The sequence below is a fragment of the Erythrolamprus reginae genome, chromosome 2, assembly GCF_031021105.1.
Source record: "Erythrolamprus reginae isolate rEryReg1 chromosome 2, rEryReg1.hap1, whole genome shotgun sequence".
Lineage (NCBI taxonomy): Eukaryota > Metazoa > Chordata > Lepidosauria > Squamata > Dipsadidae > Erythrolamprus > Erythrolamprus reginae.
In genome coordinates, this window is record NC_091951.1 from 86,058,377 (window position 1) to 86,202,555 (window position 144,179).

Consider the following 144,179-nt stretch of genomic DNA (forward strand, 5'->3'; position numbering starts at 1 on the left):
TTTGTTTTAGAAGAATATCTCAATCTCAAGTAAGACATCAGATGAGATGGGCAAAAGGTTTTGTATTTTTATACAGAATAGCCACTCATACTTATGTATTGTTTGAAAACATTATCAGGCCAAAAGATCTCTGAAAAAAAGACACAATTTCTTCATGATTAAGAGATTTCCCTCTGGTGCAGTAGATCATAAAAACCAGAAACACCCATAAGAGAATATAATGTAAGACTATCTCATATTATTTATATGATAAATATTAGGGTGGTTACATCACTGCTAGACTACATTCCAAACTGCTAGCATACCGGGATAAAAAATTATTCTAGAAATCAAGAGTCACAGAAATTAGATAAGCATTCCTATTAGCATCCAGAAATAAATCAGAGTCCAAACCTTGGCTTTCTTCCAAGTTCCAATTTATTAACATAACCATGTTGGCTATGAACTGTAGTCAACCTGATGCTAATGTTTCCTACAGTTCTCCACCCAGGTGAAGGTTCATCCCCACACCCACAAGTTCATCACATGGAGCATTCTGGTTCTCTCAATGTCCATAATCCTCCCTTGTACTTCCAGCTGGTGCTGAACAAAGAATGACCTTGAATCTTTGGAAAAATTTTTTGTTTATTTTCCCCTCTTCTACAACCACCTCTCCCCAATTCCCACAGTACTATTCTACTTGTGACAGGCCAAAGTCTCTAACTCAGAACAATGGCTTCGCTTTGTAACACTATCAGGCAGTCATCTGGTACTGATGCCATTATTCTGGTCACTGTATTCAGGCAATATATTTGTTCTATAACAAAGTAAATGAGGAGCAGTGACCACCTCCTTTCCTCTCTCTTTAGAGGTATCACTAAATAGGGTTCATTTGTTGATACAGAAAAGATGTAGGCAGGGGAGAAGCTTCCAAGGAGAGCTAAAAGCTTGATATTGGTGATTTCCAGCTGTGCTGGGAACAGAGAGAGACCATCATGCTGCATCCAGTGATATCATTAGCGAATTGGAAGAGCAGAAGGTCTCTTCACAAATTGTGTGAGATTGCCTGAACTCAGCTTCTGTTATATTGGGTTCAGCATCTTCTCTCAATTGTTTTGTGTGGACTGATTCTTAATGACATCATTTTGGTTTAATGGATTTCTAGCCAAGCTGTCTCTTGTTTTATTGATTACACCACAAAGTGTCTTCCAAGAAAAAGGTAGAGAATTAATGTTTTAATAATCATTGCAGTGTCTGGCTTTACATGAGTGGTAGTGTGATTTGTTCTGTGTTAGCTTTGCATTATGGCTTTAAAAAAAATAAATTATGATTAAACTAGAGACCTGGTATGGTATGATGGTTAAGGCACCATGCTAGAAATGGTGGACATGGGTTTTAGTCTTGTCTTTGGCACAAAGCTAGCTGGGTGACATTGGGCCAATGACTTGGACTTCAACTCCCAGAATTCCTCAGCCAGCTTTGCTGGTTAGGGAACTCTGGGAGTTGAAGTCCACAAGTCTTAAAGTCACCAAGGTTGGAGAACCCTGCTCTAGAAAGAAGATAAGGGCAAATCCTTTAGAAATCAGGCCAAGAATTATTGCTGAGACCTATTCAGGCAATTGCCAGGAGTTAATATTGATTTTATGATATAGAAAACAAAAGTAATATAATATGTGAACCTTTTTTATAAATGCAAATTCACTGCATTTTTCTGCTTCTTGCAATGTTACTCATCTGCACAGTCTACAAAAGTATTTTGTCACTCAAACTGCAGTTGTGACAAGCAGGTTTTGGGGTTTTTTGGGGTGCGTGAATAGGAATTATAATGTTCATAGGCTGGAAAGCAGGCATTAACTATGCTACAAAATTCGGGACATAAGAGAGAGGTGAAAACAGGAACCAGAGTTCACAGAATGTAACTTCATAGTTTAAAGGGCAGCCAGATTTTATGTTTGATTTTTTTAGGTCAAAAGCTAATGGTTACCTGGAATTGCAAAGGCAAAATGTTTACCATTTTGCATAAACATAGTCAATACAACCAGACATGTGCTATCCCAGGTTTAGTGTAGGAACTGACCTATGATTTACTAGTTTAGTTAATTCTGTACCAGATTAGGAATGAAACATGACATGTACTTTTAAGCCAGACATCAGTTTCAGCATGTCAGAATCAGGTTTGGAGAAATAAACAGTAACTAAATAGATTCCAAAGAAAGCCAAGCGGTTTTTGACGTTTGAACAGTTCTGGGGTAAACAGACGTAGACCACAGTTTCAGCAGTGAACTAGAGACAAGAGGAAGTAGGGTACAGTGGAAATCTGGGCTCAAGCTGAGGGCAAATCAGGAAACATGTGGTAGTAATTGAGAAAAACTGTGAAGATCAACGCAAAATGGATAAGAAGAAATATATGGCAGTGATGCATGAATAGGAAACAAGAAAATATGGTCCCTCAAGAAGCAGAACTCATTATCCTTTCCAGAAATAAAGTCCCCTACAAGCAATTTCAATTTGGGTTTGCCTGGCACAGTGGACACTAGTTTTTTTTTAAAGAAAAAATATAGTTTATCAATAAATCACAATTGATTGAGTTTAATCCAAGTCATTTAAAATTGACTGGGCTTGCATTAACTAAAAAAAAAAAAGATACTGGATTAAAAAACTCAAGACTCAACAAAACAACGTACAATACGGCCAAGTTCATACAACCTATAATTGCATGATCATGTTTTAACCCCTGCCTGCCATATACAAGATAAGATTCACCATGGTGTTTGAATTAGAAATGGGCCATCTCAGAGTTCCCTTCAACTCAGATGCTGAGCCTTAATTTGGGGGTTGTCGGTTACAACTTTGGAAGAAAGAGATTCAAGACGGCGTGCATTTTGAATTTTACTAACAGAGTAAGTCCTAAGCTTTGTACAACAAGCAATGAGTTTAACAATAATGCCATGTGTGTTGTCACAACTTAAGATCTCCTCCACTTGCATGTGCAGACACAGTAGCTGTCTCAGTCAGAGCAATAAATAATTTGCATTTCTACAAGAGGGGACCAGCGGGTGATTGTAAGATCAGATACTTCAATCAGTGGCTTAATATAGCAGCTGCTTTGTTTATCCTTAGTAAGGCAACAAGGTCAGATGCATTACATTGTATGTCAGCTAAAATGTTGTCATACTTGGAATCAAGCCATCATGGCTCCTGGTTGTTTTGCAAGTTAGTCTACATACATTATTTTAAGATTTAAAATCCACCATCTTTGGAAAATCATTAATTTAATTTAATTAAATTAATCAATTAAAATATACATTCCCAGTCAGAATTAATGCAGATTATTTTAGATAGATCTATGAAACAACAGACATAGTAATGGGTTGCCATGAATGTATTACCTGCTTTTGGGTGCTACAGAACAACACACCTGGGTAGATTTTCTCCCTGCCTTCTTGAAAAGTGGGTTTTCCTAACTGTCTTTTCAAAAGCACTTAGGTCAATGTTTGTATATTATTATTATTATTATTATTATTATTATTATTATTATTATTATTATTTATTAGATTTGTATGCCGCCCCTCTCCATAGACACGGGGCGGATCACAACAGTGATAAAAACAATACATGGTAACAAATCTAATAATTAAAATCTAAAATAACAGTTTTACATTAAAAAGTCTAAAAAGAAAAAAAACCCCAATATATAAAATATATACACACAGTCATATCATGCACAAAACTACATAGGCAAGGGGGGGATGTCTCAGTTCCCCGAAGCCTGACGACAGAGGTGGGTTTTAAGGAGTTTACGAAAGGCAAGGAGGGTGGGGGCAATCCTAATCTCTGGGGGGAATTGATTCCAGAGGGTCGAAGCTGCCACAGAGAAGGCTCTTCCCCTGGGTCCCGCCAGACGACATTGTTTAGTCGACGGGACTTGGAGAAGACCAATTCTGTGGGACCTAACCGGCCGCTGGGATTCGTGCGGCAGAAGGCGGTCTCGCAGATATCCTGGTCCGGTGCCATGAAGGGCTTTATAGGTCATAACCAACACTTTGAATTGTGACCGGAAACTGATCGGCAACCAATGCAGACTGCGGAGTGTTGGAGTAACATGGGCATACTTAGGAAAGTCCATGATTGCTCTCACAGCTGCATTTTGCACGATCTGAAGTTTCCGAACACTTTTCAAAGGTAGCCCCATGTAGAGAGCGTAGAGAGAGAGTTTTAATAACATTTGAAGTTTCAAGAGGAATTGGACTGAATGATTTCAAGGATTTCTTCCAACCTGGCAATTCCTCCAAGTATCTTTGTTAATTTGCTAATAGAATGCCCAGTCAATCTGCTACCAAATATTATCCTGTTTATAATCTAATGTTTATTCAACAGGCCTGTGCAACCCTTCAAAGATTGCTTCGTTGTGATTAAGAGTTGTGCGAAGCGGTTTTTAAAATTGCTCCCCTTACTTGCTCCCTGCTAAAAGTGAAGCATGCCAGACGTTTTTCCTGGCTAATCTCACTCTTGGCCAGCTTCAAGGTAACATGAAGTGCCTCAGGCGAATCACGTCACTTCTGTACACATTGGGACAAAGCACAGCCTCTCTGTATACCACAGTTGTTCAGCTTCCCTTGTCATGTTGCTTATCAGTCAACTTTTCTTTTGAAATGTACTGTAGAATTTTTACCACAGGGAAACTCTGAAGGGTGTCTAGAGCAGTGTTTCCCAACCTTGGCAACTTGAAGATATTTGGACTTCAACTCCCAGAATTCCAGATATCTTCAAGTTGCCAAGGTTGGGAAACACTGGTCTAGAGCTCTTGGACGTTTTTTATTTATTTATTTGTTTGTTTGTTTGTTTATTATTTAATTTATTATTTATTTATTATTTATTTATTTATTTTTATGCCGCCCCTTTCTGAAGACTCGGGGTGGCTCACAACAATGATAAAAACAGTATTATAATGAAACAAATCTGATATTAAAAAGAAATATATAAAACCCTATCATATTTAAACCAGACAACACATACATACCAAACATAAAATATAAAGAGCCTGGGGGAAAGGTGTCTCAAATCCCCCATGCCTGGCGGTATAGGTGGGTCTTGAGTAGTTTACGAAGAACAAGGAGGGTGGGGGCAGTTCTAATCTCTGGCCCTCTTGATTCCAGAGGGCCGGGGCCACCACAGAAAAGGCTCTTCTCCTGGGCCCCACCAGACAACATTGTTTAGTCGACGGGACCTGGAGAAGGCCAACTCTGTGGGACCTTATCTGTTGCTGGGATTCATGCGGTAGCAGGTGGTTCACGAGGTACTCTGGTCCAATGCCATGTAGGGCTTTAAAGGTCATAACCAACACTTTGAATTGTGACCGGAAACTGATCGGCAGCCAATACAGGCCACGGAGTGTTGTAGAGACATGGGCGAATCTGGGAAGCCTCACGATGGCTCTCGCGGCCGCATTCTGCACAATCTGAAGTTTCCGAACACTTTTCAAAGGTAGCCCCATGTAGAGAGCGTTGCAGTAATCGAACATCGAGGTGATGAGGTCATGAGTGACTGTGAGCAATGAGTCCCGGTCCAGATAGGGCCGCAACTAATTTTTATGCAGGAAAATTTTCTGTTCCACAAAGGTGGCTTTCCAGCTCCTTGAACATCTGAAGCCAGGACAGGTGTAGTGTTTACAATCTTTTATACATCTATCTCATACAGATTTAGTTTCTTATTCATGGAATTGCCACATCCTGATGTTTGTCTTGGCGTTATTATAGCTGATCTTCTTTCAGGGAAGCTTTCCTATTGCTCAACTTAGAACATTGCGTTGTCACAGTTAAACCTCCTCAGAAAAGCTTTTGAATTAGGTGCATCATTATATCATCATGTACTATTCTATGCTAGGGTCTTCATCTGCTTTTGTTTACAGCATTTACTTTTGTCACTACTTCTCTGAAGATATTTTTTTTCCTAACTTTTTCTTTTTTTTCTTTTAATTGATTTTTAATTCCAAGACAAGATAAAGACACATACAAAAACACAACATAAAAAAGGAGCCCAAGCTGCTCCATACTTTTCAGAAGTCTAAGAAGTTTAAATGCGAGTCTTGTAGATCAAATTAAGAAAAGGTAATAAAAAGAAATAATGAAAGGGAAAAAAAAGTATAAACTATCACTAATTACTATTTACAAAAGTTTGCATAGTTTTGTACCATCAGCTGTGAGAGCAATCATGGGCTTTCTCAAAAATGCCCATGTCACACCAACACTCCGCAGTCTGCATTGGTTGCCGATCAGTTTCTGGTCACAATTCAAAGTGTTGGTTATGACCTATAAAGCCCTTCATGGCACCGGACCAGATTATCTCCGGGACTGCCTTATGCTGCACGAATCCCAGTGACCGATTAGGTCCCACAGAGTGGGCCTTCTCCGGGTCCCGTCAACTAAACAATGTCGTTTGGCGGGACCCAGGGGAAGAGCCTTCTCTGTGGCGGCCCCGGCCCTCTGGAACCAACTCCCTCCAGATATCAGAATTGCCCCCACCCTCCTCACCTTTCGTAAGCTCCTTAAAACCCACCTCTGCCGTCATGTTCTTTCCCCCTGGGCCTCTACAGTTTATGCATGGTATGTTTGTATGTATGTTTGGTTTTATAAATAAGGGTTTTTAGTTGTTTTATTATTGGATTGCTATATATTGTTTTTATCACTGTTGTTAGCCGCCCCAAGTCCACGGAGAGGGGCGGCATATAAATAAGTAAGTAAGTAAGTAAGTAAGTAAGTAAGTAAGTAAGTAAGTAAGTAAGTAAGTAAGTAAATAAATAAATAAAGTACATTGCAATACTTACAATAGCATTCTTTTATCCAGCCACTCATAGAACTTATACCAAATTTTATACTAGTCAGATTCTTCTTGTCCCTTTAACCACCTTGTCATCATGTCCATTTCAGCACAGTCAGTGATTTTATTTATTATTTCTTCTTCTCTTGGAATTTCGGTATCTTTCCATCTTTGAGCATAGGCTACCCTGGCAGCTGTTAGAATATGTATTAATAGATATTGGGTTTCTTTTTTATACTTCTGAGTAGGAATTCCTAATAAAAAGAATTCTGGTGCCTTTTCTATTTCCTCTTGTACTATTTCTTTTAACCACTTCTCAATTAAGTTCCAGTAGTATTTAACTTTAGGGCAGGTTCACCATTGGTGATAATACGCACCTAACTTTTTCTAAGGGGAGAAATGATGAGATTTTACCTAATCGCAACCCAACGTATAGTGCGGGGATCCAATTTGAAGAAAACTCAAATTCTGGCCTACTGTAACAGCACAGGGTAACATTGATTGCCAGATATTATGAGGAAGTTCTAGACCGGTATTTCTCAAAGTTGGCAGCCATACGTCGTGTAGAAAAATCCCAGAATTCCCAGTCTATTTTATTTATTTATTCATTCATTCATTTGTCCAATACATAAATACATAGGAAGAATAATAGACAAGTAGTAATATATATAAGGGTAAAAGTGAACTTAGAGGAGAGGATATATGAAAGAAAGAGAATATATAAGATAGGTGAAAGAAAGGAAAGACAATTGGACAGGGGACGAAAGGCACACCAGTGCACTTACGTACGCCCCTTACTGGCTTCTTAGGAACCTGGAGAGGTCAATCGTGGAGAGTCTAAGGGAGAAATGTTGGGGGTTAGGGGTTGACACAATTGAGTCCGGTAATGAGTTCCACGCTTCGATAACTCGATTGTTGAAATCATATTTTTTACAGTCAAGTTTGGAGTGGTTCGTATTAAGTTTGAATCTGTTGCGTGCTCTTGTGTTGCTGCGGTTGAAGCTGAAGTAGTCATTGACCGGCAGGACATTGCAGCATACGATCTTGTGGGCAATACTCAAATCGTGTTTTAGACGCCGTAGTTCTAGGCTTTCTAGGCCCAGGATTGTTAGTCTATTTTCGTAGGATATTCTGTTTCGAGTGGAGGAGTGGAGGGCTCTTCTGGTGAAATATCTTTGGACATTTTCAAGGGTGTTGATATCTGAGATGTGGTATGGGTTCCATACAGATGAGCAGTAAGTCTAGGATGGGTTTGGCAAACGTTTTGTAGGCTCTGGTGAGTAGTGTGAGATTACTGGAGCAGAAGCTGCGTAGAATCAGGTTAACAACTCTAGAAGCCTTTTTGGCGATATTGTTGCAGTGGGCTTTAGCACTTAGGTCATTCGATATTAGTATTCCAAGGTCTTTTACTGAGTGTGGGTTGGCAGTGAGAGATTGTTTATTCAGTTCGTATGTGCGGTTTGGATTCTAATAATATTCTAAACCAGAATTCCCTTAACTTTTCCATGATCAGTGGACTAGCTCTTAGACCAGTTGGGAAGAGGACATGACATAGTTCTGCATTAGCAGCGGGCAAGTGATGTATACACAGCCCCATTTGTGTATGTGGTGGGCACACCGCCTGCTACTCAAACAAATGGAGCACCTGCTGCTTAGTGAGGATCCATGTTGAAGATGTGTTTGCCCATCGCTTCAGGCACCCAGTTCTTAACCTCCGACAGCCCAGTACAGTGATGGGCTACCAAAATTTTCACTACCACACTGTGAGCGTGGCTTATGCATTTAGTTTCAACAAAGACTTCGTGAACTCAATCTGTATAGTCTGGAGGACAGAAGGAAAAGGGGGGATGTTGAATATTTATTAACCTGATGTAAATAGTTGAGTCATTGAGTGTTTGAATTTGGTTGGTTAAGAAATGACCGGGAAATTTAAGTGAGTGTCAGTTACTTTCAGCGGGAGGAAACAAAGTATAAAAGCTGTGAACCGACACTGTTATTCATTCGCACCCAGGACAGAGATCGTATAGCAACCCTGTTTCTACTATTTAAAGAATAAAAGAACATTTATAATGACTACAGCCTCAGTATCATATGTTAAAGGGTTAAATAAGGTTCAGGAGGGAAGTGTTTTTAATAAAAGGAAAGTGAACACAGGAACAAGGGGACACAATCTGAGGTTAGTTGGGGGAAAGATCAGAAGCAACATGAGAATATATTATTTTATGGGAAGAGTAGTAGATGCTTGGAACAAACTTCCAGCAGACGTGGTTGGTAAATCCACAGTAACTGAATTTAAACATGCCTGGGATAAACATCTATCCATCCTAAGATAAAATACAGGAAATAGTATAAGGGCAGACTAGAAGGATCATGAGGTCTTTTTCTGCCGTCAGTCTTCTATGTTTCTATCTTTCAGTGCAAATTGGGTGCTCTGGGGTGGAGCTCCAAATTTTGCTGCCGGAAGTTAACTGCGTTCCTGACCATTCCCGTAGAAGCCCAGTAGTGAACAGTGGCCCATGGGGTTGGGGGGGGGGCAGTTCTAGATTCTCAACAATCTAGACATAACCATGATACCAAGCACTATCTGGTCATATTCCAAATTCAATCCTCATGAGAGCAATCTTCATAAGAAATAAAGATGGGCTTTTTCTTACCTCACTCAACAAACAATATTTTCTGCCTGAAGACTTTTCTGGGAACATACCTACGTGTGCTTCTTCTATGAACATTCTTCAAGCTTAGATTCTGAATATTGCCCTGAATATTTAATATGGCATTTCAACATGCAATAACCCTTCAACATCCAGTTTAAGTAAAATTCTAGATCTACATGCATTTCTATTCTCTCTTTCTCTCCACACAGACACACAACATATTAACCAGAGAATGACTGAGGTACTTTCCTAATGAGCCTTCAGGAAGAAAATTACATCAGCATCCCTGAATAGAATTGTGACAAAACAAAGCTAGGCAATTTGGATGATTCATCCAGCACACAAACACATACTTCTTTAAATTGGAAGAGTTGGACAACAAACTGGGATTCCCTGTGGGATTCCCACAGGCAGTACAGGTGTTCATATGGAAACATGTTTCTTGGTGTCACAATTTTGCATGTCAAATACATAATATATATTTTGTGGACATAGATAAATAAAACATCAAGTTTCTTCATTGGTTAGTACATATAAATAACGGATATGAATTTAGCATATACAGACTATTGATATGAAGAAAAATAAATGGTCAAAGATGCTGATCAGTAAGACACCAAATAAAAGGTTTTATATATCCCAATGAGTGGTAAACCATGTGTCATATATTTTTCAGAACGTGGAAAAACAGGATAACACATCAGAGTTAATAGGATTAAAATGATCCAGCCTTCCTGGAAAAATCTTTTATGCAAACTTTTGTTGGGCAGTGGTGAATATTTTTAACAAGCAAAATATTTTAAAGGTTAAACATTTCGCCAACATATCTCTTGTATAATTCCACTGAATCCCTTGGGAAGTGTATTATGTACGTTAATGGATAAAGCTGAGCATACGACTTATTCTAGACAGGCATTCATAAAGTAAAACCATCATGATTGAACTAGACTTAAGCAGGCAAATCTCATATTTAAATAGCAAAGTCAATACCATGGACTGAAGGCCTAAGAGAATTGCAGATGAAAAACATGGATGGCTAGAAGCCAGAAGGAGAGATGAAATGATGTGGCAGCAGGCTTGAACTGCCTTGGAAACTGGCCCAGATCCATGTTACAAAATTTGGGAGGCCTTCATCAAGCAAAAGCTGAAATAAAAAAACTGAATTCACATGATCTTTGTTAAGCATTGTTTGCCACAATTGTTTCATATTTTTAATGATTTAGAATGGAGTGTCTTTATAAAAACAATTTCTTATGAAGCCATTAGAATGAATGAATGAATGAATGAATGAATGAATGAATGAATGAATGAATGAATGAAAGCATAATATTAACAAAGTACTGCAGGTTTGCTCAATAATTTATAAATGGCTACTATAGCAATACATTTCTGGAATAATATCATAGATACCTAACTTTACACAAACTATATAATATGTTTTAATTGAAGTACAGCTTGGTCCTGTACATATGTACTTAAATGTTCATTCCAGTAAATTCAGTGAAATAATTTTCCTTTTAAAGGTTAATATATGTACAAATGCCTTATCAATGATTAGCTGATTTGCATATGCCATGATACAAAACAAAGAGCTGGGACAGCATAACCTACTACACAATAAACTATGTTTTTAATTCACAATAGCTAGAAAACTAAGAAATTGTATTATTGCTTAGTATAATAGTCAGCATTTATAAAACTAAACAAAATAGACTGGGAGATGGAAACAAAATAGGTACAGTGGTACCTCTACTTAAGAACTTAGTTTGTTCCGTGATCAGGTTTTTAAGTAGAAAAGTTTGTAAGTAGAAGCAATTTTTCCCATAGGAATCAATGTAAAAGCAAATAATGCGTGCAAACCCATTAGGAAAGAAATAAAAGCTTGGAATTTGGGTGGGAGGAGGTGGAGGGAGAAGGACAGGTGCTGCCCAAAGTGAAGGGAGAATTTCTTTTCTCTGGGTGCTGGCAGAGGTTTATTCCCTCTCCAAGCGCCCAGAGAAAGGAAAATGCTGTGTTCGCTCTGGATTGCCAAAGCCTCCTTAAGCGCCACCGAAAGGCTCCTCTGGCAGCCCAGAAAAGCCAGAGATGGCTGGGATTAAAGGGGGAATGTCAGGAAACTGGCCGGCCCTTTGTGCCACTCTCAAATTTCCTGGGAAATTTTTCTGGGCTCGGGTTCTTAAGTAGAAAATGGTTCTTAAGAAGCAAAAAAATCTTGAGCACCCGGTTCTTATCAAGAAAAGTTCTTAAGTAGAGGTGTTCTTAGGTAATAATAATAATAATAATAATAATAATAATAATAATAACAACAACAATAATTATTATTATTTATTAGATTTGTATGCCGCCCCTTTCCAAAGACTCGAGGCGGGTAGAGGTAGAGGTACCACTGTACTTTGAATTCCAAATCTTTGCTTTAAGTTAAAAGATATTCAGAGGCTGACTGACCCAACGTTATCCAGCTGGCTTTCATGGCTAAGGCAGGACTTGACACTCATTGTCTCTTGCTTTCTACCTGATGCCTTAAACCCAGAGGTGGCCTGCTAAGATGGAACGGTGACATGTGCTCGCCCCCATGGCTCTGAGTGCTAGCGGAATCCAGTGCAATTCTGCTACTGCACCTGGGCAGATGGTGAAATCGTGTGCAGACATGCAGGAGCACATATCATTCCACCTTAGCAGCCCACCTCTGCCTAAACCATTACACTAAACTGGTTCTCAGGTTATCGCAAATGGGAATTGGAAAACATGGTAACTTATCCTTTCAAATTCTGAATAGTTTAAGCAAAAATGAACCAAGCTGAGACAACATGATTAGCCAAAGAATGTTGTCGACAAGTTAGGGAAAATGAAGCTGTACAGATTAGGAAAGCAGACTGTATGTCCCCATTAAACAACCAGAGTGTTTGTTCTATCATACAAATATGTATGGTATTTATAGTACAGGTTGTATATGAGAATTTTTAAAAAAATAGTGTAATTGATGGAGTACAGACCAGAAAGCAAAGTAATCTTCAAGGCGTTGTATTAAAAATGTTATATTCTACACAAGGATTTTTCCTCAATTCAAAACTAGATCTGTCCAATCAGATGAGGTTAGCTCTTTTTATGGCTATTGTTTTTTTCTGGCATAATTTTAAACTCTGAGAAAAGTTACTCTAAACCAGTGTTTCCCAACCTTGGCAACTTGAAGATATCTGGACTTCAATTCCCAGAATCCCCCAGCCAGCTTTCAGTGGCTGGGGAATTCTGGGAGTTGAAATCCAAATACCTTCAAGTTGCCAAGGTTGGGAAACACTGCTCTACACAACACTGGAGATTGCGGGAGGTCCATTCTCTTAGCAGCCTTCTTTTGGCTCAAGCAATCTATTTTTTTTTTTCAAAGGAGGCATTTGAAAAAATGCATGCAGTCTAGCATTTTGCATATTGACTGGTCTCTTGCCAAAGAGAAGGGGGAAGAATGTGTATCAATTTCACTTCTGCAAGGAGTTGCACATGCTGGAACAGTCCAGTTAACCCTTGACTACATTTTGAAATATAACTTCTTGGTACTTGTGTGTCTTGATTATTCCCCAACTCTAGCTATTATAGCAGCATAGCACTGTAGCACACTAAGTATTGAGAAGGCACCAGCTGCAAAACTGTCAATATAACATAATTACATTTTAGATTCAATTCAATTCAATTCAATTTATTAGATTTGTATGCCGCCCCTCTCTGAAGATTCGGGGCGGCTCACAACAATAATAAAAACAATATAACAGTATATATAGTTATATATATATATAACTAGAGTGCCTTCCATCCCGTCCTATTGCTCTCCTATATCTCCTATACCTTTCCTCTATTCCTATATCTCTTCTTCTATTCTCTCATTGATATATTCTATTCCTATATCTTCTTTTCTATTATTTCTTAGATATATTTTACTATGAGTATCTCTATGGACCATGAGGTCTTTTTCTGCCGTCAGTCTTCTATGTTTCTATGTTTCATCATGTATTTTACTATGTGTATATTGATATATACCCACTAAAACCCTCATTGTGTATTGGACAAAACAAATAAATAAATAAACAAACAAACAAACAAATCTAATATTAGATATATAACAAAAGTATATAAAACCCCAACAATTAAAACCATACAATACATACATACCATAGATACTTTTGTATGCAGCAAAGCAAGGCAGCTTAGATTTTTTCAATCACAGCAAAATCATGGGGGTGGGGAGAAGTATGGGTATGTATACATAGATCTCTCTCCCCTTCCCTCTCCAGGACCCACAAAAACATGTGCCATATGACACACTTGACGGTTTTTGCACTTTTTGATGAGTTGGAAGGAGCATAATTATTGACTTCTGGTGTTCACCACATATTTCCTGGAAGAGCAGCAGCAGCAGCAGCAGCAAAGACAAATGTTTCAAATTTGCCTTAGAAGGAAACAGAAAAATGTAGTGTAGAAGGTTTCTTAGTTTTTGAAGTGTTGAAATACTTTTCTTTTGTGTTCCCCAATGGTGCTATTAAGGATAAATAGAAACATAGAAACATAGAAGACTGACGGCAGAAAAAGACCTCATGGTCCATCTAGTCTGCCCTTATACTATTTCCTGTGTTTTATCTTAGGATGGATATATGTTTATCCCAGGCATGTTTAAATTCAGTTACTGTGGATTTACCAATCACGTCTGCTGGAAGTTTGTTCCAAGGATCTACAGTACTACTCTTTCAGTGAAATAATATTTTCTCACGTTGCTTTTGATCTTTCCCCCAACTAACTTCAGATTGTGTCCCCTTGTTCTTGTGTTCACTTTCCTATTAAAAACACTTCCCTCCTGAACCTTATTTAACCCTTTAACATATTTAAATGTTTCGATCATGTCCCCCCTTTTCCTTCTGTCCTCCAGACCAGTGTTTTTCAACCAGTGTGCCATGGCACACTAGTGTGCCGCGAGACATGGTCAGGTGTGCCGCGAAGCTCAGCAAGAGAGAAAGAGAGAGAGAAAGCAAGAGAGAGAGAGAGAGAGAGAAAGAAAGGCAGGGAAGGAGGGAGAGATAGAAAGAGAGCAAAAAAGAGAGGGAGGAAGGAAGAAAGAGGGATGGAGAGAGAGAGGAAGGGAAAGAGAAAGAGGGAGAGAAATAGAGCAAAAGGGAGGAAGAGAGAATTTTTTTGTCCAAACTTTTTTAGCCCCCCCCACTCCCTCCCTGCTCAATGTGCCCCATGATTTTGTATATGTAAAAAATGTGCCGCAGCTCAAAAAAGGTTGAAAATCACTGCTCCAGACTATACAGATTGAGTTCATTAAGTCTTTCCTGATACGTTTTATGCTGAAGACCTTCCACCATTCTTGTAGCCCATCTTTGGACCCGTTCCAAATAGACATTGATTGGATCACAATTCCCATCCTGATTTCTTCTACTTTCCATTCCCTTTGGATATGCTTTCCCCTCACACCTCTCCTTTTCCTTCTAAAAGCAAGAGGGCTTTTTGTTCTTTTTAAAATTTGGATATGCTGCAGGCATAATTGCCCTCTGCATTATTTTATCAGGACCGCTGCTCCATTCTTTTAAAATGTGGGTTGGGCTCAAGTGAAAAGCTCGATTTTCTGCCTATTAATTTTGCTCCAGTACTGTAGCATGGTATTCACTCTGGAAATCATTACAAAATGCTAGGATTCAATCACCACACTATACTATGTTTTGAAATGTATCCAGTAAGCCACAATTTAGCCGGCTTTAAACAGACCAAATCAAATCAGGACTTTTTTTAAATAGCAAGGCGAATGACTTTATTGTTCTCTACGATTTATGAGCACAGCTTAGAAAAGTATCCAAATTGCTTGGATTTTTGCTGATTAAAATTGTCTACCTGATTCTATGTGACAGGTTGGGTTTGTCCGATACAGACTACGCTGAAGCGTGCTTGCTTAGCGAGTAGGGACAGATCTAGTCAGTATGTTTATTTATTTATTTATTATTTATTTATTAGAGTTGAAAGGGACCTTGCAGGTCATCAAGTCCAACCCTCTGCTTAAGCAGGAAATCCTACAGCACCCCAGCCAAATGACAGTCTCCTCTTGAAAATGTGCAGAATGCAGCTGCGAGAGCAATCATGGACTTTCCCAGATATGCCCATGTCACATCAACACTCTGCAGTCTGCATTGGTTGCCAATCAGTTTACGGGCACAATTCAAAGTGTTGGTTATGACCTATAAAGCCCTTCATGGCATCGGACCAAAGACCGCCTTCTGCTGCACGAATCCCAGTGACCGGTTAGGTCCCAGAGTTGGCCTTCTCCGGATCCCGGGGAAGAACCTTCTCTGTGGTGGCCCCAACCCTCTGGAATCAACTCCCCCTGGATATTAGGACTGCCCCCACTCTCTGTGCCTTTCGCAAACTCCTCAAAACCCACTTCTATCCTCAGGTATGGGGAAATTGATTCCCCTGGGCCGTTTCCGCTTTACGTATGGTCTGTATGAGATGTATGATTGTTTTCTATATTAAGGGTTTTAAATTTGTTTTAATAATTGGATTTGTATTGTTTCTTGCTATGAACTGCTCCGAGTCTTTGGAGAGGGGCAGCATACAAATCTAATAAATAAATAAATGTCCAAAGTTGGGGAGTTCACAACTTCTGCTGGCAGGCTGTTCGACTGGTTGATCGCTCAGACCATCAGGAAGTTCTTCCTTCAACTCACAGAATTCCCCAGACAGCATGCTTTATTTTAAGAAGTATGGACTTTGACTCCCAGAATTCCCTGTGCAACATAGCTACTTTATGCAATATGGACTTCAAGTCCCAGAATTCCTCAAACAGTATGTCTTACTTTAAGAAGTACTTTCAGTACCCAGAATTACCTATGCTACTTAGCTACTTTAAGCCAGTGTTTCCCAACCTTGTCAACTTGAAGATATCTGGACTTCAACTCCCAGAATTCCCCAGCCAGCTGGCTGGGGAATTCTGGGAGTTGAAGTCCAGATATCTTCAAGTTGACAAGGTTGGGAAACACTGCTTTAAGCAATGTGGACTTCAAGTCCCAGAATCCCCTAGTCTGTATTGAAGAAGCAGCTATAAAAGACATAGTTAACAACAGTAATTTCCTACGCCAGAGCTATCCAAATTTTAAGTTAGTTTGCGGTTCAGTGAATTTTGAAAGGAAAAAACAAAACAACCCTCCAGCATCTGGATTAATTCAGCACACCATGCGAAGGAGCCTCTTATGTTAACGCCGCCCTCGATAAATCAATTTCTTCCAGTCTTAGTCGTAGTAACTCTCCGGGTTTCAGAAATGAAGAGCGCAACGTGCGGACGAGAGCAATAAGATATTACTTGGCTGGAAATGCCAGGGCAACGAAGGGCTATAAACGCCCCTCTTGATGTTCCTTAAATAAAGTAAAATTTACAGGAAAACGCGGCACATCTGGGAAACTTAATCCGTCTAAACAAGTTAAGGAGCAACAACACCTCCAGGCACTTTCCTAACCTGGACTATTCACCTGCCTCGCGGCTGGGGGGAGGAGTGGGATTTCTGGCCACGCCCCCTCCAGACCCGCGCAGGATCGCAAATGGCGGCCGAGACTGGCGGGCAGCCTCAGGGGGGCGTGGCCGAAAGCCGCTCGAAGAGACTGAAAGTCTCGGCGCTCCGGCCTGGAGAAATCGAGCGCCGAGGGATTCGATGCAATAAATGTCTGGCTGTTACTCTGGCCGCCATTTTAGATGACGAGAGGAGCGGGAGGCTCCGAGTGAGGGGGGAAAAAAACCTTCGCCGTTGGGGAAAGCGGCAGAAAAAAAAAAAAGCCGAGAGGCGGCCAGGTACGGCGCCGGTTCCTCGTGCCGCGAGGGGTGGGGGGAAAGGAAAGAGGCGAGTTTCGCGGGGCTGAAATGAGGGGGGGGGAGTTAAGGGGACGCTGGGCTGCTTGGCTCCGGGAGGAAAAGGGGTACGTGTGTACGGTGCAGAGCAGTAGCGGGGCTCGGACAGGCTGCGGGAGGCGGAGGAGGAGGAGCACTCCCTTTTTCCCCTCCGACCGCCGCGTTTTGCAGCTCGGCTTCTTGAGTTTCTGCCTCCGGACGCTCCGCGGGGAGTGCTGAGAGAGACGGCGCTCGCTTCAGTCTGAGCCGGTGGGCTTTATCCCCGCTGCTGTTGCTGCTGCTCGATTCTGCCGCTCTCGGGCTTTTGCTCTGCAGCTTCTCTTGCGAAGTAAGGCGCCCCAGTGGAGAAGTCTGATTTGGTTCCATCGTTTGCATTTGCCGTTTTGGGCTCTTTCTCTCTTTTGAGCTCCTTCCTCATTTTCTTCTCTTCGGGTGGGGGGGGGGAGAAAGAGAGAGAGAGAACCGGAGCCAGCAGCCTGTCCTGCGGGGATCTGGAGTCCCATGTGTTTGCTGGCTGGAATCGGTGGGAATCGGAACCTATTGACACGGGCAGGAATGGATGCTGCCGCCGCCGCCGCCTCCAGCCAGCTGTCATCGGACAGCAGGTTGGCGCTCTCTCAGCTTTCCTTGCGGGGTTTGTGTGTGCGGAGCATCCGAAAGCGGTCGGCTCGGCGGGGCGTTGAGCGAGACAGGCGAGCGCAAGTAGGATCTCCCCGGGAGAAGAGAGCCAGCTTTATAACGAAACTTACAGAAGAGGCTTTTTGCTAGGTTGGGGAAACAAAAAAAAGAAGAAGAAAAAGAGACGATTTGCGGTTTGCCGCAAGTAGATCGAATAGAGGGAAAGGAGGAGCTGCTCGTTATAATAATAAGGCTAATGGGGACTTGTGAAAAAAACACACTAGTTTGGCGGTATCCAAGTGAAACTTGAGGAGAGAATTTATTCTTAATTTTCTTTTTCTGGCTGGGATCATTCTTTGTGGATCCTGAGAGACGTGCCTTATTTGCCTTTGTTTATAAGCCTGCTCAGATTTTATTGGTCGTTAAGTGCCCCTGATTTATAAAAGATCAAAGAAAGTTAAGTAATGCAAACCAAGCCTCCCAGATGGTAATATAAATAGGTTTGCCTTGAATAGTCTTGTGTAAATAGGAATATTGTTTTACACTAATAGCTCAGACTTACCAAGATTGAATTTAAACTAAATTAGAAGTTCTGACTTGCAGGAGATTTGCTTTCAAGTATTTATTTAATTATATTTCTATGCCACCTAACTCCCCTAGGGATTGGGGCGGCTCACAACAAAAACAAGTAAATGTGTTTATGATTGTAACATGAAAAACAGTATGGATATCTTAAATAACAGTGCTTCCAATCCAATGTTTTGGAAGAGAATAAACTCTGTGATGTCTTTTCATGTGAAGCTCTATTAGCCATCTATCTGGCCCTACTTGATGAAATTGTAATTTACATGAAAAATGTGTTTTTGACTAGGTGGATTGACACATTGTTCTAAACCATGATTTCCTTAACTGGTTTGTAAACTGTTGCAAGAATCCAAAGTAAGATCATTAATTGTAGCTTAATTCATATACAGAGCTAACTCAAAGTGAAACAAATGATATTAAAACTTTGTGAGGTATACTTAATCAATGTAAAAAACTAATTATGTACAGCTGTTTAAGAACACAGGCACATTGGTTTTACCTCTCTTCAGGCTACTTGTAACATGGGTGCTTGTGTGGCGTTTTAATTCTAATGAAAAACTTTCAGGCATTGTTTTAATTTTCAGTTCTTGAAAAAAAATTAGTAAGTTTTTATTTGAAAAGTTGGAGGTTTTGGTAACTAGCATATACATTGCTGTGAAATACAACAATGAGTGCAGCTGATGCAAGTATTCATAAGGCAAGCTTTCTTTAAGAGTTATGTATTCTAGATTTATTTTATTTTTCTACTATATATTTTCTTGGCAGTGAAGAATGCAATTGTTGTCAAACTAATTCATGGAATATACTGCAAGTTTTGCCATAATAGAAACATATGTAATTGCTTCTTTGGGCAATATTGAACAAAGCTATCAACTTTTAGTCATACATGGTTTTATACAGGTAGTCCTTGACTTAGAACCACTCATTTAGTAACCATATAAATATATAAAAAAGTGGCATGACCGCTGCAGCATCTTAATAGAAATGTTAAGTATTAACATTTTTGCAGATTAAATCAGATGTACCATCTGTACACACACTTAGGTGTATGATGGCTGTTATATCTATGTATTAGATTTTTCAGTGCTACCTGAGAGAGAGAGAGAGAGAGAGAGAGAGAGAGAGAGAGAGATGTTTATTATGTGTAAGTGACTGTTTATGTTCCAACCTGGTGTTCCAGTACAGCTGTGGTGTAACCAAAATTGCTTGAGTACTGGCAAATATTCATAAAACTATCAATTGGCAATGTGTTCCATTTACTGTACATAATATCATTTAAGACCATTTGGGACCTCTAGCATATTTTTAGATTGTGAACTGATTGAGGTTGGTTTGCTGACTTACTGGATGGGTGTGGTGTTAACAGTAATTAATTTTGTTACAGTATTTTAGAGCCAAGGGGTTTTTAATGTTTCATTAGAGTTATATTTTTTATTATTTTTAGTTATATAGAATATGTGGATCAAGGAAACATTTTGCTAGCTATAGAATAGATAAAAATCTACGGGCACAGTAATTTAATAGAGGAAGAATTATATCATATTAATGTTTGTTTAATATAGATTGGGAAAGGTTTCTTTTCCTTCTTTCCAGTTGTGTCCAATTCCTGGGCAATCTCCAAGGTTTTTCAGAAGTGGCTTGCCATTGCCTCTTTCCTAGAACAGAGACCAAATGACTGACCTAAGGTTACCCAGCTGTCTCTGGCCTAAAGCAGGAGTAGAATTCATACTCTCTTGATTTCTACCTTGATGTCTTAAGTACTAAAGCAAAAAGTATATAGTACTCTAGATGTGTATCTTATATTTATGAAACACAGGCTTGCACTTGGTTTTTAAATAAAGTTTAGAGTTGATATCCAATTTTTTTGGTGAGGTTTCCTCCTTAAAGCATGGAATAAATCAAAGCCTTTCTCCCAGGAATTTTTTGCTTGCAATAAAGTGTATATCAGTTTTATCCAATCTTAGCAACAGTCCCAAATATCCTACATTATTCTAATTCTATTGTAACATCTTTGCATGGATTATTTTATTTGAAAAGTCTCCCGCTCTCCATTGAATTTTGCAATAAAATATTAATACGGCAAAGGATATTTATGGACAGAAAAGAAGAAAGACCCTTGCTGCCATAAATGGAGGCCCGGAGGTCTGGAAATAAAATTCAAATTCTATTTCAGACATCCACAGCACATAAAACACAAACCAAAAGTCAAACCTAGTAACTTATATATTCTGTCATTGAATTTGGAAACTCCAGGCTGACATGGAGCAGATGAAGTGACTATTACAATTATGTGTATTGCAGCCCCTACAAGGTTGGAGTTGATATGTTTGAGTTGGATGGCCATATAAACATTTTTAAATAAAATAAAATGTACTTTTAAGGATCACAACTTATAAAGTGCTGACCTGTATTTGAAAAGATTTGTTAAAAATAATACTCAACAAATATGTTTCGTCAGACAAGCAGCACATAACAGAATCAAGTAACTTTAGAAATGAGCTATAAGCTAAAGGAAAAACTAAAGGGAGAGTTGAATTGCAAGAGAGCGATTGAGATTTCTTTCTCAACCTTTTAAAAATTTGCTCGGTTAGCTGTAGTTTGGTATTGTAGCCAAAGAATTATAAAAAGAAAGCCAGTTAGTTAATGTTGCAGACTAAGCAGTTGCTCTTTAGCTGAGAGACTCTTCTTTGGCATCTTTCATAGTGCTCTTTTTAATTATTCCGGGGGGTATGCCCTGTAACTTTAAGCCAAAGATTGGTAATTGAAATTTGTTTAATTTGTGTTATACTCAAGAAGAAAAATATAATAGGATAAAAATGTGAATATTAATGCTCCTTAATGCTTCATTTGCATAATACAATAATTTTCATTCTGATATATTTCTGGTTCAGGTTGAGTTTCCTTGTTGAGTTTGAATACTGTATTAACTTCATTTTGTAGGAAAGTTTTGTTGAAACCTCAATACTGTAGTGAGTTTTGATTAAAATGTATATGATGTTAAAGACATATACCATAGCTATCCCTGACGAATTTTAAGATATTGTACGTCAATTTCTAGGAGATGAAGTCCACATGTGATGAATTTTCCAAAATGGAAAAAGTTGACAGATTCTTTGCCTTAGATCTGGGATGGTGAACCTATGGTACACGTGTCACAGGTGGCATGCGGAGACATATCTTCGGCATGTGAGCCATTGCTGTGTGCGCTGCTATGAGCCCTGGCCAGCTTATTTTCGGCACGCATGGAGTGGGCAGGGGAGGGTGTTTTCGTCTTCCCCAGGCTTCAAGAAAGCTGGAGTGGGGCGGGTGAAAAATAGGCCTACTGGGCCCACTGGAAGTTAGGAAATGGGGGAAGGGGATCATGTGCACATGTGTGTGAGGGTGGGGCAGTGCAGTGGGGGGGTCATACACGCATGTGCAGGGGGTGGGGCGCCTAGGCAGTCATTAAATTATGGGTGTGGGCATACATGTGGGCAATGGTATGCGTGCATGCACTTTTGGCACTTGAGAAAAAAAAGATTCACTATCACTGTCTTAGATATAGAAAATTATATTGGTAGGATCCAAAATGTGAATAGAAGATTATGCTGTCTTCTTTCCTTACATGACTGACTATGTGATTCCTGGATATTTCCTCTCAGTAAATTATATTTGAGAGAAATGAAGATTTGAAAGATTTCTCACTTCTCTTTGCACCAATTAATGTTTTTTTCTGTCAGCAAAATGAATTGGGTCTGATCTTTTTGCATATTTCTGTAAATGTGTAAGTGTGCAAATATTGTATATTAGTACATAAGTAACAGCCATCTGAAGTACTTCATTTTTCAGTGGTGATTATGTGTTTGAGAGCATCGGTGTACTCTAAGCAAGAATACTTAAGGTCATGTCAGAAATATAGTTATAGGTTTGTTTTGTACAAGCAGATCTAACAATAAAATTACAAGATATTATGGACACATTTCTGTGTATATATATCTGTATATATGCATTTGCACATGTAACTTTACAAACTAACTCCATCATTGCCATAAGTTAGACTGCTCTTGGTTATTTTAATCAGTACACATTATTTATCAAATTTATACACTGCCCATATCACTGCTTAAGTGACTCTAGGCATTTACAGAAAGAAGTCATAAGCCATATAAAAGAAACAAAATTAAAAACAGAGTTAATGAACAAATCATAAGGTGGAGGGCCAACAACCACCCCCAGGGCTGCATGCCACTCTTCAGTCTCATGCCAATTGGAGAGCCAGATCTTTATACTCTTCTGGAAAGGTGGGGCTCAACCTCATCTCTGGGGACAGGGTGTTCCATAGGGAAAAGGTAATGTCATCCTAGACTCGGTCATCTGTGAAACTCTTTAACTGTCAGGGTCCATAACATATGCTTCCTGCATGACTGGTGGGATGGGTTATGTAATTGGAATAAGATGATTCTTCAGGTAATCTGGTCCTGTGCCATTAAAGGACTTTAAAAATGAGAAGCAACACCTTGAAGCAAACTGGCACCCTGTGCAGCTTGTGCAGCAAAGGTGTCACATGTGTAGCCCTTGAGGTATCCAAAACTGCTTGCATGGCCAATTTCACACTAGCTGAAACATCTGCATATTTTTGAAGGGGACTCTCTGTAGAATGCATTGCAGTAGTTCGCATTCTTACAGCTTCCTAAGACCTGGGAAAACCAAGTGTTTCAAGGATCTTTGTGATCCTCACAATTCGGACCCAAACTGTTGTTAAACGTCTACTCTGATTCCAGGGAAAAACTGTACAAAATGTGGTAGCCATTGTGACATATAAAAAGTTAAACGACCTTTATTACACAGTTGAGTTTGCTACATAGGAATGCAAATTTCAGTGATTTTGAAGTGAAATTTGATGCTCCTTGCCATTATATTTAATTAATTCAGTACAGGTAGTCCTTAATTTACAACGGTTCATTTGGTGACTGTTCCAAGTTACAATGTTGCAGAATCCACTTGATCACTTGATCATAATTTGGATACTTGGCGTCTGGTTCATATGACAGTTGCATTGTCCCTTTTGCGACCTTCTGGTGAGCAAAGTCAATGGGGAAGTTAGATTCAATTAACAGCCGTGTTATTAACTTAACTGAAGTGATGCCCTTAATAACTCTGGCAAGAAAGGTCATAAAATGGCGGAAAATTCTCTTAACAACTGTTTCACTTAACAACAAAACTTTAAGGCTCAATTGTGGTTGTAAGTCAAGGACTACCTGTAGAATAATTGGTAGAGAAGGCTTCAGGGATGTTTTACATTGGCATTCTGTTGCATGAAGAAAGAGAATTAATTAGAGACTTTGTAAGTATGACTTTACTTGGGAATGTGTTTGTATGTGCATTTATTTCTTGACTGACTAGTCTTAAATCAGGTCTTCAACACCATAGCTGCTTCTTTTCTGTGCCAGCCAATTAGGCTGTTGCTTTTCCATGAGAGATAATCATGTTGTTCTTTATGAAGAAATCTTCATTCCCGTGGTTTCCTCATGGATGCAAGGTGAACAATTTTGGTATAAAAAAAGAGAATGTAGATGGGTTCATTGTTCCAATTGTAGATCTGGATTAAAAACGTACAAGCCAGACAATTTCTTTAAGGTTGGCAACAATTCCTCTGGGTTGTTGCTGTTTGAAAAAGTGCTGCAACAATCGGGAATTTCAACAATATGACTTTGTGTACATATGATTGTTATCCATGGGAATTCATTTATTTACTTGGTGTTTTGTGCTACTTCAGTCCACAGACTCAAAGTCTCACAATTCCCATTCCCAGCAATTAAGTTTAAAACATAATAGATCCTAATACAATGACCAGTAACAATCAGGAAAGCAAGATAGATCATTAAAAAGAAAAATAATAATAATAATAAATTGTGTAGGGAGAGAAATGTGTTGTTTGTATTTGTTAGGTAAAAATAAGACAATGTCTCACATAATTGGAACATCTTTTAGATGTTAGCATTATTATGCCAGAGTACTTTTAGCCATGATAGTATTATTAGTTCATCTCTTATTCTTACCCATATTAGAAAATATACACATTCTGATTTAAGATGCATACAAATGAATAAGCAATTGAGAAGTTCATAGCTGGTGTGATAAATTGTTATAATTTTGTGAGCAAAATATTAGTTTATTATAGAAATTCTATTTACCATATTTTGCATGATTGCTATGTACGGTGGGATTCTTTTGACAATGTACCAGTTTAACAGAATGTGATGTGCTTTGTATTCATATCTTTCTAGAATCATAGGACTGGAAGGGACTGGAGGTTTTTTAGTCCAATTCCTGGTCAAAGCAGGAGACCTTATGCCAGTGATGGCAAAGATTTTTGGCACAAGTGCCAAAAGGTTCGTGTGGAATTGTCACACGCATGCATGCACGCACACCCACAAACATTGGGGCCGCGTTCCGGAAAAGCCAAACTTCTGGGTTCTATCGCACATGCATGCCTGACAATCAGCTGGCCAGCATGCATACACACACCAGATTTTGGTACTGCTGTATGCACGAAGGGATCGTGCTCTGGAAAAGCCAAACTTCCAGATTCTGGCAGGCATGAACAGCCGACAATCAGCTGGCTGGTGCACATGAACACACCTGTTTTCAGCTCCCCCCCCCCCCCCATAATACAGCTGATCATTGCAGGTGCACCAGAAACCCAGAAGACAAACAGGCAAGGCCTCGTGTGCCGCCCAAGATGGCTACTAGTGCCACTTTGGGCACGCGTGCCATAGGTTCACCATCATGACCTTATACCATCCTGGTCAAATATCGGTAGTTATCCAATCTGTTCTTGAAAACCTCCAGTTATAGAGAACACACAATTCTGGAAGAAAAACCGTTCCACTGATTAAATATCAGGCAATTTCTCCTTACTTCAAGGTTGGATCTCTCCTTCGTGAGCTTTCACTCATTACTTCTTCTGCCCTCAGATGCTTTGGAAAATAAGTCAATCCCTCTTCTCTGTGACAGCTTCCCAAGTACTGGAAGATAGTTACAATGTTCCCTTAGCTGTTCATCTTACAGTTTAGCCTCTAACTCCCTTATGTTTGCTGTTCTTCTCTGAACATTTTTCTTGGTGTTTAAACAGTTCGTTTGTATGTTTTTATTCAGAAATTGTAGTTTGGTGATTGACATATTCATAGAGTCTATAGACTAAATACAGTTTTCATAATGCAGTACAGTGGAACCTCGACATACGAGCAGCTCTACTTACGAGCTACTCGAGATAAGAGCTGGGAGGGGAGCGATATTTTTGTTCGCCTCCCGAGCTCACATTCGGGATACGAGCGCCAAGGAGCTGTCTCCTGAAGCCGAACACTAACTTCCGCTTTCGGCTTCAGGAGACAGCTCCTTGGCGCTCGTATTCCGCGTGTTTTAAAAGGTTGCAGCCGGCCTGGGAGGCTGGGGGGGTGCTGGCAAGCCCCCCAGGCCGGCTGCAACCTTTTAAAACACGCGCACTGCTTTGCAGCTGTCTGCTGAATCCGAACGCGGAAGTTAGCGTTCCGGATTCAGCAGAGAGCTGCGAAGCAGCGCGCGTGTTTTAAAACGTCAGAGCCGGCCTGGGGGGCTCGGGGGCTTCCCCCCGAGCCCCCCAGGCCGGCTCTGACATTTTAAAACACGCGCACCGCTTTGCAGCTGTCTCTGAACGCTAACTTCCGCGTTCGGCGGCAGCGGGTTTTTTTGTTGTTGCACGGATTAATTGACTTTACATTGTTTCCTATGGGAAACAATGTTTCGTCATACGAGCGTTCTGACTTACGAGCCTCCTTCCGGAACCAATTAGTCTCGTAAGTCGGGGTTCTACTGTATTGCTTTCAGGAATAAGAATATATTTAGAATTAATCAGTTTTCAAACTAAGTATAGTCCACGTGCTTTGGTGATGTCTACAAAGGACTCAGTAAATTGTTTTGATACTAAGCGCAAAAGAAAATCTACTTGGTTTTGTGCATCATTTTTCAATTATTCCCTATAGTTAAAAAGATCAGGTGTTAAACATGCAGGTATTAAACATTTTTTGAATCATCAACACCTGTTTTCCAACCTATTATTATTGAAGAACTAATAAGATAAAGATACTCCTAGTGAAATTCTTTTTTTTTTACTTCAAAGACAAATAGTTTGTACATGCTATCAAGAGGTTGCCATATAACTAAAGCAACCAGAAATTCATAAGCTATAAACATACAGTAAAGTTGAATGTCCTTAGAGGATCTAATCTGAGTCAGTCACTGGGACCATAAATTTGTTTTTCCAAGCTTTCGGAGCTTTTTGTGTCGGAGCCCATTCTCAGGGAACTTCTCAATCTCATGTCTATCTAAACTTGATTATTCCAATTGTGATAACCTGTCTGAACATCTTGAGACCACCTACTGGATTAGATGGTGGACGTTTTCTATAATGTAAAGGCAGTCTTCAAGTTACAATCATTTATTCAGCAACTGTTCAGAGTTATAGTGGCACTGACCAAATGCCCAGCTATGAGGTAGGACCACTGGAATGCCCCTGCAACCACAATCAAAATTTGGGTGCTTGGCATCCTGCCTGTACTTACGACTGCAGGGGTCCTTCAGTTTCCCCCAACTGTTAATCCTCTTCTTCTTTTCTGACTGCCCTGCATAGTGGCATTCCTCAGTAATGGTGTTAGGATAGTAGAAGCTCAGCCTTGTGGCCTCTACTTTAGCCACAGTCTTGCTATCACCACCTAGGAGTGCCACCTCAAGCCCCATGCTGGGACCAACCACTCCAGCGCTATAGTGCAAAACCCAGTATTCCATTGCCCTCGGTTCCACAATTCTGCCACATTCAACTGATCTTTGCTATCTCAGCTGCTGGTGAGGCACATCTGGCTTTATTCTGTGTAAGATAATTGCTGAATGGATGGTAAGGCCAGCAAGCTCAGGTGGGCAGGGTTGCTACCCCAGCTGCCAGAGAGAGTGAAGCAGGGCGGCAAGGTAGGCAGAAGCAGTAGAATGCAATATCTGAAGCTAATACAATGAAATTCAGTATAATAGACTAATTAAGGCCAGCTGTCTTTTGTTTGATATTGGTTAATTATGCAAATGAGTAATAACTGCATATGTTATAAAATTAAGGTAAAACTTAACAGAACTGGAAGGTAAAATACTTTGAATACAACCAATTTGTTTATGGTTTAAGGTATAGTTTGGGTCTAGTGCAGCCAAAGTCCCTTAAATGGGAATTTTTAATCAGGGGTCAGTTAAGTTGAAGTTGTACAGTATTGTAAGCAAAGGTTATTGAGACACACTAACAAAACATTTTTATAATTGATTTATTATTCTGACTTCTTTGTGCATTCTGAGCCATTTCAAAAAAGGTATTTTTTTTTCTTCAATTGGTCACCAGTCTATAAATACAGTGGAAGTGAATGCATTGAATACAATAATATGCCATTTATGCATGTTTATTATTATTTTTCTTTCTGACTACTTTTTATTCAACAGGAATATTATCTAAATGGAGCTGATCCAAAGCAAAAGTTGTCGTAGGTAGAATTCCTTCAAATAATTAATATTCTGTTTTCGCTTTTATTCTTATAATATGCATATAGCCATTCTCTAAAAAAATTGTAGAGCTATTTTATCTTGGAGTTTGTATGCCTATGGAAAAGTTTGAAGTATGGGATTCTTAAAATTGGTTTTTTAGGGTACATTGGGCTTCCATGTGGTATTTAAGAATTGGAATATACCCTTGATATTCTGGAAGTTCTTGCATGCTGTGCACACTATATTCTTTTAATCTATTAGTCAGGGTTACTGCCCCATTCAGTAAGATTAAGTTACTTTAAAGTTTAAGTCATGGTTTGGTGCTCATGAATTTAGCAGGTCAAAATCCTTTTGAATCTGTCATTCATTTAATTATAAGATCTCCTTGGACATCTTAAATTAGTAGTACTGTACTTGTTTTAAAAGTACTCAACTAAATGGCGTTTTCTTGTCTATCAATTAATTGTGCTATTCACAAAAATATTTATTTAGAAATTCTTAATCCTGCATTTTTAAATTTTTTATATTAAATATGCTGCCAGTGTTTTTTTATTTTACTGATTGGTTGGTTTTGAAACATTGATCTTTTTAGCTGATCATTTTGATAATATTTCATTGTGCAAGTATGATGCATAAATGGTAAATTAATTTTATCTTATTACTCTAAATTAATAAGTGAACATTTTTGCATATTCTGGATATTTTTTTACACAAATATAGTTTATTTGTCTAGTGATTATTCTAAATTTTTGGAACTGTATAAGCATATATCTTATTGGTCTTTATTAAATCTATAGTCTAGTTGATTTCCAATTTGATTGTTCCTTTATTGAAATTCTGAAATTCTGAAAATTAAGCTACCGTAATCTCATTAAAAGCATGCTTCTGTAATTAAATATAGGTATTATATGCATTCTTTTGCTAAAACTGCCAATTATGTTAACATATTTTTTAATAAAATGTTACCAATAGTTTTAAAGAGAGTCTCTTTGGGAGACGGTGAGTTCTAATCCTGGTTTAGGCATGAACCCAGCTGGATGTCCTTGGGCCAATTATTATTTTAGCACTAGGAAGAAAACAAGGGCAAATAACTTCTGAAATCTTGCCAAGAAAACTTCAGGAACTTGTCCAGGCAATCACCAAGAGTTGAGACTGACTTGAAGGTTAAATAAATAAGTAATTGAAACTATTATAAAAAGATAAGCAGATGAAAACATCTTGGATAAAGTTATGTGAATGTAGAATGAAAAATACGCTACATGCTTATTTTTCTGGTTTTAGAATATCTCTGTCAATGAACAATCCATTAGATTAAAGGATTGAAAACTTGATATGCAGAATAATCTATTTAATTTAGTGAAAAAATATTCTGTTCTAAAAAATTATTCTGTTCTAATTTCATTAGACGTGAAACTCACGCTTCTTCCCCTAACCACAACCCTAATCCTAACCCCCCCCTACCTTCGCTAGTCTGCAGAACCAGAAAGGTTGGGAACCATTGCTCTAAGAAATCAAGAGGGAGCATACTCTTCAGGATCTGAAAGAACCTGCAGGGATTAATGGGAAGAGGTAATCCCACAAGTATTGTGGACCTGGACCTTGAAAGGCTTTAAAGAGAACAGCCAGCAGTTTGGATTGCACCAGAACAAACTTTACGACCACAACTGAGTCCATAATTTTCATTGCTAAATGAGATTAGTTGTTCAGGAGTTTTGCCCCATTTTCTACCTTTTATGCCCCAGTTGTTAAATGAATCGCTACAGTTCTTAGTTTAGTAACATGGTTGTTAAGTGAATGTTGTCAGAAGGTCAGAGAAAGTGATCACATGACCTCAGGACACTGCAACACACTCATAAATATGAGCCAGTTACCAAGTGTCCAAATTTTATCATGTGACCATAGGGATCCTGCAACGGTTCTAAGTGAAAAAATGTATGTAAGTCACTTTCTTTAGTGCCATTGTAATTTTGAATGATCACTAAATGAATGGTTGTAACTCAAGGACTATCTACATGAAGCCGCTGGGTGAGATCATCCAAGGGCACGGGGTGAGGTATCATCAGTATGCTGATGATACCCAGTTGTACATCTCCACCCCATGTCCAGTCAGTGAAGCGGTGGAAGTGATGTGCTGGTGCCTGGAGACTGTTGAGTTCTGGATGGGTGTCAACAGGCTCAAACTCAAGCCTGACAAGATGGAGTGGCTGTGGGTTTTGCCTCCTAAGGACAATTCCATCTGTCCGTCCATTACCCTGGGAGGGATCACTGACCCCCTCGGAGAGGGTCTACAACTTGGGCGTCCTCCTCGATCCACAGCTAACATTAGAGAACTATCAGGCATGGGGAAATTGATTCCCCTCGCCCGCTTTGTTTTATGTATGGTTTGTTTGGGTTGTATGACTGTTTTTAATTAAGGGTTTTTAACTGTTTTTTAAAAAAATCATTGGATTTGTATTTTATATTCCTGTTGTGAGCCGCTCCAGTCTCCGGAGAGGGGCAGCATACAAATCAAATCAAATCAAATCAAAAAATAAATATACAAATAAATAAATATACAAATAAATAATAAACAAACAAACAAACAAATAAATAAATAAATAACTGCCTATGACTGCTCGAGCCATTGAAGCAGTTGAAATTTTTGCTGGGATCTTGAAGGCACATATAGCATATTGCTGTTAATATTGCTGTTTTTCTCTTGTTTGCTATTAATATTTACTTGTTTAATATTAACTTGTTTGTTAATAATATTACTGTTTTCCTCTTGTTTGTTATTAAACAAGAGGAAAACCTTCTTCACACAAAATCCAGCCATGCCTTCTACAACTAAATAACAAACTCAAGGATTCGAGACCCCTCCAATCACTAAAAGCACCCAAAGAATGCTATAATGAACCAATCAAATCTAACCTCTTCAACATATTCTTTGGCTCAGTATTTGTAAACAGCAACAGCTCATGCCCATAACGATTTAACACCAATAGGCTTCACTAAAGACAGTGTTGAAAAAACACTACACAGCCTAAAACCTTCCCTGTCAATAGGACCTGATGGACTAGGCGCATACTTCTTTAAAAAACTTCATAGCCATAGCTGAACCACTAAGTATAATCTTTGAAAAATTCTACAGTACCAGTTCCCTACGAAACCTATGGTCACTAGCCACAGTCATCCCCATCTTCAAAAAGGGAGATGCCACTCTGGTAGAAAACTACAGACCAAACTCTCTATGCTGCGTCACATGCAAAGTCATGGAATCAATCATAAACCAATCCATTGTCCTCCACCTAGAAACTTAACAACCTACTTTCATACAAGCAATTCAGTTTCAGGAAAAATTATCCTGAAATCTACAACTACTATACTGCAAAAACATATGGACCTCAAAACGTGATCAGGGCAAAACAATAAACACAATTTATATAGACTTCTGTACAGCCTTTGACTCAGTGGTTCATGATAAACTACTTATGAAACTGAAATCCTACGGCATCTCTGGACTCCTACATGACTGGATAATTGCGTTCCAGTCAAATAGACAACAAGTGGTCAGAATAGGGAGCGTCCTATCTAATCCCGTTCCTCTTAACAGCGGTTATTAGGCAGCAGCGTACCTGGACCAACACTCTTTATACTCCATATAAATAACTTTTGACAATAAACAAAGGCTTGCGACTAAAAACTAATTAAAAAAGCGTCTTCCAACATATTACAAACAAGAGAAAAGTCAAGGAAACAATTGGTCCATTACAAGAAGATAGTAGCAAGAAGATGACAGGCAACAAGGAGAAAGCAGAGCTACTAAACTCGGTTTTTTGCATGTCTTTACACAAAGGGGAAAAAACAATCCAACCTACCCAAAATAACATCACAAAAACACATCAGGAATTAGGGAAGAAAATGGTAAGGGAACACTTTCTACCCTAGATGAGTTCAAATCACCAGGACCTGTATGCTAACCAGTATACTACCATAATATCTAGGGATAAGCTCAATCAATATTCGGCCCAGTGTCCAAGGGAACACCTAGACTTTAACAGCCAGCAGGGTCCTTGTCATCTGAATGCTGGATTAGCAGACATCTGAAATAGCAAGGAATAGATGATTTATGAATAAGTACTTTCCTAGTTCCACTGTTGTAAGTGAATGAAAAAGTAACACTAAATTTCATTCTAAATTAACTTTTCATAGACATTGCTCCTTTTTCATATTTTCAAAATACTCTAAACACCATCCCTTGTATTTTTAAGTTTTCATCTAAAATCCACTTTGTAGAAATGTGATGTAAATATAGCTCATATTGCCACTTTAATAATAAATTCTGAGGTATCACTACTCTAATAGGAGTCATGTGATGCTAAATAAATTAAAATCTCTTCATATATTAACTGACGTGAGTAAAATTTACCTTACTATTCTTCTAATCATACTAATATTTATTAATTACAACATCAATAATGCTCAAATAATACTTTTTGCAATTTTTATGAAGCTGCGCATAAGAAAGGAATTTGATGATTCCAGAGCTACATGTTCTCCTATGTCAAATATTAAAATGTTGTGTAAAAATTATTTGCATTAGCTAATTTGAATTTACTGGAAGTTCAAGCATGGTATAAAATTTCTTCCTTACAAACTATTTCTTCTCTACCTTTTTATGTAGAAATATTTTAATAAGCATAATTTGAGCTTAGTTTAACTTTTATTTTGAAAAATAATTCTTTTTTCAGTTACTGTGAGTTGTATAAAACGGTATTTTTCAGAAAACTATTAATGGCCAAAGTGGTAGACATTTCTTCCGTATTTTACATCCCATTTCTACTTAACTCTGCTACAGAAGATTATAGTGCTTTCCAGAACAGGCTATGCAGTTTGTCCTGAAGAGAATTCTGTTTTGTTAATTCATTTGCAGTTCAAACATTCTTGGCTTTCTTCTCTATCAGATTAATCCTGAATTGCGTTTGTTTTCAGCCTTTTACCCTTTCTAGCAATGTTTAAATAACATGCATTTTTTTCTTTAAAGGATTAGATACCATTAACCATGACAATACAGAAATATAACTGCAGTATTTGTACACATTGTCCTTAGAAAAGAGACATTATTTTGATTTCCAAAGTCATGAAATATGCAGCATTGCATTCTTCAAACCACATACAGTGGTACCTCGAGATACGAGTTTAATTCGTTCCGGACCTGGGCTCTTAAGTCGAGCAGCTCTTATCTCGAACGACTTTTCCCCATAGGAATTAATGTAAATAATTTTAATTGGTTCCAGCCCTCAAAAAACTCACAAAGTTAGTCTAAATTATGCAGAAAGACATGTTTTTAATGAAGAAATGTACATGTACATATAAATGAATAATGAAGTTTCTTTCACTTAACTTGTAAACTTTCTTAAACTTTTAAATTTACATATGTTCAACTTCTCTGCCACCCAATCCTGTAGGACAGAGGTCCCCAACCCTTTTTGCACCAGGGACCGGCTTTAAGCGATCAAGAGAGGAATGGGTGAATGAATGGACGGAGGGTGGGAAGGAAGGAAGGAAGGAAAGAGGGAAGGGACAGGAACAGAGGAAGGAAGCAAGGAAACTTATGAAAGGGGAGAGTAAGAGAGGAATGAGTGAAGGGAGGGAGGGAGGGAAGAAGGTGGGAAGGAGAAAGAAAAGAAGAAATAGAGGAAGGGAAGGTAAAAGAGAGAAAGAAAAAGAGCAAGAAAGAAAGAAAGAAAGAAAGAAAGGGGGAAGGGACAGGAACAGAGGAAGGAAGCAAAGAAACTTATGAAAGGGGAGAGTAAGAGAGGAATGAGTGAAGGGAGGGAGGGAGGGAAGAAGGTGGGAAGGAGAAAGAAAAGAAGAAATAGAGGAAGGGAAGGTAAAAGAGAGAAAGAAAAAGAGCAAGAAAGAAAGCTGCAAGCACCCCCCCTGAGCCCCCCAGGCCGGCTGCAACCTTTTAAAACATGCGCGCCGCTTCGCAGCTGTCTCCTGAAGCCGAACGCGGAAGTTAGCGTTTGGCTTCAGGAGACAGCTCCTTGGCGCTTGTATCTCGAATTTGGGCTTGTAAGTAGAACAAAAATATCTCTCCCCTCCCAGCTCTTATCTTGAGTTGCTCTTAAGTAGAGCAGCTCTTATGTCGGGGTTCCACTGTATAAGGTTTGACTGATTGAAGCAATGCAGCTTTGTCAGGTTGACTGCAGTGAAGGATAATCTTACACTGATGGAAGCAGAGCTTTTTGTAGCAGATAAGTTGCAGGGTGGAAGTCTGAAGGTCTCTGGAGTTTCGTACTCTCACCTAGCCTTATGCCCCGGGGTTAGCAGTTTGGTAATTCCCTTTGCCAGCGCCTATTTTCCAGCCTGTATCCACCCTGTAATTTTAAGCTTTAATGTTCATTAATTGCTATGGTAAAATAAAAGTCCCTAAATTCACAAGTGGGTTGTTAGTAAGAGATGGTATGCGTGTGCATCTTTGTCCATCAATTTTCATTTAATGTAGCAGAATTGCAAGTATTTTTTAAAAGCCTTTACACATTTTCAAGAAATTAAGGGATTACTAAATGAATTTGGTGAACAATTTTGATATTGCAGAAATAGGAAATTATTGCAGAAGTAATATAAATAACTTATAAAAATTCTGATTTTATATATTGTGGAAGAAATAGCTGGGTTAAAAGCCTCTGGGTTGTAACTTATCTCAGAATTGCATTTAAGTATTTTACTGAGGTAAAGGTTATGCAGCATATATTTTGCATGGTAGTTGATTTGAATCAAATAACAAATATAAAGGATTCTCTTCTCTCCTTATTTTTTAAATACCTCATTTTTCAAATACCGGCACTGTGTGTTGCTAATTTATGTCATTGTCATAATTTTGGTAGAGTTAGTGTTTTTCTGGGATTAACAGGCTAAACAAGAATGGTTTACCACTAATGCTGACAAATAATATATTAGCTCCACTATACTATAACATATACGGAATACCAGGTACCACTAGTTTGCATTTTTCCACTCTGAATATTCAGAGACAATTAAACTGAATTGTGTTACAAATAGACAGGTTCCTTCTGTTTATTAAGGGGACTCCCAATGTAGGGAACCTGGCAGGCTCTAGGGAAAAGACAGTCTTTGCTAATTTAATATTTTACCTACATATCTAGGATTGATAGCAATTCGTTTTGGTGTACATTTTCAGCATTTCTTTTACTATGGTGGTGACGATTAAAAATTTATGCTTTGCACAAAATTGCATTTCTGAAGAGGAATGCTTCTGCAAGTTATGTTACTAAATGTTATAATATAACAGTAGATTCCTGGACTGGAGAGAAGGTTGGATTACGTCAGTGATTCTCAGCCTGTGGTGTGCAAACCCCTGGGGGTCCACAATGTTGTCACAAAGGTCCATGAAGGCTTGAAGAAATGTTATAAATTATGTCTTGGTATCCATGGCCACAAAATATATTTAAATGGGTATCTGTGGTAAAGAAAAGGTTGGAAATCTCTGTATTAGATGACGATCTCTTGCAAACCTTACATTTTATTGACACTGGATGCTGGGAAGAATGGTCTAGGTTGAGCTAGTACAGGTAGTCCTCACAATAGAGCCCGACATTTTGATTGTTAAGCAAGACATTTATTTTGCCCCATTTTACGACTTTTCTTGCCATTTGTTAAGTGAATCACTGCAGTTGATACATTAGTAAACCAGTTGTTAAATGAACCTGGCTTGTGAAAGGGTTGCAAAAGATTATCACATAAGCTTGGGACACAGCAATAGTCATAAATATGAGTCAGTTGCCAAACATCTGAATTTTGGTCACAAGATCATGGGAATGCTGCAAAGGTTGTAACTGAAAAATGGTCATAAGTCACATTTTTCAGTGTCATTGTAACTTTGAACAGTCACTGAATGAACTGTTGTAAATTGAGGAAACCCTGCAGATGCATGGGCAGAGTTATTTTCAAAATTTATCTTGTGTTTTTCCCCCCATGGTTAACATCCTTTAGTAATCTATCCTCTACACCAGTGGTATCAAAGTTGCAGCATCACATTGCTGTCATGTGATGTTACATGACATTTTTCTCCTTTGTGGAGCTGGGGTGGGCGTGCCCTGTGCATGACGCATCCAGCTTGCAGGCCACCAGTTTTACACTCCTGCTCTAAATTGACTTTGAATCTAATGACTGACACCAAATCTACATACATTTTTAAGAGTCCAAACAAGCATCTTCTATGATTGTAAAAAAATAAATGATTGTTGACTGAAGAGCCTCTTGATAAATCTTACTGATAAGGTTCAAAATTAAACTGAATTAAAATTCTGAAAACATTCTTTTAAAAATGTATATGTGGGTGGGGAAGGATTCCTCTGCATGTTTCTAAACAGCTTTTGGTGGATATAGATAGAACCCCCCCCCCTTAATTTCAATAGATAGTAATCAGGCGTGGTAAAGCTCAGTAATATAGTAAAACTTGAGACCAAAGAGGAATGTTGAAGGTTTGGAATGTACTAAGATGGGAAATAGAAAGTTATAATGTACTGAGGAGTATAATTAATCATTTGAGTAGATTATATATCTGTCTCAGAAGAAGGGCGGCATAGAAATTGAACAAATAAAATAAAAGAATAAAAAAATATAGTATATCACTTTATCACTGAACCTGGTGTGGCCTAGTTATGATGGACATATTGCATTTGATATTCTTAGGGCTGGAGGACATAACTACATTTGCGATGGGGGAGATGTGGCTGAAAACGGGAGCATGGGATATCAGTGCATGATCACGGAGCTCCACGCAGTAAGTACTTCTGCATGTTCTAGCCAGGATGGGGATGGCAGCATCCCCATGGCAAAATATGTGGACTCCAGTCTTCCATTGTTGTGCCATCTCTGAAACATATACTGTAAGTCAGCCCTTGAAAATAAAGACACTTGAAATGAAGAAATTCACACCTTGAAAAATGAGAATAGATAATGATTGTCTTCCGTGTTGAAGTTTAGAAACCAATACAATCAAATTATGAAGGATTTGACTATGAAGGTTTTATAACATAAAGACAGAAAACTACACATTGAAAATCAGATACAAATAATAAAACCAGAAAAGATTATGTTTCTGCCATACTGTATATATGAAAGAATTCTAAAAGGAATCTTTCCAAATTCCTCAATATATTTTCAGAACTATTTATATATATATATATTTTCATGTAAATTTATTGTTTTAGCTGTTTAATTAAGGATTAAGGGTCGTAAAAGCAGAGCTTTTTCAGTTTAATTGGTAAGACATTTAACTTTCCATTAAAAAGTTAAATACTCACTTTTCCTAATAGTCATCTTTCTCTCTCTCTATTTTTGGAAAAACATGTTTGTGTACTATAAAAAAAAATCAGTTCCTACAGATATTTCTCAAAATCTTTCAATTAATGGTTACTGCAGTGATAATATAAAATTTGTTTGCTTCCCAAACTGCATACAATCCTTTTTTGGGAAATAGCATCTCATTTTTAAAGGCCCATTAGAGCAAAGAACTTTCCCATTGTGGAATTTCTAGCAGAGGATTGTTTATATAGACCCGAGGTGGCATATTGGTTAGAGTGCAGTACTGCAGAATACTTCAGCTAGCTGCAGTTTGGCAGTTCAAATGTCACCGGCTCAAGGTTGACTCAGCCTTCCATCTTCCAAGGTCTGTAAAACGAGGGCCCAGATTGTCGGGGGCAAGAGGCTGACTCTGTAAAGTGCCTAGCAAGGGCTGTAAAAGCACTATGAAACAGTATATGAGCTTAAGTCCTATTGCTCTTGGCATATCCCCTTCAAAGGACCACTCTGCTGCCATTATATAAATGTGCATAGCATAATTTGAGATTATGCTGATAATTTGGGGGGATTACCATACTTTTTGAATATAAGAGGCACCCTCCAAAAGAGGGTGGAAATGATGGTAGGTCTTATACACAAATCAAAATCCTGCCCCGCATGTCCTGTTTTTGCAAAAAAACCAAAACAAAAACAGGCCTGTTTTACGCAAAAATAGAAGGTGAAAACAGGTGCATCTTTTGCAAAAATAGAATGTGCAGAGGCTTTGGGAGGCCTGCAGAGTGTTCCTGGGGGCTGGGGAAGACAAAAATGTAGCTCAAAATGGGCCTATTTTTGATGAACATGGGAGCATTTTTGCCACTCCCACCCCAGGAGCACTCTACAGGCCTTCCAAACCCTCTGTGTGCCTCATTTTTCACTTTCCAAACCCTCTCCCCCCACGTTATGTTTTTGTCCTCTCAGCCCCCAAGAGCAATCTACAGGTGTCCAAACACTCTGCGTGCCCCATTTTTATGAAAATGGCCCTGTTTGTCGCAAAAACTGGATGCTCAGAGGGATTGGGAGGATGGAGAGGGAAAAACATTTTTTTCTTGTTTACCACTTCAAAATTTTGGTGCGTCTTACACTCCAATGCGTCTTACAATCTGAAAAATACAATGCATGCTATGCAATATTTATAGTTCAAGTTCAGCATAACATCCTCAGTTCTTGCTACGAATACAATCAGATACTATAAAAGCAGTTTGATGGATTTTGATTTGTGGTAGTTGGTGATATATCATTTATTTATTTATTTATTTATTTGTTGGACTTGTATGCCGCCCCTCTCCGAAGACTCGGGGCGGCTCACAACATGTAAAAACAGTCACAACAATCCAATTAATTAAAATTTAACGATTTAAGAAAAGAAACCCCATATGATAACAGACACACACACAAGCATACCATGCATAAATTGACGTGCCCAGGGGAGATGTTTAGTTTCCCCATGCCTGACGACAAAGGTGGGTTTTGAGGAGTTTTCGGAAGGCAGGAAGAGTAGGGGCAGTTCTAATCTCCGGGGGGAGCTGGTTCCAGAGAGCCGGTGCCGCCACAGAGAAGGCTCTTCCCCTGGGACCCGCCAACCGGCATTGTTTGGTTGACGGGACCTGGAGAAGGCCCACTCTGTGGGACCTAATCGGTCGCTGGGATTCGTGCGGCAGGAGGCGGTCTCGGAGATATTCTGGTCCGATGCCATGAAGGGCTTTAAAGGTCATAACCAACACTTTGAATTGTGACCGGAAATTGATCGGCAGCCAATGCAGACTGCGGAGTGTTGGTGAAACATGGGCGTACCTAGGTAAGCCCATGACTGCTCTCGCAGCTGCATTCTGCACGATCTGAAGTTTCCGAACACTTTTCAAAGGTAGCCCCATGTAGAGAGCATTACAGTAGTCGAACCTCGAGGTGATGAGGGCATGAGTGACTGTGAGCAATGAGTCCCGGTCCAGATAGGGCCGCAACTGGTGCACCAGGCGAACCTGGGCAAACGCCCCCCTCGCCACAGCTGAAAGATGGTTTTCTAATGTGAGCTGTGGATCGAGGAGGACGCCCAAGTTGCGGACCGTCTCTGAGGGGGTCAATAATTCCCCCCCCAGGGTGATGGACGGACAGATGGGATTGTCCTTGGGAGGCAGAACCCACAGCCACTCCGTCTTATCCGGGTTGAGTTTGAGTCTGTTGACACCCATCCAGGCCCCGACAGCCTCCAGGCACCGGCACATCACTTCCACCGCTTCGTTGACTGGGCATGGGGTGGAGATGTAAAGCTGGGTATCATCGGCATATTGATGATACCTCACCCCATGTCCTTGGATGATCTCTCCCAGCGGTTTCATGTAGATGTTAAATAGCAAGGGGGAGAGGACCGACCCCTGAGGCACTCCACAAGGGAGAGACCTCGGAGCCGACCTCTGACCCCCCACTAACACCGACTGCGACCGGCCAGAGACGTAGGAGGAGAACCACTGAAGAACAGTGCCTCCCACCCCCAACCCCTCCAACCGGCGCAGAAGGATACCATGGTCGATGGTATCGAAAGCCGCTGAGAGATCGAGGAGCACCAGGACAGAGGATAAACCCCTGTCCCGGGCCCGCCAGAGATCATCCATCAACGTGACCAAAGCGGTTTCCGTGCTGTAACCGGGCCTGAAGCCTGACTGTCGGGGACCTAGATAATCAGCTTCTTCCAAGGACCGTTGGAGCTGGAGCGCTACCACCTTCTCGACAACCTTCCCCATAAAATGAGTAATAATATAAATTATCAAAAAGATGGACATGACTTATTTTGATTAGAATGACAAATACTTTAGGAGCAGCAGATTTATTTATTTATTTCTACCTGATAGGAACAATGATGGCAGTACATTAAAAGCCCACTGATGTACAGTGATCCCTCGATTTTCGCGATCTCAATCTTCGCGAAACGCTATATCGCGATTTTTCCACCCGATGACGTCACTCCTTTCCTTTCTCATCTTTCTTTCTCTCTCTCTTTATCTTGCTTCTTCCTCTCTCACACTCTCTTCCTCCCTCTCTCATCTCTTTCTTTCCTTCTCTCTCTTTCTCTATCTCTCCCCCTCTTGCTCTCGAGCGGCAAGCGAGCAGCCGGGCGGGCGGGTGAACGGGCAAGCGGCAAGCGAGCGGCTGGGTGGGCGGGTGACGGGCAAGCGGCAAGCGAGCAGCCGGGCGGGCGGGTGAACGGGCAAGCGGCAAGCGAGCAGCCGGGCGGGCAGGTGAACGGGCAAGCGGCAAGCGAGCGGGCGGGCGGGTGACGGGCAAGCGGCAAGCGATCTTGGGGTTTCCCCTTTGCCTGGGCGGCGGGAAGACCCAGGGAAGGTTCCTTCGGCCGCCCAGCAGCTGATCTGCTCCGCAGCGCGGCAGCAGCGAGGAGCCGAAGATGGGGTTTCCCCTTTGCCTTTGAAAAAAAGGGCGCGCATGCGCAGATGGTGTTTTTACTTCCGCAACCCTACATCGCTAAAAATCGATTATCGCGAGGGGTCTTGGAACGGAACCCTCGCGATACTCGAGGGATCACTATATACATTTGTCATCTTATAGGGTGATGAGATATTGGTACAAATTATTTTTCACAGGCACACAGAGCAGAATCTGGGGATTAAATTTACATTTTTTTAAAAAATTCTCTGTGTCATTGTTTGGTGATTGTTTCTATATCTTATAAATTATGATATATTTTATTTATTTGATTTTTATCCTGCCTTCATTAGAGGAATGAATTTTCCTCTATTTGAAATGTTTATATTTTTAATGAGATTTTCATGTGAATTTTATATCTGATATATGAAAAACATCAGAAATAACTAAACTATTTCGTTTTGGAAATAAAATATTGATGATGTATTAATTTCTGCTTAATATTGTTTGTTTGCCTTGCTTACCTCAGACCTCTGTATATGGTATGTCTGTTTTTTGTAGAAGGAAATATAACATCCCTAAAATATAGTACATTACTTTGTGCTCACTGAAAGGAATTATTTTTGCCAACTCATGATGTACCTTTGAGATATCTTCGTGAAGATTCGTAGTACTTTCCAAAAATCATAGATGTATCAATGTTAGACTATTCTTTGTTGAATTTCTTCAGGAAATTTAGAGAACTGATATTTTTCATACCCTGTAACTACTGTACTTGGAATATCTGTTTTCAAAGATTATGTTTGGTATAAGAAATGGCACAGGAAAATACATGAGTTGGCAAAAACAATTCCTTTCAGTAAATACACCTGAATAAATAACCTTTGCACAAATGTCAGGTCAATGATAGTACTTTTTGAACCTTAGATTCTCATAGTACATCATAACTACAAAATCCAATGATGAGCCTCTATTATGCTAAAAAATTCTCTGTTAAAAAACTGAGCTAAGACTAGAAAGCTTTATGTTAAATATCCTCAGTCATGAAAATAATTGGTGTCACTTGCTGTCTCTCAGTATAAGCTACTTCATAGGTTTGTTGCGAAGAAGGTATTTGACAGAGCTTGCTTGATTTTCTAGATAAAAGGTGAGTTATGAATGTTTTAAACAAATAGCATAGACAGGGAATATCAAGTGCAAGATGCAGGTTGTTTGATTATGCTGCAGTGAACAACGAACATCAATATTTGAGGGTTGATAATGTTTCATTTCCTTTGCCACTTTTGATAAGAGAAGTATCCATTTGAACGGGCAATTCAATGATCTGTTATTGATGTCATCATTATTGACCTATAAAAATGTTGATATTGTTATGGCTATAAATGTACAAATTATTCTGCTTATTTAATGTAATATGTGAATAATTTCTGCATACATTTCAGAAGTGCTTCATCAGAGATAATTATTTAAAGTATCTACTAATAATGACATGAATTTTGTAGGTTTCTGGGATCTATTTTCCTCTAAACCTTATAGTCTGTTAAATTAAAAGAACATGCAGAATTGTTGTTGAGAAAATGGTTAATACATTGAAACTCATGAGAACCTGCTGAAATTAAATTCAAATTATATGTGATCATGGCTCCTAACACTCTGTATCATAAACCTAAAAAAAGCTTCTGTGACATAATTTCTATTCAACGCTTAACCTCTTTCTGATTTGAGGGCTCCATGTAAACAAGAATATGATTGTGGTTGCTGAAAGATCCTTTAAATCAGGGGTCCTTAGACTTTTTAAATGGGGCCAATTTGTGGTCCCTCAAACTATTGGGGGGCTAGACTGGATGGGTAGGCATGGCTAGGTTGTCATGTGATTGGGTGGGCATGGCCAGTTTAGCAGTCCATTAAACAATATACACAAATTTAACTTTAATTTATTTTGCTCCTGGGGTGTAGTATTTGATTTTGTTTGCATGTTGCTCTTTTGGTTGACTTTTCCTTTTACTAGATCATTTTTTAAAGTTGTTTAAGTCTAATGGTCCACTTCTGGAAACTCAGTTTTGCAGCAATTCTTCTCAGCACCAAGGAGCTTACAATCAACAAGTCTCTCTTTCTCTCTTGTCTCCTCCCTCCTTTCCTCCTTCTCTTCTTTCTTTTCCTTCCTCTCCCTCTTTCTTTCTGTGTCTATCTCTCTGCCCCTGTCTATGTCTCTTGTCTCTCTCTCTCCCCCTTTATTTTCCCTTTCTTCCTTCTTCTGTCACTCTCTGTCCCCTGACGCTGGGGGGGAAGGAACCCTAAACTGGTGCTGGGTGGCCGATGAGCCATGCACCACAGACCAGCTGGCCAGTGGGAAAGCAGGGCAATCCCACAATTTCCCCAAAGGTAACACATCTTTTGTCATTTGAAACTTGTCTCAAGGCAGCATGAACGTTTGTGTTGTAGCCGCTGGAACTACTAAACAGCATGGCACTCTCCTTGCCTGTTTACCCTCCCCTCCACCTCAGGCTCCGCATCCAGCCCACGACTGGCAGATATGGCACTTTTGAACTAGTCTGGTGGGTAGGTGATTGGACAGATCTCCTTCAAGCCTGTCCTCCTGCAGCATTCTGCCAGTTATGAGAGGCCACGGGAGCCCTACTCACATCCCATTTTTGGCTGGCAGAGATCTTATGGAGGCTGAGGAGGCCAACCGTGCATTCCATTTTTGACCTCCCCAGCCTCCAGAAGCACTCTGCCAGTCAAAAACATTGGCCTTACTTTCCAGTTCCAGCGTGAGTGGCTCATGAAAGTAAGGCCTGCATTTAACTGAAGGGTGGGGTACGGAGGGTGGGTGGGACAATGTGGGCAGGGAAGCCTTGTAGTCCCACCTGGGCCAGATTAATGGCTTCCTCCTTAGTTTGAGGACCCCTGCTTTAAATAGTTTATTGCTTTGACTCACAGAAACATACATTTACATAAACAGTGTCTCAAATACATTTGGAATAGTACATTTGAAATATTTTACATTATTTCACATATTTATTCATACACGTGAACTGAAGAAGGCTATGTTTGAACCTAAATGAATTAAATTTAATAGTTTCTGAAAAATAGAGATTCAAAATATTCCAGCAAAATCCCACTAGCATATAATAATGCAGCATTGTTGAATAAATGATGGTTGGTTGGATTCATTCATTGTGCTAGCTGTACGTTGAGTTTTATAAACCACAATAGTTGTAGTTATTGTACATATTGTCAAAGTGTAAGAAAGTGTAACTTCTATAGCAAAACCCCAAAACCAAACAACAACGAAGAAACAGAATTAAGAGTCTTGTGGCACCTGAAGGATTAACTATTATTAATATAACATATTTTGCATTCCATATAATTATTTCCATTTTTCTTTAATAATCACGCTCATTTTAAATGGTTCTAAATACTATTCAAAACGTTTAGTTTTTCCTCTAACACAATGTAAGGTATAGTAAGAGTATGATACTAAGATTCTTACATTGCTTAAATGTCAAGAAAAATATACAAAAGCTGAGAACTGTTATTCCACCATTAGAACCCACATTCCTATATATATGCCAATATAGGATGTCTATGTGCATGACTCACCTGAAAAATGTTTGTTTATTAAAATACTAATATTGTAAAATACTGTGTCCTTTAATATTGATTGTTTTCTACAGAGAAATACAACTTTGGAAAATTTCTTGCCTCAATGCTTATTCTATACTATTTTCTTGTGCTGCTATGAGTGCTTAGCTCAGAGGTCATGGAACGACCCAAAGGCTGGTGTTTTCTATTTTTCCTCACCTGTTCTTTGTGGAGGTTGTCAAACATGGTTCCTTTCTCCCTCCTAGTGGCAAAAGAGTGATAGAAAGTCAGACTGGATGAACTCATCCGTTCTCATTAAAAAATAGAGTCATATTCAGCTGGATGTGCCAGCGTGCTTGTGTCTTATGGATAGCATTCTCTGAAAATAACACTTTTGACCTTAAGGTAAAATCTCATTTTTTTTGGTGTACTTTGCAAAAACAATACAAAGAGGATCATGTAAAAGTAGAAGCAAGGTGCCACTAAAGCTAATAGTGAAAAAGATTGTACTTTCTTTTTTCACCATTTGGACTTTGTTTTCTCCATTGTTTGCGCAGAATTCTAATTGTTTAACACACACACATACCCATACATATTGTTTATTTTTGTTCTTTCAACGTCTCATGTCGTGAGCATTTGATTCGAACAATATTTCTTTTCTTTTTTTAAACAACACTACAATTCATGATCATTTTGTTTTCAATACATCTCTCATACTTTTCCTCTTAATATCTGTCTTTACTATTTTCCCCTTCTTACGTTTTTTCTTCCAATTTTAATTCCAACAAACAAAGATGTGGTCATTTCACAATTTATATGTCCCTGAAATTAATATATTTTACTTCACTTAATTCCTAAACATTAATAAAAAAAACAACAACTTATAATTTCATTATCCTCTTTTCTACATCATTATTTTTCCCTTACAAAATATATTTCAAATTTACTTATTTCAATCTTTATATTATTCTTACCGGTGTATTTTTCAAGCTTCATCTTTTCTATTTTAGAACTTCATTTCATGTTATTCATACATATATTTTATCCTTTTTACTAAACAATTTATTCATAATTATATAATACTAGTAAATTGATTAAACATACACATTAACACTAATTATTACCTCTTATATCCCAACACATGTAAATTCATTTCTACATATTTCTTCTTTAAAAATTACGTTTTCAATCTTCATCTTTTCAAATAACAAACTTATTATAAATACGTTACATATTTCAATCTGTATATTTTTCTATTTTCCAATCTTAAACTTTTCTTATACAGTGATCCCTCGATTATCGCGAGGGTTCCGTTCCAAGACCCCTCGCGATAATCGATTTTTCGCAATGTAGGGTTGCGGAAGTAAAAACACCATCTGCGCATGCGCGCCCTTTTTCTCATGGCCGCGCATGCGCAGATGGTGGAGGTGGGGAGCGACGAAAGTGCGGAAGCCGACAGATTGCTTTGCATGTCGGCTGCCCCCGCCCCCCCCAGCACCTATTTTAAAAGGTCGCAGCCGGCCTGGGGGGCTTCCCAGCACCCCCCCGAACCCGGGTTGGGGGTTCGGGGGGATGCTGGAAAGCCCCCCAGGCCGGCTGCAACCTTTTTAAAACAGCCGCGCCGCTTCCCAGCTGACTTCCGAAGCCAAACGCGGAAGTGGTTTTTTTTTAAATTAATATTTTTAAAAAAATCACGATATAGCGTTTCGCAAAGATCGAGATCGCGAAACTCGAGGGATCACTGTATTACTTTATCACTTCATTTCTACGTGTTATTCATAATTGTATTTTATCCTATCATACTTATGTACTATTAAATTAATCAAACATTATCTATCAAACTTATATTCAAAAATATTATTTTTCTTCCCCCCCCATACAAAACATATTTAAGGTTACATATTTTCAATCTTCATCTTTTCTATTATCATGCTTATATTCAAAAATATTACTATTAATTTATAACTTTTTATTTTTCCTTTATCCCTCCTCTTTTACCCTGCTCCAAAGTTCTAATCCTCTTTTCTTTTTCTTTTTTGCTTGCATCCCCCATATTTCTTTTAACTTTCTTTTTTCTATCTTTAACTCCATTTTTTTTACTGTGGTCTCTATTTTTCACTCCTTTCTCCCTTTTTGTTGTCTAATATTGCTTCCATTTTTTCTAGTATTTTCTTTCTTAGAAACATAGAAACATAGAAGACTGACGGCAGAAAAAGACCTCATGGTCCATCTAGTCTGCCCTTATACTATTTCCTGTGTTTTATCTTAGGATGGATATATGTTTATCCCAGGCATGTTTAAATTCAGTTACTGTGGATTTACCAACCACGTCCAAGGATCTACTATTCTTTCAGTGAAATAATATTTTCTCACGTTGCTTTTGATCTTTCCCCCAACTAAGTTCAGATTGTGTCCCCTTGTTCTTGTGTTCATTTTCCTATTAAAAACACTTCCCTCCTGGACCTTATTTAACCCTTTAACATATTTAAATGTTTCGATCATGTCCCCTCTTTTCCTTCTGTCCTCCAGACTATATTCTTTCCCCTTCTAATTACCCTTTTCCTTCCTTATCTTTTCCATACCAGAAATCTTCCCCTTCTGCTTTGCTGTCTTTTTCACTCTCTGTATTTCAATCATCTCTTTGCTGTATTTTCTTTTCTTGTTTCTTTATTTTTTTTTCATTTTTCCAAAGTTTTGTACATTTTCTCCACTTGTCTGAACTGCATTTGTTATTCTTTGCATTATAATTTTCAGTTTCAGTTCTATACAATCCATGACTTGAAATATTTTTTTTGTTCCCTTGCACTGCTTTTTTACGAAAGTGTCCTGGGGTATACTTTCCACATCTTTATTTCCACTTGGTATCATTTTTGCCACAAAGTTTAATCCACGTTGTTTATCCAACAAAAAGGAAAAAATCCAAGAGTCAGGTCTCTCCTTTTCTCCCAAAATGGCACTCCTGCTTCAAATCAGAAACGCCTCTTCTTTGTTCTGTGTTCTCAATTTGTTGTTTTACATTTGTAAATCCAATATGATAGTCAATTTATATTAAATCAAAAACAACTCCAGTTCAAATATCAGTATTTTTTTCCTCTTTAAGGTAAGGTATTCAAAGCCACATCTTCTTTAAATCTTCCCCCAAAAAATCATTTTTAGACTTTTTTTTCTCCACAGTTATAACATACTTAACCCACCACTAATCCTTACCTTCCTTATTTCCCCCTCTCGTTTTCCCCCCCCTTGGGGATTGTTTTCAAAAACAGTCTTTTTTTTTGCCCCACATCACAAATCACTCACTTTTCCTCCTGCTCAGTCTTGTTCATTCTGGTCCTCCTTTGGCTTTGTGGCAGCCATGTTCGCTGCCACAGATTCTCACCGTTGGCTAGGGGCTTGCCAGCTTGAGAAAGGGAGATGTGGCTCCCCTCTACCCTCCTGGTGGTCCCCCTTCACTTTGTCCCCTCTAGCTACGGGGCGGAGGGTTAGGTCTGAATTCAGACCTTCAGGTGTGAAGTGTTTGGAGCTGGCCTGGCTTCTGATCTCACTGAAGGAGGAGCCGGAAGTCCAGAATTCTAATTTTTAAAGATAGAATAGAATAGAATAGAATAGAATAGAATTCTTTATTGGCCAAGTGTGATTGCACACACAAGGAATTTGTCTTTGGTGCATATGCTCTCAACGTACATAAAAGAAAAAGATACATTTGTCAAGAATCATGAGGTACAACACTTAATGATTGTCATAGAGGTCAAATAAGCAATCATGAAACAATATTAATAAAAATCTTAAGAATACAAGCAACAAATTACTGTACAGTCATACAGTCATAAGTGGGAGGAAATGGGTGATAGGAAGTAATGGCAAAAAAATAGTAGTAATAGTAGTGCAGACTTAGTAAATAGTTAGACAGTGTTGAAGGAATTATTTGTTTAGCAGAATGATTTCATTCGGGAAAAAAAACTGTTCTTGTGTCTAGTTGTCTTGGTGTGCAGTGCTCTGTAGCGACGTTTTGAGGGTAGGAGTTGAAACAGCTTATGTCCAGGATGCAAGGGGTCAGTAAATATTTTCATTATAACAAATTAAGCTGGTTGGTTTTTGAAGACCTCACTATAGCTTTATAAACTGAAATAATATTCAGTACCTAAATAGATAATTTTAAATTGCATATGCTTGCACTAAACTAATATAAAAGAATAATGTTTCAGTTTAGGATTTAGTTCCTAGATCAAATGGGGAATGTTGAATTTCAAGATCAATTTTGATTGGTACTGATAATTAAAAGTATACTTGCTCTCCAGTCTCTTAAACTAATAATGCCATCTTGTCTATGTCTCTTAACATGATATTGGTATGTAATATTCTATATAGGCTGATGAAAAAAAATCTCTGTACCATGAAGACCGAGCCTACTAGCTTTTTAAGAAGTTGTTAGCAAGCAAATATGTCTATTATTAGAACTGAAATAAAGTAGCCTGTGCAATTGGTTAGGGATGGCTATGTGTATGGTGTATTTGCCCTCTAAAAATGTCTGTATTTAATTCCTTATAAATTGTAGTGGGTGGCATAAAAGTCAAACAAACAAACAAACCAGAAACACTAGCAGCTGAGTTGCCGCACCACACAAAGTCAGAAACATTTTTATGTACTGTATGTTTAAATAAGTAATAATAGCCTGGTTTGTGCAATACTAAACTGCAGTGGATAGATTTTACTATTTTAAGACTCATAATGGCTTAGCACAATATTTAAATGAGATTCTTGATCAGCAATTATTTTAAAGAAAGATTCTTATATACTATATAGCTGTGATGGCGAACCTATGGCACGCATGCCACATTTGGCACGCAGAGCCTTCTCTGCGGATATGCGAGCCGTTGCCCAGGTCAGCTCCACTGCACATGCGCGCACACCTGCCAAACAATTGATTTTAGAGTATCTGCCATGCATGTGCAGAGGGAGGGACACATCCCTAGGCTTCAGAAACTTCTCTTGAGCCTCTGGGAGGATAAAAATGGTCTCCTCCTGGGCTCCGGATGCCCTTCGGAAGCCAGAAACGGGCCCGCTTCTGGAACTTCCTGGAGGCCTGTTTTTTGCCCTCCCCAGGCTCCGGAGGTTTCTTTTGAACCTCCAGGAAGGTGAAAATGGCCTCTTCAGAGGGCCTCTGGAGGGGGTGGAGGGAGCATGGGGGGGGGGGAGTTTGCACACACATGCACAGGGTAGAGGTGGGGGGAACACAGGGAGGTGGAGGATCTATGTACATCCACTAAGGCAACCCCCTCCCGACAGTTGTTGATGAAGAAGCTTTCTTATATTTAATAATGGAATTATAAATTTTTTACTATACATTTGGTGTTGCAAATACAGTGTTCTCTCGATTTTCGCGGGTTCGAACTTCGCGAAAAGTCTATACCACAGTTTTTCAAAAATATTAATTAAAAAAATACTTCGCTGTTTTTCCCCCTATACCACGGTTTTTCCCGCCCGATGACGTCATATTTCATCGCTAAACTTTTGTCCGCCTTTAATAAATATTTTTTAAAATAAACTTTAATAAATAAACATGGTGAGTAATAATCTAAATGGTTGCTAAGGGAATGGGAAATTGTAATTTAGTGGTTTAAAGTGTTAAGGGAAGGCTTGTGATACTGCCCATAGCCCAAAATAGTGTGTTTACCTCCGCATCTCTACTTCGCGGAAATTCAACTTTCGCGGATGGTCTCGGAACGCATCCCCCACGAAAGTCGAGGGAACACTGTTCTTAGTTTGTAGCAAAATAAGAAACTGGTTTTAGCGTGCTCCTGAGGAGACTTGTCTTTCTTTTAAAGGTTTGGTTGCTTAAAGCTGCTTCAATGGACCACATTCACGGAGCTTGGAAGACTCTTCCTGATGGAATTGGATTAAAGGATTCTGTTTTCAATGGACCCAGCTGTATTTCACCTACTATTGTTGAACAATTCGGTTATCAGCGCAGAGCATCTGATGATGGGAAACTTTTAGATTCCTCCAAGACAAGTAATACTATTCGTGTTTTTTTGCCTAATAAGCAACGCACAGTGGTGAGTCTGTTTCTTGTTTTGATCAAAATGAAAGATTCACTGTTTTTTCCCTACTAGTTCATAAATATTCCAGTGCCCCAGTAGTCTAAAAATGTTTAAATGTGGAATATTCCAGAATGGATACACTGACATTTTGTTCAACATGTTTACTCAATATATACACACACATAATTTTGGAAAGAGTAGTGACACTAGTGTAATTTCTCTGAATAGATGTATACCTGCTCTTTTGAGTAGGTCATGCTAACGCTTTAAACTGTCTAAATGAGTACTGGAAGCCCCCAAAGAGCAGAATAAATTCCAATGCAATATCAACTGTAATAAATCTTTAAATAAGATGGTCACTTTGTATGATAGGAATTCCTCATGAGATTAAAAATAAATTGGACTCATCAATTTTAAGGTATAAGTAATCCCTATAGTTACTACAGCTCTGCGAAAGTCTGGCTACATTGACCCTATCTCTCGACCAAATAATGTTTCATCTCTGATGTTCTCTGTTCAGTTTCTTCCTCCAATTCATCCTGGTTCCATCCTGCAAAAATAATTACAGTAGATCCATGAACAATCAATGAATGCAGCTTTAGTACCAATGCAACTAAACCCCTAACAAACATAACAGACAGTATGTGTCTCTTGAGAAGTAAATCTCTCCTAGTGGTGCTGTTATATTGTAATTAATCTCAACTTGCAAGAATTAGTGACCATTCAAATGTACAACGGCACTGAAAAAAGTGACTTTTGACTGGCTTTCACACTTGGAACCATCCCAGCATCCCCTTGGACACTTAATCAAAATTTGATTTGACCGTTTGGCAACCAACATGATGGTTGCCGTATCCCAGGATCATTTGTGATCTTCCCTGACAGCTTCTGATAAGCAAAGCCATTGCGGGAAAACTGGATCCACTAAATGACTGCAGCGATTAATTTAACCATGACAAAAATGTCTGTAAAATCATGCGTAACTCACTTTAAAAACTGCCTTGCTTAGCAATGGAAATTCTGGTCCCAATTGTAGTCAGAGGTCAATGCCTTTAATGCATTTTGCATTTAGTTTTTCCAAGGTAAAAGTATACAGAGTTGCAGGTGTAGATGCCAAAAGAAAGAAAGAAAAGAAAGGAAGAAAGATTTGAGAATCTTTCTAGATTCTAATCCTTACTAGAGATGAATTTTCAGTTCTATTCACTGTATTGACCGTAAGAGTTTACCAGCATTTAAGAAATCTGGCTATTGTCTAACAAATTGAGTTTTCTAGCGTTTAATAACAATTATTCTATAATTGAAATATGAAGATTAAGAAGCTAAATAATAATTTATATTATTGGAAATAAAAACCTTTATTTTGTGCTTAACAGGTAAATGTACGCAATGGAATGTCTCTTCATGATTGTCTTATGAAAGCACTGAAAGTTAGAGGTCTGCAGCCAGAATGCTGTGCTGTTTTTCAATTACCTACTGAACACAGAGGGTAAGAATTGGAATTAAATTGAATATAAATAATTTATTCCCATGAGGTTATTTAATATTAAAGATTAATATAATATTTAGATAATATTAATATAATATTTAGTATCTTTCATTTCATATAACAGCTGCGGATTCTTTTTTTAAGACAGGACTTTATTTTTAAATTATAAACCAGCTATGATACTTGTTTGAGAGATTCCTCTGCTTTTTATAGGACAAGATCAAATAATTCTATACCAAGCTGCTGGGGAGGATAACTTCAGTCCATCTAAGGCCTATACTGAAGGCCACATTAAGCCCAAATCATGAATAATGTCAGTTTACTGTCTTCTCTTGAATATGTAAATTCCAGATAACTTAAGGTTCAAGTGGTTGTACAGAGGCTGCAACTTCATATTTAACAAAATTAATGAAGATGCCAAAATAACAACTAATACAATGATATCAATACGGAAGTCCAAAAATTATGGGCTTGTGTACTATACTGATGGCTGACCTAATTACAAAATGATGGTGTTTGTATGTTTCTTACGTTTTATCGCGAACAATTATAATATTAACTCTTATTATTCAGTTATTCAATTTTGAATACAGTGAACCCTCGAGTTTCGCGTCCTCAAGGATCGCGAAAGGGCTATTTCGCTAGTTTTCAACCCGGAAGTAAACTCCACCATCTGCGCATGCGTGCCCTTCCACGCATGCGTAGATGGTGGAGTTTCCCCGACGGGCAGAGGCTTCCCTGGGTCTTCCCCCTCTTGCCCCGGTAAGACCCCAGCGGCGGTGGGCTGGAGCGCGAGCTTGGGGCAGCTTAGCTCCGCTTCCCAGCTGGGAAGCGGAGCCGGCAACAGCGTGGGCGGGCGGGCGGCGCGCGCGAGCTTGGGGCAGCCTAGCTCTGCTTCCCAGCTGGGAAGCGGAGCCGGCAACAGCGTGGGCGGGCGGGCGGCGCGCGCGAGCTTGGGGCAGCCTAGCTCCGCTTCCCAGCTGGGAAGCGGAGCCGGCAACAGCGTGGGCGGGCGGGCGGCGCGCGCGAGCTTGGGGCAGCCTAGCTCCGCTTCCCAGCTGGGAAGCGGAGCCGGCAACAGCGTGGGCGGGCGGGCGGCGCGCACGAGCTTGGGACAGCCTAGCTTCGCTTCCCAGCTGGGAAGCGGAGCCGGCAACAGCGTGGGCGGGCGGGCGGCGCGCGCGAGCTTGGGGCAGCCTAGCTTCGCTTCCCAGCTGGGAAGCGGAGCCGGCAAGGCGCGCGCGCTTGGGGAAACCCCAGATCCGCTCCCCAGCTGGGGAGCAGCCCCAGCAACGCGCGCGCGCTTGGGGCAGCCTAGCTTCGCTTCCCAGCTGGGAAGCGGAGCCGGCAACGCGCGGGCGCTTGGGGAAACCCCAGATCCGCTCCCCAGCTGGGGAGCGGCCCCAGCAACGCGCGCGCGCTCCCCGCTGCGGCGGTGGAAGTAAAAACACCATCTGCACATGCGCAGATGGTGTTTTTACTTCCGCACCGCTACTTCGCGAAAAATCGATCATCGCTTGGGGTCCTGGAACGGAACCCTCGCGATGATCGAGGGTTCACTGTACTTCAGTCTAGAAAGTAAAATACATTATCATGTGTATCTTATGGTAGTTCTGTTTCTAATTAACAATTTATTTGAAATAAATGAGGTTTCCAAATATCCCCCCCCCCCAAATAATTCTTTGGAAAGTGAATACTTCAGATATTTAAGAGGTTTTATTTGTTTTTACAGTAAAAAAGCACGATTGGATTGGAATACAGATGCTGCATGCTTGATTGGAGAAGAATTACAAGTTGACTTCCTTGATCATGTTCCACTCACAACACATAACTTCGTATGTTGATCTTTTATATGTATAGAAAAACAAAAGCATTATGAGAAGAAGACTTTAGCCTTTATTTTATTTTCAGACTTTAGCCTTTATTTTATTTTCTCGGAAAATAAACATGTAAATCAGAAAGCTATAATATAGGTGAGATTTCTGGTCTTTCCTATATTGATATAAAATGAACAGTTTTGTTCGCTAGTCTTGTAGTATATTCTCCGTACTGAAGGAGCGGGTCCAGCAGTCACATGGGTTGCTCATGTCCAATCCGGTGGAACTGAGCCTAGTGTTAAAAAAGCTTGCTGGATCCGCCCCTTCCCCAGAATTCGCTCAGTTCGCATATCCTGCGGTTGTATTGTGATAGCTCGTTCAACATTCTAACACCTTCCCTTCGATCTTTCCTTCAAAAGTAGTAAGAATTGTTTATCCTTATTTGTTTACTTGCACTAATAGCGCCAGCCGTTTGTGGCTCGGCTTTTTTCCTTGGGAGAAGTTGCGGTTTCGTTTCCCCCCGGCTGTTTTGCCGTTTACGATCCCCGCTGCCGCTTGTGGATTCCTTTAATCCTTTGGCCTGGAGGTCTTGGTGCAAGTATTGCTTCATTGATTCATTATAGTATTATTGTTAAAGGGCTTAAGAAATACCTCCTGCGGAGTGAGACGCTTGTTTTAGTCTCCTGGACTTAGTCGATCGCTTCCCCTTTAAGAATTCTATTACGGAGCGATTTTTCGGCGCGAAGGCCTTCGCGCCCTTTTTAAATTTAGGCCTCTCGTGTTGGCCTTCTGCCAGCCGCGTAGGCCTCAGTCCACCGCTTGGATCCCGGAGTGGGCTTTGGGACGCTCAGGCTTAATTCTCCACCGGCTAAGCCTCCAACCAGAGTGCCTTGGTTACTTTAATTAAAGTTTAGGGAGGCTGGCCACGCTGTATTTGGGGACACGAACTCTGGGTTTGCCCAGATTGCCCTCAAGTCTCAGCAGCTCCGAGGCCTCGGAGCAGGATCCATTCCTCTTGGGAAGTTTTTGAAATTCTTCTCCCTAATTATTCAGTTATTGGCTCAGCCTTGTCTTCTGTTAATTGTCAGACTATGGCTACTTTTCCCAAGAGAGGCACCACTCAAGGTCCCAGAGAGGCCAGGCCTACAGGCGATGAGATTACCAGTATCCCCCAGGCCTCGACCTCCTCTTCTCCAGGGGCCCGCCCCTCGACCAAAGTCACCAGGGCTGAGAAGAGAAGGGACCAAGCCCTACAAAAAATTCATGACAAATCAGCAAAACGTTTGAAAGTACAGGCCCAAGTACTCAGTAGTCATGACCCCCCAGAGGCTTCCTATCTGCCTCCTTCTGGGGTCCCTGTGTTATCTCTGGATGAGCCAAACCTAGACAGACCCCAACCTAACCTATGGGGAGTAGGTCCAGAGGAACCAGATATTATTGAAGATTCCTCCCAGCCAGGATCCTCCCAGGCCTTCAGGGATTCTTCTGCCATTCCTGCTGATATTTCTAATTTACCTCCTGAATTCCAATCTATTTTTTCTGTGTTATCCAAGGCCATTGATGCTAAACTCTCTACCATCAATGCGCTTCCCTTACCTCCTCCTCCTCCTCGTCCCTCCCGCCCCTTGGGTTCTTCCCCAACGGTTAGAGCTCCTATTCAGGATGAATCAGATTCCTCTCAGGACGAATATGAGGATATGGAGGAGGATGAGGATCCCTTTCAAGGCCTCTCAGATGATGAGGAATCCCAAATAAAGGTTCCTTCTCCAATTACTATCTTTCCCTCTCAATTGTTCAAATCTCTCCTCCTCAAAGCTAGAATTTCTACGGGATTGGCGGCCCAGGAGAAACAGGCCTCCACATCCACTGATCCCCCGGAGGAGAATTTACCTTACTTCACAGAGGAACAGGAGGATAATGAGGTAATTCCTATGCCTAAATTGTTTAAAGATGCCTTACTTAAGCAGTGGGATTTCCCAGCCTCTGGGCTCAATCCCACAACCAAGGACAAAAAGTTGTACAAACTCTCCTCTTCCTATGAGGAGCTCCTTTCCTTTCCTAAACCGGATGAACCTGTCAAGATCCTTCACTCGGCGGCTGCTGTGCCAGGCGAAGCAGAGGAAGTCCTCCGCCCAGAGGACAAGCGGATTGAACAGATGCTCAAAAGAGGATTCACCGCAGATTCCTGGGCCATTAAAAGTTCTGCAGCGGCTTCCTTTTTCTCCAGAGCCATGCTTCTGTGGCTTCGCCAACTTCAACAGCATATTCCTCCCGATGACTTGAGAGGTCAACAAGACTTCAACAAGGTCTTTGCAGCTGCTCAGTACGTGGCTGATGCCACTTTACAATCTACTAGATTTTCTGCTAAGTCTATTGCAGCTTCTACAACGGCAAGAAGACTCCTATGGCTTCGCCCTTGGCAAGCAGGAGTACGTCAGAAGTGGCAGTTATCTCTGGGACCCTTAAAGCGCGACCTTCTTTTCGGGGATCTTCTGGATCCACTCCTCACGGAAACCACGGACAAGAAGAAAGTATTGGGTCCAACCACCAAAAAGGCTACCAAAACGCAGTCCTTTCGTCGCCCAGGGCGTCAGCAAGATCAAGCGGCTTCCTATCAGAGATCTCCAGGTCAGTATTCCCCCCGCTTTCGTTCCCAAGGTAGGAACTCCAGGGGCAGAGGTTTTCGCTTCCAAAGGGGAGCGTCCTCTAACAGGGCTTCAAAAAAACCTAGATGGTAGTTCTTCCTCGATTCCCATAGGTGGCCGCCTAGCCCATTTCGCCTCTAATTGGCGTCTCACCTCCAAGGACCCCTGGGTCATTGACACTGTTCAAACAGGCCTTCTCTTAGAATTTACTTCTCCCCCCCCGAAACGTTTTATTTCCTGCCCTTCTCCCAGGTCCTCCTCAGATTGTAACCGTATGGAGGAGGCCATCTCCCACTTATTGTCCATCAGAGCCATTCAACCGGTTCCCCCCGGTCAGAAGGGTCTAGGTTTTTATTCCATCCTATTTATGGTTCCAAAATCCTCCGGAGGTTGGAGAGCTATTTTGGATTTAAAGAAGCTGAACCTATTCATCAAATATAGGAAGTTTAAGATGCACTCCTTATCATCCATTTTGGCTGCCATCCACCCGGGAGATTTCATGGTCTCTTTAGACCTCACGGAGGCCTACCTCCATATTCCTATAGCCAAATGCCACAGAAAATTTTTACGTTTCTCCTTTCAGGGCAGGCATTTCCAGTATAGGGCAATGCCATTTGGCCTTTCCTCGGGTCTTTACAAAGCTCTTGGGGTCTCTGGCGGCCTACATCCGGGCGTCTCCCATCCACATTTTATGTTACCTTGATGATATTTTGATTCATGGGAACTCCCTAGAGAAAGTGAAAACAGACCTTTCTGTCACCATGTCAGTTCTACAAGACCATGGATTTTCCATCAACTTTGACAAAAGTCATCTCCAACCTTCCACATCCATTTTACACCTGGGATCCGTTATTAATTCAGAATCCTCCCAGGTCTTTCTCTCTCCTGAGAGAAAAATCAGTATAGGGGAGTTAATTTCATGCATTTTATCTCAACCTTCAGTTTCCATAGTATCCCTGTCTTCCCTTTTGGGGAAGATGGTGTCATGCATAGGCATCATTCCCTGGGCTCGCCTTCATGCTAGGGAACTACAGTGGCTCCTATTACCCTTTCAGAGATCGGGGCACAGCAACTCAAGTCGTCGCATTGTCATCCCACCAATTGTTCGCAGATCCTTCAAGTGGTGGAAGTCTCCGGCCATGGACAAAGGATCCCCGTTCAGGTGCCCGGATCAATTTGTCATCACCACAGATGCCAGTCTATCGGGATGGGGCGCCCACGCCCAGGGGATGATAGCCCAGGGCACGTGGTCCCCGGAGGAAGCTTCCAAGCCAATCAATTGGCTAGAGTTAAGAGCCGTATCCCTGGCTCTGAAGCATTTCTCTCCTCGCATTCCCAACCGGCACGTTCTCATTCTCACCGACAACATTGCCACAAAAAGCCATATCTGCAGACAGGGGGGCACGAGATCCAAGGCCCTCATGAGGGAGGCCCTCAAGTTAGGCCTTTGGGCGGAAAAACATCTTCGGTCGCTCCTAGCCGATCACATCTCGGGGAGCCTCAACGTCCAGGCGGATTGGCTATCTCGAGCAACGATAGACCCAGGAGAGTGGAATCTCCATCAAGACCTGTTCCATCAAATCAGCCTCAGATTCGGCCTACCAGTTCTGGATCTCTTCGCGACCAATGCGAACGCCCAACTCCCTCGCTTTTTTTCCAGATTTCCATCCCCGGGAGCGGAAGCAATCAATGCCCTCCGGAGCCCATGGCCTCCAGGCCTACTTTACGCATTCCCTCCTATTCCGATTCTCCCGGACGTGATTCACAAGGTCCTCACCGAGAGGGCCCGAGTAATCCTAATCGCCCCTCATTGGCCCCGCCGGCCCTGGTTCGCGGATCTCCAACAGTTGTCCGTCCAGGACCCTTGGCGACTCCCCGTTTCGGGGGATATGCTGCGGCAGGGGGCCTCATTCCATCCAGACCCGGAGTGGTTCCACCTCACCGCCTGGCTGTTATCAGGAGAGACCTAGAACTGCGTGGTCACGACCCCGATACAGTGGAAGTCATTTTAAAGGCCAGAAGGGGTTCGACCAATCGAATCTACGACCATACGTGGTCCAAGTTTCACCAGTGGTGTCTACAGGAAGGCCTTTATCCCCTGTGCATCCCCATACACAGGATCATTTCCTTCCTTATGCAAGGTTTCCATCAAGGACTTTCCACCAGCACCCTCCGGCGTCATCTGGCGGCCATTTCCTCTGTCCTAGCGGGGCCCCGCAGACAGCCTCTCCGTTCCTTTCCAGAAGTTCAGGAATTCCTCAAGGGTATAGCCAACCTCAGACCTTCCAAGGTCCACAGGTATCCATCCTGGGATTTGCCACGGGTTCTCCATTCCCTCACGCAGGCACCATACGAACCCCTAAAATCGGCGTCCCTCAGGTACCTATCCTTTAAAGTAGCATTCCTGGTGGCTATTACCTCTGCCCGACGCATTTCGGAGCTGGCTGCCCTCTCAATCAGGCAGGACCTCTGCCAATTCCATCAGGACAAGGTAGTCTTGCGACTGGACCCCACCTTCTTACCCAAGGTCAGTTCCATGTTCCACAGAACACAGGATATTGTCTTGCCTTCCTTCTGTCTCCAACGGGACCTCCCCTTGGCAATTAGATGGCACACCCTGGATCTCATCAGAGCGCTGAGGATCTATATCCAACGCACAGGACCCTTTCGGAGGTCAGAAGCACTTTTTATAGCCTATCACCCCAGAGTCATGGGTACCAAAGTGTCTTCAACAGTGATTGGCCGTTGGATCAGAGGGACTATATCTAAGGCCTACGAGTCGGCCTCCCTTTCAGTCCCAAAGAACATTACAGCGCATTCCACCAGGAGCGCAGCCACCTCGGCCGCTTGGGCGACTCAAGCCCCGTTGGAGGAGGTCTGCAAAGCAGCCACTTGGGCCTCGCCAAATTCCTTCATCAGGCACTACAAGATTGACTCTTACGCTTCAGCGGACGCTGCCTTCGGCAGAAGGGTACTCCAATCCGTTATCTCTCACGATAGCAATCTAATCCCACCCTAGGGACCATCTATTGGGTATGTCCCATGTGACTGCTGGACCCGCTCCTTCAGTACGGAGAATAGGCGTTGATTGCTTACCTGAACGCCTCTTCTCGTACGGTGAGCGGGTACAGCAGTCACTTCCCGTCCCTTGTATGTGTCTTCTTTACCTTCCTAACCTTTCTTCCTCTAACAATGAGAGTTGAACACTACAGAGCTTCACAGCTGAGCCTAGTCTATGGATTCGCGAATTCTGGGGAAGGGGCGGATCCAGCAAGCTTTTTTAACACTAGGCTCAGTTCCACCGGATTGGACATGAGCAACCCATGTGACTGCTGTACCCGCTCACCGTACGAGAAGAGGCGTTCAGGTAAGCAATCAACGCCTATTTCCTTTTCTTTTCTTCAGTTTTTTTTCTTGTTTGCATTGGACCTTTTTTCCTTGCAAGATTAAGAATTACCAAGTGCAGTTTAAAATCTCTCCTTTCTAAAAGTCCATTATGATAGTCACAAGGGTAGTTGTAGTTGGATTTTATACCTAAAGTAGTTAGGGATGAAGCGATCCACCTCTGATCTGTGCATTAGTGCCTACATTGTTCAAAAATTATTTTTTAACTCATGTAAATAACACAAACTAAATTTCTTAACCATTTAGTGATTTTTCTTCATGCTTCCCATAACAACAAACTTTTGAATGGGTTTTCCTGACCTTCCTTTTCTTGCATGAAGAAAGAGTCAGAAAATATGTTATGATCCTGTAGGCATTTAGATCATTGCTATGATTAATGCTTCTTTCAATCTTGGCCTAATGATTGTATTAGAACATTCTCACTAATCAAGTACATGAATTATGAAATGAAAGTATGGAGGGAGCAGGGGACATGCCAGCTTCAGCTCTTTTTTCCTGAAACTTCTGAAAATTGGTGAGAAAAATATAGAGAAAGACTAAACATTGCTGAATATGCAGTCCTCTATATGAAATGTGTAGTTCTCTGTATGATATAAAAACCCTTGTCATCAGTGTACAAAGATTGGAACACCCAAGTTTGTGATCCTTTTTTCTTTTCATTTAATAATGCATGCATTGGACTAGCTAGAATATATAAAGATATTCCAAAGTATTTCTTTTTAAACCCATCTGTAAATTTAGCTTGGGTTAGTTTTTCTGAAACCCCCTTTGGGTATGTTGAACTTCAAAGAATCTTTGAAATTGATTTTGTACATAGTGAGAAGAAAAGAGAACTGTGAGAAAATTCAATATGTACTTGGTTTTTTTGGGGGGGAGGGGGAGAAATTAAAGGACAATTTTAAATTTTCTTCTCTGTGTGATATCATACATACAAACAGACAGAAACCTGTTTGAGCATGTACTTGTTTCTGTGTACTTACTAAAATTTGATCATGATGGTTTAGAATTTGCTGATTGCTATAAAAGCTCAATGCCTATGAACATGTACTGAAGCAATTTGAAAATATAAACTAAAGTTAGTTTTTGAAGACACATTTATTGAAAGTTGTTTGCTCTTTGTAATTGGCAACATAAGTGACAAAACAATTGCAATTGTTTTCCAGGCACGGAAAACATTTCTGAAACTTGCATACTGTGACATCTGTCTGAAGTTTTTACTAAATGGATTCCGATGTCAAACCTGCGGTTACAAATTCCATGAGCACTGCAGCACAAAAGTTCCAACTATGTGTGTGGACTGGAGCAATATCCGGCAACTATTGTAAGGACTTTTGAGGATGCGGGATAGAAGTAATTTTACTTGTTCAAATACAGTAATGCAGAATCCTGATTGCTTAAAAAAAAGGTGGTCATCTTATTATTGAAGAATTGCCTGATTGATGATTCTTTCCTAAATTATTATATAAAAGTAGCAGGGAATTTTTCTGAAAGTTTGGACTACAGTACTTTGTTTGCTATTATCATTTCAATTTGCTTAATTCCTATCTAATGCTTCTATCTGTGACTTGATATGCAATAACTGTGTGCATGTTATTTTAATAATGCACTCTAACTACATCTTTTGTGCTTTTTATTTGTCCTTAGTACACTGGCAGGAGCTAGGCTTTGGTCCGTGTTTGTTGTCAGTGCAGTTTCCCTAAAGTACTCAGTTGTTTGTTTTCTTTTTCATTTTGGTGCTTGTTTCAACAGGTAATATCATGAATGGGGAAAAGTATTTGTAAAATTAGCTGCCCCTCCTGTTTGTTTAGAATTTTTGTCATTTCACTCACTGCTGCAACTTTATAGCTAAATTTATAGTGGGTTGTATTGCTCAAAGATGCAAAGCAAAGCACTTACATAGAATCTAAAAATCCCTTTTTATTGTAATTTTATTTTATAGTCTGATTCGACCATTTTGGAAAACCAAAATGTGTTTTTATTTGAAATTCATGGCAGTGAATTTAGCTACGGTAGCTTAGAAATTGTGATATATGGATACCATGTTTTAGCTAAGCCAAATGTAATTCGATCAGTAAACTATAATTAAAGAAGCAATGAGTAAGCAAGTCTACTAGTCCTTTGTCTTTGATAGTTTTTTTTTACTTTTCTTTGCTGGTTTATTTTGTACTAGTTCTGCCATTGTACTAAAGATCTCTACTAAAGCTAATACGATTATTGTGATAGAATGATAACTGACACATTTCTGTAAGGAATCTGTAAAAGCGTTTAAAATCAAAATGACTTGCTTTGTGTTCAGAATGGTTATTTTGCATTCATTATGTGTAGTTTCAATCATTTTGATAATATTTGGAACTTGAAATCTCCCCCTTTGAACCCAAAATAGCATGTTTCCAAGTAACTGTTTTAGACTCAAATTGGGAGCGCCTCAAAATCAAAGTTGTTTGTATTCAAAATCTTTTTGCGTACCCCTTTTGCCAGTCATTTCCAACTTGGTGCTATCATTGCACCATAATTAGCTGTCAGTAACTCTTTCTTTGAGTTCTCATAAGCAGGTGTCCCCTCACAAGATTTTGTTTCTGCGCATGTGCAGGAAGCAAAAATGTGCAGAAATGTGCAAGCAAGTGGTAGGGAAGGTTTGCCTATTTGCCGATGACTCTAAAGTGTGCAATAGGGTTGATATTCCTGGAGGGGTCTGTAATATGGTAAATGATTTAGCGTTACTAGATAAATGGTCAAAGCAATGGAAACTGCAGTTTAATGTTTCCAAATGTAAAATAATGCACTTGGGGAAAAGGAATCCTAAATCTGAGTATTGCATTGGCAGTTCTGTGTTAGCAAAAACTTCAGAAGAGAAGGATTTAGGGGTAGTGATTTCTGACAGTCTCAAAATGGGTGAGCAGTGTGGTCGGGCGGTAGGAAAGGCAAGTAGGATGCTTGGCTGCATAGCTAGAGGTATAACAAGCAGGAAGAGGGAGATTGTGATCCCCTTATATAGAGCGCTGGTGAGACCACATTTGGAGTACTGTGTTCAGTTCTGGAGACCTCACCTACAAAAAGATATTGACAAAATTGAACGGGTCCAAAGACGGGCTACAAGAATGGTGGAAGGTCTGAAGTATAAAACGTATCAGGAAAGACTTAATGAACTCAATCTGTATAGTCTGGAAGACAGAAGGAAAAGGGGGGACATGATCGAAACATTTAAATATGTTAAAGGGTTAAATAGGGTTCAGGAGGGAAGTGTTTTTAACAGGAAAGTGAACACAAGAACAAGGGGACACAATCTGAAGTTAGTTGGGGGAAAGATCAAAGGCAACATGAGAAAGTATTATTTTACTGAAAGAGTAGTAGATCCTTGGAAAAAACTTCCAGCAGACGTGGTTGGTAAATCCACAGTAACCGAATTTAAACATGCCTGGGATAAACATATATCCATTGTAAGATAAAATACAGGAAATAGTAAAAGGGCAGACTAGATGGACCATGGGGTCTTTTTCTGCCGTCAGTCTTCTATGTTTCTAAGTGAGATTTTAGCAAATTTTTAATTCTGCGTATGCACAGAAGCAAAAAAGTTCTGAAATCATATGTGTGCCTGCATCCCCCTGTGAGATTTTGCTTCCACTTATGCGCAGGAAGCAAAATAAAGTGAAAAAAATAAAAAAGAGATGGCACTGCATGACGGTGAAGACTTGCACTGGAGCTATCATGCTCAAATTGTGCAATCTGCAGGCCGCTACCGGAACGGAGGCCACTACTGGAACAGAGCTCCGGGGCTTAGCGATAACAACCCACCCCCTGATTGTGAAATTCCACATATCAATGACCCACACAACTTTTTAGCACTGAACTTTTTCTTTTGCCTCTGGCCATATCCTTTTGGCTTTAATCAGACCACACAATAGATACCAATGTACTTGCAGTGTCCTCTTCTCCAAGGGTTTATTGGCCATCTTCTAATCAGTAGTTTGTGTTTTCAGTATCATATTGATATTTTTTGGTTGGGAATGCTCATGTGGTTTCCTTCTCAGGGCACTAAAACAATTTCTTTCTCCAGTGGATTGCATTCAGTATAATTTCCTTTTTTACAACTTGCTTTGAAACCCTTTGGGGAACAGCATAGATCAGTGATGGCAAACCTGTTTTTCCTTGGGTGCCGAAAGAACGTGGGCTTGTGCTATTGTGCATGCACAAATGCCCATACTCATAATTCAATGCCTGGGGAGGGCAAAAACAGCTTCCCCTGCCCCCAGCAGCCCTCTGGAGTCTGGAAATGGAATGTTTCCCAATTTCTGTTGGGCCCAGTAGGCTTGTATTTCGCCCTCCCCAGGCTCCAAAGACTTCCCTGGAGCTGGGGGAGGGTAAAAATGCCCCCCACCCCCTGGAAGCCAAAAAGGCCCTCCCAAAAATCGAGGCAAAAATCAGCTGGCCTGCACACACATGCACGTTGGAGCGTGCCAGCAGATATGACTCCATGTGCCACCTGTGGCACCCGTGCCATAGATTCACCATCACTGGCATAGATCATTATGCAAGCCCCTTCACTATTATATAATAACACTCCATGAAGATGCACATCTACATTCTTCAACTTACATACATGTGTTGTTACTTTCTAGTAAAGTAAATAAAGGGTTAGCTGGGCATTTCCCTATAAACAAAGCTGAACAGTATATTAAGAAATAAAGGAACAGAAAGAAATGTGAAGAGTGAAACAGTTGAAGATTGAGGCAATCAAAATAAATATATAAATGCAAGAAGATTGAGGCATGTGAGATAGCATAACAACATTCTGGTCATAAGAAGTGCACCCTCCTGTACTTCTAAGCAGAAGTATTTTGTCTACATTACCTGTTCAAATGTATAATTTTAATTGTTTATAAAAACTGGTTCTCAAGGTAAATGTGAAACAGAATATAACAATCCTTATTCCACTTACCTGAGATACAATGCTATGAAGAAAAAAATGAGAAAAGATAGTATTGGTAAAAGAATTCTAAGTTTATCATGCTAAGTTGTACTTCACTTAACCATAGTTTATACCAGATCTGGGCAAAGTGTGGCCTGTGGGCCACATGCGGCCCACCCGCTGTCTGACCGGCCTGCCCGCTATCTGTGACCGGACCGTGGAGGTCGGGGTCCGCTCCAGTGCAAGGATGAAAGAGCTCACCGCGTCTTCCGGGACTCCTCCAGTTCCTGCTTTCCTGATGAATCATGAGAAAAGCAGGACCCAAAGGAGTCCCGCCAGACGTGGTGAACTCTTTCATCCTTGCACTGGAGCGGACCCCGACCTCCTACCGAGAGCAGCCGAGCACAGAAACCACGCAAACACTCCAGCACAGTGACTGTGGTACACCATGTTGCAGTAAAGCAAACAATTAGGGGTCTGTAGAGTGGGTCTGGGTGCTTAAGTCAGGCTAGGGTCTGGGTCTTTACAGTATTGGGTAGAACTGAGTTAATTATATTACTCTGGCTCTCTAAAACCATCCCAATTTCTCATGCGGCCTCATGACAAAATTAATTGCCCACCCCTGGTTTATACAATATTTTCTAGTTATGGCATAGTGTATCATGTGAATGCATTTTTAAACTTAAATACTATGTCAATTATGATTTTTCTTAGAATGATTTTTCTTTTTGGGAAAAAAACACAGCTGCCCTGGTTGAAATGTTAAGAATTCTCTTGAATTCAGAATTTTTTTTCTTTGGATGCTTTGATTTTAGATTATTTCCACATTCAAATATTGGTGATAGTGGTATCTCAGCACCTCCTTTGATGACTCGGCGAATACGTGAATCTGTCTCTCGGATGCCCGTTAAGTAAGCGGCCCTTACTATTATATTAAACTGTTACTGTTTTGCACAATTTAGCAGTATTATGAATTTCTGGGCAAAATTAACGTGTGTAAAATGATAAGGTTTTTTTTTTGAAAGAACACTTCATCACAAATTGATTTATTTCTTCAGTACCATTTCAGGCTGCCCAGTAAAGTAGTATAACTTTGCACAGTCATCATAAGTTAAGAAGTATGGTATTTTTCAGAGAATAAGATGCACCTTAATTTTGGGGGAGGAAAACAAAGGGAAAAATCTGCCTCTGCCTCCTAGCAAACAGTACAGATGATATACACTCTTTTCTGTGTCTGACCCATAGAAATAGCAAAGAATTGGAGAAATGTACATTATGGCACTATATTAACTCTAGAAAGTTTTCTTCAATGTAGTCATACTAACTCCTCCCAATTATTTAAATAGATCTACTCCAAACATGACTAAGTCTGTCTTATCTTAATATAAAACAGACAGTGTTACATTTCAGACTATATTTGTACAGATGCTGTTAAAATTGATGTAGCTTTCTAGAAGTATACATTATTCTCTGCTATTTAAAAGAAGATACAAAAGCACTGGGCCTTTTCAGATCAAGCATTTATTTTAAAAAGCTTCTTCATTTTGTTAAGTTTTATTAAGAACAATAATAAAGCAGTCTATACAAAATAAGTCTAATAATTTAAACATTCTACAGACATTTATAATTGTTGACTTATCTCCTTCCATCCAATTTCAGCAATCTAATTAACAAAAGTAAAGAAAATTCTGCCTCTGCCTCTACCTCCCAGCAATTTGCCTCCTTGCAGCTTTAGTTTCACTTTCAGTTTTAGCCCCTGGCGTGCCTGCAAATTCCTAATGTGTCCAATCACGCTTGGCCAATAAAGAATTCTATTTATCAGTTGAGAGTCAGAAAGCTGATAATCAGTTGCTGGGCTTAACAGGTTCTGTTCTGTTTGCTGCAAGGAGGTAAATTGCTGGGAGACAGAGGCCAAAGGATGGGGGTATAAGATTCACCCAAGTTGCACCAGCTCTTTTGGTGGGTTAAAACGTCTTATACTCAGAAAAATACGATAATTCCTTTGCCTCTCAATCTAAAGCAACAAGTGCTTCCATTTCACTTTTCTGCCTAGCTCTGCCCTTTTGTGTGCCGGACTATCTGCCACATCGCCCCATCCACTGCCATACCTAGCACTGCATGTCACTACCAGCTATGTCCTTCTTTCGTGTCCCAAGAGCCTTTTTTGTGTCTTGGGAAAGAAGGCCCCAGCTAGTAGTGATGAACAATGCCCAAGCTCCCTAGTGCACACCATTGCCCTTGTCTACCACTATTCATTCCTTCATTCCTTCATTCCTTCATTCCTTCATTCATTCATTCCTTCATTCATTCCTTCATTCATTGGATTTGCATTGCCACCCCTCTCCGAGGACTCAGGGCGGCTCACAACATATCAAAGAAAACATGACAATACATTTAGATCCAATTAATATAATTTAAAAAGCTAAAAGTTCTAATATTATTAAAAACATTCCTTACCATTCACTCCTTGAAAACACACTAAAAGTTCTCATAGTTCTCACCTCTGGCATGTGGTATATTGCTACAGTGCTCCTCTACATATAGCCAGGATGAAGAGCACGTGGAGACAGGAAAAAATGATGGGGAAGGAACTGGGAAGGCAGTTATAAATAAATGGATGAATGTTAAATGAGGATAACCTGGAGTTACTTTGTAAAGCACTCCATATTTGGGAATAAATCTACAATTTAAGGACACGGTCCTTATTCAAAGCCATTGTTTAAAATTGGTTCTCTAATCTGAATGAAGTAAGGGGAAAATCATAGTACCAAAATAACTTGTTATTTCTAGAGAACTACATAAAAGTTGTTATTCTTAAATAGGTTCTATAGATTTTCACAAATTAATGCTAAGTTCTTCATATAAAAGCATACATCTATAATTTTGTTTTCTCTCCTTAGTTCTCAGCATAGATACTCTACACCTCATGTCTTCACATTCAGTGGAACAAATCCTTCTCCTGAATGCTCCCTTTCTCAAAGGCAGAGATCCACCTCTACCCCAAATGTCCACATGGTCAGTACTACTATGCCTGTGGATAACCGGATAATTGAGGTATTCTTACTCCCTATTACTTAATTGATATTTTGCAATATCTAACTATATGTCTATTTAATAAATCTTAAAGTGATTTCACGGAGGTGTATTTTTTTTCCTGATTTTTCTAAATCATTAAGCTGCATTGTATGCTGTTCATTCACTGTGTGCCTGGCCTAAAAAGAGCCCTTTTCTCAAACATTTCTTAGGCAACATCCTCACATAAGTTATCAATTGTCTATGCTCTTAGAGGATCAAAGAACAAGTTATTGCTGCCATGTATGTTAAATCTAGTAATATATCAAGCTTTCAGTGCTATTATTTCTGCTAACTAATGAATAGTGGAGCCAATTTTGATCTTTATAACTATGACTGTACTACAACTGTGCTTATAATAGCTGATTGAGTGGAATAAAGAGCAATGTTTGTATCACAGGGCCCACAACAATATGCTATTTATTTTCTCTTAAGATAAAAAGGCTGCTACCTTATTCTTTCCAATGAATAGGGGGGGGGGGCATTTTCCAATGAATAGGGGGGGCATTTTTGAGAAATAAAAGGTAATTTATTAGTTTAACTTGAACAAATAAACTGGAAATACATCTTCTGAGAATAAAAATATAATAATAAATAGATAATGTCTTGTATTTTAATATTTTGGAATCAGTTTATTTAGTATAAAGCAGTTTATTCAGTCTGCCTTATTATAAGGCCTGCCATGAATAAAATTAAACACAGATTGTTAAATGTTTGTTTGCTTGAGATTTTAGATTTACTGTACTAATTTTCTTTTCCCAATGCAGATATGAATTAACAGGGTAGTATGTGGCCAATGTAGATTTGGGAGCTATTGTTAATATTGGTAAAGTTTCAAGAATGTTAATGTTAAAACAAATAGGAAGAAATTATGGAAGATATCCAGAGACTTGTTATAATATAATAACATTTTCTTGCATAATATAATATTTTTGTTCAAATTTTCATTGTGAGAAAACCATTTGCCTTTTCTATAAAAAAATGTCCTTGGGTAGTAGTGGCCAAATTTACAGTTTTTAGAGACATGGCAATGTTAGAATTTTGAATTCCTTGTTCTGATTGCATGAATGTGGTAGGTTTTTCTTTGTATTCATGTATGTCACATTGATCTGCATTTTCTGGAACAGATAAATAGGTTATGTTCTCACATGTAGAAATGCTGAAACCAGCAATGAAGTACTTCTTAAAGTATTGAGATGAACAAAGTGGGAATATGATTTTTCCTTGGAGTCCGTGATACTTTTGATATTTTTTTCCTTGATTTTTCATTGAATGAAGTTAGGGGGGAATTTTTGAGAAATGAAAGGTAATTTATTAGTTTAATTCTACTTGATTTTGCACTATTGGGTTCTTTTCATGTGTTTTTCTTATACGGTTAATGTTTTGTTTAGTCACAACGTACAGTACTTGAATTCTTTTTCATTGGTCAGTTTTGCATGCAGGTTTAGCTTGTAATGGGAATCTTACTGCTCTCCAATTTGGGGGAGGAGGAAGAAGAAGATAATTTTGAGAACTTCCCTTTCAGGAACTTTCATGGTCTATGGAAGGTCTGCTTGGCTAACTTTGTAAAGCGATTGCAGTTTTGAAATTCTTGCAGTTCTTAGATAGTGTAACCTACGCTTAGCTACCACATTAACTCTCCCCTTTCCCCAAGTCTGTTCTATACTTCTTTCATCTTTAGCAGCTGGAAACTGTTTTTTTACTACTCCTTCTGTTCTTTTCTTATTTCTCATTGCTTTGAACTAGAATAACAGCCTGAATGCTTCTCCCAGGTCCTGGTGCAGACGATTCTGTTTAAGGGGAAGAGTAGGTATTATCTGGATGCCTTTGCTTGGTTCATTTAACAAAATTGCTAAAACAGCTGACCAGATTAGAGTGAATTAACTGAAACTTCATATTGAAATACTGGTGTGGCATGTATGATTGACCCTAATATAAAAATCTGGGCTATTTTTTATTTAGTAGAATTTCAGTTGCAGTATAGAACTATAGAATAAGATCCCATAGCCACTTAGCCTGAACTTTTTCATTTCAATGTCCTCCTCTTATATTTTGCAATTGCTTGATTAAATACATATACAAAAATAGAACCAGAAATAGTCATCTGTTTATGGAGGAATCTTCATAAATTCTCACTAAGCAGTTGAATGATAATTTACATTCATAGTTCACTTTATTATAAAGTAAGATTTCAGCTTTTTTCCTTTTAAAAGAGAACACACAATACATAACTGAAGTGAAACTAGGTGATTCTCAAATTAGTAAGAACTTTGGTAACTTAATTTAATTTAATTTCATTTTTTTGACTTATATGCTGCCCAATCCCATAGGACTCAGTAAAACGTGAAACTGGTATAATTTCAAACTGGCTGAAATACAGCCATTCATTTTTATCATGAGCAGTTTGGGATCTTGGTTCTATATCTTGCTGAAAATATAATGGATTTTTTTTAAAAAAAATTGAAAACAACTTGTGTTCTAATAAACCTACAAGAACATGCAATAGCGGCTTTCATTTCTGACAGAGATCTAAGGCATTTAGTGAACCTTGTGTGTACATGTGCTCTTTTCCCTTTGCACTTATGCAAGAACTGTTTCAGAAGCTGTGCTGATTATCTGGAATACAAGTTTTACGCCTTGCAAAAGTAGAATGAAAACAATAAATAAGCTGGTTTTTCACATACTTCTTAGGACCTGATATTGTTCCCAGTTGTCTTTTTTTTAATAACTAAATCTATGTTGTCTGAATTTATAACTGAATAGATTATGTAATTCTCATAAAGCATTCCATTCAACTTTTTCATAGCTTTATTAGAAAATTATTTGAACCTTCATTATTCCTTTTTTATTACAATTTAAAACACATTTACATTAAAAAAAATTATGAGTAGTTTGTAACTAATTTACTAAGTCAAACAAAAAATCATCTTCAAGCCATTCAAGCCTTTAAGCCATTTTTTGCCCATATTTTGACTTTGGGTATTGTTTTCTGGAGTATTTGGGCATGTATGTCTTTCTGTCAATTATCCAAATATTGATTAGGACAGTATTGGACAGATGAGGAACAGTACAAATGTGTGTTTGATCACAGCTGTGCATGTTTACATAGACTAGCATGTGTAACATTAAGGAAGAGAAAGAGAAACCAGCTCAGTTGCAGCAGTGCTATACTGGAGGGCATCTGATTTTTTTAAATCCAGTTTGTTCTTATGTTTTCAGCAAAGTGTCTGCTTTATACACTAGAATAAAAACCATTTTATGTGAAAATGAATTTGAAATATTAAAACTGTCCTATGCATTTGTTCTTTTCTCAGTTTGTTTATTTTTGGATTGCCTGTAAACAACTTATGAAAATAATCTCTAAGCAGTGCACAAAGATGGGGATAACAATTTTGGCATTCCTGTACAAGCTACAAATAAACCACCTGGGCCTCATTTTGAATGCTAAGCATGTTATAATTGCTGAAAGTGCATTAAGGGTTCCCTGTGCTTTGAATTGCCAATATCCCTCCTCACCATATGTTTTGGCTGATGTTTTGAAATCTAAAATCAAAGCTGCTTGAGTCAGGTTCTCTTACAGAGACATTGGCTACATTCTCACAAAAGTTATATTTGAAAGAGTGACAGTATTTTCTTTTCTCTTTTTTTTCCAGGATGCTATACGTAGTAACAGTGAATCTGGTGAGTGTGTTCATTTAAATATGGCAATTAGAATCCTTAAAAGTGTGAAATGAAGCAATCCACAACTCTTTATTTTTCCTACCAGAATGGACTACTTCAAATGTTCCAGATTTAGTCCCCTCCAAATGTATATCAGGCAGGATGTTCTGAAGATAAGCTGCTCTATTTTGCATTATAGCGAGTAGTATATACAGATAGTTCTTGCTTAACAACCCCAGTTGGGACTGTCATCCCCATCACTAAGTGATACAGTAGTTACTGTGGCCGACTAACATCACTTTTCCCTGCAGTCATTAAGTGCCAGCTTCTCCATTAAATCTGATTGTCAGAGGCTGGCAGTGAAATGCAGAAATGGTGGTCAGATGATTGTGGGACACTTCAGTGATCATAAGTAAAAGGTTTGGTTGTAATTTTGAGTACCATCACAACTTTGAATAGTTGCTAAACAGGGCAGCCGTTAAGTGAGGATTACTTGTATAAATAGGAAGAGCTAAAATGTCACAGTCTGGTATAAGCTAGCATTAATATTGTCGTGTGCTATTTAGCCTTTATACAATGTGGCATATATGTAAGTTTCACGCCAGTTCTTTTCTACAATCTTTGCTTGTGAAGGAATCCTGTATTGTTAGAATCTATTACTTTTTTCTTTAAATATTTGAAGCATCACCACCAGCTATGTTGGGAAGCCCCAACAATACAAGTCCAACAGGGTGGTCCCAGCCTAAAACACCAGTCCCGGCTCAAAGAGAGCGATCTGCAGGAGCTAATCCCCAAGAAAAAAAAATAGTAAGTGTTAAAATACAATTGCGTGAAATGAATATAATACAGACATCAAATATCTGCACATTCCAGTCTGATTTGTACGTGTGTGTAGCTAAATGTTTCTGACCTAACCTTGAATCTTATGTGAGTTTGTTTAAAAAAGAAAACAACTTGTCAAAATTTGGTGTTCTCTCTTTACCATAACTGATTGGAACTCTGCTTACAAGTTTGCAGATGAAGTCTCAAAGCTTCCCTCCGCATAACTGTTCAAAGAAAGAGGAGGTTGGGAAGAGGATAGATACTAGCATCGTTTAATTAAATTAAACAAAAACACGCAGGGTTTTCTCCGTACTGAAGGAGCGGGTCCAGCAGTCACATGGGTTGCTCATGTCCAATCCGGTGGAACTGAGCCTAGTATTAAAAAAGCTTGCCGGATCCGCCCCTTCCCCAGAATTCGCTCAGTTCGCATATCCTGCGGTTGTATTGTGATAGCTCGTTCAACATTCTAACACCTTCCCTTCGTTTCCTTTTCTTCAAAAGTAGTAAGATTTGTTTTATCATTATTATTTACTTGCACTAATAACGCCAGCCGTTTGCGGCTCGGCTTTTTTCCTTTGGAGAAGTTGCGGTTTCGTTTTCCCCCGGCGGTTTTGCCGGTTACGATTCCTGCGGCCGCTTGTGGATTCTTCTAATCCGTTGGCCTGGAGGTCCTGGTGCAAGTATTAATCTATTGAATTTATTGTATACAATATATTTAAGGGCTTAAGAAATACCTCCTGCGGAGTGAGACGCCTTCTAGTCTCCTGGACTTAGTCGATCGCTTTCCCTTTAAGAAATTGTACGGAGCGATTTTTTCGGCGCGAAGGCCTTCGCGCCCTTTTTTAAAATCTAGGCCTCTCGTGTTGGCCTCCTGCCAGCCGCGTAGGCCTCAGTCCACCGCTTGGATCCCGGAGCGGGCCTTGGGGGTCCCAGGCTAAATTCTCCACCGGCTAAGCCTCCAACCAGAGTGCCTTGGTTTACTTAATTATAAAGTTTAGGGAGGCTGGCCCCGCTGGGTTTGGGGGCACGAACTCTGGGTTTGCCCAGATTGTCCTCAAGTTTCAGCAGCTTCGAGGCCTCGAAGCAGGATCCACTCCTCTTGGGAAGTCCTTGAAATTCTTCTCCTTATTATTTAGTTATTGGCTCAGCCTTGTCTTCTGTTAATTGTCAGACTATGGCTACATTTCCCAAGAGAGGCACAACTAAAGGTCCCAGAGAGGCCAGGCCTACAGGCGATGAGATTACTAGTATCCCCCAGGCCTCTTCCTCCTCTTCTCCAGGGGCCCGCCCCTCGACCAAGGTCACCAGGGCCGAGAAGAGAAGGGACCTAGCCCTACAAAAAATCCATGACAAATCAGCAAAACGTTTGAAAGTGCAGGCCCAAGTGATCAGTAGTCAAGACCCCCCAGAGGCTTCTAGTCTACCTCCTTCTGGGGTCCCTGTGTTATCTCTGGATGAGCCAAACCTAGACAGACCCCAACCTAACCTATGGGGCATAGGTCCAGAGGAACCAGATATTATTGAAGATTCCCCCCAGCCAGGATCCTCCCAGGCCTTTAGGGATTCTTCTGCCATTTCTGCTGATATTTCCAGTTTACCTCCTGAGTTCCAATCTATTTTTGCTGTGTTGTCCAAAGCCATTGATGCCAAACTCTCCACCATCAATGAGCTTCCCTTACCTCTTCCTCCTTCTCGTCCCTCCCGCCCCTTGGGTTCTTCCCCAGCGGTCAGAGTCCCTATTCAGGAGGATTCAGATTCCTCCCAGGATGAATATGAGGATATAGAGGATGATGAGGATCCTTTTCAAGGCTTATCAGATGATGAGGAATCCCAAATAAAGGTTCCTCCTCCAATTACTATTTTTCCTTCTCAATTATTCAAATCTCTCCTCCTCAAAGCTAGAATTTCTACGGGATTAGCGGCCCAGGAGAAACAAGCCTCCACTTCCACTGATCCCCCGGAGGAGAATTTACCTTACTTCACAGAGGAACAGGAGGATAACGAGGTAATTCCTATGCCTAAATTGTTTAAAGACGCTTTACTCAAACAGTGGGAATTTCCAGCCTCTGGCCTTAATCCCTCCACCAAGGACAGAAAGTTGTACAAACTCTCCTCTTCCTATGAAGAGCTTCTTTCCTTTCCCAAACCGGATGAACCGGTCAAGATTCTTCACTCGGCAGCGGCTGTGCCAGGCGAGGCGGAGGAAGTCCTCCGCCCAGAGGACAAGCGCATTGAGCAAATGCTCAAAAGAGGATTCACCGCTGATTCCTGGGCCATTAAAAGCTCTGCAGCGGCTTCCTTTTTCTCCAGAGCCATGCTGCTGTGGCTTCGCCAACTTCAACAGCATATTCCTCCCGATGACTTGAGAGGTCAACAAGACTTCAACAAAGTCTTTGCAGCTGCCCAGTACGTGGCTGATGCCACCTTGCAATCTACTAGATTTTCTGCTAAGTCTATTGCAGCTTCTACAACGGCAAGAAGACTCCTATGGATTCGCCCTTGGCAAGCGGGAGTTCGCCAAAAGTGGCAGCTATCCCAGGGTCCCTTAAAGCGCGACCTTCTCTTCGGTGATCTTCTGGATCCACTCCTCACGGAAACCACGGACAAGAAGAAAGTTTTGGGTCCAACCACAAAAAAGACTACCAAAACGCAGTCCTTTCGTCGCCCAGGGCGACAGCAAGATCAAGCGGCTTCCTATCAGAGATCTCCAGGTCAGTATTCCCCCCGCTTTCGTTCCCAAGGTAGGAACTCCAGGGGTAGAAGGTTTCGCTTCCAAAGGGGAGCTTCCTCTAACAGGGCCTCAAAAAAACCTAGATGGTAATCTTACCTCTATTCCCATAGGGGGTCGCCTAGCTCATTTCGCCTCAAATTGGCGTCTCACCTCCAAGGACCCTTGGGTCATTGACACTGTTCAAACAGGCCTTCTTTTAGAATTTATTTCTCCTCCCCCTAAACGTTTTATTTCCTGCCCTTCTCCCAGGTCATCCTCAGATTGTAACCGTATGGAGGAGGCCATTTCTCATCTGTTGTCCATCAGAGCCATTCAACCGGTCCCTTCCGGTCAGAAGGGCCTAGGTTTTTATTCCATCCTATTTATGGTTCCAAAGTCCTCCGGAGGTTGGAGAGCTATTTTGGATTTAAAGAAACTAAACCTATTCATCAAATGTAGGAAGTTTAAGATGCACTCCTTGTCTTCTATTTTGGCCGCCATTCACTCGGGAGATTTCATGGTCTCCTTAGACCTCACTGAGGCCTACCTTCACATTCCTATAGCCAAATGCCACAGAAAATATTTACGTTTTTCCTTTCAAGGCAGGCATTTCCAGTATAGGGCGATGCCATTTGGCCTTTCCTCGGCCCCTCGGGTCTTTACAAAGCTCTTGGGGTCCCTGGCGGCCTATATCCGGGCGTCTCCCATCCACATTTTATGTTATCTTGATGATATTTTGATTCATGGGAACTCCCTAGAGAAAGTGAAAACAGACCTTTCTGTCACCATGTCTGTCCTTCAGGACCATGGTTTTTCCATCAACTTTGATAAAAGTCACCTCCAACCTTCCACATCCATTTCTCACCTGGGATCCATTATTGATTCAGAATCCTCCCAGGTTTTTCTCTCTCCCGAGAGAAAACTCAGTATAGTGGAGTTAATTTCTAACATTTTACCTAAAGCTTCAGTATCCATAGTTACCTTATCTTCCCTTTTGGGGAAGATGGTGTCATGCATAGGCATCATTCCCTGGGCTCGCCTTCATGCTAGGGAACTCCAGTGGCTCCTGTTACCTTTTCAGAGATCGGGGCACAGCAACTCAAATCGACGCATTGTCATCCCACTGAGTGTTCGCAGATCCTTCAAGTGGTGGAAGTCTCCGGCCATGGACAGAGGATCCCCGTTCAGGTGCCCGGATCAATTTGTCATCACCACAGATGCCAGTCTATCGGGATGGGGCGCCCACGCCCAGGGGATGATAGCTCAGGGCACGTGGTCCCCGGAGGAAGCTTCCAGGCCAATCAATTGGCTAGAGTTAAGAGCCGTTTCCCTGGCTCTGAAGCATTTCTCTCCTCGCATTCCCAACCGGCACGTTCTCATTCTCACCGACAACATTGCCACAAAAAGCCATATCTGCAGACAGGGGGGCACGAGATCCAAGGCTCTCATGAGGGAGGCCCTCAAGTTGGGCCTTTGGGCGGAAAAACATCTCCAGTCGCTCCTAGCCGATCACATCTCGGGGAGTCTCAACGTCCAGGCGGATTGGCTATCCCGAGCAACGATAGACCCAGGAGAGTGGAACCTCCATCAAGACCTGTTCCATCAAATCACCCTCAGATTCGGCCTACCAATCCTGGATCTCTTCGCGACCAATGCGAACGCCCAACTCCCTCGCTTCTATTCCAGATTTCCGTCCCCGGGAGCGGAAGCAATCAATGCCCTCCGGAGTCCATGGCCTCCAGGCCTACTCTACGCATTTCCTCCAATTCCAATCCTCCCGGACGTGATTCACAAGGTCCTCACCGAGAGGGCCCGAGTAATCTTAATCGCCCCTCATTGGCCCCGTCGGCCCTGGTTCGCGGATCTCCAACAGCTGTCCGTCCAGGACCCTTGGCGACTCCCCGTTTCGGGGGATATGCTGCGGCAGGGGGCCTCCTTCCATCCAGACCCGGAGTGGTTCCACCTCACCGCCTGGCTGTTATCAGGAGAGATCTAGAACTGCGTGGTCATGACCCCGATTCAGTGGAGGTCATTTTAAAGGCCAGAAGGGGTTCGACCAATCGAATCTACGACCACACGTGGTCCAAGTTTCACCAGTGGTGTATACAGGAAGGTCTCTCCCCTCTGTGCATCCCCATACACAGAATTATTTCCTTCCTTCTGCAAGGCTTCCATAAAGGACTCTCCACCAGCACCCTCCGGCGTCATCTGGCAGCCATTTCATCTGTCCTGGGGGGTCCCCGCAGACAGCCTCTCCGATCCTTTCCTGAAGTTCAGGAATTCCTCAAGGGCATAGCCAACCTCAGACCTTCCAAGGTCCACAGGTATCCATCCTGGGATTTGCCACGGGTTCTCCATTCCCTCACGCAGGCACCATACGAACCCCTAAAATCGGCGTCCCTCAGGTACCTATCCTTTAAGGTAGCTTTCCTGGTGGCTATTACCTCTGCTCGACGCATTTCGGAGCTGGCTGCCCTCTCAATCAGGCAGGACCTTTGTCAATTTCATCAGGACAAGGTAGTCTTGCGACTGGACCCCACCTTCTTACCCAAGGTCAGTTCCATGTTCCACAGATCTCAGGATATTGTCCTACCTTCCTTCTGCCTCCAACGAGACCATCCCTTGGCAATTAGATGGCACACCCTGGATCTCACCAGAGCGCTGAGAATCTATATCCAACGCACAGGACCCTTTCGGAGGTCAGAAGCACTTTTTGTAGCCTATCATCCCAGAGTCATGGGGGCCAAAGTGTCTTCAACAGTAATAGGCCGTTGGATCAGAGGGTCTATATCTAAGGCCTATGAGTCGGCCTCCCTCTCAGTTCCAAGGAACATCACAGCGCATTCCACCAGGAGCGCAGCCACCTCGGCCGCTTGGGCGACTCAAGCCCCGTTGGAGGAGGTCTGCAAAGCAGCCACTTGGGCCTCGCCAAATTCCTTCATCAGGCACTACAAGATTGATTCTTACGCTTCAGCGGACGCTGCCTTCGGCAGAAGGGTACTCCAATCCGTTATCTCACACGATAGCAAGCTAATCCCACCCTAGGGACCATCTATTGGGTATGTCCCATGTGACTGCTGGACCCGCTCCTTCAGTACGGAGAATAGGCGTTGATTGCTTACCTGAACGCCTCTTCTCGTACGGTGAGCGGGTACAGCAGTCACTTCCCGCCCTTGTATGTGTCTTCTTTACCTTTATATATTTTTCTTCCTCTAACAATGAGAGTTGAACACTACAGAGCTTCACAACTGAGCCTAGTCTATGGATTCGCGAATTCTGGGGAAGGGGCGGATCCGGCAAGCTTTTTTAATACTAGGCTCAGTTCCACCGGATTGGACATGAGCAACCCATGTGACTGCTGTACCCGCTCACCGTACGAGAAGAGGCGTTCAGGTAAGCAATCAACGCCTATTTTCATAAAATAGAATGTTTTCTTATTTTTAACTTGTAGTATTCTCCCATACCTTTGATGTTAGAATTGTAATGGTACCGTACTATATGCTCCAGCCTCTTGAGCTAGGGAAACTCACTGCCAACAATGCAGTGAGAATTAGAAAAGAAGTGGACAAATAGAAATGAAATTGCATTTATTTTTAGAAGTATGCAAGATGAGTTCTGTAACGTGAAACATTTTATTGGGAACAAAATTATCAGATGATCCATAGATTTCGGAACAGAAAGCTAATGATTTAATCCCCCCTCTCTCTTTTTTTGGAATTTAAATGCACAATTCAACTTTACACTTTGTACGGCAAATGTAGGTTGTGCATTCAAGTATCATGAAACATTTCATATATACTGTCATGCTGCCTGTACTAGAAATACTTGCTTGTTTTGCAGAGATCACGTGGACAGAGGGATTCAAGCTATTACTGGGAAATAGAAGCAAGTGAAGTTATGCTCTCAACCAGAGTTGGATCAGGCTCGTTTGGAACAGTTTATAAGGGAAAATGGCATGGTAGCTATTCAGTATTTTTCATTAACTTTTGAACTATTATTCATATATATAAAATAGCATAAAAGCACACTTTTGGCTCTCTATACCTTTGATATATTTTTGATTCACAAGTAAGTACTAAGGATTGTAATAATGTTTTTGATGAGTGGAGTGGTATACTAAATAAGAGATTAGTTATTGCTTCCAAAAATATATAATAGAAATAACAATACCATCTTTTTAAAAGGTGGGAATATGCACCCCATTACAAGGTTTGTAATGGGGTGCATGGGTCATAATTGAGGTGGTTTTAAGATGCAATAGTATATCCAGCTTCCTATGGCTTTCAAGTGTGTTGAAACATACAGAATAAGAAAGACTAGAAAAAGTGACTGGATACAGGCATCATCATAGGGTAAACATTTGATTCTGCTGATGCTCCGAAAAGGAATGACAATAAATAAATAAATGTGCATGTATATTTCTTTCCTGTTTTGGTGCCCATAGGATAGAGTGATTATGTATAAAGGTATTTACTGAGGAATGCCAGTTTGCTACCGAAAAAGCTGGCTTGACAGAGTTCAAATATTTATATAGAATGCAAATAGTTCAGGTTCCCATTGCCTCAGTTCAACTTAGTGTATCCATATCTAATAATCTGAGTGATACTTTAATCTGCTAATCAGCAATTTATACTGATTGGGGGGAAACCCAACATTTCATAATTGGAAATGTTCTACTTAAGAATTCATCTAGGGTGAAGCACATAACCAGGGCAGCATCAGATGTATACTGCAGACTAAATTGAATTGAATAAGACAGACTAAATAGATTAAAGGGAGTTCACAATTCATGAGGCTTTCTGAAGATAAGACATAGTCTAAAATGTTTTTTCAAGCACTTCACTAAGGATAAAACCAAAGCTAACCTGATAGAGTTTTACATTTTTTTTCTTTTTTCTTAAAAAATTGTGGATAGAAAAACAAGGAAATTTGGTTAGTTGTTTTTCCTGGGTTTCAATTTTAATTAGTTTTAGGTCAGTAGTTCAGAATATCCAGATCGATTGCATAATTCACTGTTATCTCAACTTTATTTTCCAAACCCATTGTTGATATATTATTCTAAGGGCAACAAGACTCAAATCCTTTTCCAAAGGAAACATTATTTCTTATTTGGTCAAAATAAAAATAGGCCACCTTCATGGCCCCTTTCTTGGTGATTCCCACTCAGGCTGGGAAGAAGAGGCAAGCAGGGCTTTTTAGGGAGTTATCCTAACCCAGCAGCAGCTGAGAGAGCCCGCCCATCTGACATCCAATAGAATGGGAGGGAGAACTCCCAATCCCAAGTTTAGTTTAAGAGAGTGTGTAATTCATAGTGCTTGGAATATTTGAGTTTAATAGCTTGGGGATGGCTTTGGCTCCCTCTTTTTGGCCTCCCCCCACCCTTGAGTGGGGCAAACTAGTTTGGGGAATAAGCATCCAGAGCAGCTCCCCACTTCAAGTCAAGGTTGGGTGCTGATATTCTCCCATTAGGAGAGCCAAACCCATTCTTGGTTTTGGTCCCAGGAGGCATTAGGGTGGTGTGCTGGCACTAAAACAGGTGAGGGGATTGCGTGCACATGCATGGGAGGAGCAGAAGGGTCGCATGCCCTGGGAGTTGCATGCACACGTGCAGGGAGTTATAATAATAATAATAATTTATTAGATATGTATGCTGCCCCTCTCCGAGGACTTGGGGCGGCTCACAACAGCAATAAGAATACAATACAATACAAATCTGATTAAACTCAAACTGAAACTCAAATCCAATATTAAGAAAAACAAGTTAAAACCCATTATTACCGCCCCGAGTCTGCGGAGACGGGCAGCATACAAATCTAATAAATTATTATTATTATTACTATTATTTATTATTATTATTATTATTATTATTATTATTATTATTAAAAACAATCTGTACTACACAATCACACCACACTCAAATGCTACAAGTCAGAAGGGGGAGATTAGTCCCCCCATGCCTGGCGACATAAATGGGTCTACAACATCTTGTGGAGGCGAAGAGGGTGGGGGCAATTCGAATCTCCGGGGGGATTTGATTCCAGAGGGCGGGGACCACCACAGAGAAGGCTCTTCCCTGGGTCCCGCCAGAAGACACTGTTTCGTTGACAGGACCCGGAAAAGGCCAACTCTTTGGGACCTAGTTGGCTGCTGGGATTTGTGCGGCAGAAGGCGGTCCCGGACTTTATAGGTCATGATGCATGTGCAGGGGGTGGGGCCTTCAGGGAATGCATTGTATTATGGGTGTTGGCATGCAAGTGTGCACAGTTGCATGCACATGCTTTTGGCACGCAAGGAAAAAAGGTTAGCCATCACTGGAATAGATACATCTAAGTACATACATAGCAGTTTAATCCATTTAATCCATGCTGTTGTTGGACTTTATGTACATTAATATTATTGCTGCTCTTGCATAAACTTTATACCGAGGTGAGAGTTGAAGTGAGAATTCAAAAGTTGAAATTAAATATAAAAATTAAGATGAAGCCTTTAAAACCCCCCAGAAAATGTGTTTTTAGAAGCATTTAAGCCACTCCATTCTTTTGTTCTTCCACCCCAACTGACTGTTATTTAAGTATTTTTATACTTAAGTGTTTTAAACTACTATGATCACACTCATTTCTGTTTGATTCATTTTAATTGTTTAAGGCAGTTTCTCTTCTCCTTCAGAAACTAGATTTTAAGTGACTAAATTTGAGTTTCTGTGTGATATGATGCATGTAAGAGAGCCATTTCTTCTTGAATTCAATTAGCTTCTGTTCTAAATATGTAGTCAGATTTTCCATTGCTGCACCTTCTCCAATGTTTTCCAATCTTGTATTGTCAATACAAGATCCCTGTAGTTTTTTGGAATTTGTAGTTTGAATATTTAGTACTGATTTGTTTTTTGGGAGTTAGTATTTTTGCCTGGCTAAAGATTGCAAGTGAGACTCTTCTATGGACAGGCTTTCAAAAAGAGCTGTTTGATGCTTTCCGTCTTTAAATGCTAGATGCATGCCACCAGGTTTGATGCTTTCCGTCTTTAAATGCTAGATGCATGCCACCAGGTTTGATGCTTTCCGTCTTTAAATGCTAGATGCATGCCACCAGGTTTGATGCTTTCCGTCTTTAAATGCTAGATGCATGCCACCAGGTTTGATGCTTTCCGTCTTTAAATGCTAGATGCATGCCACCAGGTTTGATGCTTTCCGTCTTTAAATGCTAGATGCATGCCACCAGGTTTGATGCTTTCCGTCTTTAAATGCTAGATGCATGCCACCAGGTTTGATGCTTTCCGTCTTTAAATGCTAGATGCATGCCACCAGGTTTGATGCTTTCCGTCTTTAAATGCTAGATGCATGCCACCAGGTTTGATGCTTTCTGTCTTTGCCGAAACCAGAGCAGAGAAGACCAGGAGAAAATAGAATTACTGCTTTGGCCTACCTTCATATTGAGAAGAAGTCTTAGCTATGCATTATACTTGCTAGAGGAGGCTTCCCTGCTCAAAGTGGCAAAAACAATTATTGACATTTTCCTTCATAAAAATTGTGCTTCAACACATCCTTTCCATTACTCTGATGAGGGGGAAAGTATATATGCTATTGTTTGAACCTTTTAAGACTGGGACAGTTTCCAGGAATACAGCATTTGTAACAGTGGCTAGAATCCAAAGAGCTACTTAACAGCCCCCATGTGCTTGGGTATTCTGTGCGAGACCTCCTACTGCTTCTTTTTAATCGAATAGACCCCTGGGCCATTATGCAACTTGTACTGAGAATTTTTAAATATTTTAACAGGGTTGGCTGGCAGTGTTCAGGGTGAAGGAGGGAAAGGGAGAAGGTCGCTGCTTCACAAACTGAAAGAATCTTCGGGTTATGTAACCGATGGAGATCTTTGCACTCTGATCTGCATATTATTTTAAGCACAACTGATGTTTGTCTCCTCTGTTCTGCAGAGATCTACGCTACATGTGTTGTTTATGCAATCATTTACTATACAGTGAACCCTCGAGTTTCGCTTCCTCGAGCATCGCGAAAGGGCTATATCGCTAGTTTTCAACCCGGAAGTAAACTCCACCATCTGCGCATGCGTGCCTTTTTTCTATGGCCACGCATGCGTAGATGGTGGAGTTTCCCGCCGGGCAGATAAGCTGCTGGGCGGCTTCCCTGGGTCTTCCCCCTCTTGCCCCGGTACGGCGGCGCAAGCAACGGCGTGGGCGGGCGGGCGGCACGTGCGGGGACACCCCAGCTCCGCTTCCCAGCTGGGAAGCAGCCCCAGCAACGGCGTGGGCGGGCGGTGCGCGCGCGCTTGGGGAAACCCCAGCTCCGCTTCCCAGCTGGGAAGCGGCCCCAGCAACGCGCGCGCGCTTGGGGACATCCCAGCTCCGCTTCCCAGCTGGGAAGCGGCCCCAGCAACGGCGTGGGCGGGCGGTGCGCGCGCACTTGGGGAAACATACTCCTGCGCAGTATGGCTGTGCCGCATGACTGTGCATGTGCTTCGCATGTGCACACACACGCAGTGGGGGGAAAGGAAAATCCTCCCCCAAATATTGGGGGGGGGGATCAAAGTTTTTAAAAAGATAGGTGGATTTTGTAGCCACATATTTATTCCATGATGACCACTGTATTTTCAGAAGTCTTCAGAAAATGCCAAAGTTCAAAAATGTCAATATTTTTCCCAGCTTGCTTTCTTCAAAGTTCAGTTTTTATTTCCATAGAACAGGGAATGTTCTATGTCAGTGGTGCCCAACCTTTGTGGCTTGGAGACCCTTCTGGGTAGGGTGGGAGAAAAGAACTGGGCCAGGTGAGTGGTTGGCCATTATGCATGTTTATGCAGCTCAACTCCTGTGAGTAATGGGCCAGAGGGCACCCCTATGCACACGCAGTTCAACTGCAAGTTGAGTCTCATGCACATGTGTGCCAACCTACCCCTTGTGCGAGTTCAGCTGCACCTGCATGCATGCCAGCCAACATCTTCTGACTAGGTTCCAAATAGGCCACAACCTGGGGGGCATTGGGAACTCCTGTTCTATCACAGGGATATCATTGCCTTGCCCTGCTCTAATTTCTGTAGGTATAGACACATCATAGCATCGAAATATCTTTTCCCAGGGCCTTCAATCCTGCTCTACAAGTGCTAATCACGGCATATTTTTAAATTGTTTGTTTATTGCTGATAGCTTATGTCTTTTAGGATCAATTAACCACAACTTCAGTATTTTCATTCTCAATTCCAAGGCTGGTTATTGTGCTCATTATCATTAGTCTATTCTTTTTTATATTAATTTCAGTCCTGGATTTTCACTCCTTGACTTTAACATTAGAGCTTGCAGATTCTTTATGGTTTTGGTTATCAGAGTAATTTCATTGACATAGTGCAGGCTTATTGATGTTCCCCCCCCCTCCAGTTTTAGCCAAATTGGTATTCTCTCTAAGGGGGAAAATACTTTTGTGTTTTCAATATCAAAGGTCCATTTTATAGATCTCTGTCAATAAATATACATTTTTATGAGACAGCCTGATGCAGAGGAATTAACCTTCTGGCTTTATACTTTCCACTGTAACTGGCATATTGTTTTCAAGTTCTCCCTTGCTATAATAGCTGTTGTGTAAATACATAAAAAGTCTGCACTTGAGATTTTTTCCATGATTGATTTTGGTGTTATGCTTATTACTGATTTATTTTTGCAGGTGATGTAGCAGTAAAGATCCTAAAGGTTGTAGATCCAACTCCAGAACAATTTCAAGCCTTTAGAAATGAAGTAGCTGTATTAAGGTAAAATAATACTCGGATTTCAATGCAGTGAAAAATGCTGGTGGGGAGAATTTAAAAAGTTGATTGATTATGTTATGTCAAATCAATGTTGATTCTTCATGACCACATAGGTGGATCTCCAGGATGAAAAAATAGAAAATTGTTAATGTAATAATTTTAACAAATATTTTAAGGAAAGCTAGTAGGTAGTTCTTTTCCATTTTAACATTAAAAATAAAAGGCATTGAAATCAGCATGCTTTGTTCAAATACAGTGATCCCTCGTTTATCGCAGGTGTTCAGTTCTAGGACCACCTGCAAGAAAAGAAAATCCGCGAAGTAGGATTTTTTTCTCTTTCCCCTCCCCCACACATTGTCCCTCACATGCCGGTGTTGTCACACCTCTCCCCAGAGGACCCCCTGCGCCAGGCGAATCGGCTTCCCATCCAGATCCTGAAGATACTGAGCGCCCACAGCGGTCACCTCCTACACCCGGAATACCTGCAGCCACTCTCCTCCATGCCCGTCAGCCCCATCGATGTCAGTGCCAGGTCCGACCTCCTTTTGCCCATCTAGCTGGGCCCTTTTCCCCCCCCCCCCCCGCCTCTCGGCCACGCACGCTTGCAACTCCTTGCCCAGCTGCTTCCCTGGGCCGCAGAGCTTCTGGAGCCCCATCTGGCTCTCCTTCCTCCCCCCTTAGTTCAGGGATCTCTGCTCCCTGCTGCCTTCAAACTGATTTGACTGGCCGGCCTGTTGACGCTGGGGGGGGGGGGGGATGACAAAATAAAGAGGTGTTGAGCAGCAGAATTTATTTATTTATTATTTATTACTTGGATTTGTATGCCGCCCCTCTCCGAAGACTCGGGGCGGCTCACAACATGTAAAAAGACAAATCATAAGTAATCAACAATTTAAAATTTTAAAGATTTAAAAACCCCCACAAACTAACAGACTCACACACAAGCATACCATATATAAATTCAACGTGCCCAGGGGGGGGGGATGTTTCAATTCCCCCATGCCTGACGGCGTGGCACAAAGTTCAAAGTTGGAAAAGAAGGTGCTGAAGAGCTCGACACATCTTTCTTTTGTTGTCCCCCTGTCCCTGCCATTAACAGGCCAGCCAGCCAAATTAGTTCGGCTTGAAGGCAGCAGGGAGCAGAGATCCCTGAACTGGGGGTGGGTGGGTGGGAAACGAAGGAGAACTATATGGGGCTCTGGAAGCGCTGCGGCCCAGGGAAGCAGCCGGGCAAGGAATTGAAAGCGTGTGCGGCCGAGAGGCAACCCCCACCCCCCCAGCTATGCAGGCAAAAGGAGGATTGGACCTGGCACGCGCCTTGATGAGGCTGACGGGCACAGAGGAGAGCGGCTGCAGGTATTCCGGGTGCAGGAGGTGACCCCTGCGGGTGCTCGGTATCTTCAGGATCCGGATGGGAAGCCGGTTCGCCTGGCACAGGGGGTTCCTGCGGGGAGAGGTGCGAGAACACTGGGCACGTGAGGGACAATGTGTGTGGGGGGAGGGAGAGAAAAAAACCTGCGATGCACCAAAGTTGCGAACAGTGTACCGCGAAGTGGCGAGGGATCATTGTATCTACAATGTACTCTGCATATACATGGGCAGTAACAACTTTGAGTTTAGATATAATATCGCATTTATTCCAGATTCCTGGAATTTTATGTTGAAAAATAAAATAGAGAAAATTGCAGAATTTCATTGTTAGAAAGCATTGTTTCTTAAAATTATCCTGTCAGTTTTGTTGCTTAGATTGTAGTTAAGTTTAAAATGCATTGCACTTACACATCTAAGCAACTATCAGTAATAAAATACACCAAAATGTGTGTGTATATATATGCGTGGATAGATAAATAGATAGATAGATAGATAGATAGATAGATAGATAGATAGATAGATAGATAGATAGATAGATAGATAGATAGACAGACAGAGAAATAAAAAGCTAAAGTAATATATAAAAACATATAAAATGTATTAACATAAAGCAATACTTGGACTTTTCAAAATTTAAGCGATATTTCCATTACATCATGGTTAATATATAGATTCTAACTACCAAAGATTTCTCTTCATCAGTAAATGTAAGTTGTTGCCCTTAGTTATCCTGTCTAATGTGTGCTGTGATTTGGAGAAAAACATGTCTTGACTATTTCTTCAAATATAACCCAATTGTAATGTTTTCTATCTGAACTCAAATTTTAGTTGATGCCATTCCAAAGTCAAAGGACTGCATTTGGGGCCCATTATCGGACCAGAAATATATGTCTTAATTAAAATATTCAAAAATAAGATAGCTATGCGTGAAATGTTTTTAATTCATCCAGAATATAATTACCTTCCTTCATACAGGAAAATTAAAGATGGCAGCTATAATTCTTTTACCTTGTCTTTCAAATGCTGAACTGCCCAGCATGGAAGATAGTTCTTTCGAATACTGAACTCTATTCAGCAGGGAGAACAGTTCTGAGATATTTCAGTTTCTTAAAATATTTCATAACTTTCCTGTTAATTTACCATATTGAGGTGGAATCTCTTTGAAAGGCCATTTTTTAAATTTAGTGATTGATGGTTAGTAACCAAGCAATTAATTTTAATGCTCTCCTTGGTTGAGATACTGTAATGGCTGTATTATCTCTTGGCAACAGACTGCATTAAAGCATGATCCCAAGCTGTATTTGTCCCGAGTGCTTATGAAGTGACAGATAATGGGCTTTCTGCCCAAAGCTCTATTTTTCAAATGATCTGAATTTTTTTGGTACTGTCAGGCATGAAAGATCAGGACCACACATGTAGTGCCAATTAAAATGATTCATTATTAATCATGCCTCTATACAAGAATCTATTCAACTATCTTGGCATTAGATATGGGTCAGCAGATTTCAAGGGGGGATTTGGACTTTGTTCATCTGTGGCAAACATAGATTCTCTACACTAATGCCTCTTTTGACTCTGCATACAGGTTTTGTTCCTCCTTATCCTACAAGTGGAGGAGTATTAATATTGTTAGTATAAACATGTTTGTTCTTTTAATCTATGATTTTATGAAGATATTAAGTAAATGAGAAACAAAATGAAATTCTGTGTGACATAAATGAAAAGCAATGAAATAAACATCTACTCAACCCTATACAAATTAAGGGACCCTGGCAGGTGGGAGAATCATATGGTTTTTACCATGCCTTAGTACCATATACTAATGCATGCAGCCCTAGTAACTTTAAAAGAATATTGTTTTGGAATTACAGAAAAATTAAAACTAAATGTCTATCTCTCACATTTGTTTTGCATTATATTGTAGAACCCATGTGAAGCTGGACTTTTGGCATTTTTATTGATGTTAAGGTGTTTAAAATTTCAGCTGAATATACTTTTTATTTGTCTCTGGCAGGAAAACTCGACATGTTAATATTCTACTATTTATGGGCTACATGACTAAAGATAATCTGGCCATTGTCACACAGTGGTGTGAAGGAAGTAGCCTCTATAACCACCTACATGTTCAGGAGACCAAGTTTCCAATGTTACAGCGTATTGATATTGCAAGACAGACAGCACAAGGAATGGAGTAAGTAGGCTTAATGATAACGGTCCTTGTTGCATTGAGAGGTTGTTGAAGTGCGGTTGGTTGCTCAGGGGAACAGAAATGATCCTAGAGGAAACGTTATCTTAAGTTTTTGGCAAAGCCTTTTGTGATGACACACATTGCTTAGAGATAGCAATCTAATAAAGGAGAATATTTGTAGCTCAGTGCTGAAATGAGAAGTCTTTAGTACTCTCTGAGCTTGGTTGTTTTCTTGCAAAGTTTTCATTACCTAAATTAGGCAACATCATCAGTGCTAGTGCAATGATGTTACCTAGTTTGGGCAATGAGGCATCTGCAAGAAAACAAGCTCAGAGAGCACCAAGTACCCCTCAGGTTGCAATCCGTCAGGCCCGCCTCCGCTCACAAGTTCAAGTTCTTGCACTCACACTCACAGATCCATCATGTTGTCCAATCTTCTTTTGCCATGCTGGCAGAGTTCACACATCTTTTTCCGTTCAAGTGCAGAGACAAAGGATGATATTGGCTTTCCAAAAAGAATTTGTTATGGCTACATCCTAGCAACTTCATAGAATCCCCTCTCCCATTTTCCCAAAATAGAAAGTGCATAATAGAATAGCATAGAGTGTTGGCAGGCCTAACATCCCAAATAAAATGACTTTGGCCTGTCAGCAGTAATTCTTGAGAGCAAACCTCCCTTTTATTTCACATAGGCGTTCACCCACCAGCTAATTTCTCAAACCCCACCCACCCCTTTAATATGTCAGCCAATAGCAAGCATGCATCAAAGGAAAAAACCCATGCTGGAGATCCGACTGACACAATCTCTGGTTGCTGTTAATCCAAGGACTTACTTGCAACTTTCTGCCAGTTTCCATCAAGAAAAAAAAGCCAACAGATAATAACAAATCTAGATAATTCACAAGTGGCTCCTGTGGCATGGTGCAAGTACAGTTGAGTGGGAGGGGGGTGACTTCTGCCAGGGTGGGAGAACACCCGAGTGGCTGCTGCAGTGCCACACAAGTGAGATGGGTGGATGTTAATGAGTACGAAATCTCCAGGATCTTAGTGTAGCTGGGCTCTGGAGGAGAAAAAAACATTTGGAATAGGAGTGACTTACAAACAGTTCCTAAATGAGTGATCGTTAAGTTAGGGCTTCCTATATTTCTCTTTGTAGAGAAAGGAAATGATTCTGCATGGGTAGAATTGTTTGTCTAAATCAATTTGGGGAAGGTAATTCAGTTGCTTATTGCTGTTGAGATTTATCAAATTTATCAAATTTCTGTTTATAGCTACTTGCATGCAAAGAATATAATACACAGAGACATGAAATCAAATAGTATCCTTTCTACTTGTGAGATTTCTAATAGTCGGTTGATTAAGACAATAAAGAAGCTTAGTACCGCTAATTAAAGGTAGAGATTTGGTGTGATCAAGATGACTGGTGTTGACAAAACAAATAAACCTTTCCGCATTCATTCAGTATTTTGATACTAATTAGGGCTGAAAATTAGTATAAAAAGTCTCACAGAATGCAACACTGCATACAGTCCCTAATGGAAAAGTGCTTGTATTTAAACGTTAGACTTGTACTGCTTGTAGACAAGTTCTTATGCAGTATTTTTTTTTAAATACAGTGCCCTTAAAAGAGGGGCTCTGGAGCTGTATGTGGCTCTTTCATCCCTCTGCTGCAGCTCCTTGTTGCCAGTGGGGTCTACAATTGATAGGGCTTTCGGTTAGGACAGGTAGGGGAAAAAGGATACCGTGCTAGAAGGAGTCTTTATGGTGGGAGAACCAGACTTCCAGTCAGCTCCAGAATTGAATGTGGGGCTTCTGGTTAGGACCTTTGAGGCTCTTTGTGTGTTTAAGGTTGCTGACCCCTGCCTTAAGACAATACTTCTCTGCAAAAAGAGATAATTTAACTAAAAGTTAAAATAATAAAAATATGTATAAATACATATAACAAATAATAAAGTGTTCATATCATAAATCCAATGATAAATCAGTTGAGAGTAGTGAGTGCCAAACAATCAATAAATGTTACACAATTTATTTCTTAGCCTTTCTCTCAAATCAAATTGACGGTAACAAGAGGAAAAGTGTTGTGGACCTATTTCTAAATCTTGAGTTTTGTAGGTGGGAAGAGAGGCAGACAGTGATCTTTTTATTTAGCAAAACACAAACATAAACGGTAGTCACCTTTTTGAAAGTATAGAGTCACCTTTTTGATGACGTATAGAGAGTATAGAGTGTATACATAAGTGGCTCCTTCAATTAATAATGTATATTTTATAAATATATTAATTGCTATAAATATTACAGCTAACAATATGGGTAGTCTAAATACATTGGCTAAACCTATTTGCAAGTGGGACAGTGCTTGGTAATTCAAAGAATGGTCCAGACGTGTTCCTTAACAATTGTAAAGATATATTTCTTCATGAAGACCGAACAGTGAAGATAGGAGATTTTGGCTTGGCAACAGTCAAATCCAGATGGAGTGGTTCTCAACAGGTGGAACAGCCTACAGGATCTGTTCTCTGGATGGTAAGGTCTCAAGTATATAGGGGGAAAAAGGATTAAACAATGCGTAAGTGCTCTAATGAAGATTTGTACAACAAATTTGGGGGGGGGAAATAATCCCCAAAATATTTATTTTTATTATTTATTTATTTATCAATCAGATTTGTATGCCGCCCCACTTCGCAGATTCGTGGTGGCTAACAACAATAATAATACAATGTAAACAAATCTAATATTTAAGTTAATTTAAAAAACCCCAATTTAAGAAACCAATCATACATACTGACATACCATGCATAAATTTTATAAGCCTAGCGGGAAGAGAAAGTCTCAATTCCCCCATGCCTGACGACAGAGGTGGGTTTTAAGGAGCTTACGAAAGGCAAGGAGGGTGGGGGCAATTCTGATATCTGGGGGGAGTTGGTTCCAAAGGGTTGGGGCCGCCACAGAGAAGGCTCTTCCCCTGGGTCCCACCAAACGACATTGGAATAGAGAACACTAATATAGTGTTCTCTATTCCAATGCAGCTGTTTTTCTTTGTCATGAAAGATCCAGGTTTCTGATGCTGCAGCGTTAATAGTATGTTTGTGTTTACGGAATATAGGGCCCATCAAACAAAGTAATAATTTTGCTTCAAGGCCTGATTTGGATTTAGGACCAGACTGTATAGCCGGCATTTATGTACAATTTCACACTTTCCATCCCTGCCTTCAAGAATGTGGGGCATCTTTCATTATAGTAACCCTACAGTATTTTCTTCAACTTTCCATTATATTTATATATAATATATCCATTATATTATATCCATGCAGAAGATTGGTGCTGGTGAATCTTTTGTCCCAGTCTTTTGTATCCATTCAATGCTATAGGCAACACCAGATACTTTCTTTGAAAATCCTGCGTAGAAGTCCACATTCTTAATTTAATTTGCTGGTCAACCATCTTGGTCACTGACAGATATCATAAAGAAAAAAAAAGGAAGATAAAAGTAGTTTACAGTGTTCCCTTGACTTTTGCGGGGGATGCGTTCCAAGACCGCCCATGAAAGTCAAATTTCCGCAAAGTAGAGATGCGGAAGTAATTACACTATTTTTGGCTATGAACAATATCGCAGGACATCCCTTAACTTTAAATCCCTAAATTACAATTTCCCATTATCGTAACAACCTTTAGATTAGTACTCACCATTATTACATGGAAGAAGATACTTAATGATCCTGAAATGTATTAACATAATTATTTATTAACAATAATTTGGCGATGACGTATGACATCACGGGCAGGAAAAACCGTGCTGTAGAAAAAAAACACGAAGTATTTTTTAATTAATATTTTTTGAAAAACTGTGGTATAGACTTCGTGAATGTCAGACCTGCGAAAGTCCTGCGAAAGTCCAGGGAACACTGTAGATCCAAACCATTTGCCTTATGTTATGCTGTGTGACCTTTAATTATTTGAACCTCTACTTTTTATGCATAACATTGCTTGCATTGAAAGGTAATAGTGAATGGGCATGCATGTATGATCTTACACCCAATTTAAATATGTTAAAAATTATTTAAAAAGTTTAACTCTGTTCTAGACTACAATTATGGCTGTCAGTGGTGGTGTATGGACAAAAAAGTATGGGCTTTAGGGTGGGTTGCTATAATTTGTTTGGTTTTTAAAAAAAAATCATTTTATGTTTCCTAAAGGCACCAGAAGTAATTCGAATGCAAGATAGCAATCCATTCAGCTTTCAATCAGATGTGTATTCTTATGGAATAGTGCTATACGAATTGATGACAGGAGAGTTGCCATATTCACATATTAACAATAGAGATCAGGTGAGAAATTATTATTTTTTAATAGAGTGCTTTATATTTTTTTATCAAGTGTTTGTTTTTAAATTATATTAGAAGTAACAAAGTAAAAAATTCACACAGTTAAGAGTTGTATTTGGATTATATCTATCTGATGTTTTATTGCATGCTTTCTCAACAATATTGCAATGGTTTCTATTTTACAGTGCCTTAAGTCAGTGTAATGCCATCATCTTTGTCCTAAGCTCTTTCATTGTGAGCCACTACAGGATTCATCTATTAAAAATATAGAATTAGAGTTTCCGTATACTGAACTAACTACGCTTACTGGTGTTTTCGCATTGTATATTCTTATAGTTTGCTTTAATTTGCTTTGGTCTTCTGATTGTTCTTTTAATCAGAGACTAGAAGTACTTGTGCACTCTTCTTTCCCCCCTTTATATTCTACTTTACCCAGATACCATGAATAATTATGCTAGTTGGGAGAAAGGCCTGGAATTGTTTTAGAACAGTGAGATATGATGGAATCAACGATAAAAAAAATCTAACCAATCTACTGTAGTTTTTAAAGAGAATGATGACCCATGCATGCTAGGTTTTAACATTTTCACTTGGCATGATAAATACAACAATAAATGAGTGGCCCTTGCTCCTGAATGGAAGCTAAAGAGCCAGGGATTTCACTGGAAAGCATTCCCAGTCATTCCAAATCCATGGAAGAACTGCTGTGACAAGAATTGACAATTCTTGAGCAGCAGCTGAAGGGTGTGAAAGCCCATTCTTGGCTACTGATTAATAAATATACTGTAAATGGTGTCACTATGCAGGAGCAAAGTTGATACAGTCCTGCCTTTTTCTTCAAGGATGAAGGGGAATTTACTTCTAATTGTGCCTCATGTCCTGTTTGGCATTTGGACTCTGAGTCCTTCTGTCAACCTAGTCTAGTCTAAGGCCTCTTTCTTACAGGGAAGTTTTAAGAAGCGCAACATTTGTTCCTTCCTTGAGAAGGCTTTGGAGTCTAGTCCAAAGGCTTGAAACTGCTAATCTTTGTATTTGTTGAGTACAACAGTTCTTTAGCTCCTACTGATAAGGATTTTTGACTCTTTGATTAGCTTCTACATTCTATATTGTAACGAGAAAACAAATGCTTCAGCAAGGTCTGTAGTTCAGGAAAGTTATCCCTCCATTCTCTAGTAGCAGAATTTAATAGGTACAATATAGGCTCACTCTGCATTAGCCCATCCTTCTAATTATTTTCTCCTTGATGTGAATAATATAGAATGTTTATTACATTTTAGTCAAGATGGCAGTAGCTGTAGTTCGCATTTCTATCAACTTCCATCCACTTTTTTATGCCATAACACATCTGAAAAAAAATTGAATTTCCAGTCCTGCTGTAGTCTGTTTCACTGATTGTATTTTTCTTTTCCTAACCTGGCAAGTGACTCCGATGGAATTTAATTTAGTGCAGTTGTAATGGCTACAACTAGAAAATGCAAGGGTCTGGATATACTCTTTTTGTATGAATGCCTACTGTCCAGAATTTAGCATCTGCTTATTTACTCTTTTTTTTTAATGTGAATTATGAAACACATTGATGCACATTTTCACATTTATAAATCTGATACACATTTACATTTACAAAAATATATTTATTTGTAATTTGTAGATCATTTTTATGGTTGGTCGTGGTTATACATCGCCTGATCTCAGTAAACTATACAAAAACTGTCCAAAAGCTATGAAGAGGCTTGTAGCAGATTGCGTAAAAAAAGTGAGGGAAGAGAGACCTCTTTTTCCACAGGTGAGTATAGTTTTATGATACATTTGAATAAAACAAGATTAGAAAAAAAAGCATATACATTCCACGATTTGCAAATTTAAAAAAAAGAAAACTTCTGCTCTGTTATTGAACTCTTTGATTTGGAAAATGATCATGTTATATTATATTATATTATATTATAATTTAATAATTTGGATAATTTCCAAAATATACAAAATTATAATAAATTGGATATTATACCATATAATATTACATAATATTTATTATATTATAAAAATGTATTTGTAATTATATTATAATAAATAAATATTTATTATATTATAATAAATTGGATAATTTCCAAAATATACAAAATTATCAACTCATAAGTTATTCCCATTATAGTTATCAGGTTTTCTTTTGTGTATCTATAATGTTAATGTTTCTAATGTTCACATGCTGCATATAATATTCAAAATATAGTCTAGGGATATGTTCTTTCTGAAAAATAAAAACATATCTTCCTTCCTTTTCTCATCGTCTTCCAGATATTGTCTTCCATTGAGCTGCTGCAACATTCTTTACCCAAAATTAACCGAAGTGCTTCAGAACCTTCTCTGCATCGTGCAACTCATACCCAGGACATAAATTCATGCACATTGACTTCAACAAGGTTGCCTGTGTTCTAGGAGATCCACGCGCAGTCTTCACAGTTCTCCCCAATAACAGTTATTTTATAGCAGTTGTGTGTTGAAAGCTTCAATCTACAGAATTGAACAGCCAGCATGGGATTCACCTGGGTGCCAATTTTAAGAATGAGCTGCTATGAATTTCTGCTGTTCTAAGCCTACAGGGACAAAACTCCATGTTGCCTTTTGCTACCGTTTATCTTATGGAAATAGTGCACAGACTGTATAAAAAGTTCTATTGCTATTTTTTATAGATGCACTTGAGCCTTATTTTTTCCCCATATGCAAAAAACAAAAAAAAGGACAAAGGAAAAAAAGTATTACCTTTCTGGTTTCAACTCTTGCATTCTGCTGAACAAATTGTGGGGTTTTTTTGTATAGCAACAGCGTTTGAGAAAAGGCAATGCAAATGGTGCTGTTTTTCTTATACCTTAAGAACATTCTGGCTTGAAGAAATTGTAACTAAAATACCAATTTGTAAAGATGACTTAAGGGAAGAGAGAAATGCAAGCTCATGGAAGTGTCCCCAACTGAGCATTTGTCAGATTAAAGTTTCATCACTACAAATAATTTTGCACATAGGAAAAAAATCATTTTAAGATGGGATGTATATTATAACTAGTACTACTTCTCAGAAGCTGGCACAATCTTGCTACAATCTTCATAAGATATCATAAACTTATTGGGTACTTGAGACTTATTTCTTGCAGCACCTGGAGGTTTCAGTTAAGACAGTTTTGTGGGAGGAGAAAGAAATAAGTAACGTCAGTATATTTCTCCAAACTGTCCTTAGACTGTTTGGGAAACACCCCACCCTTTTTTTTTCTTTCTGAGATGCACTATAAGGAAATTTGGCATATACAGGATTTTTTCTTTGCTGATTTGGGTTTTAATTTGTTTTTATTGCTCCCGAGAGAAAAACATTTATTGTAAACCCAGGTTCTTCTGATTATCTTATTTTAATAAATAAATTAAATTGAAATTTGTCATTGATTTGTTTCTTTCTGACTGCTTCACACACGACAGGTTTGGTCTCCCAGTATGTGTATGTATGTATTTAGATATCCAATCAAATCCATAAATTCTACTTTATCAAGTACTGTACTTTAAAGGGAAGAAAGGGAATAAAAAATCATGAATTGTATTTAAAAAAAACCACCACCATCATGTTTACAGCTTTTCACTGTGTATTGTCCTGAAAATAGCTGACATACTTTGCTGAGTTCAGACTTGCACTCAACCGATTTCCATGACTGTGGAAAGTAGGGAGGAGTGATTTGTTCTTCTGTAGGCTTCTGTGATTTTCTATACAAGAACAAAATGCCTTTCTTCTGATAGCCAGATATAACTGGGTCTATCCATTTCATACTGTGAAAATTGCTCATTGTACTTCCAAAATCTCTCTCATTAAAATGAATTACTGAAGCAGAAGATTGAGTCATTCCATATATAAGTACTATATTTAATGTTAATTCCCTTTGAACTGTGTTGTACATTTCTAATTTATCTCACACAGATAACAATTTATGCAGCTTGCTCTAGTCCATTGTTTCCTGATCTGGATATTTGTCAGATGTATGGATTTCAACTCTCAGAATTTTTTCTGCCATTGCTGAGCATCCGGAGTTAAAATCCACTCATCTTCACAATGCTGCAAAAAAATAGAATAGAATTAAAGTTGGCAGACTAGGGGTTTGTTATGGTGTTTGATTTTTCAGGCAGAGAATGCATAGATACTTGTACCGTACTACCGTGCCCAGAAGTCATAATGTTGCTGCAATTGTGCAAATATAAGGATTGTTACGTTAGAGTTCAACTAATCATCACAGGCTAATGTGCACTTTACATTCTGTGAGTGTTGTCATATTAATATTAATATGCTGCATGAATCCCAGCGACCAGTTAGGTCCCACAGAGTGGATCTTCTCCGGGTCCCGTCAACTAAGCAATGTCGCCTGGCGGGACCCAGGGGAAGAGCCTTCTCTGTGGCGGCCCCAGCCCTCTGGAACCAACTCCCCCCAGAGATTAGAACTGCCCCCACCCTCCTTGCCTTTCGTAAACAACTTAAAACCCACCTCTGCCGCCAGGCATGGGGGAATTGAGATCCTCTTTCCCCCTAGGCCTTTACAATTCTATGCATGGTATGTATGTATGTATGTTTGGTTTTTATATTAATTGATTTTTAGTCATCAATACCAAATTACTATTGTACACTGCTTTATTGTCGCTGTTAGCCGCCCCGAGTCTCTGGAGAGGGGCGGCATACAAATCCAATAAATAAATAAATAAATAAATATTAATATATCAGTGTACATTTAAAAATGCAAAAATCTGTTGAGCTGGTTTGCCAGACTTCAATACTTGCAGTCATTCATGGCATGTTCTTTTGTTTGTTATCACAGTACTATAATCCAGTTCCATTTTTGTAATGTTGAGAAGGTGGTGGCGCTCCAGCGGTCCTTGGAAGAAGCCGATTATCTAGGCCCTCAGCAGTCAGGATTCAGGCCCGGCTACAGCACAGAAACTGCTTTTGTCGCGTTGATGGATGATCTCTGGCAGGCTCGGGACAGGGGTTTATCCTGTCCTGGTGCTTCTCGACCTCTCAGCGGCTTTCGATACCATCGACCATGGTATCCTTCTGCGCCGGCTGGAGGGGTTGGGAGTGGGAGGCACTGTTATCCAGTGGTTCTCCTAACTCTCTGGTCGGTCACAGTCGGTGTTAGTGGGGGGTCAGAGGTCGACCTCTAGGCTTCTCCCTTGTGGGGTGCCTCAGGGGTCGGTCCTCTCCCTCCTGCTATTTAATATCTACATGAAACCGCTGGGCGAGATCATCCAAGGGCATGGGGTGAGGTATCATCAGTACGTGGATGATACCCAGTTGTACATCTCCACCCCATGTCCAATCAGTGAAGCAGTGGATGTGATGTGCTGGTGCCTGGAGGCTGTTGGGGTCTGGATGGGTGTCAACAGTCGGACGGACGTCTTCGTGACGTCAAAGCTCCGCCTATGGAATTCCCTATTGGGATTCCCCACCTTTCTAGCCTCCAGATCGGCCAAAAACACTGCCGCTGATCGCAAAAACGGCACTCTGTTGAGCGCCGCCGCCCGGCTGTCACCTTCTGAAACAATCGGGCACTTCTCGGCGGCCTCCGGAACCTGAACCTGAACTGCCGGGTTCGGTGTTCAGGAGAACGCTGAGAAGCCCCCCGGCTGTTTCAGAAGGTGACAGTCGGGTGGCGGCGCATCTCGGCCTCTGGAACCCGAACCCCCAGGTTCGGCGTTCGGGAGAACGCCGAGAAGCCCCCTGGCTGTTTCAGAAGGTGACAGTTGTCGGCGGCGCATCTCGGCGGCCTCCGGAACCCGAACCCGAACTTCCAGGTTCGGCGTTCAGGAGAACGCCGAAAAGCCCCCCGGCTTTTTCAGGTGACAGCCGGGCAGCGGCGCTTCTCGGCAGCCTCCCGAACCCGAACCCGAAAAGTTCGGGTTCGGGAGAACGCCGAGAAGCCCCCCGGCTGTTTTAAAAGGTGACAGCCGGGCGGCGGCGCCCAGCGGAGTGCCATTTTATTTTATTTTGCACGGATTAATCGCTTTCACATTGTTTCCTATGGGAAACAATGTTTTGTGTTACAAAGTTTCACCTTACAAACCTACTTCTGGAACCAATCAGGTTCGTAAGACGAGGTATTACTGTATTTCTCAACTACTGCAATTTTAAGGCCCAGAATTCTTCCAATGAGCATGCTGTACTGCTGTAATTTTTTCTATGACATAGTGTTAGTTCTCAAAGTATAGTCTGAAGATATTTGGGAGTCCCAGACTGAGGCCCTTTCAGAGGTTCTGTGGAGTCAAATATTTTAACATTTCTCACTTTTAATTTCTAATAGAATACATCTTGATACTGTACATGTTCATTTTAAGAATATGAGACCTGAGACCGAAATATTTGAGAACCAATGAATGAGTTTGCATTTTTCTTGTTGAGAACAGGTGCTTTTTCAATAAGAGATTCGAATTGGAACAATTTTTCCAATGATGACAGCAGAGTTGTGTTCTCTTAGTTTTCTGTGATCAGAACTCCCATCAGATTTTGAATAATGGACCCTCTTAGTAATTTACTATAAGACTTTGAGCTCTGAAATGTTGGAACACTACCAACTTGGGGAAAAAATCAAGTGTTTAATATGAATTTGCCCTGATCTTATTCATAATTTTTTTTTTTAAAGAAATTTGACAATAATCCTATACAAAGATGCACTAGAACAAAGATGCACTGTCAAACTCATGTCACCACGTGACATATCAGTACTTCCCCCCCTTCACTAAACTGACCTGCACTAGATCTAAAAATATAGAGAAAAACTGTTGAAAGAATCAGTATATTCTTTGTTTTATGTATCTCTGCTGATTACAAAATATTAATAGAGTTATAGCCAAATAGAAGTAAAGACTTAACATTTTCATTTCAAAACTCTATGCCCTAGGCCTAGGCTAATAATCATGGTATCAGTTGTAGTTTGGAAATTCAAAATCTGATTTAAGGACTTGTATAGTTACAGTAGTAGTAGAAGACTCAGACGAGCTAGTTTTATTTTCCTTGAATTTTTATTGACCGAAATTTAAAATTATGGCCCTCTGAAGCTTTCAAGAAGTCAAACACACACTATCAATAAAAAGAACAATATTTTCCAATGTTAGGAAAGTAACCTAAACTCAAACCAATGTTCTATCCAAATAAAACTATTTACTACTAACATGGCTATTTAGAGTTAATTTCTTCTTCAAATGAATTAAATTTGATGCATGGTCTTATATTTTGCCTAATTTATCAGTAAGTAAAATAATCTTTGGATGATTATCAGTCAATGCAGACAGAACAATATAGCTTTTCATACAAGCAGATTATTTCTTCTGATCAACTGTGGATTCTGGGGTTCTTGAAAAGGAATGTAACTGGCAAGCTATAAACAAGTTTATTTATCTCGTAGATATTCTGAAGAATGGTACCCTATTTATACCAGTATAAATAAATGTTGCCTCAGGTTTTTTAGGTTTGGGTGATTTCAAGCAGATGCCTTAAGTCACGGGTGTCAAATTCAGCATGTTATATGACGTATTGCAACTTTTCCCCTTCGCTAAACCAGGGGTGGGTTTGGCTAGCATGTGACACATTTATTTATTAAATTTATTTATTTATTAAATTTGTATGCCGCCCCTGCCTTAAGTCCTCATGAGGTTTAACGAGTGCTTTTACAAATTTTGTCAAACAAAACAAAAATGAGGTTGATTGGTTCTGCTTATTCTGCAAAGGATATGCTGGCAAATTGCATTATCATCCCTGGGCTGTATTTTTTGCATTCTTTTTGCAATTCTTCAGTAACATTTAAAATTCTCAATCTATAGTAAAAAAAAGCTGCACATGCTCAGTAGCATTTTAAGGACCATAAGCCTGGAACAAGATTTAATAACTTATCTAATAATAAATGTACAACAATAACAGATACAGTCTTCAAAATAAGCTTAGGATGGGTTAGAAAGTGATGCTACTATTGACAAAGAAGAAAATTAATTATTCAGTCTGCTTGGATATTTGTCTACAACCTCAAGGCCCCTGTGACTAGCTAAGTTTAGATATTGTGTTTTAACATGTGGCTAATTATCAAAGATGCCATCAAGCACTTTTATATCAGACTGAAGATATGGTTTAGGTACAGAAAATGATGCTACTTTGGAATTATACTGTTGGAGAATAAACTATATATATTTTTTCTCATCTGATACCTAATTGCCAAACCAACTGATTGAATTAAATGCATTTTTAAAAGGTCTACTAGAGCAGTGTACTGACCACATGGTGTACGTTCACAGCTTTGGACATTTATAAATTGTAACACACAGCCACCATGATAATGAAGTCATAATATACTTGTAAAACTCCAAACATACCCCTGGAACTATATATACTGCTCAAAAAAAATAAAGGGACCACTTAAACAACAGAATATAACTCCAAGTAAATCAAACTCCTGTGAAATCAAATTGTCCACTTAGGAAACAACACTGATTGACAATCAATTTCATTTCATTGTCAACACATTCAACTTTGTACAGAACCAAGTATTCAGTGAAAATATTCATTCAGATCTAGGGTGTGTTATGAGTGTTCCCTTTATTTTTTTGAGCAGTGCACTTTTCTGTTCCTATATTGCATGAACAAGCCAGACAGGATACTCTGCTTCTTTATAGTACTTACACCAGAGGCCTGTATGATTATTTTCCAACATACTTTCCCACTATCTACAAAATCTAATTTGTGAGGATGTGATTTCAGCAGCACATGCCAGTGTTTCCCAACCTTGGCAACTTGAAGATATTTGGACTTCAACTCCCAGAATTCCCCAGCCAGCAATTGGGGAATTGCTGGGGAATTCTGGGAGTTGAAGTCCAAATATCTTCAAGTTGCCAAGGTTGGGAAACACTGGCACATGTGATAGGGCTTTATAACACGGGTGTCACATTGCCATCAAATGACGTTTTGTTAACATTTTCCCATTTGTGGAGCTGGGGTGGGCATGGCCTGCCTGTGACACATTTACCTGCGGGCCGTCAGTTTGACACCACTGCTTTATAACATCGTGAGGTATTGAATCACAGTAATAGACAATAATGGCGTTCAAGGTTAATAATTGTCTCAGCAACTTTAGACAATCTCAAAATTTAAGCGGAATCAATAACAATGAATACTTTGATGGGAGACTACCTGGGAATTGTAGGGTTGTATGTTAAAGTGAGGGATTCCCCCGCCCTCCCAAAAAACAATAGTAAATACTCTTATAGTGCCCATTAAATACAAGTTTCCTGTAGTTACTAGTAATATAGGCAGTTTTTAAAGATACTGTATATTACAGTTCAGTTAATATCAAGCAGGATGGGAGTGTTACCAAGTGGCTCGTTCATTCTGTCAGGGACTGCAATTTCAATGCAAAGCAGATTCAAAACCCAGAAAGTTCTTTGTGTGCAAATTAGTATATGCAGGTCAAATAGTCTCTGTTCCATTGAATGTCTACCACTAGTTGGATTGACTTGAGTCATGGTTTTCCATTACCTGATAGTCTCCTATATATTATGTATCACTGAAGGCTGTTTTTGAAGGCTTAACACTGCCATTAATTGCTTCCACTAATGGGACTGGGATAAGAGACCATCTTAAAACAACTGAATCGGAGAGATTTGCAATACTTTGGGTCTCAAGGAAAACATGCACAGCCTCCAGAAAAAGACGCAACTGCTTTAAAGAGCTGATGGAAGGGGCTCCGTGAGCAAGCACACTGCTCTGAAGCATCTATGTGCCTCAAAAATTTGGACTGCAGTATGGTCCCACTTTTCAAGCAATGGTGAGAGAGTGCTACTTAAAAAAAGGTTAAATTATATCACGTCACAGAGCGCCAGTATTTTAGCAATGCTTATTATGCTCATGAGAGCCAGTTTGGTGTAGAGGTTAAAACATCAGACTTGAAAGAAGGAAGTTCTCTGTTTTAGTCCTGCCCTAGGCATAAAACCAGCTAAATGACCTTGGGCTAGGCACTTTCTCTCAACCATAGGAAAGGAGGCAATGGCAAACCACTTCTGAAAAACTTTACCAAGAAACCTGCAGGAACTTGTTCAGTATCCAAGAATCAGACACAATAAAATGAAAGGGGAAAAAAATTACCCATATGTGGATTTAACAGATTTTAGTTCAACATTTGAACAGGCATATTGGAACTAAAACAATTATTTCTGAAAGTCCACCCCTCACCTACCTGGAACTAACAAAGGAGTTCTCTATTTCTATGTATAAGTAGAATCTTGGTTACTGCTTCCAAGAAAATCATATAACTCACATGGATTTTGACCGTACTTTCATTCTTAGATATCTCATTCCTAAAAATAATCTTAAATGTGGCAATTAGTTGCATTAAAATGGAAAAATGGATATAACTTAAGCCAGGAGAATTGTATCATAGCTAGCGCAAATGTTTAAATAGCCATGCTGCTTATAAAATACATCAACAATGCTCATGCCCCAATTATTTTTTTTAAAGATCACTTAAAAAAAAAATTGGCCAGGTGCAGCATTACAAACTGTTAGAAGGTAGGGGTTTATTTTGCTAACAACCCTGAAAACAGTCTGATAATTTTAAACACACTGATATATTTGACATGGATAATTAGATGCATTTTTCTGATCTTTTATTAAGATATTATAATGTTAAAAGACAACCTCCAATTACTTGGATCTACCTCAAATCTTAAAATAGCAAGACTTTTTCAATAAAATGGGAGTAAATATTCGTTTAAAACTAAAAACACATTTCTGCTCTTTCCATTCTAATAGAAAAGTTCTTCTCTTCATGATTACATCTATTACTTTTATTCCAAGCACTCATTTTATGATGTTTCAACACTTTTGCTTTACAGTGGCACTCATACTACAGTAGAATTTCACCAGGACCTCAGTCTCCATGGTACAGTAATTCTAACATTGTTGTACAAAGTTACTGAAGAAACAGAAGGATCAATATGGAATATGGACATGGGAGAGATCTTGTGGCAGTCTAGGGAGGAGCAGAAGATTCGCCATCTGTTCCAGAAAGATGCATAAAAAGCTCTCCAATCTCAGATACATCATCATTGGCAACTGGCGGGGTCCTGTTTTCTCGGTCTTCGATAAAATCCCACAGACGAACAGAGTTGAGGAACTAAAACAGAAGGCATATTAGTTACTCGTATCGTTTAATTATATTTAAGGCACTTTAAGACTTACAACATTAAGACCTGCAACATTTTTTTTAATCACCCAGGGCCGCATCCCAAAACCTCACTGAGGATTTGTGCAAGCACAAGGAGGGTGAGGAAGGAGGGTGCGGGGAAGTGTGCAGAAAGGAAGGAGGGGCACCAAGGTGACTTGCAACCTTCCTTGCCAGCTTCCCCAATTGAGCTTCCCCAGTGAGAAACCAGCAGGGTAGACTGCCAAGAGTGATGACACCACCATCACAACTGCAAGGGCAAGCTGGTTGCTAAACATCCAAACTACAGTGATCTCTCGATTAGCGCGGGGGTTACGTTCCAAGACCTCCCGCGCTAATCGATTTCCGCGTTATAGTGGTGCGGAAATAAAAAACACCATCTACGCATGCGCGCCATTTTTTTCATGGCCGCACATGCGCAGATGGTGGAGTTTGCGTGTGGGTGGCGGGGAAGACCAAGGGAAGGTTCCTTCAGCCGCCCAACAGCTGATCTGCTCCGCAGCGCGGAAGCAGCGAGGAGCCGAAGATGGGGTAAAGGCAGAGGGGAAACCCCATCTTCGGCTCCTCGCTGCTGCCGCGCTGCGGAGCAGATCAGGTGTTGGGCGGCTGAAGGAACCTTCCCTTGGTCTTCCCGCCGCCCAGGCAAAGGGGAAACCCCAAGATCGCTTGCCGCTTGCCGTATTGCAGCTTGGAGCCTTGCTTCGCCTCCTTCGCTGCAATACGGCAAGCGGCAAGCGATCTTGGGGTTTCCCCTTTGCCTGGGCAGCGCTGGGGCCATGCGGAGCCGCTCATCTAGGGGGGCGTGGACCGGCAAGGTGCCCTCCGCTCTCTCTCTTTCTCCCCCTGTTACCGGTGTGGTATAAGAGAGAGAAAGAGAAAGGAGGGCGACTTGCCAGTCCACGCCCCCCTGGATGAGCGGCCCCGCATGGCCCCAGCGCCGGACTCCGCCGTTGCCTCCGCCCTTGTTCGGCTCTGCAGCTGAGAGGCCACGTCCACCCCCTCCTCGGTGTCCCCGGCACCCAGCGTCCCCACGCCGCCTCCACCTCCCGGTAATGCGCCCGACCTCTGCCTCTCTCTTTCTCTGCCTCTCTCTTTCTCTCTCATATACCACGCCGGCAACAGGGAGAGAAAGAGAGAGAGAACTTATTTTTTAATTAATATTTTTTGAAAAACCGCGTTGCAGCATTTCGCGCTAATCGAGACCGTGCTAATCGAGGGATCACTGTATAATCTTATGATTGCTGGAACTTTAAAGGCCGGTAGTAAGTACCAGTGTTCCCTCTAATTTTTTTGGGGGTGGGCGGAAAAGTATAGTGTCTGAGCGGCAGTCCCTTCGGGACTGGGCGGCACAGAAATAATTAATAAACAAACAAACAAACAAACAAATAAATAAAAAACCCACCCTGTTTTGCCTCAGAGAATTTCAAAATAAAATACTGTACTGTGTGTCTATAATAGTGAGCTCATAATAGGACAACTCTATCAATATCAAAATGCCACTTAAATAGTTGAGCTAGTTTCAAACTAGATTTTGATTTTCTTTCTCTCTTCCTTACTCCCATTCTTTTTCTTTCTCTTTTCCTTCCTCTCTTTTTTCTATCTGTTTCTCTCTCTTCCCCTCTCTCTCCTTCCCTCTCGGCTTCTGGGCAGGTTTGGAAAACTCTGAGTTGATGATGATTTTTAAGTGAGCCATAGCTCACTGCTCAGCTTAGAGGGAACTATGGTAAGTACCATTCACTTTAGCATAGTCACTACTTTCAATGGTCACTGAACAAGTGGTGAGGGAGGTCTACTGTATGTAATGGTCAAAGCTATGAGAACTACAATTGCTAGATGAACAGCCTCGTGTATTCTTAAATGCACATTTTAAAATTATTGAGGTAAATTGAGTTCTAAAATGGAAACAAACAAGTGAATTGTCTGTTACATATTACAAATTTAATAAATATATACTAATATATATATATAATATATAACACAGATAAAGTGTTCCTGCTATCCCAACTATTCAGGTGTTTTCAAAAGAGCATGTGCTGTCTCAAATGAAAGAAGATGATTGGTGATCCCAGCAGTTTTGGGCAGCTGAGACAGGATATAGAGAGAGTTATGTATCTTCTCACCCGGACTGTCCCCTCAGAGCTGAGTTGCTTTCGTGGCTTCTCTGGCTCCGCTCGTCTTCCATCTGGGTAAGCATGGAGATACAAACACTTTCCCCCAAATGGGCAAGTCCCCTTTCCTTGATCAAAATACTTGCAGGGCTTTCTCCTGAAATACGTAATGCATATTTTTGGGATGGTTTTGAAATATGTATTGCGATGACAAAAGTATAAAGGAAAGCAATTCAGTAATTAAAACCTTTGGCTGTATTTTTATGCTGGAATAAACACCAACACCTTTCCTTTTCTCTCTCAGATAATATTGGCAATAACCCATGCTGAACAATCTGTAAGTGTACAATACAGTATTACAAAACCCCTTCTTCTCTGACTGCTGCTGTCAAAATGAAACATACTAAGATCTTTGTACTTTCTTGTTCTTTGTTCTAGTTGTTTATTCTATTATTTTCAGCTCATTTCTCCAATTTAAAAAGATAATTTTGAATGTTATTTATTGAGTAATATTCATTACCATATCGTACTACCACTGTACTACATTTTATGTAATCTGAACTATAACAGGCATTCTTTCCACTTAGTCAACCACAGAGTTAATAAAGATGTGGAAAAGTCACTAGGCCCATTTGGGGCACTTTCCTTTTTATTTATTGATTATTAGAGTTGGAAGGGACTTTGCAGGTCATCTAGTCCAACCCCACTCCTTGATTTCTCACACCAGCACTTCCTGAATATTATTTTCAAGCCAGCATTTACTGTCATTGCTACTTACTTGTATTATTACCCTCCTAGTCAAAATATAATAGCTTACTTTGTCAAACTTTTTGCTGAAATCAAGATATATTAATTCTAGAGCATTTCTATGTTCTGCTAAGGAAGCAAACCAAAACTAATGAGAATAGATTGATAAGACAAGTTATTAACAAATCCATATTAACTACTAACCCTCATTGTTTTGAGACATATTAAGAAATATTTGGCAGTTCGAACCTCACCAGGCTCAAGATTGACTCAGCTTTCCATCCTTCTGAGGTTGGAGGGCCCAGATTGTTGGGGGCAATATGCTGACTTTGTAAACAGCTGAGAGAGTGTTGTAAAGAAGTTACCATATAAGTCTAAGTGCTATTGCTATTTATAGCACATGAAAAATGTTAATTGTACTTCCGATTAATCTGATGCCAAGGACTAATATTCCAACACAGAACTATTATTATTATTATTATTATTATTATTATTATTATTATTATTATTTATTAGATTTGTATGCCGCCCCTCTCCGTAGACTCTGTAGAAACTAATGATTGATATTCAACACAATAAATTATATGTAGCATGAGAGATCTGACAAGTAAGTCAAAGTTAAACATGTTAAATTTATCATTTGGCAAAGAAAATAGCAGAAGTGAAAGAAATTATATTTCCACTCAGGGGAGACTTTTAACCAAACCACTGAATTTTTTCCAACTACATCTTTGCAAAATATAAACTCACAGGATCTTTTTATCTTGGTGCACAAAGGGATTTATTCCACAGGTTACCTGGAGACTATCATGGGTAAACAATCCAACTATCAGTCTTAATTTCTATGGAAATGTATATATTATAGCCTTCAAACAGAGACCATAATATAAATTATGTAATATAAATCTCTGTGTTCTGATCAACAGCTGCAGATTTCAGCTCCTGATGTCACTGATAAGCAAAATGCTCCATAAATAGAGAGCAACATAATGTAAACAACGAAAGTTCAGCTTTTTTAGAGTCAAACACAAAACTTTTTAGCGACTACTAGTGAAGGTCACAGAACTACAAATGTGTCATTTTGTTAAACATAACTACTAGCTGAAACAATAGAATTAGAGTAAAAGCAGAGTAAAGTAGAATAGAATAACAGAGTTGAAAGGGATCTTGGAGGGCTTCTACTTAATCCCTGCTCAGGCAGGAAGTCCTATACAATTTCTGACAAATGGTTGTTCAATCTCTTTTTAAAAATTTCCAGTGTTTGAGTATTCATAATTTCTGGAGTACTATATTAGTATTATATAGTATAGAGTGATCACTATTTTTTCAAATAAAACCAGTTCAGTTAAATTTTTCATCCCTCAATTTAACTACAACAAAAACATGTTTCTTAAATCTATTTATTTTTTCATTCTGAATTTGCTATTTGTAGAATATATTTGATAACTTCAATAATTCAATGAAAGATATTCTAGCAAAAGAATATGATTTGAAAACACAATCCTTCATATATGCAAAAAAATACATTTGGGCTTAGGAAAGAAAAAAAGGGGACAGTGAATCATTAAAGGACACGAAAATTCCTGAGAAAGAACCTAATCCCTGCCTTGAATTAATTTGATTAAATATGGGACAGGGAGGAACTGTGGCAGACGTTCAAGATTCTCTTACTTCCCCTTCTAACTATAAAAAGTATTCATGGAACCTCTGATGCTTTTTTTTTTTACCTCAAAAAGTTGACAATGATCTTGAAAGCCTCACTACTGTCTGAGAGGCACTGGATTTCACTTTCTGGTCTAGAATATAGTGACAGACCCTTGAGGACCCAGCTGTCTGTAAAACACGTGGCTGAGGCATTGTTAGTCTCAACAGTAGCAAGATACATAGATAATATACCCATAAAATAATGTGATACAGTTAGCATGGCAGTAGAGTTAAGGCTTATTTTAGCAGGAAGCCAATGCTGTTCTGTTCTTCTGGAAGTCTACCAGAGAAGTTTGAAGAAACTCAAGATCCCCGACTTTCAAAACACATGTGATTTGTTCATGGCAGCCTGACTAACAGGATTTTCTACAGGTCAGATCAAGGTCACCTTTGTTCTTGGTCTGCTGAAAGAAGTGTCAGCCAGATGGACAGTCTTATTCATTGTGAGCATTTTCAAATAATAATTTCATGCAAAGATTTGGAGATTCTTTTGATGACAGATTTGCAAAGTAAAACAAGGAATTGTGAGTTTATAGTAGAATGTGGCTAATTTTAAGTTTCATGCTGGAGATGTGCAACAAATGATCTTATCCTAATCAACAGTTTCAGCAAGCCTTTGAGTCTGATAAACTGAAGGATAAATTAATAAAACAGAGCATAGCAGAAAAAAGCTCTAAGACATCTAGTGATGGCTTGTCTTGCTAAACTTTCTCCCTGTAAGTTTGTTGGAAAGCATCAAAGCATCAGTGGAACTGAGTCACCTTCCAAATCACTCCATAGCCCCTTCTTTAGGAAATTCCAGTGTCTTCTCCCAAGAGCTCAGCAAGGAGGCCCCAGGAAATAAAAAATGGCTCAGATAAAAGGCAAGTGCATTTTATTATACAGTGATACCTTGTCTTACAAACTTAATTGGTTCCGGGACAAGGTTCTTAAGGTGAAAAGTTTGTAAGACGAAACAATGTTTCCCATAGGAATCAATGGAAAAGCGATTAATGCGTGCAAGCCCAAAACTCAACCCTTTTGCCAGGCGAAGCGCCTGTTTTTGCGCTGCTGGGATTCCCCTGAGGCTCCCCTCCATGGGAAACCCCACCTCCGGACTTCTCTGTTTTTGCAATGCTACAGGGGAATCCCAGCATCACAAAAACGAGCGCTTCGCTGGCAACGGAAGTCCAGAGGTGGGGTTTCCCATGGAGAGAAGCCTGAGGGGAATCCTATCAGCACAAAAATGGATGCTTCGCTGGCAACGGAAGTCCGGAGGCGGGGCATCCCGGTGGCGGCGGGGTGTTTATAAGGTGAAAATAGTTTGTAAGAAGAGGCAAAAAAATTTTAAACCCCAGGTTTGTATCTTGAAAAGTTTGTATGACGAGGCGTTTGTAAGATGAGGTATCACTGTACTGTTATTCTTCACATTCCATCAGCCCAGAAATACAATAAAGGAGCATATTTGTATTTCAGGGCTGAAATGGGGAGTGCGAGGGGTGTCCTTGGTGCTCTCTGAGCTTGGTTGCTTTCTTGCAGATGTTTCATTACCAAACTAGGTAACATCATCAGTTCTAGTAAGGAATGTGGTTTGTTCTCCATTCATATTCTAGTGGCATGTCTTGTCCTGTCCTGTCAATGTTGGTAGAAGTGGTATTGGGGGTTCTTTGTAGCTCAGGGTTGAAATGCCAAATAAGGCATTTCAAGGAAATGCCAAATAAGCTAACAGTAAACAGGCCAACTAAATAACCTCCAAGAGCTCTCCCACCAATAATGACAAGGCAGGCTGATAGAATATTAACTAAGAGCAAACCCAACACCTTACAAGGACTGATGATGTTACCTAGTTTGGGTGATGAAATAATAATAATAATAATAATAATAACAATAATAATAATAATTATTATTATTATTATTTATTAGATTTGTATGCCACCCCTCTCCGCAGACTCGGGTCTGAAGGAAAGCTCTGAAAGCACCAAGGACCCCTCAGAAATAAAACTGCCTGCTCTTTTAGACTGGTGTGGTAGCTGATTTCATAGAACAAAAGTGTGTGTAGCATGGATTACCTATACAGTGATTAGAGATGTACATGCTGCTTGAAATGATTGACTTAAGCTGGTCCTATTTTGCAACATCCAACTCTGCTTCAGTTGAAAATAAATGGTCATACAGAATTCTCTTACCCCTCTTTACAGGAAGTCCTTGTTTACTATCCATTCATTCAGCCACAGTTTCAAGCAGCAGAAGAACAAAAATGTCTTACAAATGGTCTTAAATGCTTGTACATATACTTACCCAACCCCCTGCTTAAATGCTTCAATTAGTTCATTCTTTTTTGTCTGATCTTCTACCCAGTACACACTGGGAATGACAAACTCAGATACCACACGGCATTCTGGACAGGACCTTTATTAGCAAAAAGAAAAGCTTGTTGAAGAAGCTTTTTACCTAACATAAAACCAGAACAAAACGCAACATCAACAACAAAACCCAAAGTTCTCTGAATAAAATTACTCTTTCATTTTGAAGGCATCTACCATATAATTTTATTAAACCTAAACATTCACTTTATTAAGAAAAGTCCACCCTATTTGTGTTTTCAGATCTTTTTATAAGCTGCCCTAAGTCCCATGGGATTGAGCGGCATAGAAGTCAATTAAATTAAATTAAATTAAATAGTAAAAGTAAGCTTTACAGCCATTTGAAGAGCACCTACTTCATTTCCTGGAAAGTTCAATATTTGCACTTCTGTTGGTCACTGATTTTTTTTTAAGTGGCAGTGAACATAGGAAATAACTAGCACCATCCAGCTCACAATCTGGTGGAGAACTCCTTATCAGTTTCATATCAATATTGAAATAAAATGAAGGCAGATTAGAACTTAGAGGGAAATTATAAGTACCCTAATTAAATTTATCTGAAAAAAATGAATAGAATTATGGCAAACAGCACCAGTCCATTCAGAAAAGCATTGTGCTTTAATAGCATTAATAATGATGCAGAAATGTTTAGTGCTGGCTGATTTCTGCATGGATTTCTGATGGAACGCCCAAAGAAAGATAATCCATCAGAAATCAAAGTCCCAATGACCATTCTAAAGCAGTTTGAAATTAATCCATTTCAAAGAAGTTTAAAATTAATCAAGATAATCTGCAACAGAGAAATCCACCATCATGTTTTGTCCAATTTAATGTATTTTTGGGAGTATAAGACGCACTTCCCCCCCCAAAGAGGCTTAAAATTTGGGTGCTCTTATACTCTTATAATTTTTTCTCATAAAAGAATGTCCCTTTTATTAAGCTTTTTTCCAGCCCTAATGAGGTGCCAAAGAGTGAAGTGATTTTCCATGCTTGCTTTGCTAGCTAAGCTTCTTCCCTTTGTCTGCTTTTTCACTGCTGCCCGGAAGCCCTTTTTCAATGCTAACAAGTGAAGCTATCTTCCCTTTTTCTGCTTTTCTCATTGTTTCTCTCTGAATCCCAACCAGGAGATAAAAAGCAAGCATGTGTGCTCAAAACCAGCAAGCGCATGTGGTGAAGCTGACCAGACTAAGGATGAATGCCTGATAGGCAGATTATTTTTCCCCTTATTTTCCTCCCCCAAAACTAAGGTGCGTCTTATATTCCAAAAAAATATGGTATGTGTCTTGGCGAATTCAATTCAATTCATTAGATTTGTATGCCAACCCTCTCCGAAGACTTTACCCAACTTATCAGCTGGACAGCATACAAATTGATTGATTGATTGAATGAATGAATAAATAAATAAATTTGTAAATTAATTTATTTAAGCTGTAAAGACTGAACAGTTTGAAAGGAGACATATAACAAAGTTTTGGAAGAGCAGGCTCTGGGGAACTTACTTGATGATGGGATTCTCAAACTGCTTGACCCCCCTCCACTGACGGATACAGGACAAGCAGTAGGTGTGATTGCAGTTGGAAAGGATGCCAAATCTTCTTTCAGACGCGGATGGTTTGTCATAAACCACTTCCATGCAGATACTGCACACCTTGTCCTGGCTTGCCTGGAAGGCAAAGGCGTTCTCCATGTCGTGTTCAAAGCTAGCCATGCACATCTGGATAGGGCAAGAGAAGGCCGAGATAGAGGAAAGCAGTGCTTACTCTTTATTGATAAAATGATTACAGTAAAACACAACAAGTTCATTAAAATCAAAGAAGCTGACTCTGAAATAAGTAGATGAAGGTCTGTCTCTGCATATCATTGATTTAAGTTTCAACATCTCGATTTTATTGGCAAGAACCACCGCTAATAAAATTAGATTACATAATACCAAATAACTTTATTAAAAACTGGCAGCCACTTTGTTCTTACTAAAAAATGGGACATAATCCACTGCTATAAATAACACTGGCATTTGAAGTGTCAGACAGAAAAAAATATAATACAGATACAAGATGACAATCTGGATTTTAAAGGAAACTGAATAGAATTATGGGATAACAGAATTGTACTTTTTATAAATTATCAAGATAAATAAATGAGCACATATTTTTACACAATGAGTCACAAATCACAGCATGACAAATGAACCAGGTCAATGCAGCCAATACAACAGATTAACAAAGTTTGCCACAATAAGTCATAAGGAATGAACAGGAATGAATAGTCATATTAGAGGGAAAAAATCTAACCATATTTTGTATAGGTGGCTTCTATAATCTAAAGGTCAATTAACCACAGTTCTGATTATCTGCAGTTACTAAATATAGCTCAGATCTTCTTATCCCTATTAAAGGATTTAGGCATATGGCTGTGTTTGGAGGATGACTTTTGGGATACAATTGTATATTTTAGGCATGTGCAAACAGGAAGAAATAGGCTTTGGGGCATGCGTAAAGTACAGTGTGTTTTACCAATATCTTATATCTAGTTTTATTTCTGCAATTGTTAAACTAAAATAAAATAGAGCTCAAATAAAGGAGAGTCATCTTTGTTTGATTCTATATGAGCCACATTCCCTTATATTAAAGAATCTGCATGTTAATACAGAACATTAATTAATCTAAAACAAGACTAGGTACATTATTCCAATAATCCACAAAAAAAATTATACAAAATACAATGGACAACAAATTCATTCTTCTAAAATATAAAAGAAATTAGAACTAGTATGATTGGGCCCATATTTCTTTCTGATTTTTAAAAATCACTATGTGATTAGGTAAAGAGATCATATAGCCTTTTTCACAAAGCTACCATTCCCCATATTCAGATGTTATGGACTACAGCAATTTCTTTCTTGCAAGTCTGAAAGAGGAAAGAAGCTATACAAACCCAAGATTTATACAGTGATTTCCTATAATGGAAAATAATACAGCATCCCATTAGGTTTGCAGTAAGTCTTTGAAATTTAAGTTAAAAAGATCACATGTATATATTGCTTTGTTGTCTGTTCAGCTGCTTTTGTGGGGAGATATAAAAGACCCCACACAAGGAATGATTATGCCCTTGTGGGCAAATTGAGTTGCCTAAGCACGCTTTTTTCAGTGATAATTTTCAAAGGATATTTTAAGTACTTGTTTCCCCAAGGCTGATTTCAGACAAAGCCTATAACCTGTGCTAATACCTATCCCCCCCCCCCCCCAAATAACATACACAGTTGTCATGTTTTGTGCAATAGTACATAAAATCAACCAGGAATTGGCCACTAGTATAGCAAGAGCTAATAAATCAGATGAGTACCAGCTCCACATTTTTGCATTTCCATATAATTGATCACTCTTTGTCATTTTTATATTTTACATCCTGTATTACAGTGTTCCCTCGATTTTCGCGGGTTCGAACTTCGCGAAAAGTCTATACCACGGTTTTTCAAAAATATTTATTAAAAAATACTTTGCGCTTTCCCCCCTATACCATGGTTTTTCCTACCCGATGACGTCATATGTCATCACCCAACTTTCATCCACTTTTAATACATATTTTTTAATAAACTTTAATAAAGAAACATGGTGAGTAATAATCTAAATGGTTGCTAAGGGAATGGGAAATTGCAATTTAGGGGTTTAAAGTGTTAAGGGATAACTTGTGATACTGTTCATAGCCAAAAATAGTGTATTTACTTCCGCATCTCTACTTTGCGGAAATTCAACTTTTGCGGGCGGTCTCGGAACGCATCCCGGGCGAAAATCGAGGGAACACTGTATTAGTTGGCCTGATTATTTTTGTCAGTTAAGTAATGATAGGATTTGAAAATAACAGAGCCAAATTAAGTTTCATTTCTGGTCATGTTTACCTTCTCGTGTGCCTTCCTCTGTTCTGGATCAAAGGGATGGAGCACTTGCAACCCACAGATTTCACACACTTGCCCATGGAGATAGAGGCACCGGTCCCCAAACTGGCACATGCCGGCAGCTGCGTAGGGACATAACTGTTCTTCATATGCATAAGAGCTCCCAGGTTCAGCATCATCTTCCAGCCCACTGCGGATAGCATCTAAATACGAATGGGGCTTTATTTCTGGTATGTCAGCTGGCATACTGCAACATGCCAAGTCACCTACTGACCCGGGCCTCGTCCTTTCTTCATTGGTTCCACACAAGTCTTGGAAGAGGAAGAAAAAACAAGTTTGATCACATTAAAAACAGGCCATGATTCTCATGAAATCCCTATTCTAAAGCAGGGGGAATTAGCAAGTATTTCTAACTTTGAATTTTAATAGCAGTTGATGTATTTCCATCAAACATGGAAAATCTGTTTTCAACTTCAAAACACAGTAATTATTATAATCCCCAGCAACATACTGTAAAACCACACAATTATGGCTATTAGTTGCCTACAAACCATGCAGCAGCAACATAATCTCTTAGTTTACAACAGTATATGAATATCATTGCAGATTAACAAAATGACAACCAGAGGAATGCACATAAAAGAACTTGTTTCAAGGACCTTAGAGATGAGGCTTGAACATATTTTGGCCACAACCTGAGTCTCCAAACACAGCATGTACTATTCTCCTTCCATAAGTAGTAGCCATCCAATCAGGGAGAAGAACACGGAGAAATGCAATTCAATATCACTACTAGGGTGGGAACTGGGGCTAAACTTACTTTCTGACTTCACCTATTATGAATAAGATCTGCCCTAAACAGTTTAATGTAGGATCTATTTCTTGGTCAGTCTAGCAAGTGAGAGAATATTGGCCAGATTATTTTCATAGCAATAGCATTTAGACTTATATACTGCTTCCTAGTACTTCTCTAAGCGGTTTACAGAATCAGCATATTTCCTACAACAATCTGAGTCCCCATTTTACCCAGCTTGGAAGGATGGAAGGCTGAATCAACCTTGAGCAGGTGGTGAGATCTAAATTGCTGAAATAAAGCTAGCAGTTAGCTGACGTAGCCTACAGTACTGCACTCTAACTACTGCTCCACCATGGCTCTTTATATTTATCCCATAAAATCGTCTGGATATTATACATAAATTTTAAAAAATGATTGCAATACGAACCACAAAAAGTTAAAAAATATTTAAAAGCAAAGGTCAGGAACTATAAACCTTAGCAGGTTATTTTCTTTTTTTAAAAAGTCAACTTCTAAGACAAGGCCATTCTATATCCAAAATAGATTCCCGTCATTTTCTAGAAATAGTAAAAACAATTCTTCACCTCAAGATATAGGTATGGTATGAGACAAATTGGAAGCTTTCTTACATAAAGGTTACTTAACCAATATGATGAACTATGCCTCCAATGGACAGAATGATGAGAATTGTCATATGCGTCCAAAGTCCTAGACCCCACTGTAACAGCATTGGCAAAAAAGCATTAAGAATTGTAAACCTAATCTTACATAGCTTCTTCTCTAGAAACACTGCTTTATTAAAAGAGCATACAAAACATTTGTCAAACCTATTATAGAATATAGCTCACCTGTGTGGGATCCACACTGCATATCAGATATTAATACAATCGAAGGAGTCCAGAAATACTTCACAAGAAGAGTCCTTCACTCCTCCTCACGTAACAAATTACCCTACTCCTCTAGACTTCAAATACTAAATCTAGAAAATTTGCAACTACATCGTCTCCGAACTGATTTAACTGTTGTTCACAAAATCATACATCATAATGTACTTCCTGTCAGCGACTACTTCACCTTTAACAACAACACAAGAGCACGTAATAGATACAAACTGAATGTAAATCGCTCCAAACTTGACTGCAGAAAATACGATTTCAGCAATAGAGTGGTCACCGCCTGGAACTCATTACCTGACTCTGTTGTTTCTTCCCCCAACCCCAAAATCTTCAACCTTACATTATCTACAATTGACACCTTCCCTTTTCTAAGAGGACTGTAAGGGGTGTGCATAAGTGCACTTATGTGCCTAATGTCCCTGCCCTACTTTATCCTTTCTATTACTACGTTCTACTTATGTTATGTTAATATGTAATATAATACTATACTTGTTTGACTAAATAAATAAATAAATAAACAAACAAACAAACAAATAAATATCTGGTTGTACAAAGAGCTGGCAAAGGATGGTAATCAACTACAGTGTTTAAATGTGCCTTTTCATAGTGCAATACCCTAGGTTGTTTTTTAAAGAAAAAAATTAGGTCTATTTGCTTTAAAACAACTGAAAAAATAGGACATAAAGAACTAATCAAGTCCAGATAGATGACTGACCATAGCTGACTTCAAAAAAATAAGCAGGATTAGGCTTTGTTAATACATTGACGAGAAGCTGCATACCATTACAGGGTTGCAGATTAAACATAAAAGAAAACAACTTCTCTTTTACTACCAACAAAATTATATGGATATATCTTTAATGTAACCAGGAATAAAACCTGATTGAAAGACTTTACATTTTAAAGAACAGTAGAAAAAACAAAATTCATTTTAAAAAAATGACCCACTCTTACTCACCTCTGTCCCTGAGCACCAAGGTTTTCTTTTCACGTTTTCCAGATTCATGTACTTTACTTTTGGCAACAGTTGGGGCTTGCTCTGATGGAGAGTTAAGTCTTTGGAATGGTGGTGCAGCAATGTAAAGTGGTCTAGAACCCACTGGGCCCCCAGATGCAGAAGACCCCAGAGGTTTAACGTGATCATATCTTAACAAATGAGAAACAACAATAACTTATAAAGACATTTATTTCAGAAAGCTCACTGAACACAAAGATAAGACTCCGCTATTGTGAAATTTCTAATGGACTGAAAGATAACAATACTTGCAATATGGATTTGTTTCACAGAACTGATAATCTCAATATAGGAACCTAAATTAGCCTAATCCTAAAAGAAAGGTGCCGAAAATAAAAGAAGAATTAGCAGGCTTTTAGTTATTTAAATGCCCGAGTGATTAACTTTATAATATAACTAAAACTATATTTATAAAAACTGTGAAATTCAAAGTTCCATGTAACTTAATTGTAAAGAAATATAATGATTAAAAAAAACCCCTTCATTCATGGTAATGTTTAATAGTCGGATATAGCCACTCATTAAATTTCATACGGATTGTCATATATTCTAGTTTAACAATTTTAATTCAATATGCTGAATTTAATAAAATAAATATTAAAGCATGTGCAGGATTATAACTTTTAAGATGTGGCTATATATAGAAAGTAAATCAGATTCTATTGGTAGATCTCTAGGTATTTTACAATAGATCAGGATTTCTGACTTATCAGTAGTTTATATATAATTTATATATGAACTGGATTTTGGAGCTCGGGTAAAAAAAAAACCCCAAAATAATTACTGTATTTTTTGGAGCACAAGACGCACCAGAGTGTTATGCTCTGAAAAATAGTTTTGCTGGAGAAAAATAGGGAAAAATATCTTCCTACCAGGTCTGGCTAGTGTCCTTAGACTGTTCAGCTTCAGCACATCATTTTACCCCCTGGTTAGGGCTGAAAAAGCCTTTTTCAGAGAGAGTAGGAATTGTATGCCACCCCGCGTTTTCGGAGAAGGGCAGCATACAAATGTAATTAATAATAGTAATAATAATAATAATAATAATAATAATAATAATGCTTGAGAAGCGCCCGACTAGTGATGAAATACAAAATCCAGCATAGTGATCTCGTTTGCTGTGTTGTATTGATGATGGTGATGATGATAATAATAATAATAATAATAATAATAATAATAATAATAAAGCAAGCCTGCAAAGACTTAGGGAAGGAAAAAGTGATTTGGAAAGATAGGAATAAAATAAAAGTGCAGCAAGCCAGGAAGATCCTTAGCACGGTGTTAGGGGCCTTTCATGAGAATGAATGAAAGCAAGCCTGCAAAGAGTTTGAAAAAAGTTTGGAGGGAATAGGAAGCCAGGAAGATAATTAGCATCTAGCTAGAGTTGGGTGGGGGTAAAAGCTACATTTGAAATATAAGAGAGATCCAACTTTTCAGCCTATTTTAGGGAGGAAAAAGGTGTGTCGTATACTCTGAAAAATACAGTACACTACAAAATCAAGACAGTCTTTCCTCTTTTTAACAGTTGGGATCTGAACATTGCATTATCAGTGTACTTTGAGATTTCCAAATTTGTCAGTTATTTGGGAGCAAGATCTGCTGAATTTCACTTGTTTTGGAGTAGTTATGCATATGATCAGAGTGATGAACTTGAAAACTGCTAAAATTAAACCTGTTTATGGACCATATCTCGTTGCAGTTTTTTTTCTTTTTATATCTTTAAAACCAAAACCAAATATACAAGAAAAAATAATAATAAATTTTCCATTTTACAACAGTTCTGTATTGGTGTATATCCATGTTTTACATTTTCTCCTTCTTATTCACATATGTATATTTACGGTTCCCTTGTTCCTTACATATTCTCTGTATTACCTCTTACATAATGTGTTTTGTTATTTGTGTCAATTTATTACTCTACATATATATATATTTAATACTATTTTGGCTAATATTCCTAATTTCAAAATCATCACTATTTTCTTACTTATCATTCCTATCTTCTAACCAATTATATCATTTGTTCCACATTAAATATTCTGCTTGCAGTTTCTTTTAAAACAGTTATCAAAATTCAAAAGTTCCTCTTTTAAAAAAGGCTTTCCCAGATTCCTTCAGCTCCCAATCATCTCAGAACAAGCAGTGCTACTAAGAAATTTTGAGAAATACACTGGCACGAAGTACAAGAAGTACACAAACAATAAGCCACTTCTTAAATGTCTTTAGCATAATAAAATTACTGCATATTTTCTTTGGAAACCAATAATACATACTTGCAGCGAGTTCCATAGGCACACTGTCCTTTTTGATAGAATCTGCAGATAGTAGATCGTTTGCTTGTAGACAAGTCATGGGAAAACAGACACCTATTTCCTTCACGACATACTCCTTGTACAAAATACCTACAATAATATAAATGTAAAGTTATACAGCAAAATACATAAGTCTTCTTTCAATATTTGTCAGTTCATAAAAGCAGAATGTGAAATATTTATATACTGAAATACTGTATATAAATATCCTAAATTGGGAGATAGATTCTAAACTCATGGCTCAAGTAAGATCACATTGATTCCTCTAGCAGTGTTATTTTATTGGAGCTTTTAGAAGAATTTACAAAATATATTTTACGATTCTGAATGCATGTACTTTATATCTTAAAAAGATTCCTCTGAGTATCAACAAGGAGAGATTTTGGGGCAAATCAGCAATCCACAGCATTAATGCTATACTTCCATCCGTGCGAATCTTCAATCTTTTTATGATAGGGAATTAAGAGAACCACCTGATATTGACTTGTAGAGATGTTTTCTTTAGCTAACTGCAAGCTGTAGTTCAGCAGTTCAAATCTCACCACTGGCTCAAGGTTGACTCAGCCTTTCATCCCTTCCATTTTGACCCACCAAAAGGTGGGTAAAATGAGAACCCAGATTGTTGGGGGCAATATGCTGATTCTGTAAACTGCTTAGAGAGGGCTGTAAAAGCACTATGAAGCAGTATATAAGTCTAAATGCTATTGCTATTCTGTGTCAACTGCACAAAGGCCTTGGTCCTAAGAAACACTTCCCTTCAGGAACCTTTCTTTCCTTCTTTCTCTCTCTCTCTCTCTCTCTCTCTCTGCTTGCTTGGTCAAAACATGTACAAGATAATAGGTATGGTATAAACGTTAACAAAACCATTTAGGGAAAATAAGCTTTAGATCTTTTAAGGGGGAATCAATAACCCTAAAATAACTCTCCCTGTTCTGCAAAAAAGCTCCCCCCCCCTTGTGTGTGGGAATACAAGACACACACAGACTTCCCTGTTCTGCAAAAAAAAAAAAAACCTTTCTTTTCAAGGGATACAACACACCCACCCATAAAATGTGTGTGTGTATGTATGTGTGTCTGTGTGAAAGAGGGCCACTAGGGACCGTGTGAAAAAGTGGGGTGGAGATTTAGCGGGAAAAGTTCTATGTATAATGCGCATTTTCAAAGGGCTAACACACACACACACAATCTTGGGAAAGCGAACGAGAGCCATTGGGGATGGCATGGAAAGGATGGGGTGGCGAATTAGCGGGAAAAGCTCTATGTGTAAAGCGCCTATTCAAGGGCTAACACACACACACACACCAAACTGGGGGGAAGTGAAAGAGGGACATTAAGGGACCGGGTGAAAAGGGACGGGATGGCGAGTTGGCGAAACAAGGACGAGGAAACATCGGTTCTCCGGGTTTCCCCTTCCTCTCGAGGCTTAGCAGGAGATGGAGGAGACCGGAGAAAGGCGCAGAGAGGCATCTCGGTCCCGTCCCCATCCCCCCCAGTGGGCGGAGCGTCTCCAAGCGCCCGTCCGTTTTTTTTCGGGGTGGGGGAAGAAAGCAAGAGCGCGCTCATCCCAAAGCGGCAAACTGCTCCCTCGGACCTGCAGGTCACGTCCTTCGTGCTGCTCATGTCTTCTTTGGCACCGCTCCTGCTTCGGTGTCTCCTCCCTGCGCGGCTCCTCGCATTTTGGTTCCGCTGTAGCGCCGGGGAGGGGGGGGGCGGGCGGGTGGGTAGGCGGGAGAGGAAGGGAAAGCTGCTTGGGAGCCCAACAAAGAAAGAGCCGGACCTTTGTTTACAGGAACTGGTTTCCGGACGGAAATTATATGAAACGCTCTACCATAGAGCAAGGGGAGAGAGTGGCTTTCCTTTACGCGGGAGAGGGTGGGAGGTGTATAGATCTTTTAGCTGGAAGGCCGCTTTATGATAAATCGGAAGGAAATCAGCCGCTCTTTCTCAGACTGACAAAATTATTGGAAAGTCGCCTATTAATTAACACCCACCCACCCCCATTAGTCGTGAAAATGACAGCAGCCTCCTGCTTTTTTGGCTACCATAGAGTAACGCGGCATTCACAAGCAGGAGGTAGAGATCCGGAAGGCGGGACAGCGGCCGATTGGTGGAAGCGACATTGCCGGCCAGAGTGCCCCCTTCCCAGTTTTTAAAGTGACAGGGTTTCTGGAAACGCTATTTTTTTGGCCTATATGATTCCTGTTGCCTATCTGACAGGGAGTTGGGGGGATACACAACAAACAAAAGGGGAGAGTCTCGCTTTTGTCTTCATTTTTGAAGCGCGAAATAGACAGGCAGTCTGCTGCGCCTATGTAGTTTTTTTGCAGTAAAATATTTTAAGTTGCAGCAAAAAATAATTGTGAAACTGGGACATTAAAGGATTTATAGAATATCAATAAAAAGGTGGTGTCCCTGGCTTTAATAACTGATAAGCCAGCATTAAATTTAGGATGATGATTTTTCTTGGCAAGGACAAAACTAATATTTCCCAATCTGATTTCTTGCTGATAATTTGGTACTGTGGTTCCTAAAAATCTCAGCCAGTACAGCTAACAAGAATAGTAGAGTTGTATTTGGAAAGTTTTGGTTTATGATCAAATAAACTGGAAATCAGTTTACATTTTTTCCTGTAGAACAAAAGTCAGAATATCTTTCTTAGGAAGAGATAGTGGTAGGTAATTCTAAATTTGTTTAGTTCTCATTTTAATCAAGGGAGATAGATCTACAAAGATGTATCTGTTTAAATTAACAGGTTACTCTACAGATTAATAACAGACAAATGTAATGGTTTCTATTTATCAAAGGCAGTAACCACACAAGTAATACAAAAAGTGGACACTATCTCTTTAAAAGAATGGCCAGGAAAAGCTGTCCCTCCCATATCTGGTATCTCATTTGCTAATTCAGTCCACAGTAGAGGAAGAATTGATATTGGCACCTGTCATTTTCAATTAATCTCTTCCTTCTTTCAATTGCAATTCTACTGGCTTCTGTTTATTAAATACAAGTTGTAAAGCAGGTTCATCTACCCAAGGAAGGACTGATCATGCAACCTTTGGACTCAGAGAGAGCCTTAATTAAAGTCACCCACTGTGACAAAGACATTTTTGGCTGCTTAGTTCCCGAGAACTGTCCATTGTGTGGGCAAAGGTTGATTTACGGAAGTCTGGAAGAAGCACCTGTCAGTATTCCAAGCCCCTTTGTTAATGGACACCGAGAAAGATGTGCTTTTTTACTGAAGCCAACTATAGGCACATTTCTAAGGTATGGGTCTTCCTTGTTACTTTGTGGTTAGAAACAAGGCAGGTAGAAGCTGCCTTCTACCATTGCTAAAATATAAGGCAAGCACCAATTTAGAAAAGGATTTTTAAACATCTGATTATTGGAGACTTTTTACTCAGAGCTTTTTAGAAGTAATTACTCTTGCTAATCAAATAACTTTTATATCTTTAATTGTATTTGAATAGCCTTATAACCTGTCTATTTTTCAAAAAATATTCAAATAAGTTAAAAAAAACATTCTAATGTCTTTTTCCAAAGTGAAACATTAAATGTCTTTTCAGAGATTATGATGGAGATTCTGACCTTCATGTTGGAATAACTAATACCAATGGTAAGAAAAACATAATTAACCTAATAGGAAGTCTTCATGCATTGTAAGTATATTATGTACACAGGGGTGAGTTCCACTTACCTTTGACATTGATTTGTATCATGATGTTTCATGCGTGTGCAAATGCTCCGCTCACACATGTGCATGCAGCCCCCAATGCAATATTGCTTCCGTGCATGCTCAGGATTCAGCCCAAAACACATCTGAAGAGCTGATCAGCTGTGCTTTGGGTGAAGGAATAAAGGTTTGTATTAACCCAAGGGCAGGTGGGAAGGCCTTTTTTTAAGCAATGGAAGAAGAGAAGCCACCCAAATGGAAACATTTGCTTAAAATTTCAGAAAATATATGGTGGTGCCCACGGACCGGCACCAACCATGATGTCACTAGCGGGTTGCTACTGGTTGTGCCGATCTGGTCTGAACCGGGAGTAGCCCACCCCTGACTATACAGGACAAACAATCTGTATTTTCTATCCTACAAAATAGTTTGGTTATATGCAGTGCTGATGGCAATATGAAATGGCCACTATGAAGCAGTGTCACCTAGTAGTGTAAGGCCTAGGAAATGTGCTTTTGGTCATATGCACCAAAGACAAATTCCTTGTGTATCCAATCACACTTGGCCAATAAATAATTCTATCCTATCCTATTCATAGCTTCTGCCTTTTGAAACACCCTGAGATTTGAGAGCTCCAACCTTGTTGGCCTTCTAGAAAGCCATAAAGTCCTGGGTTCCCCAGGCTCTGTAACCAGGATATACAGTATACAGCGTATATCTGTTCTTATGCAGGCATATAGCTTTTGATTGTATATTGTGGAGAAAATCTAGGTGGTTGCTGAGTTGCCACCAACTTCATTATACATTATTGTGAGTTTTTTTCTGTTTGCTGACCAAAATTCTATTGGTTAGATGATTGGGCATACCAATTTGTTAATAAATAAATTTGTGCCCTAGCTGCAACTAGGAAGAGTATTTTCAGAATTATAACAGAATGAGAAAAAACTTGTTTCCTCACTAATAAACCAGGAATATCTGCAGCTTCTACTATTTCCTCCTAACTTTGATATCATTCTGTTTCATTGGAAGCAGCATTACAATTCAAAACTCATTCCTTTCAGTTCATACACAAATCTCTGTTGGCCAGGAACTCTCCAGGCAAGTAGAATTTTGCTGGTTTATCCCTCAAGCCATTCCCAGTTAGAAGGGTCCATGTAGCTCACTGCTTAACAGTAAGTAATTTAATAAGGTTTTAAAGGCAGTTTGATTCTAGGCATAGCATGGGTTGTGGATATGCAAACTGGATTGCCAGTGATGATGAGAATCAGAACTGAAGCTGTTGTATATGCTCAGCCCTTTTTCAAAGTATCCAGTCATCTACTCCACAGAGAAAAAAGTGGAGAGGCAACATATTTTGGGGCTGGATATATACTTAGAACTAGAAAGCACTTGATAGGATCACCCTTCTATGTCTTGTACTGAGTAAATTAATGAGCCTTTGGAGAAGACAAACACAGCGATCATTTTGGAAGCACTATATTTTTGAAATTATTAATTTTAAATATTTGCTAACTCTCAAATTTGCGCAGAAGTTCAGTTCTGAGTCCATGTTAATCTGAAGTTAGTTGGGGGAAAGATCAAAAGCAACATGAGAAAATATTATTTTACTGAAAGAGTAGTAGATCCTTGGAACAAACTTCCAGCAGACGTGGTTGGTAAATCCACAGTAACTGAATTTAAACATGCCTGGGATAAACATAGATCCATTGTAAGATAAAATACAGGAAATAGTATAAGGGCAGACTAGATGGACCGTGAGGTCTTTTTCTGCCATCAGTCTTCTATATTTCTATGTGAGGGCTAGGATGCTCTTGGTCAAGGAACAGTTGGATGCTCGTACATTTGTTCTGACATGTGTATTAAGGTGGTTCTCTGCCCCTCCAGTCTTCAGGTCACTGGCTTCTTTGTATACATAACATGCAGAATCATTGGCTGCTTCTTGGAGTATTAATCCTACTCTTTTGGCTTTCTCTGTTTATTGACAGCATCAGTATTTCTTCTTTAGCAAATATTCCTGGGTTCTTCTATTTCTGAGTTTTCAAACTATTTTGCTTTCCTTCTATCATATTTTTTCTTTAAATAGAATAGAATACTTTATTAGACACACAAGGAACTTGTTTCTAATGTGTAAGGTCTCAATGTATATACAAGAATAATGATAAGCAATAAAGTTGTAGTCAAGTTATATCAACAGTTTCAATTAAAGGTTTTCACTGAACATAGGGCTTGTGTACAAATAGGCATTGCCTACTCACTAAAATTTCAGCTATCTTTTCATTTGCTAGGATATATATTGAATAATACGACTAAAACTTTCATTGTCTTACATATTTGACATCAACATATAGAATAAGAGTGAATGTTGTGCATATAAGGGTGCAGCTTGTAGAAGGGCAGTCTTGAAGGACAAGCCTAAAAATTTTAATTATATCATTCAGAAAGAGATCATGGATAAAAGATGGCAAACTCTGAAAGATTATTTTATGTTTGCAAAGTAAATTTAGTATTCAAATATTCCATTTCTGATATTGTTCAAAATGATATATTTTAATGTTCTTGAGATACCAAAAACTTAGACAATAAATGCTTAGACAATTAGTCAGAAAACCACATTTGGTAAATATTATTTTTTCCGCTATTCCACATTATTCTTATAAACAGGATTTTCAAATAGCTTCTGTATGTCTGTAAAGGAAAGGAAAATATCATGATAGTTACTAATATATGATAATCAGGCTTTCCATATTACCATTGTATACACAGCATTTATGCCCTTCTGATTGCATCTGTTATTGTATTTATAGGTTTGGTGTATAATTACAATGAAACTGGTATTACCATTGCTGAATATGGCTGGGAACAATGTGTGAGCATTCCGCTAGTGCAGCCTGATATGTATGGCCTCCTTAACCAATGGGATATCTATCTAGGACAATTTTCAGCAACAGATATTTGGCTTCCACACAGGTACAGAATTCAAAATGGTATTGGTGACTCCGTCTAAGATAGCAAAACTAACATGTTAAATTTTTGGAATTTGCTTAGGCTGTGAGTTACAGATGAATCTCATGCAATCCTTTGGAGAAAATATACCTCTTAAGAACCTTTTTCTTCATTAGCCTGTCCTAAGAAATAGTGGTAGTCCTGGGTTAATGACTGCATTGTTTAGCAACTATTTGAATCTATGATGGCCCTAAAAAAATGCACGTTTATATGGTGGCAGTATCCCATGGTCACATGGTTGCCATGGGCAATCTTCTCAGCTGGCTTCTGACAAGCGGAGAAGCCAGCATAAAATGTAAGTTGCAACTTACATTGACATTGTGCTTAATGATGTGGGTAGTTCACTTAATGACTGCAAGAGAACTAACGCTGCACGCCAGGAGTGGTCACGTGATCTTTCCCTCCAATGACTGCATCATTTAGTGATGGCATTCCTAATCCCAATTGCAGTCATTAAGTAAGGACTATCTGCTTAATTTACTTAACAAGAATGCTAAATGAATAGATTGCAATTGAACCAGCTGGGATAAAGTTTGGAAGAACATTATTCTACAAAAGAAAGCAGTTCTAGTGTTCCATAATATTTCTATGTGTTAGACAAAAAGGCTTCAATTATCATTAGGTGAAATAAGGTAACAAGTTCAGGTGGCAAATGCTAAACATTTGTTTTCTGAGATTTCTTCATTCTTCCAGAAGAAAGATTTGGGATAGGAAAAGAAAAATGGCTTCAGATGCAAACTGGAAAGATCTTTTCAAAATAAATTTTTGAAAAATTGGGACACAGGTAGTCCGCAATACATTTAGTAACTATTTGAAGTTATAGTGCCACTGAAAAATGTGACTTATGACTTTTTCACATTTACGCCCGTTGCAGCATGATCATATGGTCACATGATCAAAATTTGGGCACTTGGCAACCAGCATGTATTGATGATGGTTGCAGTATCGCTGGATCATGTGATCGCTGTTTGCAACCTTCTGACAAGCCATGTTAATGAAGAAGCTAGATTCAACCATGTTACTAACTTAACAGCTGCAGTGAGTTTTCATGATTAAGTGCAGCACCTTCCCACTATCCGCTAAGCAATCTAAACATTTTTCAGCTTTCCACGCAAGAAGCTACTCAACTCACATTTTCCAATAATGCTCAAAGAATACACAGGACTAATAAATAATTTACTGCAATATCCTTGCATGGCAATATTCTTTGCCACACTTTTTCTTATTTGTAAATCTATTCCATTTATAAAGCTGCCACTATTTCTATTCTAGCTGAGCACGATACAAATATGCAACTAAAACCAATGCCTGGCTTGCTCTTTTCTTCTCTTTTATTTAGACTGAGTAACAGGTTCTTTTCTGGTTAAAGAGCAGGATAATTGTGTTAAATAAGTTACAAGCTGTTTAGAATTTTATTCACATTGAGAAAATGTGTTATAAATATACCAGAAATTAATAAAATATACAGTAGTTATGCAAGCAGCTTTGTTTTTTGTTGCTTTGAGACTCATTTCTCTTTTTCTATTCAACAGGTATGAAGAATGTTATCATAATTGTTATACATATGCACTAACATTCATTAATTGTGTGCTAAGTGCGCAAAAGCAACAGCAAATGAATAAAAATGAATTTACAGAGAAATTTGTAATTCCACGAACAAGAAAAGCTTCAAAATATATCACCATCTATAAGGAAATATGCAAGAATGGTTTTTATGTTGTTGACCATCCTGCTCAAAAGAGCAGTACTTCTACCAACGCCATTTAACTTTAGACCAAAGCACTTACTGTAAGTAAAATTAAAATATTTGAGTTAAGATATAATGCATGGTTCCTATCTTGTTGTAAGGAAAGTGGGAAACATTATCATCATATTTAATTGGACAGAAACACAAGATAAATCAGAATTATTTCCTATTATCCATAAAACTGCAGAAATTGAGTCACAATGTAGTTTTTCTAATAAACATATTTTCTACCTGTCTAAATAATCATATTTAGCATTATTTTGATATGAAGTCTTAATCTTTGAATAGGAAAAAAAATATCCAGGGATGGGATCAAGAAACAAGAAACTCTTCCTTTTGGTTGGAAGTGGAAGACAATTTTTAATAATTATTTCTCTACTTTAGATGGTACTGGAGCAAAGAAAATGATATTTTATTTCCCAATGATGACATTTTCCTTTCTGTGGGTGTGTTCATGAAAATTCCTACCAACAAAATTAAATTCAGCATTCATAGAATCATAGGGCCAAAAGGACATGTAACTATCAACCACATGAATAAAATGTACTTTTATTTGGCATAATGTAGCAAAAAGAATTGTTTGACATAAGTAAAAAAAAATCTACTTTTTTGTTTAATTGATTTAAGCCATCTCCAACATACATGATGGCTCAACATTTTGAGCCAAGACTATAGTAGAGGTTAATTAATTCTAGAAGTATTAACCCTGCTGTTCTGTTTCGGGTCTATTTGACACGAAGCCAAGTTTGAGTCCCTGTAAAAAATTTTCCCTGCATATCTGAAACTTGAAATTTCATGACTATTCATCATTTCAGGGGTTCTCTCTATGAGAATTTTTTTTGGGGGGGTGGGGGGCTTAGTTTTTGCTGGGCAAAAAAAGTTACAAATCTTCTGTTCCCGGATCACCATGACCCGGACCAAAAACTCTTCATTTGCAGTGCTTATGTTTGGTCTTTTTGAAAGCTTTTTTCACTTGGAAAGTAGTCTGAACATTTCTGCACACAATGATATGAAAATTGAAATGAAAAAAGTAAATCTTATTGGTTTATTTTGCTGATATAATGCACGCCCCCCTGTTTTTGTGAAAGTATTTTCAATTTATGGATAGTTTTGCTTGCAAAATGCATTCTATTTTACTGAAGTTGGTGTGGGATTGGTAGCTTGAACATTTCTGAATATAAGAAAAATATAAAGGAACTGAAAAAAATGATTCTTACTGGTTTTTTAACATCAGAAATAAGCCCCCCCCCCCTCAGCTGCTTGCAACCATTTTCACTTTTTATTTTTTTATGCTCCAAATCCGAAATATTCTTTAAAATCTTAGGCATTCATTTACTCAATTTAACAATGCTGATCAGCAAAAAAATATTTGTGGGGGTGGGGGAAAAAATTTTTTTCTGGGCAAAAAAAAAGTCACGTTTAGTCTGTTCGGGTCATATAGACCCGGACCAAAATGATTTTTTTTAGGTACTTGAATTTGGTCTTTTTGAAAACTTTTTCAACTGGAAAACTAGTTTGAACATTTATGAACATAATGATATGAAAATTGAACTGGAAACATTGAGACTTATATTTTTATTTTGATCAAAAAGTCCCTTCCCCCATCCTTTCTGAATTTCGTGTCAATTTCTATTTTTTAAGGCTACAAATCCCCAAGGAATTTTCCCCCAAAAGGTTTGATATACTAAATTGAACATTTATGAATATAAGAAAAATATAAATGAACTGGAAAAAATGGTTCTTATTGGTTTATTTTTGCCACAAAAGGGCCACCCCCCCCCCTCGGCCTTGCTGTGTGCCATTATTGTCACTTTTTATACATATTTGGCTAGAAATATTTGGAATATCCTTTTGAAAATCAACCACATTGTAGCCAGAGAACTAATTTTATGAAACAAATCCATTTTACTAAAAAAAAGTATGTAAGTTTGAAATTAACAGCATAATTTTTATATAAATTGAAATAATTGAACATGGGGGGAGGCATACATTTATGTGCAAAATAAACCAATATGCATCAATTTTTCCAGTTCAATTTTCATATCATTATGTTCATAAATGTTCAAGCTACCAATCCCACACCAACTTTAGTAAAATAGAATGTATTTTGCTAGCAAAACTATCCATAAAGTGAAGACTATTTAAAAAAAACGGGGGGCCTGCATTTCATCAACAAAATAAACCAATATGCATCAATTTTTCCAGTTCAATTTTCATATCATTATGTTCAGAAATGTTCAAGCTACCAATCCCACACCAACTTTAGTAAAATAGAATGTATTTTGCAGGCATAATTATCAATAAACCCCAAAAAAATTCACAAAAACAGGGGGGGAGGCATATTTATGTGCAAAATAAGGATTAATTTCTTCAGTTCAATTTTCATATCATTCTGTGCAGAAATGTTCAGACTACTTTCCAAGTGAAAAAAGCTTTCAAAAAGACCAAACATAAGCACTGCAAATGAAGAGTTTTCGGTCCGGGTCAGGGTGACCCGGGAACAGAAGATTTGTAACTTTTTTAAAACAGAACAGCAGGGTTTTAAGCTAATAGTCATAAAACATGCTTATGTTAATTGTCACTATCCCTTTAAGTTTTCATTAAAAAAATCAAACTTGTGCTGTATATTATATACATTTAATATACACATGCTAAAAGGAATACATAAAATTTATTTAGTTTACTACAATTCTATTATTATTGCTCAACTTTTGGATTCCAATTTCACATCTCTTCTTGTTCACGTTCATAGGATGAAACCCAGCGATTTAGGATCAATTCCTTTAAAAAGAAAGATATTGCTAATAAAATAAGTAAAATACATAAATTTGGTTGCTGAGTAATATGGTTAGCTAATGCATATTTTCCTACTGAAGAGATAGCTTAAGGAGAAATACTGCAATTGGGCTGCTTCTATTGGTTCACATCAAGCTATAGCAAGCCAGAAACATGCTACAACTACAAATAGTACTGAGACTTATTAGTGGAAATGGAAGAATGATTATTTCCTAAATATTGCTCCCATCTAATCAATATGCTTGCTTCATCTCTAAATAAGGCTACAGTTGATCAAAGCAAATACAGATAATACCATATATCCCAGCGGCCGATAAGGTCCCACAGAATTGGCCTTCTCCGGGTCCCGTCGACTAAACAATGTCGTCTGGCGGGCCCCAGGGGAAGAGCCTTCTCTGTGGCGGCCCCGGCCCTCTGGAATCAACTCCCCCCGGAGATTAGAACTGCTCCCACCCTCCTCGTCTTCCGTAAACTACTTAAGACCCATCTATACCGCCAGGCATGGGGGATTTGAGACACCTTTCCCCCAAGCTTATTATAATTTATGTTTGGTATGTATGTGCTGTTTGGTTTTTAATTGATAGGGTTTTTTAGTTTTTTCTTAATATTAGATTTGTGCCTGTACAATATTGTTTTATCGCTTGTTGTGAGCCGCCCCGAGTCTTCGGAGAGGGGCGGCATACAAATCTAATAAATTATTATTATTATTATTATTATTATTATTATTATTATTATTATTATTATTAGTTGAGATATTCCTTCCCCCTAGGCCATTACAAGTTACGCATGGTATGTTTGTGTGTATGTTTGGTTTTATAATAAGGGTTTTTAGTTGTTTTTATTATTGGATTGTTACATGTTGTTTTTATCATTGTTGTTAGCTGCCCCGAGTCTACGGAGAGGGGCGGCATACAAATCCAATATATTATTATTATTATTATTATTATTATTATTATTATTATTATATTTGTGAATTTGATTATTTATGAAAATATCTTTGTCATCCTGAAATCAGTACCTAAATCACTATCAGACTTATTAGCGGATAGGTGGAGTGGCAAATCACTAGAATTGCCCAATGTGCACATTCCCAATTGAAATTTTGGCATTTGTCAATTCAGTATTTATGGCATTTTCACAGGAAGTAGTTACCACTAATAATTCCTGTACTAGTTGCAATAGCACTTTCAGTATCATTTGGCTGACCCTTAGATTTTTTTAAAAGATCAACCTACTATTTGATGAATGTTTTACATAGCTGATTTTTAGCATTGTGCATTTTTTTCTTTTTGAACATATTATTTTAGTATTGTGAATGCTTTATAGACTTGTGATTTGATGGGGCTGCTATATAGTATTTCAACTATATAGCAATCACCCTTTATGGGATTGTATTTCTCTAATAATTGCGGTTTGCTTGAATACTTAGCTACCCAGTGTTTTTACAGATCACTTTTCAAATATATTTTTATTTTAATTTGTCCTAATATACTACATTAGGATAAATATTGATAATCCCTACTGTACATTTTAGAAAAATATGCTCAAATTCCTTTAAAATTAAAGAACAGTATTTTGCATTCAAATCATTATTGTCCATAATTTATTTTACTATACCAAAGCATTTTAGCATTGTTCTTTCAAACACAATTATAGGCAATCCCTATTAGTGATTTAAAATGGGACTAGCAACTTGACTGTAGAGGGAGGCAGTTGCTAAGTGAAAGTGTGGGCTTATATTACTTAAGCTTTCCTTTGCTTTACAGACCTAGGAAGGTTGTAAAATTACTTTTTCATCAGCATCATAACTGCAAATGGTTGCTAAAAAAGCCTCACTAAATGAGGACTACTAATTTATTCTTGGACAAATTAGTTTAATATACCTGGATGGTGCATCACTTCTATTTCTTAGGGAGAAATGATGTATTTCAATCTCTTGTAATATATATATCTGGTTTTAGAGAACTGACAGTGAATAAATGACATAGTATATTTATTTACTATACCAGTAAATAAATAATTCAATGTTCATTTCTGACAAAACATTAAATTGGGAGGAAACATACATACCTGGACCTTCATTCTTTTGAGACATTCAGGTGAAAGCATTTCTTTTTCATTCATATCAGATGGCTTAATCAAATAGCAGAACATGAGTTCCTGGTGACAAATAAATTATGTTACCAAAATATCAAGTAAATGTAAATACGACAGATGTTTCTCTTGAAAACTACAAATTAAGGTTCATTCACTCTTTATAGCAGTAATGGGACAGACAGCATCTATTATTCTAATTAAAAACAAGGATAAGAGAGTCCTTCTGTAAGATAGTGCTTTATACAAAGTCTTATTGCATTGGAAGCTCCAAACCATTCGGGTGATTTTCTAGAGCTTATTTTCAGAGGAAACTAATTTTGCCTTTAGATTCAAAGGCAAAATATACTTTGGAGAGTGCAGGGATGGAAATGTAGACTTGCCTGCAACTCCTGAAAGTGGGCATGTCTTTTCCTAGGATTATGTAGCTGCCTGTTAAAGTCCAGTCCCAAGAAAATATGCATTTGGTGTAAGGAGTTTTGGGCATGTTTTCTATTTGTGTTCTTGGGTTGTTTGAAGCACCATTTGGCTTTAAATCTGAAGTGGCGCAGAGCCCTCAAAATTAGATTTCTTGGCCTTCATAGATAACTTTAGTTACTATAATTCAGTTGCCTTCTTGCATCCATTTACTCTTTCTAAAATGTACAGTAGGGATTATCAATATATATCCTAATGTTGTATATTAGGACAAACAAATTAAAATAAATATATATTTGAAAAGTGATTTGTAAAATCACTGGGTAGCTAAGTATTCAAGCATACCGCAATTATTAGAGAAATACAATCCCATAAAGGGTGATTGCTATATAGTTTAAATACTATATAGTAGCAGATCCCCATTATGAAAATTTAGGTTTTTTAAAGCAATTTTTTGAAAATGGAATCTAAAATCTGCTTCATATCTGTGATGGAATATTAAACATGGAAAAGAGAACCTTTTTTCCCATCACAGCAGCATCAGTCAACCAGACCATATTTGTGATTGCTTTACAATTCACACACTGAAATATATATGAAAGATGATTTTCCACTGTTAACCAGAAACATACATGCAAACATACCTATGCTTACTCTCATTTATTGAAAAACTGTTTTATTCCACACTTTGACTAATTTCACCTACTGCACTTAAAAGTTATAAATCCATTTTCTTCCATAACATTTTTGGTGTAATTTAAAATATTTCTTCTTATTGGCTACCTTGGAAACATTTCCTGTAGTTCTGTTCAATCCAGATAACGATTTCCAACTGAATGATCTGTGCAATGGTCCATCAAAATCATCATTAACTACTTCAGCAATCACAGAATAGCTGGAAAATAACCCCAATTTTTTTTTTAGGATGAAAAGTTAAAACCTGTATTCAAAAATCACAACCTGAATAACTAAGAATAGATTTCATCATAAGAATCAATTCAGCAAACAACAGGATATTAGATCTCTTTTGCTGTTTTAAGTCTCTTTTCTGATAGTTTCCTGCAGTATTCATTCAATGGAATCAGTTTCATCATCTTAATATTATATTGAATTTTACCTTCCCTTTAATCTACCTAGTCTACAAGTAGACTAGGTAGATTAAAGGGAAGATAAAATTCAATGTAATATTATTATGATGAAACTTATTCCATCAAAGGCATGAACATTCATCCCCTCCCTCGGCCACTGAAGCCATTTCTCCCCCTTTCCAAATCTTCTCTGGACAGCAGTGAGTGTCCCTCAGAACAAATATTCTGGGGAAGAGGTACTCATCATCACTCACTTTCCTGTTTTAATTACTTAAATTAGAAGGAGCAACACTGTTTTGCCTTCACCAAAGTAGCATTTTAAAGACAAGGCAGCTTTTAATAAAATACATACTGCTAATGCAATATAATGATTTTGATTATGCCAAAATCAATATAACTGTTTTTATGTTTGAAATTCCAATTATTCAAGTGTTTGAGACCCTTATTTGAATCTCATGGCATCTCCAGGGCTATTCTGTGGGTAACAGAATATTCCAGTGTAGGATTGGTTATCTGAATGTTCATATTGAAGATAGCCACCCATTGGATTTCCTAATTTGAGGTTACTCTTAGCTTCAGTTTTGGAAAAACAATATTTGGAATTATTTCAAAACAAATTAGAAACAAACATATAATCATACTTTCAAGTTGCATAAAAATATGTATATAGTAAAAATGAAAACTATATCCAAACCTTAATGCTATACCTGGCATGGTAAAAAGGAGGGCCTTTTCGGTATAGCACTACAACAGAAATAAAATGAACATTCATTTATATCAAAAGTCATATTTTTGTTTACAGTTATAACAAGGTAACATTGTGGTAACTCATTACAAAACTGAGAATCTAAACTACTTTATAGTAAGATGAGGCTGTATTCTAATATTATAACATACTATAAATAAGTTAAAATAAAACCACATATTTGTTGAAAGTAAAATGATTTTTTTTTACTTACCGGTACTTCTATCTATTAAAACTCTCATGTCTGTATCAAAGGTGCTTTTTCAAGAGGCAATTGGTCTCTCTGTTTTTTCTTTGAAGACTTTTCACTTTTCATCCAAGAAGCTTCTTCTTGGAGCTCATCTTTCGCTACTTCTTGGATGAGAAGTAAAACATCTTCAAATTAAAAAAATGAAGTATTGTTGCTCTTCAAAAAGCACCTTTGGAACAATAATGACCTGGATGACTGAGAATTTCCGTAGACACTCCCCTATCTCTAATGGAGCATCATTGGGCAAAAACGTTTGAGCCAAGATACCTAAAATGGGCTAATTTACAGAATTCATCCAAAAACTGGGTCCCATGACTCCCATGGAATTAAAATTTAACACATTTTATAAAAACAATTATAACAATTTTCATAAAGAATTTTATGACATAATACAGAATGTCACAAAACATTTCCTGTGGTCAGTTCTTAATGTCAGCCTGTTATACAGTTTAAATGGGTTTTGTTCGAGACAGATGCATTCTGAATATCCCTGAATTTTTAAGAACTTTTGAAATAAATTAGAAGCCCTGCCACTGTTGAAGGCATTGAGGAAACTGGAACATTATAAGGAAACAATGAGCCAAGGGATCACAGATTGTTTAAGTAGTTTTACCGATCTACAGAAAAAAAATATTATACATCAAATGAACTGGCCACTTAATACATAAATGCAATCATATACAAGTAGTCCTCAAGTTATGACCCCAATTGAGCCCAAATGACTGTTGTTAAGTGAAACATTTGTTAAGTGAGTTTTGCGCCATTTCATTATCTTTCTAGCCACAGTTGCCAAGTGAATCATTTCAGTTGTTAAGCTGGTAACACAATTCTAAAGTGAATCTGGCTTCCCCATTGAGAAGCTTGCAAAAAGCTTGCTGTGTCCCATGACTTTGGGACACAGCAATGGTTTTAAGTATGAACCAGTTGCCAAGCTTCTGATTTTTGATTATCTGATCATGGGAATGCTGCAAGTCTGCGGAGAGGGGCGGCATACAAACAAACAAACAAACAAATAAATAAATGTCATAACTCTGAAAAATGGTCAGAAGCTACTTTTTTCAGTGCTGTTGTATCTTTGAAAGGTCACTAAATGAACTGTTGTGTGTTGAGGACTACTTATATCATAGAACAATAAAGTCCAGCATTATCCTTTGCCATTTTTTCTCCAAACAGCACAGATCCCTAAAATGGGACGTTGAGTCTAAACACATGCTTAAAGGGAAGAGTACTGCTGCCTTTACATAATATATTCCAAGAATATCATAAGCAGACAAAACTATACTCAAGATAATACAGCAGAATATCAACCCCACTAAAGAATGACTGAATGTAAAGAAAGAGGGACGTTCACATAACAGAGCAAATGAATTGACCCACTCTTGTACAGTTACTTCATTGAGTTGAAATAGTGATGAAGGAAAACTACTTACACAAATCAGTTCCATATTTCAGGCCAACTTTAGGGACCCATCCTTTACTGCGGAAGTAATGATAAGCCATGTACGTAGCCTTAAAATTGGGTTGTACTTTACTAAAAAGGTCCCATAGCTTCAAGATAGATAAAGGTGCCTTAAAAACACAACCATGATTATTGTGAACGAATATATTCTAACATTAAAGCAAAGTCACAGACTGTGCTTTGCAAAATTATAAATACAAACAAAATAGAAGCCGTGTGAAATCTGTTATGAAAAACAGACAATGGTAGCTTGGTAGGGCTATTCATATTTCACAATGATAAAAGTTCAACAATAATTTCTGAAAAAATGTCCTGCAGACTTTCTTTTTAAAAAGATCAGTGCCTAATACTTGTACAGAAGTTGAACAATCAGTTTTAAACAAAAATATTATTTCAGGAATGCAGCCAAAGTTATTTAGATTCATTAATTAATAAAAACTATTACATGAACATCCTTTTTAAAGTTGGTATAAAGTGCCTTAGAAAGAGTGTGCTTTATTATATGCTAAATATTCTAATCAACAGATCTCTCACTCAAGAATTATTACTGACAACATTAACTCATTGCAATTAACTTACTTCATTGCAATAAATATTTAAACATCCGAGAGCATAGACCAGGAAAAATGCCTAAAAATGATATCAAATAAAAATTAGTTTGTGCATGTTTAAAGTACTAGAGTACTGGCAAAGCTTTCTTACGTAGATAATTAAAATGGAAATCATATTTAAAGATACAAAATTATTGCACAACATCAACAATTTTATAAGAAAACGGGGTTTAGTTAGATTAATATACATCTGAATAAGCAGGTATAGGATTACATAAGAGTATTTCTACCAGCAATTATAATCCAGAGATACTTTCCTAAGCAAGTTAAACTGGGGGAAACCCAATATTTTTCACTTTATTTATGTACTAACCACAAAATGGAAGCAATCCAGAGAGGAATAAACTTCCATTGTGTACATTAGTGCTAAGCAACAGTAATCCATTGCTGAAAGAGGAAATCAAGGGAAAAATCTCAGGGAACATTCTGTGAAAAAAAAAGTATGGTGACTCAATTTTTGCTATCATGCAACATTTGGTGGCAAATTGATTGGTAAATCCCGTTAGTTGCTGCTTAATCAAACTTCTTGCAAAAGGTGTGCTAGACAATGTCACTTTGCTGTTCCAATTAGGCAAGCATTCATTTAATCTCCCAGTTTTATACTGCCTGAAAGTTTTCAATTTAGACTTTTGAAAAAGAGACTTCTATATAAGGCTTTTTTCTAATATATGAAGATTCAAACTAAGAGAGAACATGAAACTTACCTCTTCTAGACTGAGTTGCAGATATTCAAAAATCCAGAAAGGATTTCTTCGGCATATTAAGTTTGGTTTTTTAATTAACTACAAAAAAGTAATGAAAGTTATAAAGAAGAAATCAAAACATCTCTGTAATTTACATAGCATCAGCTAAAGGTCAGCCAACATAATGAATTATATTTCCTTTGTGCCATAAGACACCCTCTTGATCTTTTTAGCTTTTCATTCCTAAACCCTCCAGCTTTTGCTCTAACATTAAAACAGTTCTGCAAGCAAATACATGGTTTTCTGGATGTCCCTATTCAGTCTTATTGGTGTTGTAAAGTGCTTTGGAATACCAGTAGGACAGAAGAAATGCAACCAGACTCCTGAAGTAAAATGGAAAAGTGCACTTTGCTGATATCCATCAACTGATTAGTTTCAGGATCTCATAATAAAAAGGGATAAATGACATCTATAAAGCAAAATACCGAATTTAATAAGTTTTAATTTGACTTTACCATTACCCAAATGAAGTTATACTTACATGCAATTCCTCACTTGCTTCCTCTTCTGTACACAAATCTGATTCTTTTTCTTCTATTAATACGAGCTCATGCTCATATTCATTACTGAAACAATGAGATTTTGGTTCAACATAATTGTTTTCTCCACAGCTATCATACATATTGAGAGAACATTGCGGTGATGAAGGCGTTTTAGCTAAAACATTAGAATCTGTTATATCTGATTCGCTACAGTCATGTTTGTCTAATGAATCACAATGTGAATTATCTTTGAAAGACCTGTTACTCCCATTAATTTCAGATGAAGTCATTAAAAGCTTTGGCTCTTCTTTATTAGTTTCCATTTTAAATGTTTCTTCATCTTGAAATCCATTATTTTGTCCAGTTTCTATTCTCAGATTAATTTGTTTAGTGTAATTTTGTATGATGTTTTTAATTGTGGAGTCATCCATTCCCTGTTCTGACAGACGTTTTTTAGCCCATTCAACACAATGCTGGTATCTGGAATAGAAGAAAACAAAAGGTATGGGCTCATAAATAAACATATGAACAATATAAATGTATCTGTAAAACAAATTACCACTTCTTGAATTTTATTGAACATCTGTGTATATTAGGAGTCCCTTTTTTGAAGGACATAGAAAATAAGAAAAATAAATAAATAATATCTAGTTTTAATCATACAGTATGTTACAGAAGTAAGTACACCCCCTCACATTTTGTAAATATTTAAGTATACATTTGGATGTGACAACACTGAAGAAATGACACTTGGCTACAATGTAAAATAGTAAGTATACAGCTTATATAACAGTGTAAATGTGCTGTCCCCTCAAAATAACTCAACACATAGCAGGTCTAAACTGCTGGCAACAAAAGTGAGCATGGCCCTACCTAAGTGATAATGTCCAAATACTCAAAAGTATATTCATAAACTACCAAACTGAGTGAGCACCAAGATCCCACAGTTCAATCCTGAATTACAAATACTGTACTCTCTTCTATTAGTAATACTCAAACAGCATATCAAATTAGAACTTTAATCATTTCTTAATAATTCTTAGTTCCAAAAACCTGCCCATATTTAGATTTCTCCATTATAATGTGTTGCTGCACCATGATGTCCTTCAGCTGTGCTCGGACCTCGCACACCTTGCGCAAGGCCTTGGCGTGGATGAAGTGCTCGTTGCACCAGAGCATTGAGTAACTGTTGAGTAACTGTTATATATAATAATCATTTAATAATTGGAATGATGATGGTATTTATTTAATTATTTTTAATTAAATTTTAATAATTGGAATGATGATGGTATTTATTTAATTATTTTAATTTATTTAATTAGGGAATCAAAGAAAGAGTACTTTGTTTCTTTAAAGTATTTTATCACTTGAGACAACACTAGATTAAACTGTTATTTTTATAGTTACCAAGCATGTCAAACTAGGCTAGACAAAGCAAAAAGAAACACTTACTTTTTTGATGAGATTATTGGCACATTTAATTTAGCATCTGCAATAGAAAATATAATTACTATTTTTATATACATATTAAAACATAACAGTTTGAATACAATTTCATAAAGGCATTCATAATAAGATTTACTATATAATATTCAAAACACTTATGAAAATTACGTTGAATGTTAGGACAGGGACAATCTATAAATATATGGTGTTAATAAATCTAGAAATATGATTTTGAAATAAATTTGAAAACTGTAGCTGTCTCCCAATCTGCAAAGCAGCACTGTTGCAATATTGTGTAACCAAATGCCTACCACATGCCTTTTTAATTTATATGGAAAAATTCTGAGCTGGTTGCTTCTGAGGAAATGGGCAGAGGTCCTCAGGGATGCCAGTTTTGCTACTTTTGTGTTGGGCTAGTGCCCCTCTTGGTTGCTTAAGGTCCTCTGGGAGATGATATGCAGTTGAATCCAAGGAGTGATTAGTGACTCGCTGAAGGATATGGCAGGGCTACCTCCCTTGAAGGAGGCATTAATATGCCTGTTTCTCAAGAGGCCTTCCTTGGACTCAACTGAGCTGGACATTTTTTGTCCATTTCCCAACTCTCCCTTTTTAGGGAAGATTCTTTTGAGGGTGAAATGCTAGGTTATTTGTTCAATTGTCTCTCCCACAGTATCTATTTTTTCAATTAGGTCTGATAAGATAGGCACATGCCAGATCCCTTTCTTTAAATGCTACCAACCCATAGGATCAGAAAGTGTACCTTCTCTCCACAGCCCTTGCTTTGTAAAGCACCCTTTCTCCTGAGATATGGCAGGCTTTAACTCTCTTAATCTTTTGAAAGGCTTTTAACAACTGGCTCTTCCTGCAGGGTAAGGTGAAACTAGAGCTCAATTCAGTTTGACATGGTTGTGTAGAGGTGTATTGTTTTTAAGGTGCCAGATTGACGAGGGGGGGGGGGGTAAGGGATTGGTTCTTGCTGTTTTGTGATCCTGTCCAGGATTCTGGTATATAAGATTGATGGATGGATGGATGGATTTATTTGACTTCTATGTTGCCCAATCCCGAAGGACGGGGAAGATGGGGCTATATAAGTCTAATACACACACACAGAGACACACACACTTCAGTTTACCTTTCCATTTAGCAGTCAATATAGGATCTGAAATATTATATTCTGGTCGACTTCTTGAAAGAATACCTTTTCCAAAAAATCCCTAGGAAAAAAGCAACGCTTTGGTATCATTCTTTGTTCAGACAGAAACACAGGATCAGTATCCGAGACTAATTTAATGGATTATACAGATAAAATGAGCCAAAAATACCTTGCTATATAGCTGTTCTATATCTTCAGGACTCTTCACAATTACATTGTTATTTATCAATTCAGCCCGGCACATTTTATAAACTCTTCCATGACTGCCTTCTATGAAAGGAGTAATAGGGAATGGGGAATCATATGATTCGTATACTTTTCTTTTCCTCTTGGGAGGTTGAAAAACTGCTTCTGACATTTAGTATTATCTTTCTCTTTCAATGGAAGTACCTAAGGGTAAAGAACATAAAGAAATATTTGGTTATATTCTAAATTATTATGTTGTCCAAAGCTACAGTTAGTCCCAGAGGTGGGCTGCTAAGGTGGAACGGTGATGTGTGCTCGCTCCTGTGGCTCTGAGTACTAGTGGAGTCCACAGCAATTCTACTGCACCTGGGCAGGTAGCGAAATCGTGCACGGACATGTAGGTACGCCACAGGTGCCCCTGCATGTCCTTGGCCGATTTCGCTACCTGCCCAGCTGCAGTAGCAGAATTGCGCTGGACTCTGCTAGCACTCAGAGCCATAGGGGCAAATACACGTCACTGTTCCACCTTAGTAGCCCACCTCTGGATAGTCCTCATTTAGCAACTCTCAATAGAGAGTTAAAGACTATTTAGTTAGGACAGCACTGAAAAATAATTTTGTGACATATCCTTGCAATTATGTATAACCATTTTCTTGCGATTATAATTGAGATCCAGGCATTTTACAACCAGTTAGGTGTTGACTATTGTAGTGTCCCGTGGACACCATTTCTCTGCTTCACAACCTGCTACCAACAAGCAAAGTAAATGGAGAAGCTGTCAGTAAAATTGCAAACTGCAGTCATATGATGTGCTTAACAACAGGTGAGTTGCTTAACTACCTTGATAGAACTGAAGTCATATATCCATCATCGTCATGTGACACTTCACTAAATAATCATTTTGCTTAGTGATACAGTCCAACTGCAGTTGTTAAACAAAGACTACCCATGTTCTTAACAGCTTACAAAGTGTTGTGTAGGTTCAAGGCTTAAAATAGTGAAAATACCAGAGACTGAATATGGGCTTTTATGCATCATAACAATATGGCTCTTTACTGAGGTATAGGCTCTTCCTAAACACAAAAGAAAATATTTTGAATCAAATATAGCTTCAGGATATGTCATAGAGCCATCCACACTGGAACCTTTGGCACTAATATGACCACTATTTTCTTTTAAAATATATCCGACTTTCTCCTTTAGTCTCCAGCTTAGCCACTTGCAATGTTCTTCTCTATCCAATTATTAAACAGGCTGGATCATGCTTAGCATTTCTGGAGGTTGGTGGGGAATGTCTACTGTCTGCTAGATGCTACCATCTGCTCTCACATTATTTATAACCTTTCACTCAATAACAAAGGAAAAAAAGACACTTGCACAAGTTCTTTTATATAGACTGTAAGCCAACTGGGGTGAAAGTAATAACACATTCACCCCCACATAGACATGTATTTTTTTCCATTATCTTATTCTGAACAGTTAAGAAAGAACTTTTACAGTTATTGCAAGCAGTATTTATAAATGGGTTTCTGCAGATATGTCCTACACTTAGTAACATAAGAAACTCCATATAAAATTATTTGCAAAAATGGAAGTAACAAAAGCTTGTTTCCCTGAGGAAAACCCCCCCAACAGCTGCATGTTTACTTCTACGTCTGACGTTTGGGCATTATATTGCTAAGGAGGAAAAACTGCCATGCAGTAGATGAACATGTTATCAAAAATACCCAATTGTCCTCAGGTTACTAATGATGCTAAAAACTAAAAGCATGCCTATTTCCTTAATTAGGTTCCTATGAGCATTTTTTTTAAAAAAAAATGCATCCGTGGGAAATTCAATTGGTGCAAGGAGTTGTCTCCCTGATTTGGCTTCTATATTCTTCACTTTAAAAAAGCCCCACGTACTCTGAGAGCATATGTATCAAAGACAAATTCCTTGTGTGTGTAATCACACTTGGCCAATAAAGAATTCTATTCTATTTCAGAGCTCACGAGTTGGAGTCTAAGAGGGGAGACTGAGATCGAGTATAACCTCTATAACCTTCATAAAAGGTAAAAGGTGGCTCAGCGCCCCCTGCAAACGCAGCCATGCCCTATTTTCTCGCCGCTTCCTTGGCCGAACCACTGAAGCTGCTACCCAATTTGGGTCTGCTGCAGTCTCGAATGGGAAGTCGAAAAGCAAGATAGCAGGCGGACCATTCCGCCCGGCCGCTCAGATAACAACAAGGCAAACGCCTCATGACGTCGAACCCGACCAGAAAGAGACCACCCGGCTTACTTCAAACTTCCGACGTATTGTTTTAGAACCAAAGGGTCTCCGTTTGACGTATGTCCTCATTTACGGCCCAATGTGGTTGCTGTGGCAACGGAGCAGCGCAGCAGAAAGGTGGCATAGATTTACGGCTCGGTTGCTGAGGCAACAGAGAAGAGGGAGGGGCGAGGGAGAAAGCGCGCGATTACGAAGGGAATTGTTCAGTTAATTCTCTCACCGCCCCCGTCCCCGCAAAACAGAGGATTTACAATGTGCATTGTAAAAGAATTTTTAAGTCAGAAAAAAAAGTAATAACGCACAGGTACATTAGTGAGGTGAGGTATGTTGACCTTACCCGATTCCTAAATAAAAGGACTTGCCTACCGTTGTCCTAATGTTTCCCTCTTATTAGTACCTATCTCATGTATATAAACAGCGTTATATCTATGAATAC

General features: G+C 39.1%; 4 protein-coding genes across 7 annotated transcripts; 2 read left to right on the forward strand and 2 right to left on the reverse strand.

Annotated features, from left to right (window-relative positions):
• Positions 1–17,009: 17,009 nt before the first annotated feature.
• Positions 17,010–95,971, forward strand: RAF1 (Raf-1 proto-oncogene, serine/threonine kinase). Of its 3 annotated transcripts, none has more exons than XM_070738572.1 (18): positions 17,010–17,265; positions 36,757–36,847; positions 50,190–50,420; positions 51,779–51,891; positions 53,624–53,726; positions 60,922–61,079; positions 65,480–65,575; positions 67,565–67,718; positions 71,390–71,417; positions 72,079–72,203; positions 78,769–78,886; positions 84,594–84,678; positions 88,061–88,237; positions 89,506–89,552; positions 90,642–90,760; positions 92,431–92,562; positions 94,208–94,342; positions 94,849–95,971. In XM_070738572.1, the coding sequence occupies exons 2-18, from the start codon at positions 36,812–36,814 to the stop codon at positions 94,987–94,989; spliced, it is 1,998 nt and encodes a 665-aa protein (XP_070594673.1). In that variant the 5' UTR covers positions 17,010–17,265; positions 36,757–36,811; the 3' UTR covers positions 94,990–95,971. The 3 variants fall into 3 exon arrangements, with proteins under 3 accessions (XP_070594673.1, XP_070594675.1, XP_070594674.1); XM_070738573.1 differs by lacking the exon at positions 17,010–17,265 and adding an exon at positions 17,326–17,650; XM_070738574.1 differs by lacking the exon at positions 36,757–36,847 and having other exon boundaries at positions 17,098–17,265.
• Positions 95,972–103,108: 7,137 nt separating this feature from the next.
• On the reverse strand, positions 103,109–121,530 carry MKRN2 (makorin ring finger protein 2). The gene is made up of 8 exons (XM_070738582.1): positions 121,176–121,530; positions 119,546–119,674; positions 117,219–117,406; positions 114,572–114,879; positions 112,176–112,390; positions 110,612–110,722; positions 105,896–106,040; positions 103,109–103,727 (listed from the first exon to the last, which is right to left on the reverse strand). Exons 1-8 carry the CDS (start codon positions 121,202–121,204, stop codon positions 103,584–103,586), a joined length of 1,269 nt encoding a protein of 422 aa, XP_070594683.1. The 5' UTR covers positions 121,205–121,530; the 3' UTR covers positions 103,109–103,583.
• A 21-nt stretch (positions 121,531–121,551) lies between these two features.
• On the forward strand, positions 121,552–128,247 carry MKRN2OS (MKRN2 opposite strand). 2 transcript variants are annotated; one of them, XM_070738583.1, is made up of 4 exons: positions 121,552–122,848; positions 123,148–123,197; positions 126,059–126,221; positions 127,790–128,247. In XM_070738583.1, the coding sequence occupies exons 1-4, from the start codon at positions 122,631–122,633 to the stop codon at positions 128,022–128,024; spliced, it is 666 nt and encodes a 221-aa protein (XP_070594684.1). In that variant the 5' UTR covers positions 121,552–122,630; the 3' UTR covers positions 128,025–128,247. The 2 variants fall into 2 exon arrangements, with proteins under 2 accessions (XP_070594684.1, XP_070594685.1); XM_070738584.1 differs by lacking the exon at positions 121,552–122,848 and having other exon boundaries at positions 123,157–123,240.
• Positions 128,248–128,537: 290 nt separating this feature from the next.
• Positions 128,538–143,849, reverse strand: TSEN2 (tRNA splicing endonuclease subunit 2). Its single transcript, XM_070738581.1, has 13 exons — positions 143,753–143,849; positions 141,458–141,678; positions 141,268–141,349; positions 140,142–140,178; positions 138,689–139,169; positions 138,169–138,246; positions 137,433–137,483; positions 136,825–136,963; positions 135,107–135,143; positions 134,095–134,206; positions 132,871–132,960; positions 130,552–130,785; positions 128,538–128,710 (listed from the first exon to the last, which is right to left on the reverse strand). The coding sequence occupies exons 2-12, from the start codon at positions 141,644–141,646 to the stop codon at positions 130,729–130,731; spliced, it is 1,353 nt and encodes a 450-aa protein (XP_070594682.1). The 5' UTR covers positions 141,647–141,678; positions 143,753–143,849; the 3' UTR covers positions 128,538–128,710; positions 130,552–130,728.
• Between the last annotated feature and the right edge of the window lie 330 nt (positions 143,850–144,179).

What these genes read in the sequence shown, in the direction of transcription:
- RAF1 (XM_070738572.1), top strand. Translation starts at nt 36,812, where the DNA reads ATGGGATATCAGTGCATGATCACGGAGCTCCACGCA. An exon ending in AGCAATATCCGGCAACTATT is followed by an intron (nt 61,080 to 65,479) that starts GTAAGGACTTTT and finishes CTTTGATTTTAG; the next exon opens with ATTATTTCCACATTCAAATA. An exon ending in AGAGACCTCTTTTTCCACAG is followed by an intron (nt 94,343 to 94,848) that starts GTGAGTATAGTT and finishes ATCGTCTTCCAG; the next exon opens with ATATTGTCTTCCATTGAGCT.
- MKRN2 (XM_070738582.1), bottom strand. Translation starts at nt 121,204, where the DNA reads ATGAGCAGCACGAAGGACGTGACCTGCAG. An exon ending in GCATTTAAGCAGGGGGTTGG is followed by an intron (nt 106,041 to 110,611) that starts GTAAGTATATGT and finishes TACGTATTTCAG; the next exon opens with GAGAAAGCCCTGCAAGTATT. An exon ending in GCTCTGAGGGGACAGTCCGG is followed by an intron (nt 103,728 to 105,895) that starts GTGAGAAGATAC and finishes CTTCTGTTTTAG; the next exon opens with TTCCTCAACTCTGTTCGTCT.
- MKRN2OS (XM_070738583.1), top strand. Translation starts at nt 122,631, where the DNA reads ATGCAACCTTTGGACTCAGAGAGAGCCTTAATTAAAGTCACCCACTGT. An exon ending in ACTATAGGCACATTTCTAAG is followed by an intron (nt 122,849 to 123,147) that starts GTATGGGTCTTC and finishes ATGTCTTTTCAG; the next exon opens with AGATTATGATGGAGATTCTG. An exon ending in TGGAATAACTAATACCAATG is followed by an intron (nt 123,198 to 126,058) that starts GTAAGAAAAACA and finishes TTGTATTTATAG; the next exon opens with GTTTGGTGTATAATTACAAT.
- TSEN2 (XM_070738581.1), bottom strand. Translation starts at nt 141,646, where the DNA reads ATGTCAGAAGCAGTTTTTCAACCTCCCAAGAGGAAAAGAAAAGTATAC. An exon ending in TGCAACTCAGTCTAGAAGAG is followed by an intron (nt 137,484 to 138,168) that starts GTAAGTTTCATG and finishes TATCATTTTTAG; the next exon opens with GCATTTTTCCTGGTCTATGC. An exon ending in CCTCCTTTTTACCATGCCAG is followed by an intron (nt 134,207 to 135,106) that starts GTATAGCATTAA and finishes GTTATTTTCCAG; the next exon opens with CTATTCTGTGATTGCTGAAG.